Source organism: Spermophilus citellus (assembly GCF_964194105.1).
Source record: "Spermophilus citellus genome assembly, chromosome: 12".
Classification (NCBI taxonomy): domain Eukaryota; kingdom Metazoa; phylum Chordata; class Mammalia; order Rodentia; family Sciuridae; genus Spermophilus; species Spermophilus citellus.
In genome coordinates, this window is record NC_138198.1 from 84,400,501 (window position 1) to 84,544,679 (window position 144,179).

Sequence of the window (144,179 nt, forward strand, 5' to 3'; positions counted from 1 at the left end):
AGAAAAGACACAGGTGTTGAAATTATCAAATGATAAATTTAAATAATTACCACGAAGATGTGAAGAGCTCAAGTGGAAAATGTAAAAAATGTATAAGAAAAGGTAGATAAAAGAACCAGTGGACATATCACAGACTCAATACTGAATCAGTGAGCTTGAAGTTAATGAAAGGCAAGCAGAAAAAGGAATGAAAATAAACAAAACAGACCAAGAATTGTGGGGCAAGTTTATGAGATAGAATACCAAGGAGAAAAATGAGAAAATAGAGCAGAAAAATATTTGAAGTATTAATGGCTAAGGACTTTCCAAAATAATTGATAGACACCAAACCACGAATCCAGGAATCTCACAGAATATCCATTAGGATATTAACAACAATACCCCACACCAAGAGATATCCTATCCAAACCACAGAAAAGCAAATATAAAGAGAAAATCTGGAAAGAAGCAAGAAGGGAGAAAATAACTACAGAAAAAAGAAGAAATACAAAGGACTTTTCATTGGAAACCAATAATGCAAGAAAAGTAAGGAATGGAACATCTAAAATGTTGAGAGAAATAAACCACCAACCTAAGAGTCTATAGCCAGCAAAATTATCCTTCAAAAGTGAAGAAGAAATGAAACTTTTTGGACAAATAAAAACCCCGGGAATTTATCACTAGCAGGCCTGTTCTACAGTAAATGTTAAAAGTTCTTCAGCAGAAGGAATCTAATAGAGGTCAAAAGCATGGAACTATAAAAAGAAAAGACTGTTGGAGAAGGAAAAAATGGTGCACCTGTCCCCAGGTGAACAGACCACATCTGTCTCCTCTTGGCATAATGAGTACACAACCACATTTGTGAGTGATGATTCTATTTTTTAAGGAAACAGTATGTACTCTCACACTCTTGTGATCAGGTAAAAAAAGAAAATGCACATAAGTTTTGTTTCTTATAATCTTCTAAACAGTGAATAGGAAATTTGGAACTCATACAAAGATACTGACTTTGTAATATAAGAAATCTCTGAATTCTACCTGTATCTGTGTATTTTGACCATACATGAAAATGCATGTATTGTTCTGGTGATGCAAAATATGGCATAAGTAAAGTACTGACTTCGTGGAAGGTATAATTTAGAAAAGAAAATGCTTTAGCAAACTCTTCAATTAGAAAAAGAAAAGCTTTGTTAAGCAATATTGCCAAGCACACAAACTTTAAAATTCAATACTTTACATAGGAAGCTTGTTTTTTAATTCATATTTTCTGATTTTGGTTTGGGGTACTGGAGATTGAACTCAGGGGCAGGCAACCACATCCCCAGCCCTACTTTTATATTTTATTTATAGACAGATTCTCAATAAGTTGTTCAGTGCCTTGCTTTTGAACTCGAGATCCTCCTGCCTCAGCCTCCTGAGCCACTGGGATTACAGGCATGCACCTCTGTGCCCAGGTTGATATGTTTTTAATACATAGTTTTTGCAGTCCTTCTATGATGCTAAGTGACAGAAATACCAAGATGATTAACCTCTGGTAGAGAGGAAAAGTTAATTTATGGAGTTGCCACTTGGCATTTTACAGAATAACTTAGTGTTTTTGGTTCCAACTTAACCCACTCCCTGTTGAATTGCTAGCACATATTAGACGCTTCCTGATGGCAGGGCTAAACCATTTATCTAAATAGCTCCTCTTTTGGCACAATGTCTAACATATAATAGGTGCATAGTAGGTATTTATCAAATGGAAGTTTTCAAATCACTCCCTGTAGACCGATCCAGCCTGTGACCTATTTTGATAAGCTCTTAAGTTGAGAATATTTTATACATTTTCAAGGGACTGAACACACACACAAACATACACACACACAAGACTATGTGACAAAGACCACATGTGGCCACAAAACCTCAAATATTTTTTAAATTTATTTTATTTGTTCTTTTTACTTGTACATGACAGTAGAAGGTATTTTGACATATCATACATACATGGAGTCTAACTTCCCATTCTTGTGGTTGTACGTGATGTGGAGTTACACTGGTCATGTATTCATATATGAGCACAGGAAAGTTATGTCCTATTCATTCTACTGTCTTTCCTGTTTCCATCTTCCCACCTTCCCCCCAACTTTCCCCTGTCCAATCAGGTGACCCCCCCCACTACTGTGAGTCATCATCATCATATCAGAGAGGGTTTTTTTTGGGATTGGCTTATTTCACTTAGATTGATAGTCTCCAGTTTCATCCAAAAACGTCAAATATTTCTTATCCTGCCTTTTACAAAAGACATTTTGCTTATTCCTGATTTATTTGTGCACTTCTTTTCATTCTTCCTGAACTTTGTCTTGAAGTAAGATTTCTCCTAGGATCCTCTGGCGCCAAAGATTTGCCAAAGTGATCTTCCTTACCTGCCAGTGGTTTGCCTCCATCTCTGTTATAAACAGCTGCCACACCCAGCCTGAGCTGGGGGCCATTTAACACTGTCCCTTTAGCTTGCCTGCTTCACCTGACACCTGAATCAGCTAAAAAGTCTGATCCATTGTCCTTGGCTTCTGGGCAACCCATTTGCTATAAGATCAGAGTCAAAAAAAAAAAAAAAAAAAAGCTAAGAGCCAGCCACATGTGATGCCAACGTTCATCATGAGGGCCCTGTTCATTTCATGGCTGCTTTCTCATCTTTTTTTTAAAACTATTTTGTCATTTTCTTATTCACAGGGTACACCTCTCCCTGTTCCCTCCCATGGAGTAGTCAACCTTGAATGTCCCTGTTAGCAAGGACAGCTTGCTGGCCATAAGTTACAAGTGGCTTCAGCTAGAGACATTCACAAACTGCATCAGAAAAAGCCTGTAGGTCCAACAATATGGTACATTGAATAAAAAATTTTAAGAGTTTGCTGGATGCGGTGGTGCACACCTGTAATCCCAGTGGCTCTGGAGGCTGAGGTAGGAAGAACTCGAGTTCAAAGCCAGCCTCAGCAATGGCGAGGAGCTTAGCAACTCAGCGAGACCCTATCTCTAAATAAAATACAAAAATGGGCTGGGGATGTGGCTCAGTGGTCAAGTGCCCCTGAGTTCAACCCATGGTATCCCCTGCAAAAAAAAAAAAAATTAAGAATTTGATGAAAAGTAAAAATAAAACACACACAGCACATAGGGTTAGAGTATATAATTTCCTGTGTATATATGTTTGAACTAAACTATAGGATCTTTGAGGGCAGAGATTTCTTCTTTGTTTCCCATTTCTAATTTTACTACATCCTCAATAAATATTGATTAAATGAGGATAGGGAAACAGAATTTTCCAGAGCTTTGCATTCTTGAAGTGTATGGCATCATTCAATCCTAAATCCAATTAATTCCGCATAGGTGTGTCTGCGCTTTGAAAGGGAAACTGACCTGTCAGTCCAAAACGCACTAATTATTAAAGAAATGCAGTCATTTGGCATCTTCAACCCAGAACTCGGGGAAACAAAGTGCCTGAATAAACAGGTGATGAATATTTAGATTTGAACTTTCCACTATAGTCAATGGAGGAAAGATTTGCACAGTGGGGTGTATTACTGAATTTTTATGTGTCTCCAGGGCATTGCCCATTCAGGGCATATGCAAGTAACCTCTAACTCTTTTCAGAACTTGCCATTTAGTTCACTTTTATTATTTGTTTTTCTGGGAACCAAAGGTCAAACTTGTTATATTTGAGCCATACCACCTATGTGGGAAAAGACAGAAGGCCCCAGAGCTCTGAATCTTGATCTTTCCGGCACTCCACCAAAGCCCAGGGGATGCCAGACCCTTCTTGCACAGGGACTTTGGAGCTTTTGTTGGGTTTCTGTGAGTGGGAGCACACACCACCAGCTCTGTTTTTCACTCGGAGTCCTTACTTTTAAGGCCATCTATTAATTTTTTTTTGCTCAGTCTTTCCCCAAATGCTCTCTACTCCACTGAATAAAGTCTCACTGAAGATAAAAGATGTCAATGTGGTGTGAAAAAAGGAGGGACCTTGTTTTTTTTTTTTTTTTTCCTCCCCAAAGGCCTTATTTATGGGTTTCAGATGGTGGCAAGGATGTTTATATGAACCTTACCCAAACTGCCTGAACCTCCTGGGTCTGCAAATATCAGGCTGCAAATTTCATGAGAACAGAACTTTTTTTTTCCAAGATGGGGGGAAGGGTGGCTGAGATTTCCTGTACTTCCTGTTTTAGAGCCGCTGGAAATGAGACAAAAACTGTATTTCAGGATTTCAGTACCTGGTCCCAGCTGAAATCTGGACATACAGATGTGCACAAAGAAGGGACACATGTGCACATATGGTCACACACGCTTGAATACCTATAAAATGGGGCATCGTACTTTACTCGCAAAAAATGTTATTTAAAACATGCCCACAGTACTTTCCATTTCAAATAAAATGGAATTGAATTCCAAAACATTTCATAAAGGCCTTTCAAAGTTTCAAAACTAAACCCAACAACAATGTGATCTGGGGGAAAGGGTTAGTTCATTATTATTTTATCCAGATTTGCCCAATCCATGCCAGAGAATAAATATTGACGGAAAGAAACAAACAAAGAAACCCCAACTCAGCAACCCACAAATGTAACCTATTAGGGCCAGGAGCGGTGGTGGCATTATAATTTCAATTATATTTCCAACCATTTCCTGTCTTTGTTCATCTTCTCTTCCTCACTTGCTAAAATCAATTGTTCTTGAAAAGATTTGGAGCAGCCCCACTCCTTACCGGGGCTGAGATGAATCCAAGCAACAGTGTTCTCCTCCAGGACAGAGACACTGCTCTGCTCAATTCAATCTGTGCGTATATTTGGGGGAAGGGCACAGGGAGATGGTTAAAAAAGAATTGGAATAGAGGCAGATGCAAAACCGCAAATTAAGTGATGTATCGGATTAGCCGTCAAGTCCTTGTCTGGTTGTCAAAGGCTGACTGTAACGATGTGACTTTGATCCCAAGCAGGTCATTGCTCATGTATAGCAGCACCCTCAAACATGTGCATCCCCGTAAGGACTGGCCTTTGTATGGAGGCTGAGCCAGCACACCATTAACGTGTGGTGCAAACAGGACGGGCCAGCGGAACACAGAGAAGGCACGCTTGAAAGGGAGAGTCAGAGTTTCCAGTAACCACTTTCAGTTGGCAGAACTCTGATTGGAACCATGTGACGATTTTAGGCGATGTACCATAGGCAGCCAATTTATTACATATGGCAATATGATTAATGGTATCAAATGCCTTTTTTTGGTAACATCCAAGAACACTCCGCCAGCCAACTGCTTGGAGTCCAAGGCAGTGAAAATCTGTTCCATGAATTTAAAGTCAGGCAGATGAGGTTAAATGAGAGAGGGCCAGACGCCAAGGCAATGATTACAAAGTAAGTTGTTTCAAAAAAAAAAAAAAAAAAAAAGCAGAATGTTTTAAATCTGGTCTTGAACAAATCCCATCCAGTCCCCACCTACCCCAATCAATTTTTCTCTTTTCCTTCCCCCCTTATTTCTTGATGTGAAAAACCTAATCGCTGCTGTATGGAAGGCATTTCTGAGGCCGGGCTGTCTTCCATGTGCCCACAACCTTTTCCAAGCCCTGCAAATCCACACAAGAACATCGGCTGGATCTTTCCTTGGCACCCGCAGCTGGGGGTAGCAGCAGAGACCAGCAGATGTGCCTTCCTGTCTTTTCATGCTTCCTTTGGGGACTGGGAGGCCTGCTCTGTCTCTTTCCTCTGTGAGTAGGGTATCCAGGGACTTCCAGCCTGTCCACACAGATGCCTAACTAGGAAGAAGCTACTTCCTAACTAGGAAGAAGATGAAAAGGTGTGCCATGCTAAGAAGGTGAACTGTGAGGGAGGTGGCTTGTTATTTGGAATCTGAAGAAAGAGCATAAAAGGAGGGAAGATGATTAAGAAGCAGACAGTCTCAAAATGTGACTCGTTTTCCCAAAGTGTTCCCATACAGCACAAGATAGGTGCCTACCACATACAGGTTGCGCATGCCTCATTTGAAAATCCAAAATCTGGAATGCTTCAAGCTCTGAGACTCTTTTGAGTTCCCATGTGATGCTATAGTGAGAGATTCCACACCATGAAACTCTTGTCTCGTGCACAGAGGTCTTAAAAATATTGTGCAATATGTGTGTAAGATGTATAGGAAACGAAAATGAATTTCATGTTTAGACTTAGATCCCATCCCCAAGATATCTCATTATGTGTATGCAAATATTCCAACATCTGAAAAATCTCTGAAATACTCCTTGTGCCAAGGATTTGCATAAGGGATACTCAACCTATATTTGTTAGATAAATGAGTGTAATGCACCACAGTGTTTGAAGTCTTCCAGGGAGCATGTACCCATTTTGTCAGAGTTTTGTCACTTCCTTTTGAAAAGGATTAAAAAAAAAAAAAAACACCCACACAACGCATTTTATTTTTTATTTAATATTTCAGATTTTCAATTTATTTATTGGATAATTTATAATTGATAAAATTTATTCTTATGGGCTACTGATTGGTAGTTTGTGGTTGTCTTGACCAGGGCAAATTGATCATTAACCCTGTGATTTGTGGATTAATTTTTTTCCTTCTTTGTAAGAAGTGAATCTGGTCAGTTATTTGGGGATTCATTCTATTACCTGTAGGCTCAATTTTCAAGCAATTGATTTGGACATAATTTGAGGGTCTTAGGTTGGCAAAGCTGTTTTTTTCCGCCTATGGCAAAATAAAATTTAAAATGGAAAGGATAGGTAAACAGAACAAAGATGTGTTCAAAATAAAGCTCTTTTGCTACCAAAGAGCAAGGCTGGGCCCTTAGATAAGAAAACTGAGCAACTGCATTGGGATTGCCACCCTTGGGGACTGAGGTGGAGCCTTAGGTCAAGATGATTTTCCTCAATTTGCCCTGTTAAAGTTTATTAGCATATCCTGGCATACTGTCTGCATGAAGACTGAGTGACAAATAGTAACTTCTAGTACTCTAGCAATTTCTTCCCTTGAATACTATTGCCTATTCACTGGAAATACTATAAAAACTAAAATTTAATACAGGCCCTCCCCACTGAATCCCCCACCATTTTAAAAATGAATCCCTGACAATTCTTTCCCCTGAAACACAATTATTTCTCCCATGTGAATCATGCTCACTTTTAAGTGACAATTAACTTTTGCTATGTTACTTAATGAAGGCTAAGATAGAGTAGTCTGCCATGCTGCTAGGATGAACAAATCAGCCTGTTGGTTATGGTGGGCAAAGTGTTGTTTTTCTTTTTGCTCTTTCCTGCAGCACATTGAACAATGTGACAGTATGCCATGGTATTATTTTCTTATTGCTGCTATAACAAACTATCACAGATTTGGTGACTAAAAACAAAACATATTTACTAACTTATAGTTCTGGAGATCAGAAGCTTGAAATGAGTTTCACTGGCTAACACTGAGGAGTCAGTTGGACCCTGCTCCTTTGTGGAGGCTCCAGGGGACAATCCATTTCCTGACCCTCAGGCTTCTAAAGGCTACCTGAATTCTTTGGCTTGTGGCCCCTTCCTCAATCTTCAAAGCCAACAGTGTAGCATCTGCCAATTGCTCCTGAACTGCTTCTGCCACCGTATTTCCTACTCTGACCTTCACGTTTCCCTCTTATAAGGTCCCTGTTATTTTACTGGCTCCACCCAGATCATCCATCAAGAACTCCCATCTCAAAATCCTTAATTTAATCCCATTTGCAAAATCCTTTCTGCCATAGAAGGTAATGTATTCGTGGATTACAGGGATTCAGACAGGGACCTCCTTGAGGGATCATTATTTTGGCTACTAACAACCATTATGATGTAGGAAAGAAGAGGGGGCTGGGGGCAGAGAGAGGGGAGACACAAAACAACAATTCAAAACCCAAGGGAGCAACCCACAACTCTGCTCAGGACTTCTACTAGGAAGCCATCCCTAGCTCCCTTGCTTTCTTGCCTCTAGGCACACTCTGCTTACTTCATTTATAAGTTAACTGAAAGCAGTATGAGAATAATCATACTAACTGAGCACTTACTCTGTGCCAAGCCAATGTATTTAATTCTCACAGAGGTAGGTACTATTATGACCTCAAACATTCTGATGACTTACGGAAGCCTAGAGGAGGTAAGTAACTTGCCCAATGAAGCACAGCTGGGAAGTGGCAGAACCACCAAGATTTGGACCCGTATCTCTATAGTTCCACAAATCCCCATCTTTAATCCCTGCATTTTTTTCTGCTTCTTAAGTCTAAAAAAGGAAAGAGAAAAGCCAAAGTGGGCAGAGCTGGGGAGTGGTCAAAGGACTTGGTTCTTTCACCCTCTAAATCAGCCTTGCATTAATACATAACCCATAGCCTTCCCTCTTATTCTTGTGTTCACTCTTCATAACTCCGTCACTTGTCACACAACTTCCTTGATTCTGACTGCTGTTCACTCACTGGGTCCCTAGTCTGAGACTAAATGGGCCTTGGTGATCTATTCTGTGTGTCTTCTTATATCTAATTCTCTTCCCCAGGGTCTTAGGGTTTTGGAGAGCATGGATCTTCTCTGTGGCTGAGGGCTACACCATCAGTACTACTTTCCCCCAAAATGACCGAAGCTTAAATCAACAGGATTTCCAAACTCAGAAAAGCCTAGACATGCCTTAATTTATATATTCAAAATGTCTTTCAACCCGAATTATGCTAATGTGGTTATAATATTAAACATGAATAAAAAAGAACTAAGTTCAGCTAAAACAGTCCCTGTTACAAACTAAGATTACCAGGAAAAATGAAACAGTTTCAGCTAACATTGAGATGGAGGGAAAAAAAAAATGACTTTCCTATAAACTTACCTAGTTTTTAATGCACATTGTTTTGCAATCCAGAGAAATTCTAATCTTTAAAGGAGTTTTAAATACAAGAGACATTGCTATGCAGCTATGGGACCTGTTCCACTAGCCAAAATTTGCCTCCGTAAAGCAGTCACAGTGTATATAGAGTAATAGAATTGACAGATGTCAGACCCTGGTGAGGGAATATAATTGTTGCCAAACCTTCCTGAAAGGAACTTTAGCTGCAAGTGTTGGGTACAAGTAATTCAAGATGTAAAATCTGCAGATAGCCCCACAGTGGCACTGGCTGCCTCGGGCTCTTCGGCATTTTCTGGGAAGAAAGTATTAGTTTTGCCTAATTATTAAGATAAATATTCATTTATTATATTAACAGTAATAATAACATAGGCTTTAAACAAAAGACTTTTACAAGCAGAAAACATGGAGAACAAAATCATGGCCTAGGGCAAATTGCTGTTTCCATAGATTACAAATCTTCCCCCGTAGAACCTACAAATATTACAAGGACACGTATGAAAAATAAGTTTTGCACCTTAAGGTCCTAACTGGTAAATGTGACGCTCTTATTGAGATCTGTCTTTTGTTTAGATAAACCACACAAATGGTTTATAACCTTATGCTGTGGCTTTGTCATTTTAAAACATTGCAATTCCCTTCATGTGTTCCATGAGTATTGTCTGAAGCATTTGGAATACAAATATTTAAAATTTTCCATACATTTTTCTCTAATGTTTGTCTTCCCAAGACTCATGCAAAGACAGTTTTTTGTCTTTTTATCTGGTCTCTGCTCCCCACCCGACTTTTCTTTTTGCTAGAACTGTGAGCTGATGATTCTTTTCTTTGGTGAAGAAAATCTTCACTTTCTTTGAAACTTACTTTTGCATAAAACTCAAGGTGGAGCAAACAGACTATGGCTCATTTCATTAGCACACTAGCTAGATTTCTTCTCTCTTTCACTATATGCCAGTTAGGTGTTGAAGTTACTGTTGTAAATGCCAACTCAGGAAATATAAATAGCCAACAATGTAAAAGCAGAGATTTGTAGGCAGAGTTTCCTCTAAGAGAGGTTTCCTACATTATTATAGTGTTCCTAGACAGTGGTTCTAACGTTTGAACGTGGGTCCCAATGAACTGGAAACTTTACTAAAAGGCAGATTGCGGACAGTCCTACCCAGAGTTTATGTTGAGCAGATTGGTTCTGGGCTGGGGGGTGGGGGTGAGTGGGTGGGGGAGGTGTAGATTTTTTTCTAAATTTTCTAACAATAAGAGGAGGCAGCTAGTCTGAGGATCCCAGTTTAGAACCTCTGCTCCATACCACCGATGATAATCTAGAAGTTTTTATTTTAAGAAAATTTATCTAGCGATTCAGTGATACAATGGGATTCAGGGACATGTGCAATGACATAAGAAAATTCAAAGTACGTAATTGGTTAGAAACTGTTTTGTGCACTTGACGTACATCCCCTCATTCAATCATCAACGATTCTGGGGGTAGGCATTTTTATTACCTCCATTGTACAGGTGGAGAAAGTGAGGTTTAGTAGGTTAAACGACTTGCCTGAGGTCACCCGGCTGAGGCTGATGGGGCTGGGATGCGGAGAGTGTTGCCTCCCACTCAAGTCGCGTCCTTCACTGCCTCGCAAGACTGCCACCCCCGTGCTTGTTTTTACAAATCTGATGATGTGTTTCTGTAGAAATAAAATTCTCACCCCCAAATAAGAGTCCTCGCTAGCTAGCTGGGCGAGGTCTCCAAGGGGCACAGACACCCGGGCGGGGCGGGGTGCGTTCCAACGCGCGCGCAGCGACCTCGCAGAGTGGGCTCACTCCGCAGGAACATTTCCATAACAAAGACGAGTCCTCCTTCCCGAGACGGGCAGGCAGGGAGTTGCAAGTGTCTGCCTATGATGTGATCCACATTTAATGCTTATCTGGGTGAGAGGGAATTTGATTAGAGCAAATACAAAGCACAATTCCGAGAACAAAACCACTAATTCAAAGGTGGCTTTCTTACGGATGTAAAATACTTCGAGCCTGTTTAAAGGACTGAGGAGAATGTCACCAAGGAGTAGCTCACATTGTGTCTGATTTCTCCCATCGGAGCCACAGCCAAGCGCGGGGCTGCTGGGGTGTTTGCCCGGGGCTTGGGGAGCTGGCGTGGCGGGGCGGGGAGCAGGACCGGCAGGCACCGTCCAACCCTAACGGGACCCGGGTGCAAACGTGGGAGCCGAGGAGGCCCTCTGTCCTGAAGACCTCATTCGCGTCCCGTCCCTGACCCCAGCCCTCTTTTAGGAAGCTTCTCTTTGCATCTGGTGGCTTCCCAACCTAGAAGCCTTCAAACACGGCAGTGCCTCCGATATGTTTGTTTTCCTTTGAGCTAATTTTATCAAGGTCTGGGGTCATTATTAGCCAGATCACAAAAGTAAGAGCTCATTAATATGTATCAGCTTCAAACACTATGATTTCATCTGTTAATTTGATCTTGTTTTTCCTTGTTTATGGCAATTAAATCAGACCTTGATAAATCTGAAAATAAAAAAAATAAAAAATAAAAGAGCCACCAGCAAGCACAGCTATTATGATCACTCATTAGAAAGCCAAGCAGACTCTGATAAATCGTGCCAGGGTTTTTAAGGACTAGATGATTACCTGCTTAAACAGCATGGAAGCTACCAGTAAAATGTAGCAAAATGATTAAAGAAAAAAAAAAAAAGAACACCCCCATTACATCCAAATGTAACAGATGGACAGTTGTACTTTAGGGAATGTTCAGGGAGCCTGTTTCCTCCCCTTCAAGCTAGGGAGGGCAGAAGCCACAGGCCCTCCTGGGTGCAGAGGAGAGACAGCTTCCCTGCCTCTCTCCCTCCTTCGCCCTCCCCTGCATCCTCCTGGCCACCGAGGGAGGACTGTTCAGCTGCCACCAAGGCCTCACTCCAAATTGTGTGATGGTTAAGAAAAAAAGCACTAAGTACCAAGGTTGAGTAGGTGGGAGGGGGTGTGCAGAGCTGGGGCATGATGGCAAATGACAGGATGGATGTGACCTTTCCTGTCACAGATGAGGCTGAGTGTCACTCTGGTGGGAAGCTCATCCTTCTTCTTGGTCTGTCCTCTGGGGATCCGCCACCTTTGGGGTCCTCATGGGTTGCAGAGCTGCCTTGTACAATTGAAGCTGAAAATGCTAACAGCTTATTTTCACGGTTTTCCTACAAGGACATGAACACTACCCATTTCAGTGTCAGGGATCCTTGTAGAACTCTTTTCTCTGGTTGCAGGACGTTGGGATTTCTGGGGCCATTGTGGCCAGCAGCTTTGGTGTCTTCCTGGTACTAGCTGCAACATAAGGGCTTGGTGGAAGCAGCAGAGCTTTCCTGCATGGAAGAGTTCTGTGTGGGGTATTGGACATCCTTCCCTGAATCTGGGTCTCCAGGTGCCCTTGTGTGTCTGTGAACTTTTACTATCTTAAAAATAAAACTTCATGCTTCACTTGGCCAGATGGGTGTCTGTTGCATGCTGTTAAGAACGTTGACATATTAGAAAGGCAGAAAGATGTACCCCGGGGATGGGCTGGTGTTTGTGCCCATGCAAACAGCCAGTGCAGGTGGTCAAGCTCCTATCTCCAGAGCAACAAATCACACTCTAGTTCCATGGGGTGGGGGTGGAAGAAAGGGGCAGTGGGGCTCTGACTCCTCTCTTGCTATCTTAGGCTCAGTCCACCTTTGAAAGAGTCTCAGCTGAGCTTTGTTTCAAAGGAAAGATCTTTTTTAAAAAAAATTTTTATTTCAATTTTTCCTGGGAAAGTTTTCTTTTAAATCTGTCTCTCTTGTCCCCATATAATCATGCTATTTCTTTAAGCTCCTCCATAGCAATCTGGCCCCATTTGCCTCTGAGGTCTCTGCAGGGACCCATGTGCAGCCAACTTGGCATCTTGCTGTCTTCTGGTCCCCTCACACCTTGGGATGGCTTGTCCCAGTGCCTGCAGGTCTGTTTGCTTGAAGAGCATCCAGCTCCTCCTGATTCCTTTGTCTTTCAGCCTTTCTTCCCACATTTTGGTCTTCCTGCTAGGCCCTGAGCTGGTGAAAAAGGATCTCCAAAAGATCATTGTCTTTATTTCTGTATTCTCTTTGTTCCTTAAATTGGGGTGTCTGATTTTTCCTACATGTGCCTCCATAGCCTTTTTCTCTCCATTTTTTAAATTCTTGACTAGTTTCTCTCTGTTTGGCTTTCTCTGCCTTTTGTAGTAGAAAATTTCCTGAAACTCTCCAAAAACAATTGTGAAAATTTGATTTGCCAATATGTCTTTTCAGAATTATTTTTAAATAGACACATAATAATTGAACATATTTGTAGGGGTACAGCGTGATGTTTGGATACACACACATTGGACCATGATCAAATCAGGATAATTAGCATACCTACCCAAGATATATAATTTATTTGAGAACATTCAAAATTCTCTCTCCTACCTCTTCTGAAATACATAATAAATTATTGTTAATGATAGTCACCCTATTCAATATCTGGCTAGCTGAAACTCCACCTATTCTGGTCTGAGGGTGCTTTGTGAGGTCACCAAAAAAAATTATTATCTTCTTTCTTAGCTTTTAATTTCCTGTGCTTTGCTGGTGTTCACCTCACCTACTATCAGAGATTATTCAATGCCTCACAAAGTCCCCTTGAATTGTTTTGGGGAGTATTCAAAAGGTTTCACTCATGTGCTCACGAATAACTCCTGTCAGCTGCCAGGTGGTCTCTAGCAATTATTTTTCTTGTTTCCTCTGCCCCTTTTCAATGATATCTGCTTCCTACCAAAAGTGTGGATCTGCCTTGTTGGAGACTTCTGTAGCCATAGTTGCCCTAATATAGAGCTGGGGGTTCCCTGTGTTCACCAGCTACCACCATTTCAGGTCATTGTGATTCAGTGGTGTGCTCTGCCCTCTCTCACTTGAGAAGGTGGAAGGGATGTGTTTTAGTTAGCTTTGACTAAAGGACCCGACCAGAACAACTGTAAAGGAAGAAAGGTTTATTTAGATGCTCAGGGTTTCACCCATAGACAGCAGCTCCATTCCTCAGGGCTCCAAGTGAGGCAGAACAATATGGTGGAAGAATTTGGCAAAGGGAAGCAACCCATAGGGTGATCAGAAAAGCAGAGAGAGAGACTCCACTTGCCAGATACAAATATGTATCCAATATGTAGCCACACCCTACCACTTCAGTTACCACTCAGTTAATCCCTATCAGGGGATTAATTCACTGATTGAGTTAAGACTCTCTCAACCCAGTCATTTCTCCTTTGAATCTTCTTGCATGGTCTCACACGAAAGCTTTTGGGGGACACTTCAGATCAAAACTATAGCAGGATGCCTCTTCTCCATTTTTGTTCATTGTTTTTTTCATATGTGGTTTTTCCAGAGGCCCTTATATAGAGGTATTTTGCATAAAAATAAATGTTTAAATGTTTATTTATAGTTTCTCCTTTCCTCCAAGTTCCCATTTCTCTCTTCTAATGCTGGAAGTTTTACTATCAGGAAGAAAAGCCAACCCAATTATCTGTCTGTCTCCCTCTTCCATCAAGAAATCTTTTCAGCAAATTAAAAGTTTCTGCACGGCAAAAGAAACAATTAGGAATGTGAAGAGGGAACCCACTGAAAGGCAGAAAATCTTTGCTAGCTACTCTTCTGATAGAGAATTAAGATCTAGAATATATAGAGTTCAAAAAACTTTACAACAAAAAATAAAATCACCCAATTAATAAATGGACAGACACTTTTCAAAAGAAGAAATACAAATGGCCAACAAATATGTGGGAAAAAAATGTTTAACATCATTAGCGGTTAGGGAAATGCAAATCAAAACTACACTGAGATTTCATCTCATATCAGTCAGAATGAGAAAATGGAACACTTTTACATTGTTTGTGGGACTGTAAATTAGTACCACTGGTATGGAAATCAGTATGGAGTCTCCTCAAAAGACTAGGCATGGAGCCACCATTTAATCCAGCTATACCACTCCTTGGTATTTATCCTGAAAAATTAAAGTAATCTTACTACAATGATATATGTATAGCCATGTTTACAACAGCACAAGTCACAATAACCAAACTATCTATGTAACCAGCCTACATGCCCATCAATGGATGAATGTTTAAAGAAAATGTTTTATGGGGCTGGGGATGTGGCTCAAGTGGTAGCGTGCTCGCCTGGCATGCGTGCGGCTCAGGTTCGATCCTCAGCACCACATACAAACAAAGATGTTGTGTCCGCCAAGAACTGAAAAATAAAAATATTAAAATAATTCTCTCTCTCTCTCTCTAAAAAAAAAGAAAATTTTATACACACACACACACACACACACACACACACACACACAATGGAGCTTTATTCAGCCATAAGGAAAAATGAAATTATGTCATTTGCAGGAAAATGGATAGAACAAGAGACCATCATGTCAAGCAAAATTAGTCAAACTCAGGAGGTTAAGGGTTGTATGTTTGTTGTTATATGGGAGCTAGAGATAAAAAAGGAGAACAAAGGTAGGGGTGGATCTTATGAAAATCAAAGGGAGATCAGAAGAGGAAAGCCACCAAGGTGTGGGATAAAGAAATGAAAGGGTGAAGTGCAGGGGAGTGATAGTGGCCAAATTATATTGCCCTACTATGTGTACATATGAATATGTAACAACAAATTCCATCAATATGTACAACTACAATGCACCAATAAATGTGGGGGAAAACAAAAGAGAGAAATCTTTTTAGAAGGTTAGCGACCTGGTCTCTCTGGCAAGTTCATTTCCAGGATGGGCTCTCCTGCCAGCCAGACAGCCTGGACCTGCCCACATGGACATGCACATGGCTCAGGTCAAGCAGGAGCTCTTTCCATGTGATTTACAAGCTCTAGACTTTGACCAGAAAAATTACTAGAATACTGTTTTCCCCTAATTTGGGAGCCTCTAGGTAACTAATTGAAAAGGCTTAGGCTTTAAAGCATGTGGCTGCATGTTTTTCTATGTGAAAATATCCCCGAGTGATTAGACGGCCCTTCTGTCCCCTTTGTACATTCTCTGAAAAACCAACCTCACTCCAGGCCAGCACTCAGCCAAGTGTCCCACTCTGTGCATCCTCCTGACGTCCTAATTTTGAGAAGACCCTTCTTCCTTCCTCTTCCCATCTTGCATTTTTTCTCAAAGCTCTTGTCACACTTCTAATCTAGAAAAGCTACTGTGTGATTCATTATTTAATACCTGTTTCCCCAGGAGGGCAGGGAGGGGAGGGCTGTAGCCCTGATTGCTCACTACTGTATTTTCAGTATCTAAAACTTTGCCTGACATTTGACATATAATAGGAGCTCAATAAATATTTGCTAAATAATTGTATGAATATCTGAGATCTCATAATTATAATTGTGATGCTGAACAAAAAACTCTTGTTTTAGGGAAAACAGACTGAAGTTGATTTTTTTTCCCTTTAGGTGGCTCCTTGGGGGTAGAGAGAAGATATGAGTCTATGGGGATAGTTTCTCCATTACATAAAGTCATCTCAGGCCTGCTATACCTGTCTCTACCCAGGATTATCACCCCCTGAAGAGTTGTAGTGGTTGGTGAGAATAATAACTGTAAGGCTATAATCAGAGCTATTCCCAGGTAAAATTATGAAGTTAGGGATGTTTATTTTTGAGATGTAAAGCCTCCCAGCAATATTAAGCAAGCTCCTGATACCATCTTCAAGAATTCAAAATCCAGAAAGCCACAGCTCTGGAAAACAGTTTTGTAGATGCTATCACCAGCAGTTATTGGTACACCACAAAAGAAGTCATCTTATATTTCATATGGATATATGGAAATGTGCTCACAAACATGAACAAATGGTATAAATTTAGGAACTGTATTTCTCCACATCCTTGAAGACTTGCTTTTAATTACTACTGCTCCTTCCCCAGAGTAGAATTGGCTACACCCTCCTTTAGATCCTGGGGGTTGAGGGGAAAGACATGTATTGCTCACAAAAATATCCATGTGCTTCTCCACATTTCCCAGCCTCCTGCAATTGAGTGTGACTAGAAATACAACTTCTAGTGGCCAGTGGACTGTGAGAAGAAATGATAACTTCTTGGCCAAAGCATAGACACTCTGTTTTAGTCAGCTTTTTCACTGCTGTTACCAAAAGACAAGAACTATTAGAAGAGGAAAAGTTTATTTTGGGGCTCATAGTTTCAGAGGTCTCAGTCCATAGATGCCCACTCTATTCCTCAGGGTTCAAGGTGAAGGTGAACATCATGGCGGAAGAGTGTGGTGGAGGGAAGTAGCTCAAGATATCACACCAGAAAGGAGAGAGGGAGGGAGGGAGGGAGGGAGAGAGAGAGAGAGAGAGAGAGAGAGAGAGAGAGAGAGAGAGAGCGAGCCCGCCCAAAGGCCACACTTTACATGCCTCCAGTTACAACTCAGTTAATCCCTATCAGGGATTAATTCACTGATTAGGGTGTAGCCATCTGGGTTCTGTAGGAATTTCTACTCAGAGGTTTAACTGAAGGGACAGTGGGTGCTGACAAGTATGAGCAGGTTGAGAGAAACACCCAGAGACTAGAGTTGGAGAAGACCTGACCATCCTTAGCTCTGGAGGGACAAAAGGGAAACACAGTATGACTTGAGCCCCAGGAAGAGTGTAAACCATGGAGAAGACAATGAGAAGGAAACACCTTGCTGAAATTATGGTGTCAAAGGACGGAGTGAGGCAGGGAAGAAATACCTGGATCTTTTTCTTCTTCTTGCTAGTCTTCTGAGCCAGGGATCAGAGGATACATAAGCCTGGGTGATACTCTTTGTAAAGACCATCCTCCAGGTGATGAATAAAAGGTGGACGGTGAACAGGGTGGCCAGAGGCCTGTGGTGTGTATTGAGAACAAAGAAGAAAGGTAGCCTAGTATAAAACTGACCCCCCTCATTGTATTCTTGAGCTCTTGAAGCTTCCGTTGTGCATGGCCATCATCCAGCATCCCTGATCAAGCTGTGGATCAGCTGCCTGGCTAAGGATTGCTAGCTGCTCTACAGCAGGCACAGTACTGCCTGCTTTTGATATCCCTAACATCCTGCCCAGCTCCTGCAATATAATCTTGTTACATATCAACTTAGAAATGACAATTATTATATTGACGTGCACACTCCAATCCTTTCTATGAGATATTATATTCAAACACCAGGTTGTAGTCTCCATTTGCAATGTTTCAAGATCCAAATAATACCTGAAAGTACCAGTGAAACCTGGGCTTCAAGTGATCCTATTAACTTCCCCAAGGTTTTGATCTTTTAGGCACCAGAGAATAAAAGCTATTAATTATGGCAAATGTTTGCACTTTATGATTGGTATATGGGGACAATTGAGAGGTGTAGTCCCAGGACTTGGAAATAAGATTACCCTCCAAGTATTAAAACAGAACTTTAATATATAACAGATTAAAGAATAAATGAGCAAACTCCTCTGAAAAAGACAGTGTCGCTCAGGCCAAAGGTGGAAAAGTGGATATTAAGGTTCCTATATAATTGTTTATCACTCCGTTATCAGCTTGGGTCATTTGGTTATTTTTTAATGAACCAAAATTGCCACCAATTTCCTCTCCTACATTCTGTGAAAAGTCCTCAAGTTTTCTGTAAGTTTCCAGTAGCTTGGGTTCTCATGATCACCCTGGCTCTGACTTTTGCCCTTCCTGATTGCTACAGTTTGGATTTAGAACATCCCCCAAAGGCCCATGTGTTAAAGGATTGGTCACCATCGTGGATGCTGTTGGGAGACCATGGAAACTGTAGAAGGTGGGGCCCAGAGGGAGGAAGTTAGGTCACTGGGGGCGTGTCCTTGTAGGGGATATTGGGACTAGGTCCTTCCTTCTCTCTGTCTTTGCTTACAGGCTGCTATGAAGCAAGCAACTTCCTCTACCATGTGCTCTTCTTTTTTTTTAATTTTAAAATTTGTTTTAATTAGTTATACATGACAGTAGAATACATGTATGCACTTTGATATATCACACATAGATGGGATATAATTTCATTTTTCTGAGTGTACATGTTGCAGAATTATATTGGTCATATAATAATGTCTCTTCTATTCGACTATCTTTCCTATCCCCACATCCCCTCCCCTCCCCTCCCATCACTTCCCTCTACCTAATCTAAAGTAACCCTATTCTTCCCTAGTGCCCCCCCGCCCCACCATTGTGAATTACCGTCTGCATATTAGAGAAAACATTCAGCCTTTGGTTTTGTGGGATTGGCTTATTTTTCTTAGCCTGATATTCTCCAACTCCAACCATTTACTGACAAATGCCATAATTTCACTCTTCTTTAAAGTTGAGTAATATTCCATTGAGTATATATACCACATTTTTTTTTCTGGTTCAACTTTTTAAATTTGTAAATTTTTTATTTGTTTTAATTTGTTAGACATGACAGTAGAATTCACTTATATACTTTGATATATCATACATAGATGGGATATAATTTCTCATTTTTCTGAGTATATGTATATTGTAGAATCACATTGGTCATACAGTCACATATATACATACAGTAATAATGTCTGTTTCATTCTACTATCTTTCTTATCCCCACATCCCCTGTCTTCCCCTCCTTTCACTTCCCTCTACCTGAACTAAGGTGACACTATTCTTTTTTTTTTTTGCATTACAATTCTCAATACATGTATATACCATGAGTTTTTAATCTCTGTTTGTATATAAAGTATGTTGACATCCAATTCAAGTCTTCATACATGTACTTTGTATAGTGATGACCATCACATTCCACCATCCTTGCTAATCCCCTGCCCTCTCCCTTTCCCTTCCACCTATTATCTATTCATCTATTTTGGGACACGTAGGTTGGTTCCATAATCTAGCTATTGTGAATTGAGCTGCTATAAACATTGATGTGACTGTGTCATTAATCAAAAGTACTCTAAGATTTTATCTCACTCCTGTCAGAATGGCAATCATCAAGAACAGAAAACAATAAATGTTGGTGAGGATGTGGTGAAAAAGGCACACTTATACATTGCTGGTGGGACTGCAAATTGGTGCAACCATTATGGAAAGCAGTATGGTGATTGCTCAGAAAACTAGGAATGGAACCATCACTTGACCCAGCTATCCCACTCCTTGGTTTATACCCAAAGGACTTAAAATCAGGATACCATGTGCTCTTGCTATGATGTTTTGCCTCTCTACAGGCTCAAATGCAACAGGGTCCAGTGATCATGAACTAAAACTTCTCAAACCATGAGACAAAATGATTCTTTCCTCTTTTTAAGTTGATTTTCTCAGTTATTTTGACACATTAATGGAATGTTGACTAATACCTTGAATTTTTGATTTTTTAAAAAAATTGTTTCTAATCTTGAACTTCTCTCTCCTCTTTGCTTCCCCTATTCCAAGACCAGGTACACAAGGCCTTTTTGAGTGTCAGACTTTACATTTGGGAGTTAAAAAGAGAGTTTTATATCAGACACATGGAAATACTTAAAAATGGATTTCATATGTTTATCACTACTCGGTCGCCAGGAATTCCTCTCTGTCCATGTTCTTTCAAAGACTCCATCCTATCACTCTGTCCCTTTTTCTGTTCTTCTCTACTTCTTCAATTCTTTCTCTTTTGCTCTCTACCAATCTTCATATTTGTTCTATTTTTCCTTTAACTTTGTCCAAATTACATAATACATGAATATAGTTAATTAAAAGACATGGAGGTTTACAGATTTAAAATGTTATACTCTTATTCCTCGTATTAGCTATTGCTAATATTTTTAAGTTTTGCCAGTCCCATTATCAAATAGTTATATCACCTTGTGTTAATGTACATTTTCCTGATTACTATGAGGGTCACTTTTCCATATTATTTATTCACCTTTAAGTTTCTTCTGTGAATCATCATTTTATTTTTCTCTAGAGCTCATTGGCTTCTGAATGTGTCACCAAATCTAGTTTTCAGAGTTCAAAAAGCATACTGAGCCCTGGGGGTGATCACACAAAACTGCAAACACCTCGTGGGGCCTGCCCAGGGCTCCATTAGCATTCTCCAGGGGACAATCCCCCAGTTCCTGTCTGTCACCTTCAGTAACAAGCATCCTTCTATCAAGGCCCCTTAGTTTTTGGTTACTCCAAAATAGAATAAGTCCTCACCACTTATGAGTCATGTGGGGGCACTGTGGCCAAAATAACCTGGTCAGTGTGAAACTGTCACTTGAAGTTGGGAACTGACTCAAGCTCTGAGTAGAACTGGCCTTCAGTTGGACATCAGTAGTGCTTGCTTGTTATTTAGGAGGACAATTGGGTTTGCCCAGGATAGCTCTCCATTCAGTCCCCTATCCTGAGGTGAATCTAGGTAGTACCTTCTTTTATTCTCAAACTGTTCTGATGGGGATGATAAATTAAAAGTTCACCCTACCTTGGTGTGGCCTTCAGTACTTGGTTTAGGAAGCCATTACCATGCAAAGAATCAATAGACATTCATATTAGGTGACACTATTTTAAAAAATGACTAGTCTATAGGTTTTACACAAGTTGACAATATGACAGTCTGGAGCTCAGAGTTTATGTTAGACGTAGATTTAGAGAACTAGGGAATTTTTGAGCTGACTTTAAAGATTTAATTTAGTGTTTTTTTTTGTTTTTTGTTTTTTTTTTTAGATCATTGAGTCTTTGGAAAGCTGACACAAACTGCAGACCCTCCTTTGGAAGATGCACACCTGTGCTTATTCATTCATAAGATTTTGAACATCATTTCAGGGCACCCATGAACCCTCTGAAACTCATTTAGGAGACCCATATTAACAACTCCTAGTCTAATTCATATTATAAAAGAAGAAATTGAGATTTAAAGAGACTAAATGATATGTCAAAAAGCAGAAGGAGTTAGAAGGAAAGATATGCTTAGGTTCCATAATGTCTAATCTGTTCCTTTTTCTCCTTCTGCTTCTCTCCTCTTCCTTCTCTTCCTCCTTTTCCTCCCCTACCTCCTCTCTTCCTCCTCTTCCTCCTTCTCCTCCTCCCCTTCCTCTTCCTCCTCCTCCCCTTCCTCCTCCTCCTCCTCCCCTTCCTCTTCCTCCTCCTCCCCTCCATCCTCCTCTTCCTCCCCTTCCTCCTCCACTTCCTCCCCTTTCTCCTCTCTTCCTCCCCTTTCTCCTTCTTCTCCTTCATGATGGAGATTGAACTGAGGGCCTTGCACATGCTAAGTGGTAGCACACCCTCTTCTACTGAACTGCATCTCAGATCTCCCCTCCTTCTTTTTCATGGTTTCCTCCACTATGCCAAGACTTATTGTGTTAGTGAGAATGTAAAGCTGTTGGAGAGGCTGCTGAGATGAGATATTATTAAAAATTTGGTGCATCCTACATTTTAAAAGCAAAGCATGAGTTGGCTGTCTTCTCAATGATTGCTTCTCAGATCATTTATGAAGTTCTCATTAACATTTACGCAGGCTCTGCTGATTGGACACTACAAAAACTCCTGTGCCAACTTACTTGCCACCACACTCTGATGTATGTACATCCATTGCTCTGGTCACCAGAAGTTTGTGCCGATCTTTTCAGCATTGGGTTCGCTCACCTTAATCTCCTTTGCCTAAAAATTCCTGCTTGTTCACAAAGATGCTTTCAGTGGAAAAATTCATTTTCTCTTTAGAGTGGGTGATAGCTCTTTCTAGGACAATATCTAGTTCAGGTTTACATGCTAGTAATGAGGCCAGTGCTTAGCATATAGAATGTCCTCTACAGATTTATTGAATGACATGACTAATTAAATCCTCATAGGATTATTTTTTTGCATACCAATTCAGCAGATAAAATTTCAGTTAAGAATAGACATGCTCTCCACACTTTTAAGGACTTCTTGCTTCTTGCTTTAGCTCTGTTCTGCATTTTCCAGACCTGACAGTCCGTGTTTTCTTTCTTTAGGATTAATTCAGAAAACAACAACAACAACAAAAACCTCCACTCATTAGCTTGACCTGCAATGCTTACAGTCACAATTTGGGAGGTAGTTAAAAGTATTAGTGGATAAATTGCTGTGTGTCCCAGAGGAGAAGCCAATGATCCACTTGCCAGGTTGCTATGGCCTGGGGCACCACAAAAGATCTTTCTATTCTTCTTTTCCCAGGTATCCGTGTCAAAAAGAGTTTGCCAAGGAGCCAAAATCTTCATCTGCTTATGACTTTGCAGTCGATGAAAAATGCAGGATCATTAGAAGCTAATTACTGGTTTCATGGCAATATTTATCACGAAAGCTAATTTGATCTTCCAGAAGTCACATCGGGGGCTGGAGAACCCATTACCAAGGAGTACTACAAAGTTTTCTTTCTCTCTTTAAAGTTATATAGCAAATTTGCTAACAAACCAAGACCAATTGTAGGAGACAATAGAGCGGCATGGCCTGACATCTCAATGGTTTCCATCTGGCTTAAGTAATTTCTGGAATAGTTTGTTTCAAAAGCATTCCTTTCTACTTAGAGGAAGATGTTTCAGAGATTCATCTATGGAAAATTCAATTGAGTATGCCTTTTTGTGTATTCTGAAGGATTGATTATTTTTAAATGCAGTTAAATAGCTTACTCACACAAAAGACATAAAGATACATTCAAATAAGGCCTGTCATCCTAAATTTCCATCTCTCTGGACTATTTGCTGACCCCTGGGTTTTCCTGCCCTTGCTGTTGTCTTCTTGTTACACAGTGTTGCCTTCTGAACATGAACCTATTTGTGTTTGTACTTTTGTTCACTTATTCTTTTAGTGAAAAGGTGCTGGAGTTACAAAAGATTTTATTTCCTGACTTGTGCTTCAGTTTCAGAGGTCAGATACATGAGAAAAGCATAAAAATAAATAAAAATGAGGAGGATATCCCTGGGCTGTATACAAATTCAGAGAGGAAGAGAGCCGTGTAGTACAAGGGATAGAGCACTGGATCTGGAGATGGAAAGCCACTGCTTGCGGCTTAACTCCACTTATACACTGAATCTCAGTGTCTCCATCTGTAAAACAGGATAATAAAATTGACTCTAATGCTCTTGGGACTTTTGTGAGATTCAAAGGACCTGAGAGCCCAGCATGGCACCTACCTGTAATCCCAGTGACTTGGGAGGATTTCAAGTTCAAGTTCAGTCTCAGCAACTTAGCAAGGACCTCACCAACCTAGGGAGATCCTGTCTCAAATTAAAACATAAAACGAACTAAGGATGTAGTTCAGTGACAAAGTGACCTTGGGTTCAATCGCTGGTACCAAAAACAACACAAAAAGCAGGTGTTGGGGAGGGGAACTTGAGAGAATTTTTTTTTTTTTTTTTGGTACTGGGGATTGAACCCAGGGGCACTCAACCACTGAGCCACATCCCCAGCCCCATTTTGTATCTTATTTAGAGACAGCATCTCACTGAGTTGCTTAGCACCTTGTCATTGCTGAAGCTGGCTTTGAACTCCTGATCTTCCTGTCTCAGTCTCCCAAAACACTGGGATTAAAGGTTTGCAAACACAGTGCCCCACTCTGAGAGAATTTTATATTTTGTAAAGTGCAGTATGTACATACCCATGATAAAGTTTAATTTTGGCACAGTGCTTTCTGGTGCAAAATGTTGGCTTTAGTCAGAACATGTTTTCTGCTGATGTCTTTCACCCACACAGTTAAAGTCTTTCCAGCTTAACTAAGTGTTTATCATGCATTGTGGTCCTAATATTTGCGATTTGAAGTGTGACAGCAAACTAGCATCAACTTCTTTTCCTTCTTCACAATGTCATGGGTAGAAGGCTTGTTCTTATCCCCAACTTCAATATATGATTTTTTTTTTGTTTCCTTTTTTTTTTTTATTAAGTCTAGAACATTCACCTTCTCACTTAAAACAAGTCCTTTACAACTCCTCCTGGGTTGCCAGCATTGCTACTGTTGCTCTTTGGGGCAATTGATGAGTAAAATAAGGGTTACTTGAACCCAAGCGCTGCCATACCACAACAATCAATCTGATAACCAAGATAGCTACTACGTGACTAATGGGCAGGCATCATACAGAATGGATATGTTGGACAAAGAGATAATTCACAACCCAGGCAGATTGCAGCAAGATGGAGTGAAATTTCATCATGCTGCTTAGAATGGTGCACAATTTAAAACTCATAAATTGTTTGTTTCTAGAATTTTCCATTTAACATTTTTAGACTGCAGTCCATGACAGGTAGCTGAAACCACAGAAAGTGAACAGTAGTTGGGAAGACTGCTCTTGGAAACTGGCTTCATTATCCTAATCTCTTCTCCTCTTAAAACTCACTGGTACAGTCTACAAGGAAAGGCTTCTTGAAGGAGATGGAAATGGTTGGGAGAGTAAAACATGCATGAGAAAGGCCCAGACATAGATTACTGTCTTAGAGATGTATAAAGAAAAAATGCACTATACATCTCCATATTATAGTGGAAGAAAAGTATGTGGCTACTAGTTGTTAATTATTTGGCTTCTCATTAGTTTTGACACTAATGCAACTTTACTGAACCTCCTGCTTTCGAACTTGGCAAGAAGATTGTCTTTTTACACATCTATGAATGCTATTGATGAAACTGGCAAAGATGTCCACAATGAGAGTGCTATAAATTTATTTTCCTAATAAAATGTTCAGTTGTACATGCTTAGATTTTCAAATTAGACATTATGATGTCTGCCTCTTTCTGTCTTTACACTTGACTTTATTTGCACCTGCTGATCCGGAGATAGGTGTTATGGCTTGGATATGAGGTACCCCCCCCCCACAAAGCTCCTGTGGTAATGCAGGAGGTGAAATGCTTAGACTGTGAGAGTGGAAACCTAACCTCTCCTCCCTATTTGAATGGACTAACTGGAGGGGAACTTAGGCAGGTGAAATGTGGCTGGAGGAGGAGGTCACTGGAGACGTGCCCTAGAAAGGTTCATCTTTCCTGTGGTCCCTTCCTACCTCTCTCTGCTTCCTGGCTGCCATGAGTGGAGGAGCAGTCTTCTACCACACCCTTATGCCATGAGGTGGTACCTCACCTTGGGCCCAGAACCATGGAGTTGGCCAACCCTGGACTGAAACTCTGAAATCATGAACCCAAATAAACTTTTCCTTCTGTATTTTGTTCTTGTCAGGTATTTTGGTCACAACAACAAAAACCTGACTAATGTAATAGGCTTCATGGAACAAGCTCTCTGTGAGGAAATAGGATGGCCTGGGTCTTGGTTCTGGATTGGCCACCAACCACCTGTGTGCTCTTAGGCAGACCATTCACCCAATCTCTCTGGGTCTGCTCTTCATACGTGGCATGAGATTAGGGGACTTCCAGGCTCCCTTCCAGGTTCCCACTCTATGAATCTCTGTTAAGAATCATTATTTGAGATAAAATACACCCTAGAGAGTTTATTATAACAGAAAGTATTGGGGTTGTTGAGCCCTTCCTCAGACATCAAGAGGCTTTGGATGTTCACAGGTAAAACCTTGGAGGTCAGGATCTATGTCTTACTATCTTAAGCCCCCTGCTGTGCCCACTAAGGTGCCCTGCACTTAACAAATATATTGTCTATTGAGGGTAGGATGAAAGGACAACTTTCTCTTTAAAAGGAGGCTCCTTTTCTACAAAGAGAAACATTTTTATGTCACTGTGGAGAGACTGATCATTGGGACCAACTCATCTAGAGAGCAGCTGGAAAGACAGCGTATAGTGACTGTCACCCAGCCTGGGACATTAAATCCCTTGATGGCAGAGACCACACTTCATTCCTTTTCACAAACCACCCAGTGCCTAGCACTGGGCTTGGCAAATGGTAGGTTCTCAATGAATCTCCATTCAGTAGCATTCATTTGACTCTCTGAAAACCATTTGTCCTTGTCTAATCACTCTCTCCAGTTATTCAGTCAGTATTGCAAGTAGGTAAAACACAAAACCAAACAAAAAAACAGAAAAAAGGTCTAAACTTTTATTTCATTTGTCAAAATCCATTGGTAGCATTTAGATATCCATTAACAGTCTATCTTGTACAGAGACTCTGTCCTTTTAAAAACCACTCCTGTTTCTATATTCTGGTCACAGGGGGAAAAAGATGGGAAGAAAAAGAAAGAAAGAAAATAACTCCTACCTCTAAATCACCCCCAGAATGACTGCAGGCTCTGATTGCTATGAAATTGAGCTAGAACAGAGCCCAAAGAAGGCAGGAGGGGATTTCTGTTCAGTTTTCTGGTTGATTTCATCAATGATGGGGACCAAACTCTCAGCATTGATTTGTTTTAGAAGCCAGGTCTCTGTGCAACATGGCAAAGTTTGTGCTCTTAATGAAATCCCAGAAGGGTCCCTATGAAATGAGTATTTCCCACAGTGCCTCTGACGCCATGTTTGCTTTATCCATTTATAAGCAATGGATGGGTGAAATGCAATTGGCAGAGGTGAATGGAGAAACCAATCTCTAGCTAAAAAGTCACATTCTTATGCCCCTCCTCCTCCACCCATCCCGGTCCCCCTTGGAAACATCATCTCTGAGAAGTTCAGTATGAGCCAGATTATCAACACCAGAAGCCTGAAGCCACTCTTGCTCTTCCTTCTCAAACCCGAGGTGCAATCAATCCTTGCATCCAGAATATTCCATCTCAGAAATATTTCTCCAGACCCTCCCATCTTTCCAAACCTTTACAGTCTAGCTCCCACCCATCTTTTCCAGGCTTGACTCCCACCAGCACCACATGACCCTTGGGCTATGAGTTTGCAACTATGCATTTTCCTGACTTCTGCCTCTGTGCCCATTCTTTGTGGGAGAGCTTCCTGTGCCCCACATCCTCTCTGGAGGAACTTATCTTGTTGTCTTCTTATGGATCACTTCTGGTGGGAAGCTCTTCAGTTCATCTCTCCCCACAGACTCCTGTAGCCTCCAAGATCCTGCCCCAAGCTAATCACATTGTAATGCTAGTATCTGTAAAAATTCCCTGTTTCAGATTTGAATGGGAGCTTCTAGAGATAGGGGCTATAGCTCCATATTTCTATCTTCAATGACTCAACAGTGGTCTTGCACATAGAAGTTTATCAATGCCTAGTGATTTGGGAATAGATAGGAGTGGGGAAAGTCTCCAGACCGCTTCATAAGTCATCCAATACTGGGAAAGAAAGGAGAAGTAAAACTTCTTTCTTATCTCCCTTGCAAATGCTTGTTTTTCTTTCTTTCTTTCTTTTTTTTTTTCATAATCCTTTGCCATTTGGAGGACACTCGTTAATCTGCAAAGCAAGCCCCCTTTCCAGGCCATTAGTGCCAGGACGATGTGAAATAGCAGCCAGCCTGGGCCATTAGTGCCATGGTCATTTAAAACACCAGCCCGTCCAGGTTATTAGCAAGCCAGGGCAATTTGAGTGAACAACCTGTCCAGGCAATTAATGCCAAGGTAATTTAAAGTGCCACACCATTCACAAGCCTGTCAATTAGCAAGGTGTCTTCCATTTTATAAATGGTGCATGCAACTACTTTGGCATATTGGGGGACATTCTGTAGGGGCAGGGGAAAGTCTGACCACTGAACAGCTCACACACTCTGTGCATGAGGCTGGTCCTTCTGACTTCAGATGGGTTTCTGGACTTCAGACCTATGGGTGGATACGAAGCCACAAATCTTAGAGATGCTGGCTTCTGTGCCCAGCAGCATCTTGTGCAAAGTGTTGGGCTACAGTAAGATCCTTCCCTACAGCATCGGAGCACATATTGTAATGCAGATTGCACACCCCCCAGAGAGTCAGGGCACCATTCAGTAGCGTCTGCGGTGGTCCCAGAGAGTGCCAGAGTGTGCCAGCTGCCTGGGTATCACATAGACCAGCCATGCTCTTGGCACGCCAGAGGGGGTTGGGTGCCATCTCCCATTTTCTGTAAAATCCAGCCTAGAAGCACAGATGAGCTCTGTGTTCTGGGGTGTTCCTGAAGAGATTAGTACTGTTGTCTGTCACACACATCATGACTGAATCTGGGGAAGTTTGTGGAAGGCGCCAGGGAGGGCCAGCTGGCTCAAGTGCACCCTTCTGCCGGCCTGCCTGCCTCCAACAGGAGATTTCAGGTGGCTTATCAGCCTTTGCTCACAGAAACACGGCCCTTCCAGGTCATCTGTGGAATGTGGGATCAGGACCCATAAATGGCAGAGTGGGAAGAGGCCTGTCTGCTTAGAGAAAGCAGAAGGTATCAATCATTTTTATGAGGTGCCTTGACCTTGTGTGAAAGCCAGACCAACTTTTGCAGACCCTAAAACATTAAGTTACTTTTTTATCATTTTGATAATTATTCAGCATGTACAAAGCCCTTTTGCTGAAATACATCCTGTATAGTTTTTTATTAGTCGCTATGATTAATCATTCCTGTTCAGCAGCGGAGTTAATCCATTCATTTAAAAACCTTTGTTAAACACATGTTGTAGCAACACACTAGGAACCCTGCAAAAGAGTGAAATAGGAAAGGCCTCTACCTCCAGGAGTGTACTATCTTATTAGATTTCTCTGTCAAATCCTTTGTGACACTAGTCAGAAGTATAATCAATTCCACAGATTTCAGAGGAAAGGTGTCCAAAAGGGACATCAGAATTCAGGAAAGAATGATCAGAATTGAAGTCAGGGGATTAGGACACAGAATGAGCTGGAAAGAGATTCTGCAATGGCTTGAAATATGATCTAAAGCAAATTGAATTTTTCCAGGATCTGTTGAAAGCCCAGATCCTGGGGCTCTGATTCTTGGTGACTATAGCTAATCCAGACTGTACTGTGGCAGGCCGGAAGCAAGCTGAATTCCCAGACACAGAGGACCTCAAATGGGGAAACCGAAGGAGACCCAGCAATGACTTTGTTTTAAATGATATTTTTTCCCTAGTCTAGAGAACTTTACAAAGTATTCATTTTAGGTAGATCCCTTGGGCTATTTGTTTCCAAATAAGAAGGATCATGCACAACCAGTTGTTTATGAAAACAATTGGGACCATGAAAATTTTGTTCTCATAATGTCTTGCCTACTCTTTTCTGTATACTAACATCCTTCAAGGTCAAGGTCAAACACTATAGGCCCTCTTTGACAGCTTCTTAAATCTTCTTCTAGGAACATATATTAATCTGTAATTTTATTATGGCAATTATTTACTTCTATATTGTACTGCATCTTACATTTGTAGGAAACAAGCAAATTGTTTCTTACTATTTTATCCATAAACCATCAAATCTGTCAGGTGTGGTGGCACACACTTGTAATCTCAGTTACTCCAGAGGCTGAGGTTGTAGGATTGCAAGTATGAAGCCAGCCCCGACAATTTAGGGAGACTTTGCATTAAAACAAAACAAAACAAAACAAAACAAAAAAAAACTGGGGTTGTGGCTCAGTGGGAGAAGACCTCTGGGTTCAATCCTCAGGACTACATAATAAAACCAAACACCAAATTCTGTAAAAATTCCAATGTTTTTAAACATTCACATTTCTCAGACTGAGTTGTTCAACCAGAAATATTACAAAACCTTATCAAAATGTGTCTGGGTTTCCTGTTTAGATTCCATAATCTATAACTGTAGTTATTTATAACTATGTTTTGAATTTAATTATAATTTCCACAATGACTGTGATAGCTATTTTTCATCTTTTATTATCTAACAGCCTTCCTAGTACATTGCTTCACAAATATGAGTTATTAATATTGAATTGTAATATTGAATGATTTTGTTCTCAGTAACTTGTAGATGAAATGCACTAAATTCATTAGGGTACAAACAAGAAATGTCTGTTTTTTCTTCAACTATCACTTCCTAATATCTTTGGACAAATATTCCTTCACTGAAATTTTGTAAGTTAGATCCCTGAGAGATCAGATGGCTTCAAAATCATTTTCATTTATGAGGAAATTCCCATTTTGATAGTTAAGATTTACAATTATTAAAAAGTCCAGTATAGGGGCTGGGGTTATAGCTCAGGGGTAGAGTACTCGCCTAGCACGTGCGAGGTACTGGGTTCGATTCTCAGCACCACATAAAAATAAATAAAAATAAAGGTATTGTGTCCAACTACAACTAAAAAAAAAGTCCATTATAGTCATATTTGAAATTTAATCTCATATCCAATTGAAAATTTCTGGTACTGCATGCCTATAATCCCAGTGGCTCCGGAGGTTGAGGCAGGAGGATCAGGAGTTGAAACCTAGCCTCAGCAATAGCAAGGTACTGAGCAGCTCAGTGAGATCCTGTCTCTAAATAAAGTACAAAAATGGGCTTGGGTTGTGGCTCAGTGATTGAGTGCTCCTGAGTTCAATCCCTAGTCCCCACCCCCAACAAAACAAAACTTCTGCCCTTGGTTGAAGAACTTGTCATAATCTATATTCCAAATGGAAAGGCAAATAATATAATATTTGGGCCCATTTGGTTTATGTGGACAAAAAACAAGATTAAATTTAGCTGAAATTAATATCAACTGTTGAGTTCTTCATGCATTTGTAATGTTCTGACAACTATGGCAATCTTTAAGACTTTAACCAATCAGGTAGCAAATCCAAATATTATTGCAGCACAGAGTAGAAGGATCCTTTGCAGGGAGAAGGCTAATAAAAATTTGCTTGGCATTCTGAATTTAGAATTAGCATCTGACAATCCCCTTGGAATTATAACTCTTGCATTGTTACACACTAAATAGCTACACTTGTCTTGTTAATAAAATCGGAGTAATTGAGTAGCATTTTCATTAAGACAGGAGTGTGGTTCATTTTGAAGACAGATGAAAAATCAACCTGGAGATTCCATAGGAACACTGCTTTCCCATTCAGGTTGCACAGAACTCATATTAATGGGAAATTATTTTGAATAAACATAGCAGCAAGTCACATGCCACCGCCCCCTCTGGGGTCAGCACTATATGAGTCTCTGCCTTGGGGTTTACGGGTGTTCTTCTGTTTCTGGGCTGCCTCATTAGCTGGCAAAGTGGCTGCACATATCCATGTTAGAGACCCACTTGACATTCTCTAAGTATGTTCAACTGCCTGAGATGTGACAGTATGCTGGAATAGAGGTGGGCACAGGAGGAGGTTTACTAAAGATGTTCTCCCAACCCCACTAATTGAAGAAACCGCACACATCACATCAACAGATCACAGCTGATAATAGATCCCTCGTGATCTAATAAAGCCCCATGTAGAATCCAGAATCCTGGCCTGGTATGGTTTCTTCCTCTCTGCAAAAGAACGGGAAGGGTTTCTCAGGTGGAGACAGTCACAGGTTTACTCCTGAGCTCCACCTTCAGAAACTGCTTGAACTCTGCGTGTATTCTCTGGACACGTGTATCTACAAGCCAGAGGTGTGGGGATTGGGTAGCAGGGTACACATGGTGGAACATCTTGGCAAGTTGCGTGTATCTAAATAATGAGGCATTCCCTGTCCTGGAGTGTGGGAAAGGATAGGGGCTCAGTACCACCTTGGAGTCCAAGAAAGGACCCTCATGTGTATTTGCATGCATCCTCAGCTTAAAATAAAATAAGGCACAGCTAAAAGAAACTAGGCTGTCGGCCAGTTTGTATTTCAATAGAGACGGACACACCATGACTTCTTTAGCCATCCGGATATTTGGCAGCATTGGCTGATCCAGGCACCCAGCACAGCAATGCCTGGAGGGGACATTTTCCACAAATCTAAGTTATAATTCTTACCCTCAGATCCTCAAAATCTGTCTACTCTTTAACTATGTCCACGGCAAATATTTATTGAATATCATAAATATTGTTGAAGGGACAAAGAAAGATGTATCAACTAAATATAGATTTCATGGTATGATGGAAAGAAGTTCGGAGTCAGATAGGCCTGATCTGAATCATGATGTTGCTTTCCCTGTCTCTGTGATCTTGGTAAGCTAGTCACCCTCCCTGAGTCTCAGCAGCCTCAGTTACACTGGTGGGCATGCCCACCTTTTGAACCTGGCGAGGGCTACAGGAGGTTGTGCATGTGAAGGACTGTACACAATAGGCACTTAGTAGGCATATTATAGGACCCAATTTGCAGGAGACAGACTAAGATTCTGAGATTAGCATGCAATGCCTGCTGAGGTGTGCTCTCACAGGAAGCCCTTAGAGAGGCAGGAAGTGGCTGAGGGAAGAGTTGATCTACAATAGAAGGCTCAGCCCTTCCCTTGGGAGTTCCTGACTGGGTGACCCTTCAGAGACATCCTGAGTCCTGGGGGCCTTTGTCTTCTGTCCCTTTATGCTGGCTTCCTGTCTCCAGGGAGGAGGTATAACCTCAGCCAAGGCAGCTTCTGTCAGCTGAAGGTAGCACCTGGGGAGAGACTGTGTGCCACAGGCCAGGGCTCTTGCGGAGCACCTGGCAACGTCCTGGATGTCTCTGAGTCCCTCCTCCTGTCTGCACAAGTCTGGATGTCTGGGGCTTTGTGGAGAACAGGCAGGAGTTGGACACTGCTGAGCACCAGGTGTGTGTGTCTCAGAAGCAGCTCAGACACAATGGGATACAGTTCAGAGAAATGAAGGAGGGCTTTTAACTTGAGTCACTCACAGAAGGTCTGAGAGATGCCCTTGAAGCATGAAAAACAGCATAAGAAAGTGCTTCATCGTGTGTGGCACAGACGGGGAGTGCTGAGTGATGTCAGAGGAAATGGAGCTCAGGAAGGGCCAGAGGAGTTGGAGAGAGTCTTGTGTCTGTGTGTCTCTGGGTCCACTCATCACAGTCCTTGATTGTGTTTATTTCCAGTGAAGGACCCCAGGATCCACTAGGACCTACTGTGTCTGAATTGTCAGAAGCCCCTAGACCATTCCAATGCATGCTCAAAGTTTGGGATACCCTGATTGCAGCTTCAGCCCAGGTGCATCATACCCATTCTTTAAAGTCGCACCAAAAACTCACTAATGTTGCTAAGCACTGGCGACAACCAAGATGCAGTACTCAGATACAGCAACTTAGCAGGTTCTCTGTCACCAGGGGCTCCTCATCTAATGGGTGGGCAGGAATGTAAACAAATCTTGGGAAGCAAAGCTTGACAAGGACTGTGGCATGAGAGGATGGCTTGGGAGCCATGCAGATTCAAGTTATAATTCACCCATGGACTAGCAGTGTGGTTTGGACAAGATCCAGAATAAAAGCAAGGATTTGCATTGGAATCTCCCATTCTTTTTGGATGGAAGGCAAGAAATATTTCTAAATTCTCTTAGCCTCCTTGCAAGTACTGCAACCTGGGGACATGTAAGATTTTAAAGACTAAATTGCATGGCCCAGAACCTCTCTTCCCACCCACAGAGGCACTTAGCTTCCAATTATTCTTCCAATTTTTCTGAAGTATCATATAAAGGATAAATCCACAGATGGCCACTGACCTCCATGAATCTAGGCTATTCTCACCATATGCCCTGTGTTCTACCCCCTTGAAGGTGTCCGGGACTCATCAGACCTCTCAAGGAAGATTCTCCATGGCCACTCTGGTCAGCCCAGGTGATTCTAAAGCTATGGACCTTGGTATACCAGAGAAGCCAGGCAAGCCTCAGAGAGGAGCTGCTCTGGTCTCTAGGGTCTCTCCAGAAAATTGTTATGTCCAGAATCAGAATCTCCTGTGAACAGTTTCTGCTATTTATTTACCTTTCCTCAAATTTGACAATTTCAGCTATTTACTTTTGCCTCAAAATCATGTTTTGTGTGTGTGTGTATGTGTGTGTGTGTGTTTTGTACCAGGGATTGAACTCTGAGAACTCAACCACTGAGCCACATCCCCAGCCCTATTCTGTATTTTATTTAGAGACAGCGTCTCACTGTGTTGCTTAGCACCTCACTGTTGCTGAGGCTGGCTTTGAACTTGCTATCCTCCTGCCTCAGCCTCTGAGCTGCTGGAACTATTGGCAAGCACCACTGTGCCTGGCCAGTTGTGTCAGTTCTGAGCTCCCATTCACACAGGCTCAAATGCAATCCAAGGGCCAGTAAGTAATAGAGACTGGATTATTGCCCTCCTTTCTCTTCAGCTAAAATGTACTTCCAAGTGACAGTCTCCCTGGATAGCACTATTTACCCCAGTCACCTGTTCCTTGAAGCCAAAGCATCTTGGAATATCTTTATTTCAGCAGAATCTCTTGGCCTGGCTTTTGCATGGCTGAAATACCCACTGAGACACTCCTCCGTAAAACATGTGGATGATCTGCTGAAAGGTGGACTCCTGGCTCCATCTCCAGTGACTCAGAAAGCTGCTCAAACTTTAAAATAACAGATTCTCTGGTTCCTATCATCTTTATAATGATTTGTATTATTCCAGGGCCAATTCAGATTTCAAGGTACCTGTCTTCCTCTCTCCCCAGCTGTCCAGAAAGAAATCCCTTCCTAGGATCTAGGAATTTGTAGTGGGATTCTAAGGACATGGCCATAGTGCTAGTCTCACGGCCACAGGTAGCTTTGAGGATCACAAGTTTTTATTTATGGAAGTAAAGGTAGGGGTGGAAGAAGATAAGTTTGTAAGGTTATGAGGGAATTTATATCTGGGAAACTAAGTAGTGATTATTAGCATGAAAGTTCCCCTGTCTCCTGGCTCCCCTCATCCCTGTGCACAGGTCTGCCTAATAACATCAGTACCACAGAGGTTTGAGGCAGGGCCCAGTCCGGGTATCCTTGTCCCTTGGTGTCCACAGGGCTTGGTTCCAGGATCCCCATGGATACAAAATCCCGAGAATGTTCAAGTCCATTACATAAAATGTTGAATGCTTGCATTAACCTAGGCATACTTTCCTATATACTTCAAATCATCCTTAGATGACTTATAATATCTAAACAATGTAAGTGCTATAAAATAGTTGCTATACTATATAACTTAGGTAACAATGACAAGGAAACCCATCTGTACATGTTCAGTGCACATGGAACCATCATTGGACCTGCCCACATGTTTGATCTACCTTTGATTGAATCTGAAGATGTAGAGCCCCCAGACACAGAGGGCTGACTGTACTTCTGTCCCCCCTAGTATGACCCCAAGAAGCCTGGCCTGAAGAATAGCATTCTGCCTCCTACATCTATCTCAGGATATTCTTTCTGATTTTCTTTATTCTTTTCTCTCTCCCACCTCCACTTTCTTTCTTGACATTGGTGATCTTCCTCGTCTACCTTATATCCCTCTGTTCCTCTCCTTTTCCTTCCCCCCAATGTAGTTGTAATAAAGTAATAACAAGCACTGCCCTTGAGGCCAGAGAGCTTGATTTTCTCTCTGCCTCTGCCTTGTCATATGTCCTCGAGGAAGTGGTCCACCAGTTGAAGCCTTATTTTCTTCGCCCTCTAAATGGGACGATTCATACAGATGGCCACATTACACCTCCATTGTCTATGGAGTTATTGTGAGATTAAAAGTAGCACAACATTTGTGAAGCTTTGCAGATAACAAAGCACAACATACACATTAGGCATTATTGTAGCTTCCTACCTTTATTTATTCTTCTGTGTATTTTTCTCAAAGAGCATGCTTAAGGATACCAGGAAAACACAAGAAAGGCACAGAAAGTAGAACACTCATTGGGGAAAATGCTTAGGCTCTCAGTAGCCTCATCTCACCGGAAGGCTGAGCCCAAGGAAGATTCCTGCAGAAATTGGGTCAAGCTGTGCATGCACATTTATTTATGTAGCATTTCTTTATACATTTATTTATACTCAGAATACCATTGTATGCCACATATTTTAAAATATTAATTTAGTGAGTCCATAATACCTCCTGTGAGATATAGAATGGATATTGAGAAAGAAAAAGGGAAGAGGAGCAAAGGGAGATGAGTGAGAAGAAAGAAAAAGAGGGTCATGGGTGGTGAGTGCACAAGCAAAAGAGGGAAGGGGAGAGAAAATAGGAAGGAGAGCCCCAGGCTCTGTGAGCCGCCGTGGCAGGGTTTTCAGCCAGCGGTTAAGAGCCCAGGTCCCTGGAGCTCATAAGAAAGCTGACTGAGTAAGTGTTGGACATGGCCTTTGGGCTTGTGATATTTGGGTTGGATATTTAGAAAGTAAAGAGTTCCAGTCCCTCAAGTCTAGATTTAAAACCTGGAGGCCATGTTTTGTTTGAGATGACCAGGAACTGGGCTGAGGAATAGGCTGGGATTCTCTTTATAGAGATGGCTAGGGCAATGTCCAGGCTCCAAAGTCTCTGGTGGTCCTTTCTCTCCTCTGCCCACTTCAGGAAGAATTCACAAAGTGGGCTGATGCCAGGGGTCTTCAAGCCTTTACTCAGTAAAAGAGCCTCAAGTGAGGAAGACCTCACAAGTGCACTGACCGGAAGTCATGTGTAGGCTGCGGGGCAGCTGGGCAGGTAATACTGACTTAGAGAGATGAGCAACATGTAGCCTTGGGGCATCCAGTATGGTTTGGTGGAGGGGCAAAGGTATAGCATGATATAGAGTCTGTTTTTTAAGTTTCCTTTGATTTTTATCATTGTGAATCTTCTGTTGAGATGTGCTCTATCCTTTTCCATTTTGAGGCTACTATTGAAGTGAAAGTACATTACCTTGAGGGAAGGCATCTAGCCCATGATTATTATTATTATTTTTTTTAAGCAGGGCAATTGAACTGAGGTATGTTATCACTGAGCTACCTTCCCTGCCCTTTGTTCTGAGACAGGACCTGGTTAAGTTGCTGAGGTTGGGCTGGAACTTGAAATCCTCCTGCCTCAGCTTCCCAAAGTAGCTGGGATTACAGGCATTTGCACCTAACTTATTGATTACTTCTCTACGATGGCTCCTTTCAAGGAGGTGAACAGCATAGCTCAGTGGCATTCAGGGACTCAGACCCTGGAGCACAAGCTTCCTGAGTTCCAGTTCCAGTTCCACCATTCCCAAGTGCCAGCCCATGGGCGATCTGCTTCGTGTCTCACAGCCTGATTGTCTCCATCTCCAGAGTCTGCAGGCGGCATGGTGGATGCCTCCCTCATTCTGCCAATGCTCACAATGTGAAAGTGACCATCCATGCTGGCCTGACCCTCCCTCGCTACTTCCTTTATCACTTGAAGCCTCAAAGAGAAATGCTCTTGACTTAAGGATTCAGAAAACCCAAAATGTCTTTAGATGTTAGGATGTTATTAAAGGGTCATTTGTAATATTCCACAAGTCTTACTGAAAGGAATTTATTAAGCTATGCTGTGCGATGCAGGAGGATTCCAAATTTAAATAGATATGCGGTTTATCCATATCTATCTCTTGTCTATCTATCTATCCATCTATCCTTTATAACCTTGTATTACTTATTTGTGAAGTTGTATTAATGTGCATCTCCACTCTCGGATGTATCTTGTTTTTCTTTGTTGTACCAGGGATTGAATGCAAGGATGCTTAACCACTGAGTCACACCCCGAGTTTATTTTAATATTTTATTTAGAGACAGGGTCTCATTAAGTTGCTTAGGCCCATCACTTAGTTGTTGGAACTTGTGATCCTCCTGCCTCAGCCTCCTGAGCCACGGGATTACAGGCATTTGCGGCTGGGCGATGCATCCTTTAAAAGTGCACAAATCATATCACTCTCCTTCACCCTAAGTAAGCTATTTGGAACAAAGCTGGGCATACGAGGTGCTTATAAAATTTTGTTAAATGATTCACACCTGCCCTATCACCTAGTCCACATTCCTGATATCTCTCTCCTAGCCTGTCCTTCCTTGTATGGCAATGACTTTGAAATTATTAAATATTTTTTGAGATATAATTCACATACCATACAATCTACCCATTTTGAAATGCATAGTTCAGTGATTTTCCAGTCTTTGCACCCAGTTGTACAGATACCACCATGGTTTGCTTCCAGAACATCTCCATTTCTCAAAAAAGAAACCCCCTACCTTTTTTTTCAGTCACTTATCTACACACCCCACCATCCCTGGCAACCCCCAATCTACTTTCTGTCTTTATGGATTTGTGTCCTTTGGACATTTCAAAAACGTGGGAAAATACAATATGTGGTCTTTTGTGTCCGATTTCTTTTAATTAGCTTCATGTTTTCAAAGTTCAGTCACCCATGTTGTAGCATGCGTTAGTGCTCCATTTTCTTATGGCTGATTAATGTTTCATCAAATGGACATACTGCATTTATAAAATCCACTCATCAGTAGATGGATATTGGGGTTTTCCCTCTTTTGGGCTATTATGTGGGATGCTGCTATGGACGTCCTTCTACAGGTTTTTGTGTGGACATAGGTTTTCGACATTCTTGGGCATGCCTCTTGGTTTCATTTATTTTGTAGGTACTTCTAGTTCCTTGTTTCGGTTCACTGTTTCTCCTTTCTGTTTTCCTTTGGTTGTAACATTTTGTTTTCATCTTTGATACCCAGGTAATCATCTCAGTCATCAACTGATTATGCCTTGGTGTGTGTGGGCTGACTGTATACTGGACACATGGACACATAGAACTATGGGCATTCCCCTCCATAGACAGCCATGATTTTAACCAGGGCTACTCCTAAGTAGGGGACCCAACATAGACAGGGCTACTCCCTTCATTCCCTACAGCCCACTGTTACCCCATGGTTTCTAGCAAGTGTCCAAAGAACCATCTGGAGGGTGGTTCAGGGAGCCAGGGCTCCTTGATGACATATTTTGATTAAAAAAAAAAAAAACCCTTGAACTGGCCTGACACCACAGGATGAGACTAGAGATGCTTGCTTTTCCATTGAGATGAGGTGAGCTGGAATCCTGAAACTTCTTTCTCATCAGAGCCATAGTGGAGGAAATCAGAGGTGGCTTTCCCTGATTTCTTGGGTGTGCTGACCATCAGAATACTACTTGGCTGTCAGCAAGTCCAGTGCTGTTCTGGGGACTGACAATGTCTGATAAAAGGTTCCAATCAATGAGAGAAAAACTTGTCTATGCAATGGAAAACCTTTCTCTGTGTCTCACAGAGGAGTGCAAAGTCAAAAAAAAGAACAAAAATTGGCTTGTCAATTCCCTGAAATGCCCCTTTTCAAGCATTGGGATTCTTAGAGCTGGGGTGGGGCTGGGGATCTCAGATGTCTTCAGGTAGGTTATTAATGTTTGAAGGATTGCAGAATCCTAACAGTTAAATATGGGGAGTAGCTATGAAACCTTCAGATCTTTCGACTGCCAATATCTGTCCCTTCCTCCTTCTTCTCTACCTGTTTGGGTGAATTGTCAGGTCTGGTTTAAAACAATGCCCATGACAGGGCTTCCTTGTTTGCTACAGGCATTCTCTGGTGAGGTTTGATAGGAAGTTGGCCAGAGTGGTTCCCTAAATCAGCAACATGAGAGGTAGAAGTGAGGGTGTGTTGGTGTGAAATTCAATAGCGAGGCAGTACCTGCTGGGGGCAGAGCAGCTGGAATCCACAGCTTCAAAGATGCTGTTACAGGCAGGCAGTGAGGTGCAGTGTCTTATTTATTTTGGAGCTGGTTCTATTCTTGCATGGTCCTAATTGGTGAAAGTGTCTGACTTTATGGTTTGAGAAGATATGTTTCTGGTAGCCTTCCTCATCCTCTCTAGCTTGTGCAGGACTAAAAAGTCCAACAGTAGCAATCCTTTCCTGGAATTCTTTCTGAACAACAGCTTCCTAAGACAAATTTTTATGGCACTGTGGTTGGAGCAGATGGTAGGTGGAAAAAGTCAACTCGACGGCAAGAGCATATTCTCTCCAAAGCTTGCTTCTCTGGGCAGCAGAAGGTACTTGCTGGAGAGGAGGCTCGGACAATGTGAAGGACAAGTCCATGCTCACTTTCAGCAGCGTATAGGCCCTGGCCAGTTCTGCAGTCAGTTCTCGCCCCTATGCACCATGCCCACTTCAGCCAGTGAGTCAAGATGCACCCTAAGGTAAAAAACCAAGGCTGACTCTGCCTCCTTCTTTCCTAACCTGCCTGCCCTCTATCTGGGTGACCAGTGCACGGACACCAAAACAACCCTGCTTCTTCTACATTTCCTTTAGAATTTCCAACTTAATCCACACTGCAGATGGTCTGGATATGCATACAGACGTGGCAGTCAGACTCTTGAATTTTCAAGTATGTGGCAGGAAGGCTCATCGTCTCCCACACCCCCATCGGCTCGTCCCCAGAAACTGTGAACACTTACTTTCCATGGCAAGAGGAATTTGAGAATGTCATTAAGTTAGGACCTTGTAATGGGGAGAGTATTGTGCAGGCCCAGTGGAGTCCTGAGAGTCCTTAAAGGCAGAGAATGTTTCCCAGCTGTGGTCAGAAAGAGACCTGACTAGGGAAGAAGGACCAGAGAAAGGAAATGCTACTGGCTTTGGTCTTGGAGGGAGGGAGCTGGGGAATGCAGAAAAGAGAAGGAAAAGATTTGCCCAGAGCCTCCAGAAAGGAACACAGTACTGCTGACATCTTGATTTTAGCCCAGTGAGACCTGTATTGGATTTCTGACCCACAGAACTGTAATCCAATAAACCTGTGTTGTTTTAAGCCACTGAGTTTGTGTTAGTGTGTTATAGTGGCAACTGAAAAAAAAATCCCATTAGACTGAGAGGTGCACTTGTGCATCGTCCACATGCCCGTCACCCCTGTCCTCTGCAGTCACCTCCAAAATGAAGACTCTCTCACTGACTCCTTCCTCTTAGACAGTCAACCCCATTTAGCTCTCAACTACCTCACCCGGTTCCTCTATGAGAACTCTTTTAATTCTGCCCTTTGAAACCTTTTTAAAAAAATGAATAATAATGGATTCCATGTTTTGAGCACTTATTTTCATATATTACCTGATTTACTTTTCATACATTATAAAGCACTTAGGTTTTACCTATGTGGAAAGTAAGGCTTAGAGAGCTAAAGTAAGCTGCCCAGGGGGTGGTGGGAGAGGGGTTCTGATCCAGACCCACAGCCTGTGTTCTTGGCCTCTATTCCAAAATTTCCCTTTAGGGCAGGCCCCAGGAAATGCTCTGCGGGTGTAAACTTATGTTAAGAGGAAAAAGAATTCCATGGCCTGTTGTCTAGCTCTAATTTTCTGTTTTCTGCTTGCTGTCGGCTGAGTGTCCACCACACTTTGGTATCTAATTTGCAGATTCTTCTTGGCTCTGCCACCTGCCACCTACTTGGGGCTTTTCTGCCTACGTAGTGGATTCATCTGGCCTTCCTGCTCATGAGCCTCTCCTCTGGCCCCTCTGGCCTCCACCCCACATCACTGACTTCACTTACCCAAGAGAGATCTGTTTCTGAAATGCCAACCTGCAGCAGCCAGCCCTCTGCCCAGCCTCCTCTCCCTCTCCAGCTCCTTCCTTGCTCTACTCCTTCAGTATCTGTTCTTCCCAAAGTCTTTCCATCTCTTGGCCCTCCCTTCTTCCCAGGTCTATTAGCTCCATTCTGACTCTGCCAGGTTCACATTAGAATCATCTCTATTATCCCAAATTGCTGAACATTCATGCTCCCTTGGGGGAGGGATGGAGTGGGGTAGGCACTGACTTTAAAACCTTCCTAGAGGATTCTGATGCACAGACAACTTTAAGAGCCACTGCACAGAAGTAGCCTGGACTCCCCCACCCCTGGGGAGGAATCCTCTCCTCTCTCCAGCTCTGTCCTCTCTTGCTCCCTTGTTCTCTCATCCTTGAACTGCCTGTGTTGGTCAGATTTCCATTACTATAACAAGTACCCAAGAAAAACATCTTAAAAGGAGGAAAGGGTTATTTTGACTTGCAGTTTCAGAAGTTTCTGTCCATGGTCACTTGACTTCATTGCTTTTGGACTATGATGAGGCAGAACATTATGGTGTAAGGAGGTGCCAGGGGCCACTGCTTACCTGATGGCAGGCAGGAAGGAAAGAGAGAGATGAAAGGGCTGGAGGTCCCCATATCTCCTTCAAGGGCGTGCTCCCAACTGCCCCACTTCTTCCCACTAGGCCCCACCTACCATAGGCTCCGCCACCTCCCAATACTGACACAGTCTGGTGACCCAGCCTTCAACACATAGGTCCTTGGGGGACATTTCCAATCCAAATTATAGCTGTGCCACTTCCTAAAAATGCATCCATATATGGGTAAATCCAGCTCTCTGCCTGCACCGTTATTAAACTGAACAAGAAAGGAGTCTTTTCAAACTCAACTAAAAAGAGGAATCTTTGGGTTACAAGTAACAGAAACTCCCATCAGACAATCTAACACAATTTTAGAAGACATTTCTTATAAGAAAGCTGCAGAGGTCAGCTAGAGTTCTGGGAGGCCTAGAAATAGAAGCTGGGGTGCTAAAGAACACCTTGTTCATCCTCTGTATCCTCATCTCCTTTTCCTTCCAGGCATCTGCTCTGTTCTCCTCTCGTGTTGCATCCCAATGCCCCACCCTGACTCCCAATGCCCATTCTCTATCCTTATGGTAGGCTTGGCAACCAACAGGAACCTCTGAATTTGCAGCTGAGGCTTGACTGAGATGGGAGCTTCCAGGTGCAGCTTACAGTCCTGGGGAAGGGATTCTGGTAGCCCGAGCTTGGACTGGGGTCTTTCCAATCAAATGTGGCCCCTAAGGTAGCCATGAGGCCTATGCATGGCTGCTCCCCACATAACTCATGCACCCGCAGGAACAGGAAGCCGTGATGCTACAGCCACTCAGTTGAAAAAGGCTGGAGAGACAATTGCACAGCCGTTGCCATGGGACTTTGCAAAGGTCCCATTACAAAGTGTGTTTTCCAGAGTCCAGTGGGTGGAGTTCAACAATTCTTCCATTCATTTCTAGACATTCGTTGCTCAGCCACCTAAAGTGAATCTGAACCTTCCCACGGTCTTTCCATCACATCCTACTTTACAGAAATCACAGAAACCAGAGGCACAACCTCCTGCAACTCTCCATTCCTTCTAGGGAAGGAAGTGATCTAATCTACACCTTCCTCTCAGCCACACTTACTTTCCTCTTTCCTGTTCTATTAAATCATCCCTCTGTGATATGTAGTCACTGCTGTAGCTGTTTTGCTTTGGCAGTGCTGGGGGTGGACCCTAGGGCCTGGTGCATCCTGGATAATGCTCACCCCTGAGCCTCACCCCCAGCAACCTCACCTTATTTTTCTACTGACTCTTACCCTCACCTAGAACTAACCAGGATATCACCTCTCCCTTTTGTCCTGTGTGCTAGCTCTTCCCTCCTTCACAGTCAGGCTCAGCCTTCCGATATTAATTTCCTATTTAATACTTCAGTCCGGCTTCTGCCTGCCCTACCCTCCCACCACCAATTCCCGGCAACCTCTCCAGCGAAGGTCACCGAGGACCTCCACACTGCCAGACCCAACGGGTGATTTCCAGCCTTTGCCTCCTTGTGCCTCTAGGCTGCACTTGACACGATCTTCTAAATCCATCTCAAATCCTATCTTTTCTTCCTGTCCCTGTGGCCATGTCAGGTCCTCTTCAAGTCTCCCCTGAACACTTTTAACAGTACCCTCCTTGGCCTCTCTGTCTTCCATTTTACCTAACTCTTCCTACTGCTATTAAAGTTGTTTTTCTAAAACCAAATGTGACAAAGTCACTCTCCCACTTAAAATCTGTCCATTGCTCTCCTTAGCCACCCAGACAGGTTCTAAACCCTTAGCAAGGCACACAAGGTGCTTGTCCTCCTCTTGTCCTCTCCCCTCTGCCTCTGCCTGGATCATGCCTCGCTGCTTGGAGCTCTCAGCATAAGCCATGCTCTCCCAGTGCCATGCCTCCTGCCACTCCTGTGGCACCCTCCTCTGTCTTTACATCTCAGCTTCTCCCGATTGTTCATGGCAGAGTTCATGTTCTCTTCTTCTCCGTTGCCATGCTTCTCCATCGGGCTCCTCACATTGCATATTTATAATTCCTTTACACATCCACTTTTCCCATAAGATTACCGTGCAAAGATCCTCATGGGCGAAGGCGGAGGTTTAATCATTCTGAGTTGATAAATATGTAATAAACAAAAGAATAAACAGGGAGACGGCCTCCACAGAGACTGGATTGGAAACGGAGCAACTCTCTTTGACATGGGAGACAACCACACACAGGTGGACAGTCCTCCCCTTCTGGACTTGCTCCTACTGGGTGATGGGTCGCCTGTGGGCTTCTATCACATTTTTCCCCATGCAGGAAAAGAGCACCTCCTTCGCCCTTGACTCTGCTCCCTCTGATAGCTTGTACCAAAGTATCACTCAGCTGCTTCTCATTTCTACCTCTTTTATTTTCTTCTTAAAATTCAACTTTGGAAAGCAAGTTGAGGCTCTCAACCCCTGGAAGATCTGCATTGATTTATGTTGCCTTCCTTATTTATTAATGGACCACTTTCACCTTGATATTTCTCTCTCTCTCTCTCTCTCTCTCTCTCTCTCTCTCTCTCTCTCTCTCTGATGTATTTGTAAGAGCTCTGCTCCTTCCTTTTAACCTGGTGCATTAGATTAGCCCAGTCTTTGAGCCTGTCTCACCCACCTTCCCTTTCCTGCCATACCTTCTCTGGTTGGGACACTTTCATGTCTTCTGCTCTGGGCCCCCGTGTCCAGCAACATTTTCAAGTGATTTTAAATCTTCATGTTGATGCTGGAAGAAATCAAACTGCAGACTTCTTAACCCCTGGGTTTTGCCTTTTTAAAAAATGACCTTGGCTCTTGCTTAGCAGAGTGGTTAGTTAAGAACATGAACTTGGAGCCAGACTGCTGGGATTCACGTCTCCTCCATCCCACCTCTTACTGACCAGGAGACTTTGTTCAAACTTCTTAAACTCTTCGTGTCTTAATTTTTTCTTCTGCAAAACTGGACTTAATAATATCTACCTCCTGGGGTTGGTGTGATGATTAGGTGTATGGAAGGCTATTCCACATTGAGTACCCTCTGTGGCTATGGATTTTCTTTTTAAATAATTATTTTCATTTTTAAAAAAAAATGTTTTTTTTTAGTTATACATGACAATAGAATGTATTTTGACATATCATACATTCATGGAGTATAATTTCCATTCTAGTTGCTGTACATGATGTGGAGTTACAGTGGTCGTATATTCATATATGAACATAGGAAAGTTATGCCTGTTTCATTTTATTGTCTTTCCCATTTCCATCTCCCCTCCCTTCCCTCCACTCCCTGCTGTCCAATCTAGTGAACTTCCACCCTCACCCTTTCTTGCACCTATCGTGAGTCAGCATCTGCATATCAAGAGAACATCTAGCTTTTGGTTTTTAGGAATTGGCTTGTTTCACTTAGCATGATAGTCTCTGGTTCCTTCCATTTATCAGCAAATGCCATAATTCTATTCTTCTCTATGGCGGAGTAATATTCCGTTGTGTATATGTATCACCTTTTCTTTATCCACTCGTCTGTTGAAGAGCACCTAGGCTGGTTCCATAACTTAGCTATTGGGAATTGAGCTGCTATAAACATCGATGTGCCTGTATCACTGTAGTATGCTGATTTGAAGTCTTTGGGGTATATGGTAAGGAGAGGGATACCTGGGTCAAATGGTTGTTCCATTCCAAGTTTTCTGAGGAACTTTCATGCTGATTTCCAGAGTGGTTGCACCAATTTGCAGTCTGTGGGTATGAATTCTTCCTACCATTTTCCCAGTATGTCCTCCCTCACCTACCTTTTACTGTGCATAGTGTGTTTTCTGGTTGCTTAGCATCAAGTATTCAGGGCTTCACCCCTCTGCATAGAACATCTTCCTAGCCATGATATATGTAGTGAACAAAGAATGAGCATGGGTACAAATGAAAGCCACACCCTGACTTCAAACCTTGGGGACTGCAACGAAACAGAAGTGGGGGTGACCTATCATCAAGTGCTTCCAGTGCTGGGCGGTGTGGTGGGGATTCTCTGTAGCTTATCATATACCATTAGAACTGCCCCTTAAGGTTGAAATCATAGCTCCATAATTTGTAGAGAGAAGCTGAAATTCAGTAAAATTGGAGTTCTTGTCCAACATCTCACAGCAGTAAGTAGCAAAACTGGAATTTCAGCTGGCCCGGCTGAATGGGCAGAATCACACGGCTCTACTCTATCCCTATAAAAGAGCATGTTGTTGTTCTGTGATCTGGGGTGGAATCCTTCGGGAAGGCTGTGGAGACAGGCCTGCCATCGCATACCATCGTTCTAGCGTAAGTGAAAGATGAGAAGGACTCCAATCACTGTCTGCCTATAAAATTGAGATCAAGGGGATGAATCTGAGAGTAAGGACCACATCCCCCACCCCAAGGTTGGAGGGAGTGCAGCAGAAAACACCCAGTTGTTGCTCAGGGAATGTTTGCTGGGTGAACACAGTGAGAACCCACAGCTGGGTGGGGCAGGGGCGGCTCCTGGGGCTGAGCTCACCTTGGGCGTGAGCCTGGGTGTGGAAGCCAGGCAGGGGGTCCTCTGTCGAAGGCCATGTGTATGAACCATGGAAGTGGGGTCACCAGGAGGGCCTAGAGCTGACAGGAGAGAGAAGGCCTATGGACCTGCAGGGGCTGCTGGCTATGATTGGCTTTTTAGGTTTGTAGGAGGAGTCCAGCCAGGTGACAGCCTTCACTTCCTTCCTCAGGGAGGGTGGCCCAGCGCAGTTTTGGAGATGTTCACCCTCATCAGGTCTGAAGTGATGCACCCCATATGCAAGGGCATTTTTGATTCTGCCCAGAATTTAGAAAGACTCACTGAGGTGCCCAGGTTGCCCAGGTGGGGCCTCATTGTTAACAAGGGTGGCTCTGGGAACCCTTTTGGAATCCACACTCCCTGCCATGACCTATCATGACTGCAGCATTGACCTCTAGCCTGCGCTCTCCTGCTTGCTCCTTCCCAAAAAGGAGGAGGCTCATTTTTGCATCCGATCTTTGCACTTGCTGTTCTGCCTGCCTACAACTGTTGTCTCTGGCTCCCGAAAGGGCAGACTCCTTTGTCTAGTCCTAATCTTGGCTCCCACATCTCCTTCTCAGACAGCTCTTCTCATCTAATGCAGAGGGCTGCCCTGCACCAGGTTTTAGTCACATCATTAGAGCTAATTTTCTCCCTCACATTTGCTGCTATCTCAGGGTACCTGGCTTGTTCGTTTACTTGCTTAATTTGTCTTCCCCGCGAGCTTAAATTCTTTGGGAGAAGGATCTTTGGGTTGTTTATTGTTATGTCCCTAGTTCTTAGGGAAGAACCTAGCACATAGTAGGTGTTCAATAATTGTGAACAAAGGAATGGACCTGAACATCACTCTTCATGAACTAAACTCAGCTTTGGAGGAACATAATCATAAGATCATAAGATCTCTCTTGTTTCTGGTTTGCAATTCAAGAATGCTGTTTTGTAAATATGATGCAATGGAATTTACTTGAATGTAATGCCAGGAATAGAGCTGGATTTTTGTAAGATCGCAGAAGGGAGAGTAACTCATGTGATTTTCAAAATACAACAATATAATTTCTTGGAAGGCAAAAAGGGCATGTTACTATGTAGCATTTTAATAAATGCTATATATTTTCATGTCTATATTTAATAAAGAGAAAAGCCACCTGGATGCTCGTTTTGTGGGGTTCAGCACCTAAAAAAGTTCAAAACTGAGAATCCGTGAGAGAAATTTAATCCTGCCTAATCGAAAATGTCCCTTTGGAGAATTCTCTGTTCATGTTTTTTACTGATTACAGCACAGTTTAGTTGTTTCCTGAAGCAGCTTTACTTCCTTTTTTTAAGAGAAAGAAAGGAAACATAATCAGCCCCGACAACGTTTCTTGAATGTCTTAATCGAGTGGCTGTCGCCGAAAAGGTCCATCTGTCCTTATGGTGCCACGCTTCAGCCGGCTTCAGAGCAAGACTCCTATTTATCTTGGCTGCTCCGATGACTCATTTCTCTTCCAGGTCCATTTCTCCTCTGGCTTCCAGGATATCTGTATTTCGGTGTCTTGCCTACACTTGAAATTGAACATCCCATAATAGCCCAGGATCTCACTGTCAGAACCAGCATTCCTCGGATTCTAGAATTACCTCCAGAAGTTCCACTTACCATGTCATCTCTGAGAAGTGTGATGGGGCTCACTGTTGGCCCCCTTTTCCTCTGAGAGCCGTTGAAAGACGCCCAGTCTTTTGTGGCACGGGGAGAGCTCTGAGGACCTCTTAGTTCTCCCTGGGGCATGGGCAGAAGGGAGGTGTCTCAAGTGGGTTTATCGACTCTCCTTTGATCTCACACAGTGCCTGTAAGGGTTTGCCAGTGTCCCCTGAAGTCCATGTGCTGGAGAGTGTCCCCTGAAGTTCATATTCCTTGATGTACCCAGGCTGGGAATGGGGGGCCTCCGGGAGGGGCGTGTGTCATGGAGGTGGAACTCCCATGGTGGATTAGTGCATCTCTGTTTGAGTGAATATGCTCCTAAAGCACCCAATTGGTTCCCATGAGAGCAGGGTGTTACCAAGTGAAGCTGCATCTTGTGAGTGGCCTCTTCTGGAGAGGACTCCCTGCCCTTCCATTTTCACCTAGGAGTCATGGGCCTGTGGCTCTCAACAGAAGTGGGTGCCCCATCTTGGACTTTTGCCAACCCCTAGGACCATAAGAAAAAAAATTGTATTTTTCCTTTTCCTTTATAAGTGACCTAGTTTCTTCCTTCCTTCCTTCCTTCCTTCCTTCCTTCCTTCCTTCCTTCCTTCCTTCCTTCCTTCCTTTCTTTTTAATATAGCACAAGAAAATAGATGAAGACAGTGCCCTTCAGCATGTACCCCTCTCCCCCATGGCCTGTGGCCATGGTCTTTGTGCAGGGGCTGGCTAGTGAGAACACCTCTTATATCTAAGCCTTTTTGCCTCCAGCAGGATTTCTTTTTTTTTTTTTTTAACAAACTCTTTTTTTTTTTTTTAAAGAGAGAGTGAGAGAGGAGAGAGAGAGAGAGAGAGAATTTTTAATATTTATTTTTCAGTTCTCGGCGGACACAACATCTTTGTTGGTATGTGGTGCTGAGGATCGAACCCGGGCCGCACGCATGCCAGGCGAGTGCGCTACCGCTTGAGCCACATCCCCAGCCCCCCAGCAGGATTTCCTTAATGGAACAGCCTTAGGTTTGCCTCCCCCCGATAGCAGATGAGCCATTAATGGGGATATTGGCCTGAAGACTTCTCAGCAGGCCCATCCCTGGTTCTCATGAGCCATGATTCCTGAGCCTGTGGACCAAATGTCCCCAAATCCTCACTTTCCTGGGACCAATCAAATCCACATATACACTTCAAGTTGATAACATCTGAAATATTTAACTTTTAAAACAAACTTCTTTTTTTTTTTTTTTGTTCAAAGGACCAAGAGCCAGTTGAGAGAGAGAGAGAGAGAGAGAGAGAACTTTTAATATTTTTTATTTTTTAGTTTTCGGCGGACACAACATCTTTGTTTATATGTGGTGCTGAGGATCGAACCCGGGCCGCAGGCATGCCAGGCAAGCGCGCTACTGCTTGAGCCACATCCCCAGCCCATAAAACAAACTTCTTTAAATCAAATAAAACTTGCAAAAAAAAAAAGTCCCTTTAAATAAGGTACTTTTCACTAACAATATCCAGAACAGGCTCACTTTGTTTTTTTCAAAAATGCATATTGAAAATCTAGTACAGAGAGGCAGTAGGCTGGATGCTGGGGAGTCCAAATAGATCTGAAACCTGAAAATTGAGTAGGAGCTGGGGAAGGAAAAGTGGGGTGTTGGGATTATGCACCAGGTAGAGGAAGCAGCCTACAAAGGATCTGAAGAGGAATGAGCTCATCTTGGTGGTGGAACTTAATGAAGGCAAAGCTCTTGAGCAGAACGGGTCGGTCAGTGAGGGTGCTAGGTAGATCGAAGGTAAGGTTTGAAAGATGGTCAAGGAGACTTTGTAGACCATCTTGGAAACTTATAACAAGCAAAGCTATTGATGCTGTTTGTGTGTGGGAGTGACATGATCATAGTTACAACTTTAAGACGATTTTTCTGGAGAATGTGTTAAAAAGAATGGGATATGGAATTGGGGATACCAGTTAGAAGATTCCCGAAGGAGCCGTAGTGTCCAGGGTTGTGGTAAAGAGGGGGAACTGGATGGATTCAAGAGAGATTTTGGAGCTAACCATAGGAGGCTTTATTCTAGATTAAATGTACAGAGTGAGAGATAAAAGCATCAGAATAGGCCTTGGCTTTCTGCCTCAAGTGCGTAGTTGTATAGAGAGGTTCTTTACTGATGGTGATAAGATATGGAGGGTGCTGTGGTTTGGAGATGGTTTGAGTGTGTCCACTGAAGGGTCATGTGCTGGAAGCTTGGTCCCCTGTGAGGTAGTGTCTGAAGTGGTAGAACCTTTTAGAGGTGGGGGGCTATGTTAGTTTTCTCTTGCTGTGACAAAATACCTGATATAAACAACTTATTTTGGTTCATGGTTTTGAAGGCTTTGTTGCTTTTGGGCCTGTGGCAAGGCAAATCATTATGTTAAAGAGCATACAATTGCTCATATCATGGCAATCAGGAAGCAAAGGGGGGATCCTAGGGCACGACCCCAATGACCTAACTTCCTTCCTCTAGCTCCAGCTTCTACCATCTCCCAACAGTGCCATAGGCTGACAACTAAGCCTTTAATGCATGGGCCTTTCGGGACATCTCAGATGCCAGGGGTGATTGAGCCATTGAGAGCATCACCCTAAGGAAGGATTAATGCTATTCTTGAAGAATGAATTAGCTCTTACAAGAATGAGTTGTTTGGGGAAAAAATCCTTGAATAATTCTGGATTCCTGCCTCACCATGGGATCTGTCCCTTTCACACTCAATCCTACCATGATGCCGTCTGCCATGTTGTGACACAGTAAAGGGAGCCTCACCAAACAGGTGGGGCTATCCGATCATAGACTTTCAACCTCCAAAACTATGAGCTCTTTTCTTTATAATGTTTCAAGCCATGAACATTTTGTTATATCAACAGAACATGGACTAATACAGGGAGGAAGAAAATTAGGGGCTAGAGAATAAGAGGTCAAATTGAGACCAGTTGAGTTTGAGATGTTTTAGATACTGAGGAAAGATGTCATGTTGCTGGTTTACTGTGAAGAACTGGGGAGGAAATAAAAATTCAGGAACACTGGCATAAAGGCAGCATTTAAAAGCATGACAATAGAGGAGAATGCCTAAGAAGGTTCTAAGTATCTAATTTGTCCTTATCTACATGATATTAAGTAGCCGGTGAATTTTGTCAATACATAAACTATTTCTTGTGAGATCAAATTGTTGAACTTCATTGACTTGCTCATCCTTTAGCTCTAGGAACTTCTGGTGTAGACATGGCTTCATAAATTAACATTTTCCCATCCCTTCTCAGAAGTCATCTCCTATAGTAGCACAGAAAAGGAAAAGCAGTTAAGCTATTCCTCCTTTTATTGTGAGATAATGGAAGACAGGAACAGTCTCCAAACTCTAAAATATACAGAAGAGAAGATGAAGGGAGGTAGATATAGCGAAGCCATGAGGAAGAATGTGAACAGAAGAATCAGGGAGAACAGCGAGAAGGTCTGGAGAGAACAGAGAGAAGGTATGGAGAGAACAGAGAGAAAATATCTCGAGACCAGGCTTCAGGAAGCACGACAAAGGAAGTGGTTCTGGACCGCATGAAGCTCCTTCCCTGAATTATAAATTTATGTGTCTTCTCTCTGGATCTGGATTGGGTCAGAAAAGCTGAGGACACTGGACCATACCAAGAGCCACTTGGATGTGCTATAATGGCAGGGAACCTCCATCTCCAGGGGAGAAGACTTGGTTACCAAAACCTGCCTACTGGAAGGCTAATCTGTCTTCTTTTTCACCTGCAGGAAACTCCTAGATAGGGGCTGTGGTTGTAGCTCTGTGGTAGAGCACTTGCTTAGCATGTGTGAGTCACACTGGGTTTGATAAATAAAAAAAAGGTTTTGTGTCCATCTACAACTAAAAAACAATTTTTAAAAAGAAACTCCTAGATAGAGTTGTTCCAGGGAAATCTAACCCATTCAATAAAGAGGAATAAAAATATATTAGTATAATATTGATATGAAGATACTGTAAGAAAACTGAAGAAACATAATAATAGAAAGGACATGCATTCAAAATCTGTTGCTATCAAGTACTTAACAATTATGATTCAAGCCAGGTGTGGTGGTTCACACTTGTAATCCCAGCAGCTTGGGAGGCTGAGGCAGGAGTATCATGAGTTCAAAGCCAGCCTCAGCAAAAGCGAGGTGCTAAGCAACTCAGTGAGACCCTGTCTCTAAATAAAATACAAAATAGGGCTGGGGATGTGGCTCTGTGGTTGTGTGCCCCTGAGTTCAATCCCCGGTACTCTCCCCACTCACACACAAAAAAGTAGTGAATGAATATTTTGTCACAATTTTTTTTAAAAAGTGTGACAATTGCTTTTATGCAGAAAACCTCCAAAACAAGCATGTGAGAAATCAGGGAAGATATTGCAGCACACACCAGGGGTTTAGCTCAAGCCAGCAGGAAAGAAGTAGAAGAGAAAAAGAAAACCATCACAGAAAAGGAGGGAAATGAGAGAAAGCATAAGGAATTGATACCACTGAAAATACAGTAAGAAACATGGAAAATAGAAGAGAGCAAAGCAAACAGATAAATGGAAACAGACAAAGTGAGAGTTTAAAAGGAATGAAGAGGGCCAGGTGGGGAGGTGCACATCTGTAATCCCAGAGGCTTGGGAGGCGGAGGAAGGAGGATTGCAAGTAGAAAGCCAGCCTCAGCAACTGAGCGAGATTCTGTCTCTTAATAAAAATATTTAAAAAGGGCCGGGGATGTGACTCTGCTGCTAAGCACCCCTGGTACCACACATACACACGCACAGTCATGAAATAAAGAGAAAGAAAGAGATATGGAAGACGAAAAAAGGGCAATCCAAAAATCAGAGAACTGGAGTCTCCAAAGTAAAAAACCCAATTAATGAGAAGTAACATATATTATTATATAATATAATATATTATATGAGAATATGTGTGTGTGTGTGTGTGTGTGTGTGTGTGTGTGTGTATGATTTTTACTTTGGAGACTCCAGTTCTCTGATTTTTTTTGTCTTCCATAGCATATATCTATATCTATATCTATATCTATATAATTTATAAATTTAATGCATAACCCTTTTTTTATATAATATATATGTAAAGCTTTTTATACCAGGGATTGAACTCAGAGGTGCTTTATCACTGAGCTACATTCCCAGCCCTTCCAACCCTTTTTATTTTCTTTTGAGACAGGATCTTGCTAAGTTGCTAGGGCCTCTCTTAAGTTTCTAAGGCTGACCTTGTACTGGCAATCCTCCTGCCTCAGCCTCAGGAGCTGCTGGAATCACAGGCATGTACCACTGCATTTAACTGAAAACTATTTTTATAAACTGAAAACAAAAATAAAATAATATGGCAAGACAAAGGCTGCTACATCAATTCATATAAATGATCTTAACGCTCTGGTTAAAAAAATCATAATTGCAGCTTTACTTAAAAGGAAATACCTGATTCTGGACAAGAGACAATCCTAAAATCGAGTGACTCAAAAAAGTCCAAAATAAATAACTGGGCACAAATCTACTGGGAAATGAAGACAGTAAGAAAGAATGATTGAGATCTTGACTTTGGCCAAGGTTGGCACAAGCCACAGAGCTCTGAGTGAAAGAAGGGATTTTCTGATACTAAAGTATACAAGGACACCTCATGAAGACACCGAGCTGGTGATATCTATGCATGGAATAAGAGTCTCAAGATGGTAAAGCAGAAATCCAGATTAATTAAATGGAAAAAGATGCGATCATACTAGATAGGAGACACTAAAGTTTTCTCAGTTGAACAAATGATAAGAAGGACAGCAAAAGCAAGCTGGCCTCTGGGTGTTCCCCACGCGCTTGTGATCTTGCACTGACCGCACAGTAAGAGGAAAAAGAGTCAAAACTACACTATATAGGCCTCAGCCCAGGACCTGGTCAGGGTCTGCCTTGTAAGTGGAGGGCTTGAGAAAAAATAAAGAGAGCTTGCACTTTAGAAAGAAAAAATACCACTCTACTGTTAGAAATTTTTTTTTTTTTTTTTTAAAGAGAGAGTGAGAGAGGAGAGAGAGAAAGAGAATTTTTAATATTTATTTTTAATTCTTGGCGGGCACAACATCTTTGTTGGTATGTGGTGCTGAGGATCGAACCCGGGCCGCACGCATGCCAGACGAGCGTGCTACCGCTTGAGCCACATCCCCAGCCCTGTTAGAAATTTTTTAAATGTGCTGTTTCACAACTCTTGGTCAACAAGGAAACAAAAACCCAACTTGGAAACTTACTGTCCTTAAATCTGTGCAGACAGGGAATGGCACTTATTCTGATAGTTTTGCTCCACAGACTGCAGCGCCTGAAAAGTGTGTTCCAGGCCAGCTGTGTGGGCAGCTTCGGCTTTATTGAGAGAAGCCTCGCACTGTGTATTTTACAACTGTTTCTCATGCATGTCTCCCAGCTGCCGGAGGAGGTCTGGATTTCAGGCCAATGATGTACAGGATGGCGCACGTGTCACCTATCTTTTAACAAATGGTTCCAAGTGAATAGGATAGATTTTAGAATACATGCTTATTATTGTGTTCTAAATCTGCCCACCTCTCCTTTGGTTACTTTGTCCCTTGAAGGAACACATTGGGAGTGATAGTGTGATGACTCCTTTGATTCTTCCTATGTTGTACTATTAAATAACCATCATGGTGAAAGGGCTTGGAATTTTGCTATGATGCTTTTGTACTTAGCAATGAACTGTGCGTGCGCACACGCACACACACCCACACACACACACATACACCCACACTCACAGATGTATATTTTCCTAAACTAAATATTAAATGACAAGAAAGTTTTCAGTGTACAGGAATAGGTATGTTTTCATCCTACCTGTCTCACCTTGTTTTTAGCACACTTCTATTTAGCCTATTACTTGCTTAGCACAATGCTCCATAAATCCTGTTGAAGAAAAGAAAATTCTATTGAATTCTCTGACTTCTGTGCAATTGCACAGTGCAACCTATGTGGGTTTCTCCTCCTTCCTGAAGGTTCTCCTAACAAACTGGTTTGGAGTTGCTGACCTAGGATTCTGTAATCTCACCATTTCTTCTTTCGGCTCTTTGAAACCTTTTGCATAGGAGACTAAAGGGTGGCCTAGCTATTTTGCATAGGAGGCTGGGGAACCTAGCTATTCCAACTCAGCAAAGGGTCTGGCTTCCCATGTATCTGAGCTGTCTGAGCCTACCAGAGAGGCCATGGTTTTATAAATATTTTCCCTCCTTTGAATGGGGATTGGGATCAATCCAGTTTCGGTCACTAAAGCCTGGCCGAGTCCCTTTAACGGCCCTGGGTCTTTGAAGCAGAGTTTCCCTGGACAAAGAAACAGAGGCTCCTGCTTGCCCACCCTGGGCTGCTAGGAAGGGAAGGAAACTCTCAGGTTTCAGGAGGAACAGGAGAGCTTTCACCACCCTAATGAGAGATGCGACTATATTTGCCACTGGTGAGCTGTTTGTAATTAACGTGTGCTTTGCGGTTTTAATCTTTCTTTAATCTGTAAAGCTATAAAAATTTACAGCGCAATTTTAGAATCAAGAAAAAAAAAGCTAAATTGTATAACTCGGTCCCTTAAAGTTAACCTCTTTCCCAAGATCATATCTGCAAGGAGAGTGTCCACAGAGGCTCTTCCTTCACTGTCCCCATTAGCTTTCCTCTGTGATCTTGTTTGGTCCCCTACCCAGAAATCATTGGAAACCGGAGAACCATGTCTCAAAAGAAAATAAACAATACAGCACATGCCATATAAAAATGAAGGAGGAAAAGAACATCTTAGGTAAATACCAGACTACTTATTTTATGATTTTTAAATGTCATTTTTTGCGCCAATATTGACTTTTTTATGGAGGATGAATTATAGATCCGCAGCACTGGGGAGGCCAGGGTTTCTCCTTTCTTCGACACAGCTGGTCAAGTTAAGAATTGAAGTCATGGTAATTAGTTACGAGTTTCTTAGCACCCGAACACCAGACTGGAAGGCTGAGAACCCTGTGAGGTGACCCCTCCAGGGAAAGCAATGCACCCAGGAGAGAGGGAAAGAACCAGAATTTGCAGCAAAGAAGCACAAACAACATCCCAATCACGTTGTTACAAACACAGGTTGCCGCAGGCACTCGCTCGCAAGCAGGAAATATAATACAATCCCTCATTTGTCTGACCAGGCTTCTCTCTCCAAGAATTGGTTTCCAGGCAAATGATTTCAGGTTTGCACAGGCTGGTAAAAGGCGGTGGAATTGGAAGCTCCCATTCTTGGTGACCTCAGGTCTCAGAAATGATGCTGGGAGAAGTGCAAGGGATTGAGCTGGGGTCAAAGGGAGACCTGGAGCCAGAAGCCAGGTCACCAAGGAGGAGGGGGCGGCCAGGTTTCCGAGAAGAGGTTTCCAGAAACTAGCTAGAGGGAGAGGGTGTGAAGGGCGAGTCCTAAAGGGAGGTTGTAGGAGGTTAAGGTGGAAAGAAAGAGAAAACTGAGTTAGTGCCACCCTGGCCCTTGACTGGGATTTGGATTGTTCTTACACAGACAGAGAAAAGCAGGCTTAAAGAAACATAGATTGAATTAGGTAAATTCAATTTACATAGACAAAAAGAAGTTAATTCAGACTAAAGGGTTTTAGGGTGGGATGGTGGGGTTTAGATTCTTTTGTTTTGTTTGGCAAAGGTTATTTGGTTTTTAAACTAAATTGTATTAATTAACTTGCCCGATTTTCCAACTTGCTTCTATAGACATGTAAGTCCACAGTACTTTTATGATTTGTTCTGCCAAAAAAAGAAAAAAGCTATTCTATTACAAGTTAAAGACAAGCACTATGACAAACCTAGAATTATTTCAATTTTGAATTTGTTCTCCATCTATCTCCCTTAATCCGACTGGTTCTATAACAATAAGCCGTTAGGAAGGGAAAGCAATACTATTGAGAACAGCTAACATTTATTGAAAACTTATTGTGTGCCTGACACTACCTTTGTAACAATCATACTAGCCAGTGTTTATAGAGCACGCCTGTACAAGCATGTAACTCATCTCTACAAGGGTGTAGGTGCTAGGTGCCAGCCATGTTTTAAGAAATGAACATATGTGATATCATCGAATCCCACAAAAACCGTATAATATATGTCCTTTTGTTACCTTCTCTTTACAGATGAGAAAACCATGGCCCCATGAAGTTAAAAGACTTGTCACAAAGTTATACTGGAGAGTGATGGAATTGACATTGGGGGACAGACTATGGTTTCAGAGCCTGGCTAATTTCATTTCATGCTAATTTGATGTCTTTGGAGTAAGTAGGCAGTATTGTTGTCCTCCCCACTTTATATATGAAGAGAATGAGATTCTGAGATTAAATAATGAAGATTGTCTAGTGTGTGGGAGAACCAGGGTTCAAAGCCCAGCCTGTTGAAACCTTCCTTTAACTAGAGGGGAGCCCTAGCTGGAATGCTGTAAGTCCTGTGCTTTTCAAACTTTACACATGAATTCCTTGGGGATCTTGTTAAATGTGGGTTCTGGTTCCATAGGACTAGAGCAGGGACCCAAGGATCTGCATTGCAACAAGTTCCTACAACCAAATACAGATAGTGTCCAACTGTAGACCACACTTTGCAAAGTTAGGCTTTAAGGGTGGAGGCTGTGGAACAGAGCTGCTTCTGGACAAGAGTGTCTTTGGAGTACTAAGTAGCCTGGAGGTAGCGGATTTTGTTTGGAATTCTGCAATTTAAAGTAAACGCACTGTCTTCTTTCCTGAAGGAACATATAGATCCAATGAAATTAGGGCAGTTTCTTTCACAGGTAACCCCCTTAGAATTTAATTTACTGAAATCCATATCATTATCAAATTCATCCTAAATGTTATCAGTTTCTTCATAAAATATCCTTTTAAAATTCTTTTACATACCTTCCCCCTTGATTTGCATTTATGTCCTTTTGTTCTGATCTACCTAATAAGCTCAAATTGATCATCAACCACAGATTTATACGATATAGTGAGTTTAATACTTCACCCAGATAACTTCTTAATCGCCTACTTCTAGAACCACATTTGGAATTCCATATTGTCTATTTCTCTTCAATTGGAAAATCCTCTATTTAATACATGATCTTAAATTTCCTGCAGTGTTCTTACCTTCTGACTTTGCGCTGTCTTTATTTTTCTTTTCTCTCAAAATCACTGTAACTAGATTTCTGAAGCTCAAACCTATATGTCAACTGTGGCTTCCTCCACCCCAAGAAGGCAATAGTACAATATCCTGGAATTCATGATTTATGCCAAGTCTCCTCGTCAGCCTTGCTTCTACTGCCAACCAAGCTGAAAATTGAAACGTTGGCTCCCTCTGTGGACTCAGTCTCTGGTCCTCTTGTGTTAACTAATTCATCACTGATCCTAGCTTGAGTGTTTTTGCTTACCCAAGAACACCTCATGGTGGGGCTGGGGATGTGGCTCAAGTGGTAGCGCGCTCGCCTGTCATGCGTGTGGCCTGGGTTCGATCCTCAGCACCACATACCAACAAAGATGTTGTGTCCGCTGAAAATTAAAAAATATATATATATTAAAAAAAAGAACACCTCATGGTGAAGAGTTTACATGTCATGAACGATCTCTGTTCCTTTCCCCCATTGATCAGACTTAGGCAGGGCAACCAGGATCTCACCCTGGATACTAATTTTCTCCCCCATTTTATAGCCTCTTCAAACAAAGCTCAGAATGCACACTGCAATCCTTTGTTAACTGAAAACATGCAAAGTGCACAAGTCCATCCAATGGAAAATGCGATGCAAAAGCCAAATGAGGTAAATTGCATTGCTTGACCCGCCCTGGGACAGTTAAAAGAGTGTTACATATGAACATGCTGCCAAGTCTTGAGATGATGGGAATATTCCCATCAGAGCCCAAAGCAGTTACTGAAAGAGGGGGACCACCCTGCCGAGCACAGTTGCAGTCTTGCTGATAACTACTGGTGGACCTAGAAGGAGGAGTGTCCCAAAAGTTCAGGGGGGAAAAAATCAGGACCACTGTGACAAGGCACCTCTCAACTGGTAGTTAATCAGGATTTTCTTGGTCTTTTTAATATAACCATCTATTTCTTTTTGTAATTATGCCCATAATATATCTGTTTGTATTTTAAATGATTACTCTTGCTATGTTGTGCACTTCATTTTATTCTATCATCTAGAAATCCAGCCTCATCATAATTAACTCTCCAGCCATAATGTGTTTGAATTATAGTTATTCTAGTGAGTTTCTGCTGGTTATGCCTACAGAGATGGGGCAGCAGTGCCTTAAGATGATCACCGACAAAAGCCATGGGCTTTTCATTCATCTGAGGTGTTGTAGTTCCCTTTAATTTATAGTTTTTTTTTTTCATGGTTTCACTTACACGTGTCAATGTCTGGAAATACATGAGAAATTTCAGACATAAGCAATTCATAGTTTTAAATTTGCAACCGTTCTGAGTAGTGTGATGAAATCTCATGCTGTTTCTCTCCATCTGCCACAGGATGTGTATTGTCCCTTTGTCAGAGTATCTATGCTATATATGCTATCTGCCCGTTAGTTACTTAGTAGCCATCTCAGTTAGCAAATTGACTGTCATGGTATCATGGTGTTTGTTTTCAAGTGATCTTATTTATTTAGTAATAGCCCCAAAGCACAAGAGCAGTGATGTGAAAGAGGCACTATGGTATAAAGCATGGAAGGACAGACCAATTCTGATACTGCGTGGCAACACCCAGGACATAGAAAAAAAATATAGCATATGCAGAATTATGTACTATCCACAGTTTCAGGCACCCACTGCAGATCTTAGAATGTGTTTCCCACAGAGAAGTGGGTGAATTACTACCCTAAGAAAGGTATTCTTGGAATAATTTTAAATCACCCTGTCTATCCACTGCTTCCTGCCTCCCATATCTATACTGTCAATTTCTGACATGGCTTTTCCCCAGACTTTGGATTTCAGACTGCCCTAAGAACACTTCTGCTCATGTGGAGGAAATTTCAAAACTAACAGCTCAGCTCATTATCCAAGTGGCTGTCTTTCGTGGATTGCAGAATAAATCTGATCATGTACACCTCATAACCAAATGCTCATATTCCCAAACTTTTACTCTTGTTCAGGCTCAGGAATCACACTGGGTATGATTGATTGCCTTGCAAAATTGAAAGCACTTCCCAAACTTTGAGATTAGAAGAAGTTCTATAATATTTATTCACCTTAATTTAGGAGATGCTTATTAAGTGGTCTGGCCATGTTACCACAATCTTGTTTGTTGCATCTTGCCTGTAGGAGGCATCTAAGTGACCACCAGCAGTGCCCTTCAATCCCCTGAGTAACTGATTCACACCACTGTTCTGTGCTGCTGCATATTTAAACCTCAGGAAGGATTCCCAACATCAGGGCCTACAAAACACATTAAAAGCCTTTATGGGGTCAGGGAAGAGTGGCCAAGGTTAATGTGCTCCTGTCCCTGCTCTCTGTTGACGCGTCTCTTCTCTATTGTGCTGCAAGCATCATGTCTGCAGGAAGGAGCTGTGACCAGAATACACAATACAGATCCCACAGCATGTGACTGACAACAGTATTCAGCAAGTGGTCCAAAGGAATGCCAGCCAAGATCTCTTGAGCCCAGGAAAGTCACGAGATCCTGGAGGCAATTATCACAATCAGTGTGCTCCTCCCTCCTATAGAATGGTATTTGCGAAGCATCCAGGCTGTCCCTTCTGCATGGAGAAAGCCACTCTGCAGAGGTCTCCAAGGGAATATGAACCTGTCCCAAAGGGCCCTGTGTCTTTTCTCCCTAGAACCTGTTAAGTCTTCATGTTTCCAGGTTCAGTAGTGACAGAAGAATGCTGTGTCAATATCACCCTCAGCTGAATCGTTTCTTTATTGAGGGTCTTTCATGAACTGGGGGGATTGCTGCCTTCACCAGGATGGGTGGTGATGGTTAAACCCACACATGGGCATCTGGGCAACATGCCCCACTGGGGAGACATACATGCAAACACATTAATGTATATATTTAATTGGGTTATAATCTATTGACCATAGATACTAAGGCACTGAACAAGCAATTAACAAAACAGCTTTGACTAAATATAGTTAGCACTAAATATAGTTGGTTAATTGGTATTTAATATGCTTATTAAATGTCAATTAAGTATCTTTAGCAATGAATTGGTACCTAATTAACTTACTATAGCTATCCTGTTACTTGACATTTGAACAGCTAAATATTCTCTACAAGTTTAATGTTTTAATAAGAAACAAATTATCCATGTATTGCTCATGAATTTTTCAGTTAGTTTAATGGGATTTAAATGTATCTCCCAACTTGGGTACATGTTTTTCTTATAATTAACGGGTATTTTACATTTCAGATCTCTTTTAATCTTGGAGGACTGATTACATGAGAGGAAAAAGCTGTAGAGTAGTTTTAAGAAGTGTTCTAATCTTAGTTCAACCACCAGACACTGTGTTATCCTGCTCTGGAGCCTCAGTCCTCATCTGCTGTGTTATATTAAAGTTTTGGCTGGGCGCGATGGCACACGCCTGTAATCCCAGTGGCTCAGGAGGCTGAGGCAGGAGGATCGTGAGTTCAAAGCCAGCCTCAGCAACTGCGAGGCCCTAAGCAACTCAGTGAGTCCCTGTCTCTAAATAAAATACAAAATAGGGTTGGGGATGTGGCTCAGTGGTCGAGTTCCCCTGGGTTCAATCCCTGGTACTGCCCCCCCCCAAAAAAAGAATAAAAGTTGCATTTGTTCAAAAATCATATTCTTTAAAGCACATGTAAACACTCACATGAACAAAGTATCTTCTTAAAAACAATGGTTAAGATTCTTAGGTTCAGTGTGTAATCATTATATTAACTAAATCTTCATTTTTAAACCCTCAAGATAATTTTTGCTAGAGTAGAAAGAAGTCCAATTCCATCACTTTCTGAATTATCCCTAAATAATGTAAACTTGGTTTTATTAAGTCCCCAATTGGCTAAGGGCTGCTCTTTCAAACACACATGTTTTCCTCTTAATCTCTTTATCTACTCCTGCCCAGGATTGCATTTACTATATTAATTTTTACCATTGTAGCAAAGTGTTGATCTTTTATCCTGCAAGTGTTGGTTTGTGACCATGACTCTATCCTCTATCTCAGTGTATATCATATGCTCTATCCTCTGTCTCAGTGTATATCATATTTAGTTTTTTTTAAACTTAGTTTCTGGTCTTAATCCATGTCTGTGTTAATTCCTTGCTTTTGAAGGCTAGTAAATGATGAATCATCTTAGTGGCTTTCACAAGGTTGTTGGTAGCATGTAGCAATGAAAGCATCATGTCTCATTTATGTTCACTTGTTTTACATCTTCTGCACTTCATAAACAAGGGTTCTTTTATTAAACGTTTGCAATAATTTTAGTGCCAATTACCCTATCTTGGCTCACTACCCGAGAGCTTTCACGCTCATCAAATCTTTGCTTTACTTGAGCTATAAAATATGAGAAATTAAGTAGAAAAGAGGTGCTTGGTGCGTCTGTCTCAGAATTTGTTGTTGGATCATTTATAAATGATTTCATGGCTTGCACTTATTCTATTTTTCAAAGTTTTTATGGTTTCAAACTATGGCCATTATTACTGACTAATTTATAGAGGCTGCAGTCAGCCATGCCGGAGTGGCTTAACTCAGTTTTGTTTCCAGGGGCAATATACATTGTTGAAGTTAATTGTTCCCTAACCACTTTTTCCATATGGCAGAGTGAGTCTCTCTGTAATAGCTTTGGAATGATTTATCCAACATTTGTCATTATCCCTTGGCTATTGCTTGGGAAGTCTCATGGATCTTTGTTGGGCTGGAGCACATTACCAAAGTGAAGACGTTGAAGCTGCTACCCTGAACCCATCAATTGTCTTAAAAACTTTTTAAAATTTATTTATTCATTTTAATTAGGTATATTAAATTTCTTAATTTTATCACACACCTTGACATTAGTTTATCCTACTTTCTCCTAAAGTGAACTAGATTGTTATTACCCTTATTACTATTGTTGATGTTATTGATATACAGGTGCAAATATATTCTTATTTCTGTAATTTCTAAATCTCCCTCTCTGGACCTACAGTTAGTGATTAGTGCTTCATTAGTCATCATTGACATATATGGAGTGCCCTGTTCATGCTGGAAATTCCTGCAGGCTTTTGGTGAACTGAGAAGAGACTATGTGCTACCTTGATGGCTGAGACAGGATAGTACAGTGTCTGAATCCAAGTTCAAGTCAGCAAGTTAGTCTCTCCTCTCCACCAAAGGCAGGAACCGAAAACAAAACAAAACAAACAAACAAAAAAGACTCTCTGCTTTGATTTCTACTTCTGTAAATAGAAGAAAATAAAAATCTGACTTACCTTCCAGGGCTGGTGAGGCGTATAGAGGGATGGTGTGTTTAAAGGATTTGAATACGACATCTCACAAATGATAAGTCCTCCAAAAATAAATAAATAAGTAAAATGTCGGCTGTTATTGAAAGTAAATGCTTTCCTAAAAATTCCCAGTATAAACTGTAAGTTAAGTAAATATTAAAAAAAAAGATGACTCTTTTTAAAGTGTACTATGGCTTGATAACACCCAAAGAAAAAAATAACAAATGACATCAAGGCCATGCACTGAGTGGATAGCCCTTGCAAACATTATCTCTCAGAGCATCTGACCATTTTATTGGTGCTTCCATGATCAAGTGGAGAAAAACAAAAAGAACAAGGGTACTTTCCTATCTCTGTGTAATGAACTGTCCCTGGCTGCATTGTTTGCAACACAGTGCATAAGTTTTGATGTTTGTGGAACCTACCAGGCATTGAAAATGTTTATATATGTATTCTAACCTGAGTATATCAGGCCACAGAAGCCAAGACATTCCGATTTCCCATGTCAAGGTGATAACTGGATTATTTAGGTGTCAAAAGTACAAAGTGTGCATTAAGCCTTTTTTCTGCCTTCGTATAATAAGATCCCACATGGAAGATGTATACACAATGGTCTTGCACAAGTCAAACAAATAAGCATGATTCACACCAGGACAATGGAGTGGGCCGAGTACTTATGAATCAGACTCTTGCACTCAAGGAGAGCTGGGCGCCCCAAAGCTGGCTGACAAGTTGGAGCCTTGAAAATGTATCTAGCTGACATGTGTCCGTCCGCACATTTACTGGGGGTTTTATATTAAAAAGAGAATTACTTTATGAAATAGGCCATCGGCTAGAATCTATATTACTTCATTACCTTTCACTCAGGTTTATAGCAAACACACACAATAACAAACAACAAACAAAACTTGAAGAAGTTCAATCATGAAGAGTTAGTGTCTGTGGTGGCCAGGCAGGCAGTGTTCTAGACTCTGGGGATCCAAAGTCTAGGAGACAAGGAGTTTGTGATCCAGCAGTGGAAAACAGAAGCCTGTATATATTACTTTTTGCAGTATGATACATGCCGCACAAATGAAGGGCTTTGGGGGCTCAGAAAAGGCAGCAGGTAATTCTGCTAGGCAGTTGGGGTGAGGGACACAGAGAAAGAGGGCAAACATATGGGTAAGAAGCTATACTATTCAGTGTTTTGGAAAATGACTGCGATTTGTATTTTATAATCAATAGAATTTCAAGGCCAATACCTTTGGGATTGAAACCTTGGATGTTCCACGGAGTGTATCAGTATATTTGTTCATGCTGCTAGTGAAAGTCACTGTAAGTTATGGTAAAGATTAAAATAAGATAAAAATAAATTTAAGTCATTTTGGTGAGACTCTACTTCTGCCTTTACATTGGTTCCTTAGTGAATCAAAATGACTGGTTATTTTCCTGTTAAACAAAGAAAGATATTTACAACTAAGAAAATTACCTGCTATCACCTACTTGTTACAATATTAACTGGTTTCTCACAACTGCCCAGAAAATTTAATTAGCATTGACATGTAATGACAAGCTCTGGCCCTCCATCTTCTTTCCCTCCAAAATAATCATGACTATTAATGCTATTATTTAAAGAGTGAATTCACATAGATTATCCAATATGATCCTCGTGACTCCTGGAAGCTCATTAAGTACCTGAACTATTGGGATATAGCATGGCGGCTCATGTGCTGTTCTGTTCCCAAGCACTTCCGGTCACAATCATTCTCCATGCTGCCTTCTAAGTATGTTTTTCAAAAGATGCGTACGTTCATGCCACTTCATTGCTTGAAAATCTTCTGTGACCCCTAGTGTCTAATTGAATAAAACCTAGACAGCTTCTTTCAGTACCAAGCTGGCTGTTCTGACTCAAGTTCTGCCAGTCTCCATGATGCACACCCACTTCCTGTTCTTCAAGCCCTTTATTCTTCTTGCCCATCCATCCACCCTTGCCTTTCAACATGCTTCTTTATCCCAAAGTTCTCTTGTTTAAACTTTAAGCTCAGCTTGTTGCCTTTATGAAGATTTTTCCTGATGTCAATTCTCGAAAGTCAATCTGATGCCACCTCAACCCATGCAAGCTTAAGTCCATGTTTCGATTGAAGCAGTAACCCTTAATTGTGCTGTAATTATTCATTTATAAGCATCTCTTTCTCTATCTTAATTAGGATCAACATAAGCAGATCAAGAACAGAGACAATGTGATTCATTTTTATATACCAAGAACTTATCGGAGGACTTCTTCCAAACACATAGGATCTGGTGTTTAGAAAGGTTAGCAAACCTGGCTGAGGTCAAATGAGTGGAGTGGAGAGCGAAAGTCAGACTTTGGCCATGATTTATAGTGTCAACTGTTCACTAGGATATGCACAGATTTCAGATTTTTCAGGAGTCATTGTTTATTGGCCTATTCAATTTTGCCCCTTAGCACAAAATTATAGGCACTGCATTAATTTTTCAGGGGTACCATAGCAAAGTACCATAGATTGGAATTTTACTGGGGTTTTACATTAAAAAGAGAATGACTTTATGAGACAGTCCATTCTTTTTCTCATGGTTCTGGAAGCTGGAAGTCCAAGACCAAGGTGTCAGCAGGGTTGGTTTCTGATGAAGCCTCTCTTCCTGGCTTGCAAGTGGCCAGATTTCTTCCTGTGTCTTCACAAGGTCTTCGATCTCCTCTTCTTCAAAGACACCAGTCACATTAGATTAGAGCCCATCCTAAAGGCTTCCTTTGAACTTAATTATTTCTTTAAAGACTTTATCTCCAAATACAATATCATTCCTTCATATCCCAAAGGGATTAGCTCTGGAACTCCCTACAGAATGCTTATGTGTCATATATAAAATGGCATATATCATAGTACATCCTCCTATATATATTTTAAATCATTTTTAGATTACTTCTAATACTTAATAAAATGTAAATGTTATATAGATAGCTATTATAATATATTTAGGGAATGATGATAAGAAATAAATCTAAATGTTCATTATAGACACAATTTTTTTTCCAAATGTTTTTAATCTGTGGTTGTTGAATCCGTACATGCAGAACCCATAGATATGGAAGATCAATTGTATAGTCACATTCTGAAGTACTTTGAGTGTTGGGATGTTAACATATGAATTGGGGCACACACAATTCAGTCCATAGCAGGTACCTCCTATGTGTCAGACATCATGGCAGGTGATAAAATGTGCAATTTTGCAGCTGAACCCAAGGGTGTTCCCCAAATGGATAGCTCATCACACACTGTCCTTTTCACTGATTCACAAGTACTAACAGCAGAGGAAGAGGCATAAGAGAAACCCCAGTTTCCTTGGACCATTAATTAGCAGGAGGAGATCATTTATTCATCTCATTCTCCACTTTGCACTTCTAACCACTGTGGAGTCTCTCACTTCAGAGAACCCAAAGAAAGTGACCTGTTCTGAATGTCAAGATCCTTCTGCACTCAGTCCTCCACATCCAGCAGTCTCTACATCTGTAGGTCAACCAATAATACATCAAAAAATATTTTTAACAATTGTATTGTATTGAACATATACAGACTTTTTTCTTATCATTATTCCCTAAATAATACAGTAGAACAACTATTTACATTGCATTGACATTGTATTGGGTCTTACAAGTAATCTAGAGATGATTTAAGACATAGGGAGGATCTGTGTAGGTTAGACACAAACGCCACCCCATTTCCTGAGACTTAAGCATCCACAGATTTTGGAATCTGTGTGTGTGTGTGGGGGGGGGGGGGAGTCCTGGAATCAATTCCATGTGCATAACAAGTGATGACTGTATTCAAATGTTTTGCCTCACAAGGCTGTGACTGTGCTTACCACTTCATTATTTATGACTTTCCTCATAATTCATGCTCCAGCTGAAAGTGGTTAATATTATAAAATTAGTGAAGTAAGGAAACCTGCCAAGATTTACAAGCAAACTAGGAGTGTAGCCTGCATGAGAAATCCCTCACCCCAAGTGCACAAGTCCTCTCCTAATGCTGAGAACCGTGGGATAAGGGATTGTAGGAAAAGTCTGGAAAGCTTTCTCTTTCTACAGTCGAAAGGGCCAAGATTTCTCATGCTTTTCTGAAGGAAGCGCGTCCTGTAAACCATGACAATATGGGTCACAGCCTCCATGTCCTCATAAAAGAGCAATTGTGAGACAGTCACCTTTCCCCAGTTGTCTCTTGGAGTCCCTGGTGTGTCCCAACCACTTTTAAATCATCACGCTCTTTCTTCTCTACGACAACAGGGAGCCCAGAAGGCCTGAACATCTAAACCGTCTTCTCCCCAGGGCTGCTCCTAACTCAATAAGAAAGTTTAAAACTCCCCGACAAAGTCTCCTGTCTTTTTCTCCCTTCATGTTCCCTCCAGCGTCTTCCTTTTCTATTTCCCTCTGTGATGTGAAGTATTACAGCTTCAGAAACGCAATGTTCCATGAAGACTGGAGGACTCAAAGACCAAAGAGGCGATGAGCAGACACACCACACGCTGGCTGAAACAATGGCGGCCCACACCAGGTTGGGAGGCGCCTCCTTCCCTGTTGGGCACAGGGTGCGAAGATGGAGCGCAGGGACATTTCACCGGGAGAAACCAGGCCTAAATAAGGCCTCTGCGGTGTTCTAGAAACATCCAGCCATTCTTCCTGGCTGCTGGCTTCATCTTTTCACAGCCATCTCCGTAGTTTTCTTGGCCTTTTCTCACATGCTTATAACCTTTATTCAAACATTGTTTCTTAATAAAATGTCTCTTTTATAAAACATTCTATTTCTCCTTTCCTCCTTTTTCTTTCTTTTTTTTTTTTTTTTAATTTCTGTGCCAGAGATTGAACCCAGGGTCTTGCTCATGCTAAGCACCTGATCTAACACTGAGCTACTGTCCCAGGCCCTAAAACATGGTATTTCCCAGCCGACTGTGTCACCTCTGGCTGTTTTAGGTCTTGGAGCACCCTTTCTTTTTCCCTTTCTCTGTTGTCTCTATCGATGGCAACACACTTCTTCCCTTCTTGTGAGGAGGAGGCCTCTGCAGCCCAGGAGAAGATGAAGGTGAGGTGGAGGGAGAAAGATGGAGCTTACAGTCCTGATGAGGGCCCTGGCGGAGGCTGGCCCTCACAGGGGGAGATACAGGCTCTTAATACTGTGAAAACTGATCTGGGACCATCCAGATGAAAAAAAGCATCCTACAAAGAAAACCACAACCCCCTGTGGAGAGTCATCCTGATACCCTTTCTCCCCGTCTTTCCCGGATGTGATGCTCTCTTCTTCCCTCCGCCCAGTTTGAGGAATGTCCAGTGTGGGAACAGGTGAGAATTGCTACCCATGCAGAGCCATAGGGGTTGACAGGACCCCAGAGAAGGCTGAAGCTTCGCTCATGCCAGGTTTGTCAGAAGCAAGGGCTACTGGAGGGGAGGAGAGGGCATTTAAGAGGCCAAGGGTCTTAGGGGTGGGGCTGGCATGAGAGACAAAGACATGGTCCTAAGGAGTTTTCTTTATTATTATTATTTGTAGTATTTTATTTATTTGTTTCTTTATTTAATTTGGTAAGGGGGATTGAACCCAAGGGCACTTTATCACAGAGGTACATCCCCCCAGCCCTTTTGAAAATTTTTGATTTTGAGACAGACTCTCACTAAGCTGCTTAGGGCCTCGCTAAGTTGCTGAGGCTGGTCTCGAACCTGTGATCCCTTCTACCTCAGCCAACCAAGTAGCTGGGATTACAGGTCTGTGTCACATGGCCCCTGAGGAGCTTTCTGCCTAGAGCCTATCCACACAGGAATTTCCAGAAAGTCTGGGCCCAGGGCTCCTGGATGTATGGGCTTGACCAGGGGCAGTACTGATCCCAAAGTTCGACACTTGCTCCTATTCTCTCCTCTTCGGTGTGGTCATCCGTGGAAACCTTGAGTCATAAGCTTCTCGTGTTATCTCTGTGGATCTGATTCCAGCTGTGCTACAAACCAGAGGCCTCATCTCGGACTAGTCACTTTTATCTCTCAGTGCTTCAGTTTCCTTGTTTGTCAAATTGAGACAGTGATAACCTCCTTTGCACATTCACTGTGGGGATGGAATTCAACTGTGAAAAAAAAGAACTTAACAGCTTGCCTGGTATGCCGTGAGCACTCAGTGAATGCCTGGTATACAGTGGGCACTCACTGTCTGGTATGCAGTGGGCACAAAGTGAGTGCCTGGTATGCAGAAGGTGTATGTTATTGAGGGTAGAGATGGTTTTCCTCTCAATCCCTTCAGGGTGCAGCAGGTTAGACCGTCCCCTGTACACAGTAGGTGCTTGACACATGTTGAATAAAGCAGGTTCCAAAGCTACACCTCTGAGAAACCACTGAACCCCACATATGGCTTTGTCTGTTTCTTGAGTCAAGTCTTTGCCCCACCCCAGAGACACCCTTCCCTCTGACTGCTTGGGGGGAAACTATCTATTTGAACTTGGCCATGGTTTCATGCCTCCATGTTTCTTCTGTGTTGTTCCCTCTGCCTAGAATGCACTTTTCTTTCTTTATCCATTTAGTTCCACACCCTTTAAAAGTCAGCTCCAAGGTCCTTTCCTCTGAGAAGCTTTCCCTACCTCCTGCCACTCATGTAAGACATCTGTCTTCTGTGCTGCCATAGAACAAATAACACCTGCTCATCAGGTCAAGGTAGTTGTCTTTCAGCCATGTTAGTCCTTGGAATCCCTTGTGCACTATTGGATGTATGCCTCCAGGGACTGGACCAAGGTCTGGCATAGAAAAAGAACTCTCAGCAAAGGGCTCTTGATGACCAAATGCAGGTCTGAATGAGTAGATGTGACATTGCCACTCCTTCATTGTGAGGGAGATTGAGCCACAGGCTGAATGAGTTTTAATAGATAAGACCCTCAACACACCCCACTGGCTGGGGAGGGACAGAAGTCTGTGGCCACAGGAAGATGGAGAAGTTTCTGGAAATGCATTCCTCTTCTTCTCACACATAGGTGACATGCTGGAGTTGTGCAGAAAGAAGAAACATTCAACATCTTGCAAATGGAAGAAAAGGAGGCTCTGAGTTCCACCAATACTACCTCCCTTAGCATTATTTGTGGGAATAATGGATGTGGCACTGTCAGAGCCAGATGGATGAGTCCCTAGGGATTGCACCAACCTGGCTGTGGGTCTGCAAATCCCTCACTCTTGAAAGAGAACTACCCAGGGCATACCTTGCTTTCAGGAATTGCCACACATAGAATGGGACTATTATGATAATCAATTAGTAATCAATTAGTTTAGTAATATCTCCTTGTAGAAAACCTGTTTTAACAATGATGAATCGTACCAACTCAACCAGGGCTGAGAGACGCAGAGGAATCAGTAGCATTGCAGTTATGCACACACACAAAAAAAAAAAAAAAATGAAAGAAAAAGAAAGAAAGAAAAAAAAAACTTTGAAACCAAATCCCCAAGCTTGGCTGTCTCTGGAAAATGAATTCCACAGGCACTGACTCCAAGATGTTTTATCGAATGTGCCTCAGACTTGTAGGTGATACATTGTCCCTCAGAGTCATTAAAAGGAACCCAGATAGCTGTAACGCAGCTTAGCTTCCAAGAAGTGCAGACTGTCCACACTTGCACTTCCACACAATATATGGTTATTGTTAGTTGTGCACATCTCCACACGCTGCCCGGATGGGGTCTCTTTGTCCTTTATTCAGATGTGGGATAAGGATGCTTTCTGCACTGCAAGATGACAGCCGTGCCTCCCCACTCAGAGGAAGCCCCACAGTCCAAGCGCAAGACAGAAACGAAAAGTTCCTTTGTTCTTAATGCAATGCCCATCTTTTGTCATTCAGGCCCCAGAAGCTAAGGTACATGCAGACCGTTTTAAAATAATTTCAATATTTCTGAAAGACACAATCTCTACTAGTTTTCTTTCTTTTTTATTTTCCGTGTGTGTGTGTGTGTGTGTGTGTGTGTGTGTGTGTAAGTAATGGTGTTAAGAAAGCTTTATCTTGTGTTGTTGTGGGTACCAGACACTGAAGGTATTTAGAGCTTTGCTTAGGAAAAAAATATATATACATCTATGTGTGTTTGTATTTCATTGGAAACAGAATGGTCATTATCTAGTGTCCAGATGACAGCTCCCTTTGTAACTCTGCTTAGGAGGGTCTAACAAAAACCCCTGCCCTTTCTACAAAGGAGATTGGCCGAGAACTGCTCAAGGGAATGCTATGCTGGGGATTCTTAGACTCTGGGGAGGCAGCTTCAGGCATTTTGTGTGAAGGATGCAGAGCCTCAGAGCAGGATCTCACTTCAATTTTTGGCAGAGAGGACAACGAATGTTGATCATTGAAGATTTGCCCAAACGGAAGGCAACAGGGTGGCAAAGTTTATTGATCCCACTGCAACCCAGGCCCTCAGGGAGCGCCTGATTACATCTTAATGTTTTTCTAATGCATCTCAGCATCGCAGCGGTAGATACTTCTTTACAGAAAAACCATGTAAGACATTGTACATTCTGGGTGAGGAGGGTAATTCATGCCCCCTGGAACCTCAGTTTCTTGAAGCCAACAAATAGTGTTCTGAGCTTTCATTTTGCATGTTTCCTCTTTCCCCAGACTGACCTGTCTCTCTACTGTGGTGTGTAGGCAGAGGCAATCATATGCTAAAATGATGGCATAAATGGTCTTTTCCATTCCTTCTAAGAAGCAATTGCACATTAAATAATTTTCAACTCCTATTCCAAAGAATTTGTTTCCCCATTTGTGACATACTGATTAAAGTAGTGGAACCTAATTCGTTTTTACCTAAAGGCACGTTTTAAGGATTCATTTTCAACATGAGATTATCATCATCTTTTTTTTTTCCTCCCCCTATCACCCATTTCTGGTGACACTGAAACCAAACAACTCTATAGGAGGGACCAGCAGATGTCACTGTAGTTCTGTTCATTCATCTTTTCTCTTGACGGGATCCGAGTTCCATCCTTTTGGGCTCAGCCCGGATCATATTTCTTATTTAATCAAAGCATAATGCATCATAACATTGGTAATTCGTGTTGTTGTTATTCTTTCATTGTGTGTGGAATTGGATACAGATCTTTGCAAACAGAGAAGCAAGCTAAAAAGTAACCCGGACACCCCCATCGAGGTGTGGAAATCAAAGGCCCTGCTGGAGAGCCAGGATAAGATGCAGAGACAAAAGAGCAGTAAAGGGCAGGTGCACACTGACTCCCTTGTCTGACAGACAGTCTCGGGATTAAAGACAGGCACACCGTGTCCATTCTTGTGGAGGGCTTTCAGGGGACGTCGGCTGGAGAACAGTGGTAGGTGGTAGGAAAGATCCCATTTTGAAGGATGGCAGGACCCACTCATTAGAAGGAAAGGAGAGCAAGACTGGAGACCTATGGAGTCTTTAGGGATAAAGTCCCTGAGGTCTGCATTCTCTGTGTTAAAAATAGCAAAAGTATCCTGGGGCAAATAGAACTTTAATATGTAAACTTTAGAGACTTGGTTGGGTATGATATAATTTCTGGGAAGATCAGTGTTGGAGGAAAAGAGGCTGATCACAAAATAAAGAGAGTAAAACTCTTCCAGCCTATGCCCACCACATTCCCAAAAAGAAGTCAAGGTTGAATTGAAAAATAAAAAAAGGACTTAGAAATGATCACAGCAATCTTCCAGGGAAGAGAAAACTTGTATTGCACGTGTTTGTGGCAAGTTGGTATGTAACTCAGGTGGGGAAATGGATGGACCATTATATGTCACTCATCTGTAGAGACTGTACTTAACCAAAGATCATCAAAGAATAAGTCAGTGGAGTCCTAGAGCTTGTGAACAAATCCATGCCAAAGGAGCTATCTTAAACAGAAGTTATTGTACCCCTCTACTGCCAAATCATTCAGTGCCCCAATGGCAAAAGCTGGATTTTTATGGCCTGCTGTCATTTCTAGATGAACCCATTTGATGGGATGAGCACACTTCTCTGGGATGAAGTCTTCCTACTCAATCCATCAACCCTCACTCTTCTACACATATACACAGCTGCCAATGAAGAGTTGGATTATCCAATAATACGGTCAATGCTAATTCTCCCCTATAACTTGCCTTTTTGACTTGATTTTATCCCCAAAGTTCAAACCGACCTTTGAAAATAAGATTCTTAGCATTTTTCTTTCATTTCTTCTCCTTCTCCTCCTTCTATATAGTAGCAAGTCTTCAAAATAGTGGCCAGTAAATGATCATTTATGCCTTTGCATAATCTCCTCTCACAGTGTATCAAGATTGATCTGTGTGACCATTGGGATATGATGGAAATGATAGTGTGAATTTCTGAGACTAGGTCATAAAAGGCATCATGGCTTCCATCTTCTTTCCTCTTGACATCTGTAGAGAGGAACATGTATAGAGAAACTGCAGCCTCCTGCTAATAGTCATAACCAATTGGAGGCCATAATGAGTGGGCCATCTTGCAAGTGCCTCCTCCAGACCAGACAAGCCTTCAGGTGGCAGCAGGTCCAGCCAACATCTCCACTGTGACTTTACAGGAGACCTTGAACTGGAACCGTCTAAAACCATCTAGCTGAGCTGCTCCAAGTTCTAGACCCATGAAAACTGAGCAGTTATAAATATATGTTTCTGTTTTAGAGAACCAGTACTAGGGTGAGGTAAGCTAGGGGCCTAAGGCAGAAAATTTAAGTGGCCAGTCACTTTCAAGGTTATAAACCCTCAGGAAGGACCGCTTCCCTCTGGCCTCAACTTATTGAAAGTCTTGGAGGAGGAATTTGTTATGCAGCTAACAGTAAGTGATACAGTCCTTTTCTCCTTTTCTTCCTTTATTTTTTTATTACTCATTTAGGTTCAGTCTGACCTTGTAGAATTGTATCAATAATTTCTTTTCAGGCTTCCTTTTATCAGAAGCTGTGCTGTAACTAACCTCCTAGAGATATCTTCAGTTGATTTAGAGTCCAATGGCATAGTCTCTGATCCTAGCCAATTAATTTAGAAAACAAAAGAGCCACGACCATCCTGCATTTGCTACTCTTCCAGTATCGATACATGTTAATGGCATCTTTATCAGGTGCTATCATACCAAGAAGATACTAAAACCTCTCTCTCCTACCACAGTTATGACAGGAGAGACAATTTTTCATGATGTAAAACAACAGGGTTGTGGTCTAGGACACAGCTTGGAGCCATAGGGGGATGAAGTAATAGCTAAAGTTAATGCAGGTCAATAAGAACAAGAGGCTTTTTAGTAAACATGGGGTGGCCAAAGACAAAACCCCCAAAGCCGGGATCAAGGACAAATGTCTAATTCAAAACCATAGAGCTGCTAAATTTGTTTCACTTTCTTTAGATGAACAGATATTATTGATGGATGATACTGGGAGATTGACATTTGCTGATCACATCCAGAATCTATCAACAAACTTAGCAACACACCTTGTATCAGTAAGCTTTCTGCTGCTGTAACAAATACCTAAAATATATCAATTTATAAGGAAGAAAGATTTATTCTGGCTCATCGTTTCAGAGGTTTCGGTTCATCATCACTTGGCCTCATTGCTTTGACCTGTGGCAGCACTGTATATCAAGACAGGAGTACATGGCAAAGGAGGCCTGTTCACCTCATGGAATCCAGGAAGCAAAGACATAAAGGGACCAGGGCCCCAGTATCCTCTTTAAGCACACGCCCCAGTGACCTAACTTCTTCTACTAACCCCACCTTCTAAAGGATCCATAAAAGTGCCACAGGCTGGGAACCAAGCCTTAAACACATAGACGTTGGGGGGACATCTAACACACCTCCTCTTCACGCCCCCACTTTTTTCTGATTTTACAAGTCCATGGAAATACAGAACTGAACACAAGTGGCCATGTCTCCATTCTTTTGTTAAAGATCATACTTCTACCAAACCACATGCAGCTCAGAATTTACTCTAAGTCCACCTACCTGATAAAGGTGAATCTCTTCAAAAATCTTAATCAGTCAGACAGATGACTGCTTAGACAATATAGAGTAGAAAAATATGTCTTTATTAAGATGTGCTCAGGGGCACTGAGTGTTGATAAAAATAAAAGGAAGGAACCGGCATGTTCTTACTCTACTTGAAACAGTGGTACTGATGGTGTATTATCAACTCTTACAAAAGAGCCAGCTCCCAGCAAACACTGAAAGGAACTGGTATGTAATTATAATAATAAGTAACAATAATACTGAGAAGGAGGAAGAGGAAGAGCTAGAGGAGAAGGAGGGGAAGAAACAACAGCTAGTGTCTATTGAGGTCAACCACCTGGCATTGATACGATTTAACTTAGTGAGTCCTCACACTTAGTGAGTCCCCCTTGGGGAACATCATATTCTTATCCACACAACACACAGAAATTAAGCACACTCCTGTGCTGCATGACATGTCAATTGACAATGAATTGAAATATGCAACAGGATCCTATAAAATTATAACACATCTGAAAATTTCCTATTGCCTAGTGACACAGTAGTCATAGTGCAATGAATTACACATGTATTTGAGGTGATTCTGTTGGTGTACATGAGCATACTGGGCTTCCAGTCATATAAAAGTATAACACGTACAATTATATACAGTACATAATATTTAATTACGATAATAAATAACTATGTTGCTGGTTTATGTATTTACTACACTTTTTATTGTTATTTTAGAGCATACTCCTCCTAGTTAGATATAAATAGTTTATGGTAAAACAGTATGTTGTGGTAGCTGGTGACAACCTTCTACACTACTGTATCCCTTGATTGTTTTGAGAGGCCCCCTTGATTGACTGAACTATACTATCTAGGTTTATGTAAATATATTTGTTGATGTTCACACAGTGATGAAATCATCTAATGCATTTCTCCAAGTGTGTCTCCATTGTTAAGCAACACAAGACTGTAATCAGCCGAGTCAGGAAGGGCTATGTATCTGTTAGTTTCCTTAATCGCTGTGTTATTGTCCCTCCATACTATGAGCTGAGATCCTTGAGGATGGTGAATTCTAGAAGCAATGCACAACTCAATGGTTTTCAGCATCCATAACCACAGACAGCAAAGGGAGAGGGTGGCAAAGACTCTTCCTCAGGGTAGGCAGAAGAGAGAAAGGCCACCTCAGAAAGATGTGAACAGTAGCTTCAAGCAATATGGAGAAGATAGCTTAGAGAATTGGCTAATTAGCAGTAGCAGAAAGATTGATTGGTCATCAAAGGTAAGCAACTGAGTGTGGGACATAGCTGATGTGCTTATTTACACCCATAGCTATAGCCACCAACAAAATGGAGACTTTGTGTGTGACAAAGAGCATGAGAAGGAAGTCATCCCTCTGGTATCTCCATGTAGCTGCATAACAGTGTCATTATCAGTGCTTCTATAACTAGAGGGTAAACACCTTGAAGGACTGGACCACATAGCTTTCAGCCCTGAGTACAATGTCTAGCAGCAATCGTCATTTAAATACATTGACCTGATATTTGAGGGGGAAGCGTGATTACATTTCTATAGAAACTAACACAACTAACACAAGAAATGACATAGTCATCTGATCCCCAGCATTTAGTGCCAGAAAGATCTGGGTTCAAGTCCAGGCTCTGTCACTTCCTGACTATGTGATGGAAGAAATTAATTAAACCATTCTGTTCCTCACTTTCCTTACTTATAAAAAATGAGGGTAACTATAGTAAATATTTCATAGTGCAATTTTGAAGTAACAATTGGGTGCATGGGCTTTGAACAAACTGCATAGATTTAAATTCTTACTCTGCCTCTTGATTAGATTTATGTTTAAACCTGCTATGCCTTGGTTTCTTCATCTGTAAAATAATAATAATAGTAAGTAGCACCCCTCCCCTCATCGGCAGGGGATATATTCCAAGATCCCCAGTGGGTGCCTGAAGTTACAGATAATGCTCTATAGACTATGGTTTTTTTCCCATGCATCCTGCAGTATTTCCACATAGAAACAGAGTTTATCTGTCCTTTCATGTTTTATGCCCTGGTATCTCCTTTACCTCATGACTGTTGTGCTGTGTGGCCATTGTTTAGTAAAATAAGGGTTACTTGACCACAAGCACTTCTATACCCTGACAGTCCATCTGATAACAGAGGTCATTACCCAGGGACTCGGGGTGGGCATACAGGGTGGACATGTTGGCAAAGGGATGATTCACATCTCAGGTGGGACAAAGCAGGATGGTGAAGATTTCATCATGGCACTTGGAATATCTTCAGACTGCTGCTGACTTAACAGAACCTGCAGAAAGAGAAATTGTAGGGTGTCCCACTGTACCCACCTCTTGGGGATTTTGTAAGGAGTAAGTTAATAAATATAAAATGCAACGTCTGAGCACAGAGCAAGTTGTATGTGACTGTTCACTCGAGTAGTTAAATCACAGAATGCTGTTAAATCTTGTGGCACCATGCCCTGCACATGGTATATGCTCACTAAATTGGTGAGATTATGTATTTTACAAATAATAGTCAACATTAGCTGGAAGGGAGGGCAGTCTAATGTGAAATTCGTATGAAAGGAAATTTGTTACACTGTTGCGACCTTAATAATGCTATTGTCTATGTCTTGTGAGTGACACTGGAAATTAAGCCGTTGGCTCATCAAGTGGCTATTTCTTGGGATTTCTGAGTTTCTTTTAACATCCAATAGCTCTTCTGGCTAATGTCACATATTGACTTATTAGTGATGATGGCATTACTGAGCACCAGGGTCGAACTTCAGCCATGGCACAAATATCTTCTATGTTTTATGGGTTATATATCTGGGAATTGAGTAATACGTATCTGGGGGACTCTTCCTTAAAGGCATACATGCTTATTTTATTGCGCCCATTTTTCTCAAATGCAATTTTGCCCTACAGAGCCCATGCTGGCAGAGGTATTGCAGAATCAGAATGGTGGGATAACTTTAGACTCTGCAGAAGAGCCCATAGGACCCAGACTTTGTCTCTTCCATCTTTTATAGGCAGAAGCAGTGAATGGGGTCTCTATTCTCAATCGACTGGCTGGGCCAGGGCTTGTTCTCAATGCAGACATCTCTTCTGTTCTTGTTTCTACCGGAAGGCATCCCCGCTGGTGGCTTGTCAGGTGCAGGCTCTTGGCAACCTGGAGCCAGGCTCAGTGGAAGCACATGTTCCCAGCCACAGCATAGCCATTGACAGGAAGGGCTGGCTTGTCTCACTTTTCAGCGGCCAACCAGGTGATTGCTTCCCCAAAGGTGGGAACAGGTGCTCCTCCTATGTCTCCACTGTGCCTTTTTTCCCTCCACTTGGGCTGTTTGGTGGGCTGCCCTTTAGTAGAATCCACTTAATGGCACCTGGCAGGCATTTAATGGCACCTATGAGAACCGGTCTTTGCGTTGTGGAATAGATCACCAAGAATGCAGCTCTGTTGGCCAAACAAACCTCCCCTTCAAAAGAATCCACAGATTAGAAAGTCCATCCAAATTTCAAAAATATGTTAGAGAACTGTGCTCCAAAATGCTATCTTCTTTGGGTGGAAACCTTTAAAATGTTCCTGCCAGTCATGGAGAGTTCCATGTGAATGAATTTAGCAGGGTTAAGAGGGTGGACGCTGGTGTCCCACAGCCAGGACGTGGCCCATCCTACCTAAGTATCCATTGAGGAAATGTCCAAGGGACATACATAGTGGGAAGAATCGTGGTCTCATGATCAGGTGACGACATTCTGCAGATACTCAGGAGGCAAAATCTCCCCTGAGATCACAAGCCAGTGCTACCTTTGTCCTGACTGGTCTTGGACTGGGTTTCTTGAATGAGGGATCATCATGGAAGGGGACCCAGATGAGCCTCATCCAGAGGGTTTTCAGAAGGTAGAGCCTGACTTAATGAGCTCACCTTAAAGGGGGTGGGGGATCAGGCTCCATAGTCCATAAGAATTTTGTAAAAATCAGACTTTAGTGACACGCCTGCAGGGTGAATGTTTTGATCCCTTGTCTGTTTCTACTGAGTGTGTTGCACAAGAACTTTTCAGAGGGCTTCTACCAAGACTGTGTCCCACTCTGCCACTAGGCTTTTGTGGTATATTGCCCCAGGGACAGAATATAGCCACAAGTGAAGAGGGGAGAGGGAGGTTGCAGAGAGAGGAGGAGGCTTGAGATCCACACCGAGAAGTCAAGTACAGGCCAGAACCCACCCCTCATGGTCTCCTGCTGCTTCTGTTAGCTACAAGTCCATGTTCCTTTTGCCCCTGAGACTAAGCCTGTCCCAGAGACAGAGACCCCACTCCTCTCTTAAGGGGAATTCACTTGACATAAAGAACATAAATACTTATGTGCCCATACATACCTATCAAAACACATATAAACCGATGTACTCATTTATTAAAATATGTGTCATTGACAACAGCCTTTTCTTTCCCAGGGATATCTGTATTTTGAAAGATTTTTACGTAATAGGAAGAAATATTACACTCATGGTTCTGGTTCTGGTTGGAGACATTTTAGGCATTGAAGGCCTCAGGTGGAACTAGTTTATCTGCAGAGAAATGACAAGTGAAGAGAGAGAGATGAGTTGGTTTGGGTGAATCCATTCTCTAGGAAGACAAAACCCCAGGCCACTGCAAAGCTGTTGTGTTGTTTGTCCCCATTACCAGGCTGTGTATGGTGTGTGAGTGGCCTTTCTAAATCCTTTCACACTGTACCACAGAGGTGTCTGTTTCTTTTATTGGTAAGACCAGCCTTGCATGCAGCTGGGCTGACCCTGAAAAACTAAACATCCTTGTCAGATAGTAAATTCCATTAAGGCGGGAAGTATTCCCATCCTTGAGCATAAATTCCGAATGTCTAGTTCAGAACTCTGCACCTCATGGCCACTTAATAAATATTTGCTGACTTGTTGACACGCTACTTGGAAAAGATGTGTCCATGAAAATCAGCATGCACAGCGTTTATCTGGGTGACCTTGGGCCCATTTGCTGGTCTGTTTGGATTACTGTTTCCTCATCTGTAAAAGATACAGTGCATAACATTTATTGAGTGTTAACCCTGAACCAGGCATTGAGCTAAGCACTTCATAGTCATAATCTTATTGAATTCTTAAAATACGTTTGTAGAGCATGAACTATTATTATTATACAGAGGAGAAGACTCCAACATAAAGAAGTCCCAGGTCACTGAGCAGGTAAGTGGCAGAGTGACAGCATGAAGACAGAAGTCTTGCACCTGAGCCCGTAATTAACCCAATACCTGGTAGCAGGGATAACAAAAGCCCCTGCAAAGAGTTATGTTGTATACTCAGGTGACAAATCTCTGCAGAGTGCCCTGTCTGCTCCAGATGCCCTGTAATTGAGGAGCAAATTCAGAAGGAGAAAGAATGCAAAGTTCTTGAATCAGGAATGCTTTCAGCTGCAAGTAATGAAATCTCACCTCCCATATAGGCAGGCAGTGGGCTTTCAGGGAAGGGTGGTCCTGCTGCTGCATCTTTGGGCATGAAGTGCCCTTAGAGTCTTTGGTTGAAAGGGCTCAAGTTTCTTAGGTCTTTTCAGAGGCAGCAGCAACAACAGTGAAGAGCAAGAAGTGGAAGGCTTCAACTTGGGCTTTGGCCCATGCATGCCCAACTAAGGCCTTCCCTACCTGCCCCCATGTGAAAAGCTTCCCTGTAGGTGGGAAACAGACACTTCTGGGAGGGATCATCAGAGGAGACCTGGCTTTTGCATTAATCACTTTTTATTTGATGGAATGCCTACAGCCCATTTCTGAGAAATCAGGCCATGAGTAACTAACTAGAAGAGCAATGATTTGAAATTAAAAAAAATATTATAAGCAGAACCCCCTGATGGTTCCCTTCATTATTTAAAAATTAACTTTTTTTTTCCTAAGTTAGTAATCAGACTGGAGACTATGGAATTAAACCTTTGGATGCTGCCAAGGGTGTTTTTCACTATTCCTTCTGTTGTGTTCTACTAGGGGAACCCTAAAAGAAGGTTAAAGTGCTTCTACAAATACCTTTTTCAGTCCATTTTTAATGCTAGAGATATTTTCTCACAAGGCCTCCATTGCTCCATGCACACGGAAAAAGTCTCTCCCCTCATCCCCGTCACTGGAAGACTGGAATCTCATCTGCTCCTTCCCCCAAGTTAGTTCTTTCAAAGTCTGATTTCATTATGTCATCAGTCTGCTTATAAAACCAACCGTGTGCAGCTCCTCTCCTCCCAGTGAATCAATTCCAGACTCTTTAGCTGCTTTCACCTTCGGTATAAACCAGTCACAACAGTCACACACCCATTTTGCAGCTTTGTTTGTGGCCAGGAGTGGCCATGCAACATTATACTGCTGAAAATTCTGGAGGTCTCTGTTTCCTGATAAAGCCCACAGTGTTGGAGGAGAAAGCTTGTTGCTGCCGATCCTGTCACTACTACCGGCCTTGATGGCCATCAGGATGTTTCCAGCCCTTACTGATCATCGGGCAACCTTGAGGCAACAAGCCTGGCAATGGTATCTGTCAATATATCAGACAGACATGGGAAACAGGACAGGAAGAACCTGTGTCCTTGGTGTCTTTGTTAAAGGGGAACAACTAAATATCTTTGATTCTTAAGCCAATGTTAGTTAGATATTCTATTAACTTGCAACTTATTTGCACCAGTTAAGCATTCCTGATTGGTACAACCAGCTTTATATTTCCAGATCTTTGAACATTGAACATTGTTTAACTAATCAAACTCTTTGAAACCATACAGAAGATGTTGTGATATTTCATTAAAAGAAAGACATGTTCAGAAAATTAGCAACATATGCATCCAGGTATAATACTCCATTTACAATGTAAACAAAATGTTTTGATGACAAAGCTTAAAATGTTGATTCATAATCACAATGATGAATTAAATAATTGCCAATCAAGCAAAAGAAAATAAGAGAAAAAAGTAGGAAGAGTGTGTTAATCCTACTAAATGAAAAAAAAAAGTGCATTGGCTTATTTTTTTTTAAACAATCACATTTTTAACTCAATAAAAATTCTGCTAATATTTAGACATTAATTTTATTTTAATATTTGTTAGGGAAATCTCCACTCCCTTAGCCTTCTATTACCTTGAGAGAGCTTCTGCCAAAATGACATTCCTGGCCCTTCTGCCCTTACTGATTCCTTCCTATGACAGGAGTGAGTTACCCAATAGGTGAGTTGAGGAGAACATTCTGGGCACACCCCATCCAGCCTGCTTCTGGCTTCTCAGTCCCTGGTGGAGCAACTTGACCTCTGGATGTCAATGTCTCTGCTAATGCATGCAGCAAAGTTTCACGGGTCCTGATCTGCCCCTGCATAGGTGAGTTGAGCAGTTTGAACGAACTTGTTCCAATCCGAGGGGATATATTAGGAAATTCAGCTGTGGCCATTAGTCAAGCTTGGATCTCCAATTCAGCTTTATTAGTAATTAAGTTGATATTTTGATCTCTACCAGTCTCTCTCCTGTGTCTACTTTTCAAGTGGTTACAAACATAGGAAGAGGGGAAAAGAAAAGTTTATTATGAATCAGTGACCTGGAATGTCAACTTAGAGTCACAAGTGTGGCAGTCTCCTGGGACGTTTTTTATTTTAGTACCAGAGAGGCCAACCTTCTCATTTTTGAATAATAATAATGGTGATATGGTATCTATTTAGTCATTTATTTATTCTTTTATTCAATTAAAATGTACATATGCTATAAACATATGCCAAGAACACAGTGGTCAGCAAAAAGAGACATGACTCCTATAACTCAAAAACAATATAAAGTTGGACTAGCCTGAGTGCCATAAAGAGGGGCCCAGAAGGATAGGTTCCATGAAATAATAAGATGTGATTTGATTAGGGAAATCAAAGCTTCTTGGAGGAAACAGCAATCCATCAAGCTGAGACGGGAGGAATGAATTGTCTTTAACTAGTGGAAGAGGGCAAAAAAAGAATATTCCAGGCACATACAAAGGCCCTGTGATGCGTGGAACTATCAAGTACAAGGGAATCAACACAGCCCAGAATGGATTGAGGAGAAGGAATACAGTGATATTGGAGGTGGGGTTGGAGACGAAGGTAGGGGCCAAACCATGCCAAAACTTGGAGGCCCCAGGAAGTTGGTCTCTATTTCAGAACAATGGGAAAGCTGTCGGTTTGGAGGGAGTTCAGAGGATGGTTGTTTGAGAGTGGCAAAGGTAGGAAAGAGACACTGGAGAAATAGCTAAAAGATGACTGATAGATTGGTCTTGGGCAAATAATGGGATAAAAAGTATCAAAGATGACATCCGGGCTTCTAGCTTATATGACTAGATGGATGGGGGTGGGGAGACATTTATGGAGAGAAGAAACCCATTTTGAAGCCCCATTTGGGGAGAGAAGTGACAAGTTTGGTTTTGGATCTGTTGAGCCTAAGAGTAGGCTTTTTAGACAGAGAAAAGAAGAGCCAATAGGTAGTCGAGTCTCTGGATCTTGAGTGCAAACAGATGGTCTGACCTGGATATATACATTAATGAATAAGTTGTATACACATGGTAATTAAACCTGGAAGTTTGGATGAGCTGATTTGGGGAAAGGGGACAGAAAATTAGAGCCCCAAATCAAGAACTAAAGAATTTAATATTCAGTGACCAGACACAAAGGAATCTGCCTGCAAAGGAGAATAACAATGAGAAATGGGAGGGGGGAAGAAAACCAGGAGAACACCATGGAAGCCAGGAGGAAACCTTAGGAAGGAGAGATGCTTGATTTTCTGGAACATGGCTGCAACCTGGAAGAAGGAGGCCGAGAAGTGTTCCTTGAATTTAGCCACCAAGACCTCATCAAGAGCTGCAGACATTGCTGGAGAGGTGGATTAGAAACCCTGTTGGGGGATTTTGAGTTCTGAGTGACGGGAGGTACAAAAAAGAAATGGTACCTGTGAGAAAGAAGAGAGAGATGGGACTGATGTTGGTGAAGGTCTTAAAATGTGACTTCAGATGATTTAACAAATCCAATGGGAAGGGTTTACTTGAGCAGGAGAGTCTGCATATGTGAGAGAAAAAGAATGCTCCATCAAGTACGGCTGCTAAGAAGATGGGAGGGGTGGGAGGTTAAGTGCAGGCCAAAGAATCGACTTTGAGTACGGAGATGAAGGAGTCCTCTCCCCTAAGAAGGGAAGAAAGTTCAAATGAAGATCAGAAGCCAAGGCATTCTGCTGGATGACACCAATTTTCTCTGTGAGCTGGGAGAGGGCTTCTGCTAAAAGTGAGGGAGGAAGGAGGGACAGGGAGTGGGGAGCCGGCACAGAGATGGCTTGTCCTGGAAAGCAAAGGTCTGAGGTGATGAAACACACATACAGACTGTTGGACAGGCTCAATGGCCCCTTCGAGGTGGGCGATCCTGAGAGCAAAACATTAGCAAATGCCCAGAATAATTAAAGCATAGTTACTTTTAAAGCCTATGTCTAAAAGCTCTCATGCCTTTGGGTGTGTTTATATTGCCCATATTCAAGTTCCTGGTGGTTGGTCAAGTCTTGCCTTCTCATATGCCTAGTGTTTTTGATTGACTGTCCAGCCATTGCTTTGTAACAGTGAACATTCATTATCTCACAGTTTCTGTGGTCCAGGAGCAGCTTCCTAGGGTGACTCTTGTTAAGAAATCTCTTCCTAAGAGCTAGGACTTGGCCTCAGCCAGAGCCCTTGTTACCTGATGGTTTGGCTGGAACTGTAGAAGCCCCTTTCAAGTTGGCTGCTCCTATGGGTATAGGTGGAAGGGAAAAGGCTTTGTCTCTCAAGATGTGGACTCTCCACAGGGCTGCTTAAGAGCCTTCTGACATGGAAGTGGCTTCCCCAGAGCAAGTGACATAAGGGTGTGAGATGGGAGTGAGAACTCAGTTAAATTTGAGAAACTTAGTGATGCTTCTTCCTCTAGAGATTTGCCCTTGACACTAGCAGGCAGCTACGATAAGGTGCTGATCATCCCACATGTGTTCATCCCACTGGGAACTGAGATAAGGAACTGTAGTCCCTATGAAGCTTGTAGATTTGCAATTTGCTGTTTCTTCTTGGGCTGGACCTGTGTGGACCATATTTCCAGGTGTTTACCAGGACTCCTTTGTCTCAGCTGGTCTTGAACTCCAATTTCCAGATCTTTGAGAAGATCAAAATCCCTGTCCAGCTTCTCAGACTCTCAGCTCTGCTTTCAGAATGACAGGAGACTATAGGTTTGCTGTCCTGAGACCTCAGGATACACAGGAATCACTAGAATGTTCATGAAAGTGTAGACGGCTGGACCTCACCCCATGGTTTCTGGTTGAGTAGATCTGAGGGAAGCCTGAGAATCTTCATGTCTAACAAATTCCCAGAATATGCTGCTTATTAGTGCCCACATTCTGAGAACCATGGTTCCCTGGGGAAAGTAATTAGGTAGAAGAGGTCCTGGTATTTGATGGCAAAACAGGGTAGATGTAATGAACAGGAATGCATCTTCAAATGGGTGGAAGAGAAGAACTTGAATGTAATCACCACAGAGAAGTGATAAAACTTCACAGTGAAGCAATGGAGTTCTACTCATCCACGAAGAAGAATGAAGTCATGTCATTTGGCTGGTAAATGGACAGAAATGGAGAAAATCATGCTAAGTGAAATAAGCCAGACTCAGAACACCAAGGGTCAAGTGTTTTCTCTCATATGTGGAACAAAATAAGGAAAAGAAGGCTATCGGGGAGGAGATCAAATATCATAACAAGACAGGGAAGATCAATGGAGCCCAAAAAGTAGAATGGGGGTGAGGGAGGAAAGAAGGGAATAGGGAAGATAAATGGAATGAATTTGACAAAATCTTGTTATATTCACATGTAAACGTACCAAAGGAAATTTCACACACACACACACACACACACACACACACACACACACACACACATATATATATGAATGTATATTATATATATATATATATATATATATATATATATATATATATATGAAAGAAATTTAGGAGAGGAGGGAGGATGGGGGGAGAGGAGAAGAGGGAGGAAAATGGGGATTGAAACCAAATTCCTGACATGGATGATTTTGTCAAAATGAACCCAAATACTATGTCTAATTATAAAGCTCTAATAAAAAAAGTTCTAAGTGATGGATATGCTAATTACCTTGCATAGATCACTACTTAGTATACACATGAATCAAAACATCGCATTCCACCCACAAATATGTATATGTATTACATGTCAATCAAAAAAACCAATAAACTTAAAAACGGGTGTTCTGTTCTCTCTGGGATCTCAGCTGTGTGATTGCTCACTGTTCTGGAAGCTTTCCAGCGTTGTCAACCTGACTTTCCTTTTTTCCACATATCATCTTGTGGTCAAAGACAGGGTTGTTCTGAACCACCTACTCAGCTATCCCCGGAAGAAAACTTTCAAACTAATAATGATAGCTAATATCCCTAATATCCACTGAGAAAGCATGACGTGTCAGATCATGGCTGGTGTGGCTGTTGAGTTGACGGCTCCAGAGAAACTATTTCCATAGTGTTTTCAATGCATGGCAGGTGGGTGGCCTGAATTTGTGCCTAGCAGCCTCTCTGCATAGGTTTGTCCTGTGCAACAATCTCATGTGTATTATTTCACTCACCCTTGCAAAGTTCAGATTATTATCCCTATTTACAAATAGGGAAATAGAAACCTAGCATGCATAATTTTCCTTAGGTCACAGGGCTTGCTCATGACACAGCTTAGAGGTAGATCCAGGACTGTCGGATTGCTAAGATTCAATTTCCTGATATGTGGAAACAGAGTTTGCATTACATCTTTGACCTTCCCATCTTCTCTGTCAAATGGGTATGATAGGATTTATTTTCAACCTCATAGCTAGCTAGAATAAATGAATGAAGCAGTAGTCTTAAACTCTGGAGAGTTTTGAGGGGTAAGAGAATTGACTTTCATTATCACGGTTCTGTTCAGGAAAGTGGTTTTCTCACGAAGGTATAAACACCCCCAGTTGCTCAGCGAGCAAATGAAGACGATCAATGATGCAGAGCGAAGGCCAAGGCAGGTGTTTCAAATCACACTGCCGAGTGCTGGTGAGAGGCAGCAACCTTTCAAATGGCACCATCCTTTAAAAAGCAACAGCCTCATTCATTGAGTCATGTAAGACGACATTTCCCTCCACTAGTTTTACTCTTTCCCTGAAGGACATCAGGTGTTCCTTTCGTGTCTTCTTTCATTTTGTCTTCCCCCCTCAGTTGAACTACAAAGTGTTAATTTAAAAAGTAAGGATTCTGAGAGTCCCTCCACCTTTCAGGCATTAATATTGCAACATCAAACCCTTTACCTAGAGGTCACAGGTTCAAATCCAGGCTGGGTTAGTAGTGACTGAAAGTCTAATGACTTGCCATCTGTTGGCTGTTTTGTGGTTTATGTGAAATGAACGGATGGTCTCAGCTCACTCTCCAGTCCACGTCAGAATGGGCACTGCCAGACACCGGTTGGCATTCTCAGCCCAGAGGCCAAGACCTCAATTGGAAACTGTATCTCTGGGGTGTTGCAATTACCTTCCACAGAATAAAGGCATGGGGCATCGGAGGAAGGGCGGGCTTGACTGGGAAAGGACAGAGTCATTGTCTTCTTTTTCCACTTTCTTGACAAAAAAGAAGATGCCTTTTTTCAGACTCAGGATAAGAGGTGGACTTCCTGACTTATCATTCGCTTTTGCAATTTGATTCAGCGTAAGAAAGGGGACAGTTTCCAGAAGCAAATGATGCATGTAATGTTGTGCTGAGGAATCCTGCTCTCTTAACTAGAGACAGCCAGACTGGAGAACATGTGGATAGGAAGGGGAACAGGACAGAGTAGAACAGGGATGAACATGTAGCAAGGCAGAGACCTTCATTTCCTCTTTGCACACATACACAATCATGTGGGCCTTGAAGATCTAGAGAAACAGGTGGCAGATGTCCTGTCCTTTCTCTTCTGCCTGATTCTCTCCCAGCAGGTCCCAAGATTCCTGCAGGAAGGCAAGGTCTCTGTCACATTGCTCTGGTTCTCCATCATGGGGTCTATGTCAAGGACAGGCATAAACATTGACGTCATCCACTGCCATTTTCCACTAAAGTTTACCAGGTATTACCATATCTGGTTCTAGGCATTTCCAGAACAGTGGCTCAGAAAACAGATGAAATTCCTCCTCCCCAAAATGAAAGTTGAATTTTAAGCTCCAATTTTAGTTTCAATTGCTACATTGTCCTTATTAGAAAAGTCCTTGCCTGAGTCCAAGGGCCTTCCTGGACTTCTGCCTGAGCCTCTGAATCCTTGTTACACAATCAGGGAGATGCAATGTGCAAGGATGTGAGTTTCAGTGGGTCAGGATGCAAATGAAGTTATGAAGCTGATAGTGAAGCATAGGGCCTGGTCCTTCCAGAAAGCTGGTGGTTAAAAGGAAGATGGACGATGGGACAAGGGCTGTGCAGAGAGCTTTCTTTGGAGGAACTGGGCGTATAGTTTTAGCTGGAGAAATGGTGAAGGGAGGGAGAGTGAAAATAGTCAATGCAGAAGTGGAAATAATTTTCAGACAAGTGCCAAAGAAGGGAAAGAAAAGGAGTCACTAGCACAGGAGGAGGGGGTAGTTCTTGGGAAGAAGAGTTTATGAGGGAAGAAAGGGTACTGTTAAGGATGCATTTCAACTATGGAGAGGCAAATCACTGGGATCTTTATCAATGCTATCCTTGCTATAGTGTGAATGTGTCCCTCGAAATCCACAGGTTGGGCTAGGCACAGTGGCACAAGCCTGTAATTCCAGCAGCTCGGGGTAGGGGGTTGGGGGGGTGGAGAGGAGGATGTGGGGAGGCTAAGTCAGGAGGATCATAAGTTCAAGGTCAGCCTCAGCAATTTAGCAAGGCCCTAAGCAACTTAGCAAGACCCTGTCTCAAAATGAAAAAAATAAAAATAATGAAGGCTGAGGATGTGGCTCAGTGGTTAAGTGCCTCCTGGGTTCAATCCCAGGTACCCCCCCCAAAAAAAAAATCCACATGTTGGAAACTTAATCCCTAGTGCAACAATGTTGGGAGATGGGAACTTTAAAGGTGATGGGTCACCAGGGCACTCACTTAGGAATGGGTTGAGGTTGATTAAAAGGGCTCAAAGCTGCAAGTTGCATTTCTGCCTCTCTCTATCCCTCTCTTTATCCTTCCACCATTTTTTACACAGCAAAAAATGTTCTCAGATGGGGCCTGTGATCTTAGACTTTCCAAAAGCTTCTAGAACTGTGAGCCAAATAAACTTCTATGGCTTATAAATTACCCAGGCTGTGGTATTTTGTTATAACAGCACAAAATGGAGTAAGGAAGTACTCTATTTTCTTTGCAAGGTAGAAGGCTAGGCTCTTATGAAGAGATGGCAAGGAGCCCAAGGAATGTGCCAGGGATTGTGGGAAAAGGGAAAGGAAGCCTTGAGAGAGCAGAAGTGAAGGGCTGCTGGTCGGGCTGAGTTCTGAGGGATTTGCATCCTCTATCTATATATTAATATTATCTTTCAAAATCACCCAGCATAGAGTGACTTTCAATTATGCAGAGCAGATAGCTGCTTTATATTACATTAGGAGATTTGACGGAGGAGAAAAAACAGACTAGAACATTCCATCCAGTATATACATGGAATAGGGGGAAAATGCAACAAAGGGGGTTGTCGAAAAGTTTTCAAAGAGCTTAAAAAAAAGAAAAATTCTCTTATTTAAGTCAAAACAGCATGGAAAATAATATTATGGTGTCCCGACTCCATTCTCTCTGTTGGGGGTGATGCTTGAAGAAAAAGAAAGTGTATTCTGTGGTTAGTCATATTTTAATTGGTCACAATATGAAGCAAAAGTTCAAAACTAAATACTAGAAATATTTCCCCTCTGGAACATTCAATTAAAATCCGTGTGGGGGGAAAAAGCCTCAAAATGACAGCCAGAGAATATCAACAGTAATGAAAGTCACTGTAAACCAAGACTTGAGGCAGGCAGATGGCATTGAAATGAGCCAAGGGTGTGCATGTTTGGGGCCTGGGGCCTGGGGTGGTTCTCTGGCCATTCCCAGGTGAACGTTCATCCCCTGCCTCAGCTTGCTCCCCCTGCAAGGACATTTTGCTCTGAACCAAATTATGATGGGAAAAGAATTCATCTTAGGCCCTTGAATTCCTGTCTTTCCATGTCCTCTCTCATCTTCTGCACTTCTTCCTCTAACCCTTATGAATATCCCGTCTTTTCCGAGTCATAAAGAATTCAAAATGCATTTACACTAAGGTTAAAAATAACTGAGGATAGACCAGACCAGTTACTTGTCTCAGGGATATTAGCATTTTAATAAGGCGGGTCTTAGGCAAAATAAATGTTAGTGATCTCTGCAACAGCCTCACATGGGTGGGAACCTATTCTATGTATTTGTAAGAGCCATTCTGACACCATTCCACATTCCAGTCAGCCAGCAAGAAGTCTAGATGAGATAGCTCATAGGATGGTGTGAGTTCTGGAAAGGCACTTAGACCTTTTAGCATGTTATATTGAGTGACATGATGTCAAAAGGACCATAATCAAAACTAGGGATTACCTCAGACAAAATGGACTTTGAGTGTTTTAGTATTTAGCATTTCATTTGAACATTGGACAACTACTTTTTTTTGTCTCAAAGGAGAAAACCAGTGTCTTACAACCCATGTATGTATAGGTATGGGCATGTGAACATCTGTGCCCAGAGGTTTGACAAGATGCTTATACAGCAAACATACACGTGACACCCCTGTGCAGAGTCAGTCCCTGTCATTTAACTGAGTGCTCACAGCCACCCCACGAAGTGGACATTATTATCCCAAATTACAGAGAAGGGAGCCGCAGCAGAGCTTGAGGGATTGGTCCACGATCACATAGCACACAGGCGCTGGGGTTTGAACCTGTGGTTTGACTGTGGGCACAGTGTCTGGGCTCCAGTACTCTGCAAACTGGCCTTGAGAATTTGAGACAGACTTCACAGAGTTGCTATTTTTGAACTAGTCATTGAAGCAAGCATTTCCCAGTTTGGGGTGGTGTGGTTTGGTTCGTTTTCCATGGTACAGGAGCAAGCATGGTAGATTTGGGGAAATGCAATAGACCTTAGGTGGGATTTATAGGGTGGACATGAATGGCACCCCCTTTTATCTTTTAAAGAATCTGAATCTAGCTGGAGTTGACATCATCCCCTCAACTCTGGGGGCTTGTTCATGGAGGACTATGATGACATGCTAAGGAGTTTGGATTTGATTGCGTAGGAAAATATATCCAATGATCAGAAATTGCTTGAGAAAAGGCAAGAAAATTTGAAAGATCTTCTTTATGCTATTAAAAGTCTTTAACTTTCATAGCAAACTTAAAATAAAACTAAACAACAGGAATTTATAACACGTAGTAAAATGCTCAGCAAATATTAGGTCCTTTTCTCCCTCTTTTTTCTTCTTATTTTTCTTTCTCTTCCTGATTTTCCTGTTCCTTTTTTTTTCTTCTTCCTGATTTCATTCTTTTTCTTCTTGTTGTCATTATTATACACCCCTCTCTCCACTACGGCTCCTCCTCTCTGCTCTTCTCCTGCACAATTTTCAAGCGTGAACAGCCCCCGTGAACTTGCAGAGAGTCTGGCACAAGGAGAGACCAGTGAATCCACCTGTGAGACAAGATGGAAGCCAACGAGCACTCAAGGTCATCTGGAGGCAGGAGGCAGCCTGTGCTCCCAGGGCCCTGCTTCTTGAGTTTGAATATCTCAGCAAACTCGCGAAAGGCTGTTATATCATCAGCTTGCTCAACCTCCATCTGGCAGATTAGGAGGGGAAAAAAACCCAACTACAACCAAAAGCCCACGTTTGAATTCTCCGAGCTGGGATTCTGAACAGGGTCATGTTACCAATACAAATAGCACAAAGCCAGGAGTCTACTATTAATATCTAGTAGATTTAGCATTACACATCAGCATCACACATCAAACATAGTATGTTTTTAAAGCCAATATCAAATAATGTTTCTGCTCTTGATTATGTCCCCTTTGTTCCAGGACAGTAGAGAAGAAATGAGTGAAACATTCCTGGTCATATTATTTTGGGAGCTGGTAACAGCAGGCCAAATAGCAAGCAGGAGAAATAGTTATCAATATACCAGGACCCTGGTACACACTGAGTTAATTTTTCCAACAGTCTTATGAGATGGGATTATTATATCCATTTTACAGTTGAGAAAACTGCCCAGAGATTAGACAATGGCCAGACCTGCAGGAAAAGATAAATTCTTCTTAAGAACAGCTACATTTTGCAAGTATTAACACCCCAAATTCATCACACACATTCAATAAAAATCTATAGGTATCTTCATAGTGATGGGTTCCTTTGACATTGGATCTGTTTATGAGTTGCCTTAAATAAGTAGAAGGGACATAGTCAGCATAAACAAAAAGTTCCAAAAGAAAAACCCAAAACAAGTGGCTAGGATTGAAAACCAAAAGGGAGTTAGATGCTAAATGCTAAAGCAAATAAGCCAACAATATAGTATGGTGGAGACTGACAAATGCAATAGAAAAAACTATAACAGGAAGGGGATGGGGAGCTTGGGAGGAAATTTTTCTCTATTTGAAATTAATTATTAGTATCAATTTTAAGCAAAAATCTTTGTTCTTCTGGGCCATGATGCAATGGTTTTGTCTTTTGTTTGCTACATATTTTCAGGGTCTCTAGCAGCACCTGGCATGTAGTGGGTTTTCAATTAGTTTTTATTCAATGAACCAATGAATGAATGCACACAGGAATCTGAGTGCCTATGTGACAGATGAAACAGGTTCACTCAGAGAGTAGCTCTCGAGGTGGTAAGGTCAGAGGCCCAGAATCATTATGAGTTTTATCTGGTCTTAGTTTGGTTTCCCAAGTCTAAATTCTGAAAGTTTAAAAGATTCCTGGGAGCTGTTACAAAAGTTAAAGTGAACGATAGAAGGAACAAAAACTAAAGTTCAGGTTGAGTTTCATCCTCCCTTGGTTTTGCTCATGATGGACTCAGGTTAATTTGGTGGGGGGAAGGGCAATACATGCACATGCACGTAGCCAGTCTCACCCCTTGGATTATTGTTAGGATTCTGCATAATGACTCATTCGCTTTACATGCTCCTTTATCAAGCATGCATCGGTGTCATTTGTCGGACAGTGTTACTCAGATGTAAGGTATCATAAACAGTGATAAAACTTGGTAACTATAGAAGAGTGATATTAACCCAGACTTTTCTGGATAACCAAATTGCTCATTTTCAGGAAACTTCTTGAGCAGTTGGTTTCACTGTTATAATGTTGGCTCAAGTAAATGGTTATATTCATAATATGGCCAATCCCCATTTCAATTGGGAAAAGAGCGCAAGATCATGCATTAATTCATTACTTATGTTATGGTTTGGATATGAGGTGTCTCCCCAAAAGTTCATGGGTTAGGCATTACAGGGATGTTCAGAGGTGAAAACCCTACATTTCCAGACCTATAATCTAATCAGTGGATTCCATTTGATGGATTAGTCATTTGAGTGGATTACTAGGTGGTAACTATAGGTAGGCAGGGCAGGGCTGGAGGAAGTAGGTTACTGGTGGCATGCTCTTGGGAATCACACTTTGTCCTGGGTTCCTCTCTCTCTCTCTCTCTCTCTCTCTCTCTCTCTCTCTCTCTCTCTCTCCCTCCTTTCTTGCTGCCATGAAATTAACCGTTTTCTTTTGCCATACCCTTCCACCACGATGTTTTACCTGATCTTGGGCCCAAGGCAATAGAGTCAGCTGACCACGGACTGAACCTCTGCAACCATGAGCCAAAAATAAACTTTTCCTCCTCAAAGTTTTTCTTTTCGAATATTTTGATGGCAGGGACAAAAAGCTGACAAATACAACTTACTAGTTCAAAATAAAATTAAATGCATTTGGTCAACTTACATGAATAAAATATTAACTGCCTACTACCTTCTTTTCTACTTGTGGTAAGCAGCAATATTAGAATGTGATAGGACCAGAATAAAATTAAACTAAACTACAAATGTTTTGTTGGATTGAGATGTAAACTGGCTAATTTTTAACATTTGAGTTTCAGTGCAAGAAATCAAAAGTAAGGAAGGCAGCAACAACAAAAAATCATTGCAGACATCCTGCAGCTTCTGGTAGGTCTGGAGCTTTATGGAAAGCTGCAGAATGAAGTGGATTTGAGTTCTAGCTCAACTTTCAGGTCATCTGATCTTGACTAAGGAGCATAACCCAACAGGATTATGACTAAGGAGCATAACCTAATGCAGGTAAATACCTGTAGTGGTTGGTATGTATGTCCCACCCTAAAAGCACTGCCCCTCATTACTCTTATTGTCACCATTCAGCTCATCCAGCACCTTTAGCTGTGGTGGTGACCAAGCAACAGCTCTGGCTGTCCTACCATTATGACTTTAGAAATGGATGTCACTATTCTTGTCTTCCTCCCAAATTTGGAACCCTGCTTCTCTGACTGTGATTCAGAGTCACCTCTTCATTTCTAGTTAGTTTTCTTCCCATTCTGTGCCATGAGATATATATATATATATATATATATTTTTTTTTTTTTTGGAATGAGGGATTAAACTCAGGGGAATTCTACCACTGAGCTACATCCCCAGCCCTTTTTATTTTTTATTTTGAGACAGGGTCTCACTAAGTTGTTAGGGCTTTTTCTTCAATCATCCTTCCTGTCCCTCTACCCTTAGAAACCACATTCACATGCACACCCTGTAAATGCTAAGTGAACATCAGACAAAGAAATGCAATTATCCCTTTCCTTCTCAGAAAAATCAAAAGGAATCAGGAAGAAACTCCCTCACGTTCTTGCCAATAAATCTTCAAAACTACCTGCCTCTGTCACCATTTCACCTCCTTGCTTCCTGCTATGCCAAAGGAGTCCTTTCTGTCTGGATCAGTCCCTCACTAGACTCTGACTCTCATCTTCTCTTACCTCTGAGAAATTCTATGCTATTACTTCTCATGTTTTTCCACCTGATTTCTTTCCAGGACTTCTCCTATACACAAGTTCAACTTTCTCCCATTTTGAAAAAGTTCTCCCTTCCATCTATTTCTTTTTCCAGAAACATCTGTATAGGCGTTGTTTTCATCCCTTCTCCACCCCCACCCCAGTCAGTGTCTGACCACTTCATCACACCTCCACTTCACCATTCAACCCAAAGTGCCGCTCCTAAGTCACCAATGACCTGGATTTTGCTGAATTCAATGGGTCTCATTCCACAGCATGCAACCTATTGGACCACTCCTTCCTTACAGCTACTTCTCAATCTCCTTTGCCAGCTCTTCCTCCCCTTTGAGGATTTTAAAAATCTCTTTAATATACCCACTTCTCCATGACCACAACTTCAGTCCAAAGCATTAACTGCTTCCATTTCAACTAGTTCTAACTCAACTGCACACGGTTGGCATGGCCACTCTTCCCATGCATGCTACTTATGGTAGTGATCCCCACCTGAGCTCCTTTAATGACTTCCCAAGATACTTAGAGAGAAACAACGTAGTAGCAATCATCCACGTATGTTCTAGGAGGCTCTGTCTGTTCTTCATAGCTTCCCTCCTCAATTTCATCTCAGACATCTTTATCATTATTTTTTTGTTGTTATTGTTGTTCTGAGCATATTGACTTTCTCTTGGTTCCTGTTTTAATCAGATTTTTTTGCTGCTATGACTAAAGGACCTGACAAAAACAATTTTAGGAGGAAAAAGTTTATTTAGGGGCTCACCATTACCAAGCTCTTAGTCCATAGACAGCTGGATCCATTCTTCAGAGCTTGAAGCAAGGCTCAACATCATGCATGGCAGGAGCAGCTCATATCGTGATCAGAGAGCAGAGAGAGAGGTCCGACCCTTCAGATACAAAATATATACCCCATAGCCACACCCCCATTTACCAGTTCCTCCAACCACACCTCACCTGCCTCCAGTTACCACTCAGTTAATCCCATGGGGATTAATTCACTGATTAGGTGAAGACTCTCACAGCCCAGTGATTTCTCCACTGAACCTTCTTGCATTGTCTCAACCATGTGTTTTGGGAGGACACTTTACATACAAATCATAATAGTCCTTCAAATGATCATGTTTCTTTCAGCATGAAAGCCTTCTCGTGAGGTCATCTCTTTGTTTAAATTCCCCCGGGCCCCACTCTTTGTTCAATTTCTGTTAATCTCCAAGGGACAAACTTTCCTTAAGGAAGTTTCCCAGAATCCCTCAGGACTGGCTCAAGTCTCTCTGCTCCAGGCTCTGAGAGCACCTTCATTGGCTGTGTGGACTAAAGGAATAAGAGAATCAGCCATTTGGATTTTTCAAAACTATTATCTCTAAGGCAATCTGCACAGCTGTTGAATATATCATCAGGCTCCTGATGTTTAAACTCAAGCCACTGCCTTCTCTACCCCCTTCCTCTTCTCAACTCCTCTTCCTGAGTCTGAGACTTCCCCAAATAAGCCCAATTTTGAGTATATTCCCTCCCAAGCTTTCTCCATTTCAGCTCTTGGTGTCACAATTTCCTTTAGTTTTTTTTTTTAATATCAAAACCACACAAACTTTTAAAATAGCATTTAGAGTTCCTTTCCAATTACAAAATTACAAAATATTATATGTTCATTGTAATAGCTTGAAAGTATATTTAAAAAATAAGAACAATTTTTTTAAAACCCACTTCTTTGGCTAACCAGCAATAATTATTGCAACTATTTTTGGCATATACTATTTCAAACTTTTTCTATCTGTGCATACAAACACATTTTTTTAAAATGTGGCAAAGTTTTGCTTTCCTTTTTAAATTAACATTTGTGTTATGGAGATTTTCAGAATAGAAGTGTATAATTAATAATTCTCAACACTTTCTCATTCTTATTTAATTGTTTTATATTTTTGCATTGTTAAACAAACCCAAGTCTTCATAAAACTTCACTCTGTAAGACTTCAATTCAGGATGTATCTCTAACACTTTTAAATGTTATAACTAAAATGTCATTATTATACTTTACAAAACTGACAATAAATCCTCGGTTTCATTGAGTACTTAGTCTGTATTTGGTTTCTCTGTCTCAAATATGTCTTTGTTTGTTTGAATTAGCATCCAAAGACTACATATTGTACTTGATTTATATATACAGATTTTTAAAATTAGGAACATATTGTGCAAGCTGTTTCTAATCTGCTTTTTAACAACATATTATGCACATTTTCTAATACATTAAAGATTTTTCTTCATAATTCTAATGTCTACATGATAGTCCATAGTTTTTACATCCAGTATCTTATTACTAGGCATTTAGCTTATTTTCAATTATATTTCCCATGAGTGAGGTTTTGATGTACACAGACATGAGATCTGTGTCTAAGGTGAATAAGTATATTGCTAGCTTTTGGCCATTGCCAAATAGCTCTTCAGAAGGGAAACACCAAATAATCTTCCCATGAGCATGTTCCTTGTAAACACTCAGCACTGTCATTGAGAAATCATTATTATTTTTACCCAAATCAACAATCAAATGTATCTTGTCCTTGTTTTTATTTACGTTCCTTAGGGTGGTTAAACGTGACTTCATATGTTTAATAGCCATTTGGATTTCTTTGGAAAATTGTACGTTCAAATTCTTTGTTCATGGTTCTAATTTGTTTTTCATTTTGTTATTGATTTATAAGGGCCTGGTGTTGTACTGAGGCTATGTTATGAATATGTTGCAATATTGTTCGTTATTAACTCTTTCTAGAAATGTTTTTTTTTTCCTTTCACATTCTTAATCAACCCTAAGACCCTAATTTTTAATCACCTATGGGTTTTATTGTTTTATCTTTTGGGGTATGACAGATTGAATCTAGGGGTGCTGAGCCACATCCCCAGTCATTTTTATTTTTTATTTTGAGACAGGGCCTTGCTGAGTTGCTGAGGCTGGCTTTGAACCTGCCATCTTCCTGCTTCAGCCTCCTGAGTTGCTGGGATTACAGACACGTGTCACCAAGTCCAGCTAATCACCTTTTCTTTATTCACAATGTCTTACATGTGTCCTAACATCACAATACTGTGACTTTAACTGAACTTCCTGACAGCCCTTCCTTCTGGCTGATTTTTTTTAAATCTTCAGTCTCTTTTCTAGAGTATTATGAAGGTTGCTGCCTAATGAATATTTCTACCATCCCTTTAATTATATTGCTTCTCTGTTCACGACTCACAATGGCCTTTTATGGCACATCAGATGAAATCTAAACCCTTAATCCCAGCATTTAATAACATCCACGGTTTGACTTAAGCTCTCTTTCTAAGCTTATTTCCCACTCTTTTTTTCATAGGCACCATCCCTGACACCCATCACACAACCCTTTGGACTATGGTCTTGCTTCTTCTGGAAGCTCACTCCAACCCATACTTCTCCATCTGGAAGGAGCAGCTGAAGTCCCATCTGCACTGTGGTGTATTCTGTGAGCTGCCTTAACCCTGAGACCTCTTCCTCCATCTCCCCAAATATGTAACACTAGCTCCATAAGTCATTTTGTATCTCCCAGTTATTTAACTACAGTTTGAACAGACTTAATCTGAAAAACCCAAATATGAAATGCTCCAAAATCAGAAACTTTTTGGGCATCATGGTATGTATGAAACAGAAATGACTTTCGTGTTTAGCCTTTTCAAGATATCTCATTATATATATATATATATGCAAATATTTCAAAAATCTGGAAAAAAATTGCAACACTTCTAGTCCCAAGCATTTTAATTTAGGGATACTCAACTTGTATTTAATATAAGTCTCTTTCTAAAGGCAGGAGCTGTGTCATCTTCTTTTGGTCTGTCTATAATGTATGCAGTGCACCCCAGACTGAACACTTAACTAACCATACATTCCTGATGACTTGACTCTGGGAAGATAGCACTACTCACTCACAAGATAGCACTACTCACTTGCAAGAACAGAACAGATACTTTTGAAAAATTTCCCAAGTAGTGACAAAAATGGTCACAGACCATAGAAAATCTTTAATTCCATCATCCTTTTGACCCATGCTATACATGAGGAATTGGGATTACATCTTCATTCAGCAGGAGTGGGACAGAATTTATACCTGTACCTAAGACAAACTGAATCACTGAAAACAACTTAGTGATCTCAGTAGCTGGACCCGCTGTAGTAAAGGCAACTTAGCCAGGGGAGGGGAAAGTAGGAGATTCAATCTATTTCTTTCAAAGCTGAATGAGAAACTCAAGATGTGTTCATAGTATGTATTTCCATTGTTACAGGGGAAAAAAAAAGAGAGGTGAGCTCAGCTTTCATTTCATAAAAGTTAAACATACAAGAGGGGAAAAAAGGAATCCATTGTTTATGCTCACTTCAGAAGAGAATATTGAAAGTCAAGGGGGTGTGTCTGGTGGTTTTGTAAAGAGATGCCTCTGGGGATGTCTACAATCAATGTCGTCAGCAGAAAGTCGCTGTCATTGCTATAGTGAAGGGCAAATCATCTCCCAGTTGGTCTGCTTTTCGAGATTCCATGATGAACTCTACTGCTGGAAATGTCTGAATCAAAACAGAATTTTAAGGAGTCTAACTCTAAATACAAACTCACAGTATGTGGTCATTACCATGGGATTTTTATAGACTTCATATTTTACCAAAGTGCATTCCTTCTGGCTGATCTCTTTGCATATTTGTTGTTTTGTTTACTAATGTGTCCTAAGTGCCCATAAAAAGTGCTTTGCAGTTAGTAAGTGCCCAATTACTATTTGTTTAATTAGATAATTTATTATTCTTAAATTATTGACTCCACGTTTGCATGCATGTGTGTACATATGTATGTGCATCTGAATGAAAAAAAAAGCAAAAATGCATGCTTCCTTCTGTGCCATAATGCCCTAAATAATCAGTCCTGATATAATGATACTAATAGTGAGTTTCCACCTTATAAAGTTCTTTCATAATTCAGTTGTTGTCTTTGAGTATCCATAATGAACTAGCCACACTAGTAGAAACCAGAGATGTAGACATGGTGTCTGTCTGAATATGTTTATAATATAAAAGGGAAAAATAAATGAACTATTACTGAGCATGTATTCATAGACTGTTTCATACTCTACTGCATATGAAAAAAGGTTTGGGAAGGACAATTACTCCAGGTATTAGGGATAATGACTCCAAGGAAGTATTGCCCAAGCAGAGACTAAAGGTGAAAGGCCCCACCACCAGTCTGGTCCAGACTGTAAAGGAAAGAGAGGTATGTGTGCTCCCCTTCCAAGGAAGATCCTGTCCTGCTCTTTCCTCCAGGCTCTGTTTTCCTCATCCCCTACTCCCAACTGGTGATGGATGGGCCAGTCCAACTTGGTAAAGATGAATTCCAAGTGATTCTGCCAGTACCTTTGCAGACTTGGAGTTCCCCAACCTACGCAGGAGAGGATGCAGCTGAGTATGACTCTTCATGTTTGTAGTCTTTCTCCACCTCTACACCCATAACTTGTCTAAGTGGCTGTGGCCTTCAGGATTCTGCTACATGCTAAATGGGCAGTGCCACTCTGTATTCCTAAGGCTGCCTCCCGGACTCTTGGGCCACCCTGTTGCCATCTTTCTTCAAAGAAATAATTTGCTCCCTGACCCAGCCTCCTGAATTGGTGCAAGCATGATGGCATTATTAGTGAGAACCCATTTCTTTTCTCTATTTCTGGAAGAATAATGAGACTAATATGCTATGTTAAGCTTGTTTACCTGAACTTAAGGGGCTTAGAGTTCTTTTCTGGGTTCCCCAATCCATGAAGGTCAATTGAGGGTTTCATGTGCCTTCTTTGCTCAAGTCCTCTGTTTTTCCAGTGGAGGAACAACACCATGGGCACTGTATGTGGTCATGACTTACCATCTGTGGAGTCATGAAATTCTAATAATGAAAGCCTTGATTTAGTGAGCACTTTGATGTGCCAGGGACAAGTGTCATCATGATCTTTAATGATATCAACAACCCAGCAAAGTAATTATTGATATCAAGTGATAAAAGCGGGGCTTAAAGTTAAATCATACTAATTCTATACTAAATTGTAGAATTGGGATTCAAATTCTGGCATATCTCATTCCAAGGCTGTGGTCTTTCTAGAATGTCATGTGTCTACTCACCCACACCTAGTCCTAATGCCTTATTTTCCAGGCAGTCCTCTAGTAGAAAGCATTGATATTTTCATACCATCTATCTGACTGTAGTAAAGAGATTTTTATCTCCAGGTCATACGGTATAGTCCCCTAAAGTCCAGGACACATGAGCACTCTGTCATGGTCAAAAACATGGAACCTCTTCCTCCACCTCCTAACTCCAAGAAACAGTGGAAAATGACATTTTTGTGATTGCATTAAAGCTTAGTCTTTACTCTTGAATGCCTGTAATATACCAGTTGCTGATGATTACAAGATAAGTCCTGCTCAGGAGCCCAGTAAGAGAGCCGGACTCGGGATAAAAAAAAAAAAAAAAAATCACAATGTAGTGTAGAAAATGAACTATAAGATCAAGTATAAGAGACAATGTTAAGAGAGAAGCATGAGCAAACCTGCCCATAAGTCAGTGGAGAGTAACTAAGGTGGTGATATTTCGGTCAGACCACAAAGTAAGAGTAGAAATTTGGGAGGCAAAGAGGAGAGAGGATATCAGAGGAAGAAGGAGGTAGGGTCAACCTCAGGGTCTATGCTGGCTCAGCCAACATTACTTTTATGTAAAACAATAAGACACTTGGACTCTTAAGGTGTCTGTTTCCCCTTTGCAGAGAAAATATGCTGCAAAATTACATATAGAAACTCACTGAGATCCTTTTTGGCTCCGAATGTTTGATGTTATAGCAGAAAATCCTAGGTTAATTTTCTCATTTCCTTGGATGAGCATGAAACTGTGTTCTCTGAAGTGGGAAGGGCATTCACCCTCTGAATTTTCCAGAAGCCCATTTAATAAATGAATACTGGGGCTACCACGGGACTGAATCACAGCTGGCTGTTGTCATCAGCTTCGCACTCCCAGAGATGGGCTCACACCCAGGCTACCAGCAGCTAGCTTTCGAGAGAGGGACTAATTGTCTTCTCATTTCTTCCTCTGATTATAGGGATCCTCATAACAATGAACATGAGAAATGAAGCAATTAAAAAGAAAGGGACACTTATACTTTAAAGCAACATTTCTATATCTAATGGCAAATGTCACACATATTCACTGTAGAAAAAGGTGAAAGTAGTAGGGAAGAAAAGATCACCTGTCCGTCCTTTACCAAGAGATAATCATGGCAATATTCTCTTCTTCATGGATGTATTTTAGAAAAATATGGAGAAAAAAATAGGGTATGATACCCACTATAGGTAACCCATCTTGTTCACTTAATAGTACCAGTTGAATATCCCTCACCCCTCAAAATATGAAATGCTCCAAAATTTGAAACCTTTTGGGCACGAACATGATGTCACAGGTGGAAGATTCCACACCTAACTTCATGTAACAGGTATCAGTTAAAACATAAGAGCACTAAAAATATTGCATGAAATTTACCTTCAGTTTATATATATATATATATATATATATATATATATATATATATATAGGGTGTATGTGAATCATAAATTAATTTTTGGTTTAGACTGGATCATATCTCCCATATCACTCATTTTACACACACATACACACACACACACACACACACACACACATATATATATATATATATACACACACACATGTGTATATTTAAATATTCCAAAATTCAAAACACTTCCGGTCCCAACCATTTTGGATAAAGGATATTCAACTTCTGTGTGAAAACATGGTATCACTAGGTTATCACTTCTGGTATCACATGGTATCACTTCTGGTATCACATGGTATCACTTCTGACATAGCATGTTTAATGGCTTCTGTAATGTTCTTGACATCTTCTGGCTTATTCATGCTTAAACCACTGGGCAGGGATCATGTTTGAGCTGTTCACATTCATAAACAACACTGTGATGAACATGTTGGAACTGAATCTTTGGGCACATAGATGATTGCTGTAAGCCTATGAGGGGTGGCAAGCAGGCAGATTGGATTCAGAAATGAACCTTCTGCGAAGCGGCATCAACATGAACGGCAGTTTTGCTTAGAGAGTCGTTTCCCCGGTTGCGTGTGCTGAGGATGATCGGCCAACCCGAGACTGTGGCACACCCTGCTGAGCTGCGCCAGTCCTGACACCTGGCACCTCCCCATGTCCTCCAAAACCTGCCACAGGGCTGGGGCCTCCCAGTTGAGAGCGGTGCCTTGCAGGGTGGGAAGGCACCGTGGGGAGAAGGAGAGGGCCCTCAGCAATTTTTTATGACACTAGGCTTCTGTTCAATGCTTTGGATAATTAAAAATAGACCCCCATCCAAGCCGCAGCTTTAGTCTAAAATGTACTGCGTGTGGATTTTGGAATTGGCTCCTGAGGGACAGGGAGGAAGCGCAGTCCTCTGGGACATCTCAACTAGGCTGGAGAAAGTGCTCTGGAAGTATTGTGTGGAGATGAATCCTCCACAGGCAGTGCTCAGATAGATGACCTCATAGGTCCTTCCCATCTGTAATTCCTGAGATGATCAGAACTGACTTGAAGCTGTGACCAGACTCAGAACACAAACATTTAAAAAATAAACCAGCCCCTGTGGAGTTATGGACAGATCTTCTTTCTCTATAATTTCAGCCTACAAAACCACGTCTGTTCTGCCTGATATTTGGGGATGGCAGCAGCCCTTCCTTAGTTCCCTTGGCTGGGGGGGAGCTGTGACTTCCTGGGTGGTAGCAGAAGAACCTTCCAGAGTTCATTGTTCCCATGTGCTGGGGTTATAGGTAGCCTGGTACTGTAATCCTACATGAATGTGTAAAGAGGAATGAATCTGGGCCGCCCCTCCCACTTTTTATATAGTGGCTTTCAGTATAATTGGGACAGTTGGAGCCAAAGACTTCCTGCTTCTCCCCCTTGAGGGCTTGATTCATGTCCTTGGCTGTTTTTCTCTTGGGGTGGAAACTGTTACCACAGCAGGTACACACATGTGGTTGTGAGTTGGTGACAAGTCCACCATTCCATTGCAAGAGGCCTGGCCTGCATCTGTTCAAATCTCCTGCATGCAACAAATACCACTAACATGGGCTACATTCATCTGTTTATCACCAAAATCTCTGAAGGCAAGAATCTCTATCTAATTTGTTTAGGGCTAAATCCCCAGATATAGTATATCCCTGAATAAGTATTTGTTGAATGAATGAATGAATGAATGAATGAGTGAATGAAGCATCCGTTATGGCCAGGCTCCATGCTAGATGCCAAGAAAGCAACACTATAATGGGAGGGCACTGGAATTGAAGCCAGGGGGTTCTGGGGCAATCTATGTGCTGAGCCTCCATTTTCTCTTCTGATAAATGGAAATAATGATGGTGATTAAAACCTATTGGTTAAATACCAACCACAGAACCAGGACTTGGGAGATGTTGAATGAGTCCATGTCATTCTCCTTAGGACAATTCTGTGCATCTCCCTGAGGGTTGAGCCAGACCGGGAAGATGCTGGACAAAAGCAGGCTGGCTGTCCGTGGCTTGCACCACCCCTCCCTTGTACCTGATGGAGGAAACTGGCTGCATCTACACAAAGTCAAAGTCATCAATCTCTTTTCAGGCCACACACCTGGAGCTGCAGATTGAGAGGAATCCAATCCCCTGGCAGCTGGTTCATCTTCTAGCTAAACCCAGACACACAGAGAATTAAGAAAAGAGAGGAGAGGAGATTTTCGTGCCTTTCCATGAAAAGTGAAGCCCTTACTTTTATTATGTATACTGGAATATTGGCTTGGCAACTGATATATTCCTTTTATAGCATCACTCTGCATAAAACTGCATGATTCCAACTTATGGTACACCAGAGTTTGATTATATTTAAAAGTCACACATGGAACATATCCATTGTCCACATCAGGGAGGAAGAATAAGCAGTGGCATGAATACTATTTTTTGAACACTTATATTCCCAAACTAACTGCTCATTTGCTAAAATAAAAGGCTCCACATTGAGTACTGGTCATTAGCAAATGCAAGCTGATTACATTTCATAAAGAATGTCTGAACTACCTCAGCTTTCTATTTCATACCAGAAACCTGAGCTGAAATATTTTCATGTGGTAACACTTTTGATAGCAGCAAAATAATTTAAACAAATAATTAGCCTTGAGAATAAAAGTGTACACAAAAGCACAATTAATGAATTTACTAATTGTTCTTCCCTGCTGTGGACATTGCTCAAAGTTGAATTTTAAGCTCTTGCATAAATATAAACTACTGTACCAAGCCACAAAACTGGATGACTCACCATTAGTCATTAATGTTTCCTTAAAATCAGACTCAGGCTCTCACAGAAAATGCCTTTGCCTAGGCAAGACATTATTTTGAAAATGAAGTCTTAGATGATAAACTGTTCTTTGAGTCTTTGGGAACACACACACACACACACACACACACAAGAGTTGTGGGTTTTAATGCCCTATGCAAATTTCAAACAGGCAACACTTTGCTTATTCAAAGTTCTCCATTAGCTAGAAATGAATTTGATCCATCTTGACCATATCATCAAATGTGTCTACCCCACCCGCAAACTTTGGCAGAAATGGAATCAAAATGTGAACTGAAGTGCCTTTTTGTGTTGGATATTCTCTCCAGTGTGATGGAGCCAGCTTCCTCCACCTCTTCCTCCTCTCTATCTTCTTCATCTTTTCCTCTTCCTCCTTAAATTCCAGTTGAAACACTGTTTTCTGGAATTGCCTGAAAAGACTGCAAACTACTGATTGTAAAGTGGAAATGGTTCTCATGTTTTCCCTGGGAACATAAGTAGAAGAAGGCAATAGAGACATATTCAAGAGTTAGATAAATTCCTGGCAGAACTGTTGGGTGTTCCCTTAAACAGAACAACAACAAAAGATCTTTCTCAAATCTTTTAGTGATTGCTTTTGCATTTGGCCAGAAGATGATTATTTCCAATTTTTCTATATTTCATATTAAGAAGCTCTGCCGTGATCACTTCAATCACCTATAAGCAATATGCTGTAAAGTGAACCCACTCATATAAAGAAGTGCTCATTTCTACCGATGACTTTGGCATCTTAAGGGATTGCAGATGGATGGACATCTATCCAGAAAATGGAACATTCAGGCTCCCACCCCTTCACAGGGTTTTCTCTCCTCTGTCTACACTTTATAAGGAATGGGACTAAATTATAGCATTATAATCTGATCTTGCAAATAATGAGGCCCCAGGGTTCTGGAAGTGCACCAGGGTGTGCAGTAGTACCGTGTTTCTAGAATGGAGTAAAATGAAGTGAATGCTCTAAAAAGAAAGGGGGGGTGTTCGATGGCCAAACATTATTTGAAAACACAACTTCCATTAAGAAGGAGGCAGAGGCTGGGGAGGAGCAGGGAATTGGGAGGAGGAGGGGAAAGGGTGGTGGTTGGAAGGGCCTCTTCGATTTGCAGCCAGAACAAATCTCCATATTGTTCTAGGTGTCTGGGGCTACTTGAGGCAGGGTAAGGAAGAGACACTGTAATGATGTGATCTGGGGGCTTCACCGGAAGGGTTCTCTCTCTCACCAACGTGAGGTTCATATTCTAAAAGTCTGTAGGTCCAGGGGCCCCTCCACCCTGCCCCATACACAAGAGAAGGGGGAGGAGCCAGGAGGCAAAGGGGTGGAGCCGGAGAGGGGCTGCTCTCCAGCTGGTCTTTGCTGGAGACAGCTTCGGTGACGTCAGGCGCTCTTCAATTTTGTTTGTCATGGCAGGACACGTCTGATGATTTGGGGATAATTTCAGAAGAAAAGAGGACCCGCGATTCTGTGCGAGGGAGAAGTGGGGGAGGGGATCTGGCTTTGAGGGGACAAAGGACATAGAAAGGAGATGGGAAGGCAGACAAGCCAAGGTATTTTTCCATCTTTACATTTTGCTCAGGGCCATCCAAGTCCACCAGCGCAACCTCGGCTCCCCTGAGAGCTACTGGAGAGCAAATTTCTACAGGCAGAAAAATCTAAGCAGAAAGAGCTCTTCTCAGCAGCGAGCAGCCAGGAGCGCCCCTGCCGCAGAGGTGTAAGGAGGAGGAGGCTGTCTTGGGGTGGGCGTGGGGCGTCTGCAGCTCTCTAACGATGCCTTACCCTGGAATCCTGTACTCAGGATCCCAGGGAGATGGCTGGGTGCACAGTCTCTTTGTCTTTTTTCCTGCCTTTGGATCCTGGCTCTGCCCTCCCTGACCTGTGTGACCTTGGGATAGTTATTGGACCTTTCTGGATCTCGGTTTCCTCCTCTGTAAAGTGGGGATAATAATAAGACCTACCTTATAGGCTACTCTGAAGATGAAAGGAAGTCATCAGTAGAAAGCACTAGAAGAGTGTCTAAGTATCATCAATAAGGTCCCAGTTGATTCCCCCTCCAAGGAGGACAAAACTCTCCCTGGGATCCAAGTGCAGAACGAATCAGAACTTTTCTTTTTCTTTCTTTCTTTTCTTTATTTCTTCCTTTCCTGGAATGGTTTCCAGAATGATTTGGCTTCTGGAGAGGGAATTATAAGGCAGCTGAACTTCTCTGGTTCTGTCTTCCACTCATTATGGCGCAGGAGTAACACAGGTTAATCGCATAGCTAATTAAGAGATAACATTAATGGAATCTGAGTTGGTGCCCTGATAAAGCCGAGCCCTGGCAGATAAATGCTGAGGTGGAGCCAAGCCATTTATTTGAGGAGCAGCAGGGCTCCTATCAGGGCACCGACTTTGCTTCCATTAAAGTTATTGATATTACACCCCAATCTACAACTGTAAGAAAATTCAATGTGCTTTTTTTTTTCTCCCTGTTTCTGTTTTCTGAAGCATTAGCAATACAAATTGAACAAATGCAGCAGCAGCTAGGTAATATAGCCCTTATCATTGAATAACACACTTAATAATGAATTAGCAAATGAATGAATGAATGAACATTAAAGAAATTCATTCACAGCAAACACGACTGCAATTAACAGGCTGCCATTTGTAGAGGGGGATGTTGACGGGGCATCTAGCCCAGCCGATCCCTCCCTGAATTGATCAGTTGTTTTCTCAGGGCTTTGCCTCCGAGCAAATCAATGAAGGACCTGGAGTACCATTTCTGTATTTCTCCCATTTCTTTCCAGTTAACTTGATGAAAGGGTTTTGGAAATTTCCTCTCCTCCTTGCTTTAATAAATTCTCTCATGGCTTCTTTAATTGTTGCTTTTTTTTTTTTTTTTTTGTCTTTCTCAGGGAATAATGATCAATTACTGCATTCAGTTAGTTGATGACTGACAAATTCTATTTGACAAAATACAGGCGTGGTTTAAAGGAAGCGTCGTGGTGCTAACTACACGACTGTTTCATGAGAACAATGGGGTTTGGACCGTACCCTCCACGAAGGTACCGGCTTGGACATCCTGCCATCAGCCCAAGTGCATTTCTCTGAGAACCATCGACAGCCTAAAAGAGAAGCAGACATCGGCTCAAAACGCTGTCATCTCTGGTCACCGGTGTAGTGACATCTTTACCGACTTTGTTCTCACAACGTCCTGCGCTTGGCTGCTGTTGCCCGGGTCTTTCTCCCTTGAAAACCACACACGGGCAAATTCCCTTCAGAGTCAATCAGCTTCAACAAAGGCCTTCGCCAGGGTGAGGGGAATCTGACACTGAAGAAAGGAGACTTCACTTGGCATTCCTGTGCTGAGAATGTTAAATACTGATTCCATAATGAGAAGTAAACACTGGAGCTGTTGGAGAATCACAAATCAGCAAAATGCAGAAGCATCCCCAGTACAGGTGCAACCCACAGTCGGTCAGAACCGTGTTCAGATGCCAACTCTACCACTCTTTTAAACCTTGAACTCTTGGAACCTTGAGAGGATGTACCTAAAACAAATAAATAGGAACACAGGGTAGTTCTCATTATTGTTGTGACAGTTATGTATAATTGTTTTACAGAGCAGGCTTATGTGAAAGCAAAGCCAAATTCTGAAGGTTATAAATTAGATGGAGAAAAGGACCCATCCCATCATGACTATGAACTTGGATAACAGAAAAATTCACTATAGCTGGCTTGATTTTGATAGTCTGTATTATGAGTTCTGGTGGAAGTGAGTTTCCATTCAAGGAAAGGCCTGTCATTTTTTTAGCTATATAAATTAAAAATAAGTTGAAAATCGAACATTCATGCACTTCTGTGCTCTCAAAATTCCCATTTATTGAGTCTCAAAAGCAGATACATTCCTTTTAGCAATTTGCCAAGTAAATCTGAAAACACCTGAGACACTGAAACTCAAGAGGAAAATTCTTTGTGTCCTGAAAATTCAAGCAGGAATTTTACAATAAGATTAGATGTCATAATTGTGTCATTATATATGAGGGTCTATAATTAAGCCTTATAAACACATGATTATGCTATTTACTTTAATTGCCTCTTTAACAAGTAACTCCTAAGGATGTAAATATGTGATAAAAATAGTCTATGGAAACTACATGCAAAAGGTCCTCACATTAAGAAAAGGAACTTGCAAAGTAAAGAAACTCACAATTAAGAATTAAATCTCTACAATCTACACACAAAGCAAACCAGGGTTTTATGGAGATGGGTGACCTACCGTACCTATGTACTAAAGAGTAAATTCTATTCGGTTCAGTCCTTGATAAATACACACAATTTCCATGTCAAGCTAACTCTAATTACTGGCAATGTCAATATGAGGTTCGTGCCCAAGAACACAGAATAGCTAGTGGACATGAGGATGTTCTTGATTTCTTTTTCCCCAAGGGACAGAACTTGAGTTTTTGAACCTCAAATAGGCCACTCCTTTGTGTATGTGTGTCCTTCCACATCCTGTTCCATTTAGAGTTGCAGCAAAACGCTATGCATGCATGGCTATGTGAACAGAGACATCTGATTTTGTTAGAATGTGTAAAATATGTCAGGGTGGGGGTCAGAAACTTGCCACCTGACCCAGCCATCTCACTATTAAGAATCACGCTTCTAGCTTCTGTTGTTCTCTGAGGTCTTCATTATATGCAATTCATCTCTAGCTCCTACCTTGGTTTGACTCTCTTTTTCACACATTCTCTTCTACAATATGTTTGCACCATCTGCATTTTTTTCCACCTAATTCTTTGTGATTCCTTTCAGCCCACTTTTAATTTACTTCATGGAGGAAGAGACAGTTGCATTTATTTTTCCCTATTCCCTGAGCCAGATGCACAGTCTCTAGCATATAGAAGGTGTTTCCAAAAGTGTTTATTGAATTGAATTATTGAATGCAATCCCCTATCATCACTTCTCATTTCTATTGAATACGTGTATATTAGTTAGCTTCTCATGACTGTGACAAAATACCTGAAATAATCAACTTAAAGGGATGAAAGGTTTATCTTGACTCATGGTTTCAGAGGTTTCAGACTATGGTCAATTGGCCCTATTGCTCTGAGCCTATGACAGCACAAAACCTCATGGCAGGAGTGCATGGTGGAAGAGGTCTATTTACCTCCTGGTAGAGGGGAAGAAAGAGCATGAAAAAGGGGCCAGGGTCCCAATATCCCTTTCAAGGTCACACTTTCACACCTTCAATGACCTAAACTTCTTTTGCTAGGCCCCATCCCTTAATGTTTTCATCATCTCCCAATAGGATCATGGACCAGGGACCAAATCTTTAACAAATGAGTCTTTGGGGCACATTTTAGATCAAAACTGTGTGTGTGTGTGTGTGTGTGTGTGTGTGTGTGTGTACGCGCGTGCACGTGCACGAGCTCATCCCCCGGCTGTTCCTTGATAAAATGGTCTTAATCATTGCCGTTTTGTAACTCATTACCTGCTTTCAGTGGCTAACTTCTGTTCTCCTGGGGAGGTGGTTCTCAAAAAAAATCCTCAGCTCCTGGGTGGAGGGTCCCTTGTTTTTTCCTTTTTTCATGTTTCCTCACAACAAGACTAATTCTGTTTCCTGTGCTCAACAAGTCAACTGAGAAGCTTTGGGGCCAAGCTTGCTTTCCCCTGTGAATGTCAAAATATGAGATACTAAATCCCGATCTGCAGCAGCCCGAGGGAATTTTAATACTGATTCTCAGAAAAAGCCATAGACTCCATGCTTCTCAACGAAACATGCCCGGTAGGCCCTGGGCCTTGCTGGAAGTTGTTCTTCTAGCAGAAGGAGCCAGGTAGCTCCATCTTCTCTATGCAGAGGCAAGATACACATACCACCTACAAAGTAAAAAGAAACCATTCTCTAGTAATGATGATCTGGCAGCACATATTTTAAAGTGGGCATTAAAGAAAATCAAATGCCCTTTAGCAATATGTTAGTATGGTTCCTGTTTTTTTTTTTTTAATTGAAAAATCACATCTTTTGCCTAATCAGGTTCTAACAAATAGCAAGAGGTGCCTCTGTCAGCCAAAGTTCCATCAGAAAAAAAAAAAAAAAAAAGCTTGCATCAGGTCAATAAGGGAACAATAGGGAATAGTTTATATGAGGTCCTGATGACAAAGGTGTCAGAAGAGCAAAAAAACAAAAAAACAAAACACAACACAACAACAACAACAAAACCCACAACTGAAAAACAGGTGGCGAGAGATTTCAAACAGCATGAAACCTCCAGGGCTTGCAAGTCTGAGGGAGGCGTGATGTTTCCAGAGCCCTAGTGCTGTCTGATGGCATCTGGAGTCACGGAGGGAAGGCCTGCATGGAGGATCTGGGACTACAAAGGACCCGGCAGGAACGTCACCTTCAGTAGAAAAGAGAGAATAAATACCTTGCATTCTCTTCTTCCCACCCCAAGTTACAAAGCTCAGAGACCAGGACTGAGCAATCATTCCAGTGTAGACTCCTGTTTTCTGTGAGCTAAAATCTCTATGGGACAGAATCAAGAGTCTTAGAAGCACCTGGACAATGCCCAATAAATAAATAAGCAAATCCATACATAAATCAATAATCTCAACCCGATCAGGACAAAGACTCTACTCGTCTTCACAAACATCCAAGTGTTTCTTCATTTTGTTTTGTTTTGGTTACTGCTGCTTTTTGTGACGATCCAGCGGAACCTGATAACAGAACCCCAGTATAGATTCATTTATGGCTTCTTGCATATAATTATACTTTATGGTGTACCACATATAGTTCTCATTTCATAGCATATGTTCAGTCATTTCAATTAATGTTTTTTTATCGTCTTCATAAAGTCTAGCATTGAAAGATTCTTCCAGGTATTATCACTGTTCAGATACTTGAACATAGGGTGGTCCCTTCCTGCCCATTACAGGAATAATAATATTTTTTTTTTTTGTCCAACGTAGACTAATGGGGTGTGGAATTTACGATATTTACTTTTGACTGGAAAAGCTATTTGTCACATGATCAGGAACACATTTCTTACTTTGTCTCATCTGTAGCATCTGTAGCACTCGGACGTTTCAATCCATTAGAAAAGACAAATGGGGAGTTATTTTATTGTCTCTTAAAATATCTTGCTCAACTTTCCACCATTTGATGAGACAAATGGAGAATTATTTTATTGTCTTTTTAAAAATTTTTACCCAATCCTCCATAAAACTGCAAGACACTAGAATGTTCTTATTCTCCTAGAGAGCACCTTATCTCTTTCTAGTTAGTTCTGCTCTTTCTTTCTCTCACAGTTTCCTCCTTGGACATATTTTGCTCTTTGTAATCAAACGAAGAGCAAATTTGGGCTCTGATTTTCTTGTATCTAAACTGCTCTAGTTTGGATCTGAAATGTCTCCAAAGGCCCATGGGTTTAAAGGCTCAGTTCATAGCGTGACACTATGGAGGGGTGTGGAAGGAAGAAATGAGGCCTTGTGGAAGGAAGTTAGAACATGGTGGGTGAGGGCCTGGGGTGGAAGCCCTCACAGGGGTAGTGGGACCCTACCTCTCTCTCTCTCTCTCTCTCTCTCTCTCTCTCTCTCTCGTTGCTTCCCACAATGAGGTGAGCAGGTAGCTCCACCATGCTGTCCCCTTTTGGGCCAATGGTCTGCCTGGCCCAAAAAACCACACAGCCAACTGCCCATAGATTGAAGACTCTAAAACTATGAGCCAAAAATAAACCTTTTCTTTTATTAAGTCACCAACTTAATTGATCTCAGGTCTTCAGTTACAGTCATGGAAAGCTAACTAACTCTGCTTTCCTTCTAGCAACTTCCTTTCCTTTTCACTAATTAATTAGAAGGGAATGTCTTCCCTTAAACAGACCAATCCTACTGTTCCATTGAGAACTTTGGCCCTGGATATTGTTTGCACTCCTTCCTGCTCTCCCTCTCCCTCCCAGCCCCTTATCTTGCCCCTAACCTTGATCTCTGCTCCATGACCTCCAGCCAGGGCCATCTCTGTAAGCATCTTCCCTTCCCTGCCCTTCTCTGATGCAGAGCCATGTCTTCTCTCATGTCTCAAGTGACCCTCTGCCTCCAGCCCGATCAGTACCCTCCCCAAGTTCTTAAGACATGTACTTTCTCAGCACAAAGGGAAACTATCTCATCTTCTGATGTGTCTTGGAGGGGAATTGGCTTTTAAGTTGAGAAAAATCAACATGGTTGTTGTATTCACAACTTGGAAAAAGCATCATATTGGCTTTGTTCCCATCTGCATTTCATTTCATAATATGGCAACTCTTTGTGGCCTCCTTTCTGCTCTTCCTCTCTCCTGACCCCGAAGTAAGCATCTTCCCCAAAGCACAATTCAGGGCAGCAAATCCAGGTTAAAGCAAGCTCTGTGGCAATCCAGACTCCAAACTCCAAACCCCAATCCCGGTAGCCTAGGAAGGAGAACGCGCCCATCATATCAAGGTGGGGACCCTCTGTGGAGATTTCTCAGCCTCCTGTCTTAATGAGTTTAACTCCAGAGATGGGCAGCTAGAGCATTCCCGCTGAGCATAATTACCAGGATAGGGCACCTGGGGAGAGATTGTCACAAAGATAACTGGGTCTCAGGCTATTTAGCTCTTTACAGATGAGAGTAAGGTGGTGACTTGGAAAAATGAGGTCTGGTTCAGATAGGAAGACTGTTATGGTTCATTTTCCTCCCTCCTGTAGAAGCATACACTGTTGTGTTTTTAATTGATGCGCATGAGCCCCCGAGCACAAAGTGGACTCACGTGAGAGAATCACAGGATCCTAAGACCGGATGGGACTGGAGGGGTCATCCTGTCCACCCCTGCCTGCAGGCAGGACTTATAAACCAACTTGGAAGGACAGCTGGTGAGTCTTTCATCACAGTCTGGGGAGGACAGAACACGACACACAACCGAGGGCTGCCCGGGCACAGACGTGCTCTGCAAAGGACGATTTGTATGTGTTTATTCTGGCTCTCCTTGCTTAAAAGCCACAGTCAGGGTCAGAGTCATGGGCAACTTAGAGCAGCACACAGAAATGTCAGAAATGCACTGGGCAGCAGGAATGTACTGAAGAACACACAGGAAAATATATTGAATCATCTTGTGCAAATTCACACCTCACCAAGGAGCCAGATGAGGAGAAGGATCTCTTCACCACTGTCAACCTCTTCCTGTGAGTGAGAAGGTGGGGTGGGGCTTCTAATTTCACCTAAGAAAAGGCCCAGGGTGAACCTAAAACAGGGACAGGTGGAGGGGGGACTGGACAAGTAGACCTGAGCCATTAAGAAGCTGACATTTAGACCTCTGCAGAAAGCAATCTGCTAACTGTGCAGGCTGGGAGGTGACAGCTCCCCAGCCTTCGATCCAGCCTCAGTGCCTCACCAACCCATATTAGTGCCCTACTGGGAGAGCCTGTTAAAGACCTAACACAAGCAAGCCAAGGGGTGTGGGTCCCAGGAACGGGCAGAAAGAACCAAATGACCATGAGAGGACATCCCCCAGGAAGGCTAGGCTCATTCCCATGATGCCAGGATACAAGGGGGAAATTCTAGAGTAAGGAGGTGCTGCTCCCTGCAGAGAACCAATGGGGAGCTTTCTCTCTGGATGGTCCACACCTGAAGCCACTAGAATTCCCATGTCTCTGAAGTCTCTGGAGGTGAACGAGCCCCTCTTTGGGGCCAGAGTTCAATAAACTATAGCCCATGGGGCAAATCCAACCTGTGGCCCATTTTATACAGCCTAAAAAACTAAGAATGGTTTTTACATTTTTAAAAAAGTTGTAAAAGAAAGAAGAATATGCAACACAGACTATATTTGACCCAAAAAGCTGAAATTATTGACTCTATGGCCCTTTACAGAAAGAGTTTGCCAACCCCTACTATAGGTCACTGATTCTCAAATTGCCATGTTAAAAAAAAATCATCTAGGTCCCCTATTAAATATATGCAGATGTGGGTTGGGGTTGGGACTCAGTGGTAGAGCACTTGCCTAGCACATGCGAGGCCCTGGGTTCGATCCTCAGCACCACATAAAAATAAATAAACAAAACAAAGGTATTCTGTCCAACTACAACTAAAAAAATAAATATTAAATAAACAAACAAATAAAATAAGCAAAGGTGTTTTGTCCAACTACAACTAAAAAAATGAATAAATAATAAATAATAAATAAATAAATAAAGGTACTGTGTCCAACCACAACTAAAAAATAAATTAAAAAAAAAATATATATATATATATATAGAGAGAGAGAGAGAGAGAGATGTCCCTTAAGAAAGCTGACATAGTAGTCCTTGGACAGGGCCCCTGGTATCTGCATTCTAACAACCACCAAAGCCAATTCTAATGTAGGTAATCCCAAGATGATCTTCCAAGTATTCCTTTGAAATTAATCAATAACTGTGTACTTGAAATTTCCTAAGTGGTCAGCACTCTGCTAAGTCTGGTGGGAGACACAATTTTTGGAGGATGACTCACTCCACTGCACTGAAGAATGTTCAATATAGTTGGGGAGAAAAAAGTTCTTCAAACAAAACAATTAGCAACAAGTCAGGAGCAGGCGGTCTGCAGGCCTGTTCTACATGAGCTAGAGTTTGAGTGCAGGGTAACCAGGTAGGTTGTGGGCTCCTTAACTGTGATCAGCATGGGATGGAATGTGTGGGAAAGAGTCAGCAAGGTTTGGGACGCAGAGAAGATACCACAGACACTTGCAAAGGCATAAAATAGGAAAGGGCTTTTGGATCAAAAGGGATGCAGGTATGGGCAGACAATAAAAAGCATGAGAACAGTCTGGAGGGTCACACTGGGCTTTCTCTTCATAGTAAGAGCTACTGCGAAGAGTGGCATGCTTTCTCCGCCCCTTTGTCAAGCTTCCTTGGATCCTAACCCATGGCAATCAGGACTCTTTCTTTCTGCCTAATCTGGTTTTGTCACTGCCCAGCCTTCCACATTTGGGGCCACATCTACTCCCTAAACTTCTACTCCATGGAGATTTTTTAAAAATTATTTTTGTATTATTCAGTACTAATTTATGCCTGTCTTTCTTTGCAAATGCTATTCTTATGGACTAGATTGTTCTTTTTATATCATCTTGTTTATACAGAAAAATTCTCATTTCCCAAAGACCCAACTGAAGCATCAAATTCCCCACAAAGCAAAATGTTCTCCAATCTCCTCCCTTCTAAATAGAACTAAGCAATTTTCATTTTGCACCATGCTGGTATCTTTGAACAAAGGAAAAAGATAGAGCTTACATTTTATCAAAACTGTATCTCTTCACTTCTATCTATTGCCTTCATGAGACGATGGCCTCTTTGAGTCAAAGACCCTGTTTAACCACCTTCATTTCTTTGGTTCCTACAAGGGTACACATAGGAGTGGTCAGTGGACACATTTCTTCAGTAGATGATTGAATGATTCACAGGCAGGGAATTTTTAGCTTTTGAAGGTCCCTAAACATCAGAGGAGTATGGCTGTTGTGATGCTATTCATGAGACCCATACAGCTTCAATAGGGGGGTAGGGGGGTATCATGATCTCATTTAAAGTAATTTATAAAGAAAGAATTAATGAAAAATAAAGATGATTTGTTGAACAGGTAGGAAGGCTATAGCCTCTCTCTAAAGGAATAAAACCTCTTACTTCTATAATAATCCCCAGCATCCTACCACTTTAAATCCAATGAGCATCTACAGAGGAAGATCATGGGTGAGATCTGAGCTGAGCACTGTCATGTATCATGCCTTGGCCAGGTCACCTGCTCATCCCTGAGATTTCAGGTACAAAACATTGCAGGTACCCTCGAAGTCCTAGAAGAGCAGAATAAATAAAAAAATAATAATAACTTTAATAACACCTGTAGCTTTAATCTCCAAAATCTTATTTAATTGGAACTTAAATCTGCCCATAATAGGATATGGTCCTGAACAACTTAGGCATATGATTTGCCTTAAGGGCAAGAAACAATAGTACTAGCATAGAAACTGGAAAAGTTGTAGAGAAAAACCAAAGAGAACAAAGACACAGGAAAATAGGTCCTAAAAAGTTTAAAGACAATAAGAAGAAAGAAATAGTGGAATGGCTATACCAGATAAGGGCAAGTAGAAATTAGTCTTATTCAAAAAGAACAAGTCTCAGAGTAGGTAGAAATGTAGAAGCATTTCTAGTTGGAGGATCTAGGAGTCTGTTTTGTTCATCAGAGGATGAGGATATTATTTAGGGGAGGAGAGATGTGGCAGAACCAACCGTCTAGACTCTGAAGATATCTACCAAGGGTTTGATTTTCCAAACTCCTCACATCTACATGGGGCCAAGTGCAGAACACAGGCCGAAGAAATGTGAACAGAAGTAGTAAGTGTTGCTTTCAGGCCAAGATGATTGAGTACCTAATGAGCCTTCTCCATTCTATTCTATTCTACAGTCATCACTGGGGAGGCTTCTGGGCTAAAGTTGGAGACATCTCAAGATGAGAGAAGCCTGGATCCCTGAGTCATGACTTGGAGCAGAGCCACCCACAAAACCTGCCAGAAGAGAAATATCCATACTCGTCTCAGTAGAGGGGAGAGTTCAACTTTTAGCTATGTTAATCCTATGCAATTTGAGGTGGTTCAATATCATAGTTGTCCTGTCTTTATTAATTCAGGGTAAGAGGCTAGATTTCCATAAAATATTCAAGGAGTAGCTAAACGACAGACGAAGTTAGCATTTTGGACAAGGCGGGTAGGGCAGGAAGAGTTCTGGGTGGTCTGGGGGCAGATACAAACATAGGAGGGATGGAGGCCAGCAGCCCTCTCCCCCATTGATTTTTGCTGGGGGCGGCCGCCTTGGACGCATTGATTTTTCTCCTGATTAAGTCATTCAGCAGTCTGGTCTGTCAGTAGTCACTTCATTTCCTTTCATCTCATGTTTTCACCTGCTTGAAGCTTCACCACAATCAGAATCTCGAGTTTGCAACCGAACATTCAGGAAGACTTGAAAATGGTTCCCCCTTCCCCCGCATGGCAATGTTCAGCTAGACTCTTCTCCCTCCTCCAGGATCGGTGTCCTCAAGGCTGTTGCCTGTTAGACACAGAGAAATGCTAAAGCTAGAGGCAGCAGCAGATCCTCACAGAGGCTCCAACAGGGCAGAGTTCCATCTGGAAGAAGCTGGTGACCTATGGGGAGTTACCTCAAGACCGAAATGCTGCTTTCCCTTGCAGAGAATGAGCTGTGAAGGTACCCAAGACCCAAAGCAAGCTTTACAGCAAACAGGAACTAAAGAGCATACAGCAGGTGGTACCTCTGATGCCAAAGCAATCCTCATCGCAGTTGAAGAGGGGGTGCAAAAATAGAACCTAATATGGCCAACAGTGCTTAGAGTGGGAAAGAAGATTGTAACCCCAGGACAGATCTGTAAGGGGAGAGGATGTTGAAATTCTCTCTCTCTCTCTCTCTCTCTCTCTCTCTCTCTCTCTCTCTCTCTCTCTTTCTCTCTCTCTTCTCATCTGCGGATGCTTAAATGAACAAACACATCAAGATGGCTGCTGATGGATGGCTAGCTCCCGAACACCGGCTGAAACACCTACGTGCCAGGTTTGCCCAGCTGTACATATGCCACAGCTGATCCGTCTGTTGAGCGTGCCACACGCTGCTACTGATCAATCTGTACATGCCAATTACTTGATTTAGAGGGGGCTGGGGGTGGCACACAGAGATGAGAGACTCAGTGCAGGGAGGAAGCAGCTCTTGGGGGGCTTCCCCATGCCCCTCTCTTCTCTTTGTTCCCCCCCATAGGAGACAGCCAGGGGACAGGGCGGGCCATTCCTTCCCTCCTGCACCACCTTGTATGCAACTCCCAGGAAGATGATGTGTAGTGCCACCTCTGCCCGCCTCCAAGGAGAAAAGAAAGAACCAGAACAGATTGGAAGCTTTGGATAGACAGGAGATCCCGTTCCCCTTTGTGGCAGATGCAAATTCTGTCACCAGGCTGGGGGAAAGCAGGCCATTGTGCATCCTTGTTAGGATTTCTGACACGGAGAGAGATTCATTTTGTGCCCTCTTTTTCCTTCCTCCTTGAAATAATAGACATTGCAGGAAGTTAGCTCCCTGCACAGCAGGCTGGAATCCACTGTCCATGGGCAGCCCAGACCCATCCAGACTCGGGGACGGTGGGGTGGGACAGTGGCCAGCTTAGTCCTCGCGTGTGTGTGCGTGTATATGAATCAATGTGTCTTTTACATGATCAGTTCTAATAGCTGTCTGAGGGGGGATTCCAGGGAGAACTGGCTGGACCCAGCAAATAAGAAAAGTCCCAGGGTCCAAATGGCCGTATGTGGAATAGAGAGGACCTGGGAGTCTTGGGATGTGTTCCTGTGCCAGCAGGGCAGACTGGATGCATTTATAAGATTCTCCTAACCAAAGCCTATGGCAACAATGGAAGCCTTCTCAAACTTGTCCTTCCCAAACTCTTCTCTCCTCCCCTCTCCCTAAGCACCAGCTCATGCGTTGTATCTAAAGGCTAGAGACCAACCTACCCTCCCTTTATTATCTCTCCCTTGACCTTAGCCAGAGGGATCTGTGTTTTTCCTCAAGGGACTTTACTTTCTGAATATTTCATACTTCTGCTGTACCCTGTATGGCTTGTGAACTCCACCAGTGGAGCTCTGGTACCCTGTCTTGCACATTTTGGTGTCCTATCTGTGTCAATAATAGTGCTATTCAACTATTAGCCTTGAAATACATTGTCACCAAAATAAATGACTTAGAAGGAAGCAGCATCTGGAAGATTTGCCCCTGCAAACTCCGAATCTCAAATATATATACAACAAAGACCCTTACATACATCCCACACTCCCCCCTTCCAAAGCTTCCTCAAGAACCAGGAAGTCCCGTTGAATAAGAAATCCCACAGTGCTTCTCCAGCCACTGCCCTGCCTGCTGTGAAGCGACTGGAAACTTTTCTCCTTTGCAATCACTTGTCACAGCCTCCGAAGCTAGAATCGCTCATTGCTAAGTTTTGGTTTTCAGGCTCATGCAGAAGGCATTTTCATTTGTGTCCTTTTCCATCTGACTCTTTAAACTAATCCTTCTCGACTTCAGATCTTTGCACAAACCTCCCGTGTCATCATTGGGGAGCTCTGGGCCCAGAGCAAAGGTAGGAGGCAAAAAGCCCCAAATCTGCACGTTTTATTTCATTGGTACATGTATTTAATCCATCTGCAAACTGTTCATTGGATAGCATTGTAGGCTTCTCTCTCTGGGAACACTAAGGTATGTGTATTCAACAGTGGAAAATAAACATAAGATTTTATTACAAAGTGCCACTGCCGCTTCTGGCATGAGTAATTTGTGCACCTGCATTTTTAAAATGTTTCAAAGTTTTTCCCCTTGGTGGATTCCGTGGTAACATACATTAGCTTCCCGGCTGTCACAGCCTGGTTCTCGTAGGCTCCTGTCACTTCTGCCCATGCCATCCAGAAGTCACAGTTTCCAGATCAGAGAGCAAGCCCATGTGATGCCTGCCCATGGAAGCCTTTGGGAGCACAGGCTCCTCTTTTGTCCTAATAAATACCTTCCTCCCAGGAATGAGCAAAAGTGCAGAGCTTCTTAATCCCACCTCCCAAGGGATAGGGAGCACCATGGAAGGAATAATAAATTCAATATTTGTCCCAAGAAGAAGTGGGAATGATTTCTGGGACAGTGCCCAGTGGCTGCCCTCCGCCATGTTCTTTGCTGGGCAGCCTGCCTTTTTCTTAAGCACAGAAACCAAGCCACTTGCAGGCCATTCCTGAGGTCCAGCCAATATGGCAACTCAGTATAAACCAGATGAAATGGAAACATCCAGTTTGTAGGGGAACCTGGCTCATGGGGGTTTCAGATTTGGAAAAGGGTATAGAGGCATCGGAAGGGGAAAGCACTGTTGCTATTACAGCATCCTGGCTTTCTTTTTTCTTTCTTTTCCTTTTTTTTTTCTTTTTGCAGTGATTCTGATTTTTGCAGGTGTCTAAAGTCAGCTCTGTGTGCACAGTGCTAACTAACAATTTCCCCTGTGATATCTGTAATCTCCTGGAAATGTTCGTTGATTCCTTCCAATGTCCCCCACAACAACCCAGAAGGCTGGCAATTCCAAGTCATCTTAGGCATGTTAATACTTTCTTAAAGTCATATTGCCTGCATATTGCACACTTCTCCCTCCAACGGTGGGTCTCAGAGGAAGATGGTAATGGCCCAGTGCTACACCAACTTGATCATTAGAGTCTCTGTTTCTCTAAGCAACATCAGGCAGATAACTTGATTTAAAGAGTATTTATTTATCTGTCCAATACTGCAAATGGAGACAGAGAGAGCTCCTCTGGATGGAATCTCTGGGTGTAAAGTCTTCATTGTTCAGTGTGATGGAGAGCAATGGAATGCTTGTTTCATTTAAATAATACTGAGTTTTCGAACACTGTGCACCATCTGTCTTGGGAGCCGTCTGGCCCAGGCACAGGATTTAATGTACGTAGCATTTTGAATGGTTCAAGTGCAAGATTGTTCTGGTTTGGGGACCAGGGATGGTTTTGGAGTGAGAGTGGTGTTTTTACTGCTTATTTTTTGCTGTGGAAAAGGCATCTATCAGCTGACTGTCCAGCTGTGAACTTGACTATACAGGAAAATAATTTTGATGAGATTCCTTCCTGGAAGAGTAGGAAAATCTAGCTTTGATATCCTTTATGATTTTTGTACACAGAGGCTTAGAGTCAAGTCCTAAATTTAAATTCAGGAGAATGCATCTCAAAGAATCCCCTAAAACTTTTGAATCAGGCCTTAAATAAAAGTATGAACCTTTGTTCTAAAGCAAAAACTCTTTGAATTGTAACTAAAATCACACACACACACACACACACACACACTCACACACACACACGCACGCACATGTTCTACTTTATTTGGAGAGAAATCAGACTTCTCTCAATATAGTCTTATGTATTATTTTGTGCCTTGGTTGTTCATGAATTTCATTCCCTGTAAGGAATCCTAGCAGCAGATGGAAAATAACTGGGGAATGATAGCCACAAATAGCTGAGCTGTGCACAGAGAGGCACTTGATAAATATACCTTGACTTGGATTAAGAATTACTTCGACTCTGTCCACAGTTTTAGACAAGAGGTTATTTGAACTAATTATCTCAAGGATTCAGGGTGAGGATACTGTATTAGGATAAGTAACTCTCATGGCTCAAATGAACAGCAACACAAGTTCAGTGCCCTTAACGGAATAAAGTCGCATATTTCCTCCACTTGTATTTTTAACATGATTGGGATGATAACATGAGACTGAACCATAGAGTCATTCAGGGATCTAGGCTCCTTCCATCTTTTGTCACCACCATATTGACCATGTGATCTCCAAGGTCACCACAGAAAACAAAGGAAGAGAGTGTGGAGTATGTGTATACCTGCTTTTGTCTGTTTGAATATCAAAACCCTTTTCAATGCCAAAGGGCTAGGAAACATAATCTGGGGCCAGTCCAGGGTTCGCTACTGATAACTTTGCCTCTATTACCTGGGTACTTTATGTGAAAATATCCAGTTCCAGTTCTAGCTCATTGTTACCCTGTCTTGCAGAAGGTCCTTTCCTGGGGTTTTTCTTCATGGGTTCTAATCCAGTGCCATGTACAGAGGAGATGGCCTTGGGATGAGTTTTTATGGATGGAGCTGATGTAATTAAGTCATGGCCACACCCATGTCTTACATGTTTTTCAGTCAATTCCTATCACTTTAGTTTGGCTTAGTTATTCTTCACAGTAGCAAAAGTTTTTTCATTCAGAATCTTAAAAAAGGCACTATCAAAAATATACTATGAGTATTTTATTATACTAATGATATATTACAAATACTAATTTATAATAGACATATAATAGTAAATGCAAATATTTGCAAATATTAGTCTTTGCTAATTTATTTATACTAATTTTATATAAATACAATTTTATTATATTATTTTATTATAGTTTCAAAGGTGTTGTCTTCTGAATTTAGAAAAGCATGCAATACCCAATTCTTGCTCATTGTATGCTACTTAAGTACTTCAACTTGATTTTGATATATCTGTTCCTAATACAATAATTCTTACATAACATTGTCAAAAATGTTAATCAATTTTTTTCAGTCATTCTGAAACATTTCTTATATTTATGGCTTGTCCTATTTATAGAACTGTGGTGGAAAACAATAGAACAATGAAATTTTACTCCAAAAATATTGTGAAATGAAGTTTGAACTACTTGGAATAGAGGCTGCATTGTTCATGGCTCTAGATTCTTAGATTTATATGCACCATAGTCTTGTGCTTGAAATAAATTTGCTATCATCTTTGCCTCTACTGTATTTTAAGTATACTACACCAACGAGGGCCTCCCTCTCAGGAGAAAACCAAGCCAAGGACGTCATGTCCCATCTTCATGATGAAATGCAGATTTGTCATTAAATGACAAATTCTTTATTTCCAAAAGCTGAATATAAATGATGCTTTGCAAGATTTTAGCTAATGAAATTTAGGTCCCTTTTTCCCCAAAAAAGAAGAATATAAGAATATGTTCTGGAATTAAGCCAGAGAATTTTATTTGGTTTTAAAATGCATACTTTTTTTTAAACTTCTTGATACTATAGTTTCACAGCATTTTTGTTGTCTAAAGGATAGCAGACCAATGTCAATAGCCTTGTTGAGTTCCAATGCACTGCCTTCTTGGCTCTCCTGATTCACTTATGTGCCTTGTGGCTAGTGAAACATAACCTGCATGGATTCTGGCTGCTCCAGCAGAGAGACTGAACCAGGAGTGGTGCTGATGTTCTGTACACTTCAGTGAGCCCAATCATCACTTTGGACATCACTCCCCTCTACTGTGCAATCCTTTCCTTCATCTTTGAAACAATTTGTGCAAGAAAGGAGGACAGAGATGTCCTCTTCCTATCCAACATTTCTATCGATTTAAGCTGATTTTTCAACCTGGGATCTGTTTGAGAGATTTCTAGGTCTTGAGGGTTTTTAAAGACTCATTCCTGACTCATCACATCATCTTGGGGCCAGTGTCTTCATTCAGTTACCAGCAAATATCCAACTTTACTCCCTTCTTGCTATTCCATGACTTGGATGAACCACATGGACTTGGGTTGGGTTGTGGCCTGGTCAAAAAGAACTGGATGAATGAAACTGTAATTCCATCAATACAGATGCCTTCAACTAATCAGCTGCTCTAAAAGAGGTGGTAGCTCTATGCAAAGGGAGATTCCAGGGAGGATACTACTACATCTTCAGGAGGATACAATAAATATAGGTACCTAGCTAAGGTACTGAGAAGCTAGACATCGAATCTGTCATCTTCTCATGTTGTATTTTGTTTTGCTCCAGTGTGACTTGGGAAAATTCAGTTTTAGCCCATCTCTTACATTCCTCACCCTCAAGATTTGGGGTGGAGAAGTAAGATCTTTACTTCACCATCAACCCCCACACCATATCATGAGTATGATGGTGAAGTAAAGTAGGCTGACCAAGGTGGTTTCCACATGCCATAGCTCTTCCATGACAACGAATACAGTAGCAACATCTGTCAGCCTAACATGGTGGTCTCCAGGGTGCCTGTTGGTCCATACCATGGCTCTCCATAAAAGCCAGCAAGGAGACAGGCAGCAGTGACCCACAAAGCAGAGGAAATCAATCTTTCAAGGCAAGGATGTGTGCTTCACTCTTGATGCAAACTCATATGAAGGAAGGAAATGAATGACATTCACCGCCCGAAGTGATTCCATTTCATCATTTTGTACACATACATTCATGATGTGCTATATGTTATATATAATTTACTAAAGCATGCTTTTAAAAATAGATTTGAGGAGCATGGAGACCCCAGAAGTGTATATTATTGTACTGGGCTTGAGTTTCTCTTTCCCTCCCACAGGGGACCTCTGAGGGTCTATTTGAGGGCATGAATATGGAAAATTCAACTCCAACTCCCCACCCCCCCACACACACACTCCCTGAACAGCACTGCAGAACTTGTGCTAAGCTCTCGTGGTTTTGCAAGAGACAAAATAAGTATAAAGGAATTTGGGGAATGGATCCTAAGAATCACCACATTTCCTATCACTCTCAGAAAATGCATATATTTTCAGGGGTACTGTACATCTGTGTGGCTCCAAACCACCAATTATTTTTTCTAAGCAACATAATTACAGCCTTCTCCTGAAAATGCCAAACACTCAAATGAAATACAGCTTCAGAAATTTTCACTTAAGTTAATTGGTTCCAATTACTCAAACCTACTTTGGCCCCCCAAACACATGAAAGCCAAGTTCTTTTTTTTTTTCCTCATCCTATTCACTTTTTCCAGAGAAAGAAAAGGAAAGAAGAGGAAAGAAATATAGAAAAGGAAGAAAGAAAAGAAATGAAATGGGATGAAGAGAGAGAAGAAGGAAAAGTGCTATACCTAAAATCTACATATTTATTGGAACTCAACCTAACCAGAATAGGAGGCGAGGAAAATATTGTCCAGCTTACACCTGCATCCTTTTGTCTTCCTAGGCATAAAAGGTCACAGATGTCACTGGCCTTCCTGTTGAACCACTCCAAACATAATCTATTGGGTTTGGTTTGCTGAGTGTGTCTGCACGTCAAAGATTGTAGGCATGGATTATTTATAAGATGTTCACTTCCAATTATCACAGCTTAAAATGTGAGCTTCTGCTTGGCACACACAGCCCAACATAGCCTGTTCTGAGAAGCCTGGGCAGGTCTGGAGGGTCAACGAGCATCTTGCTAAGGTAACATTTGGGAATGATGCTATTTTGACACAGATTCTTATTTCAGATTAACAACCCTGTGCATGATATGAAAAGATACATATAAGGTGTATTTTCAAAGGACTGTCCTGGGAGCAATGTACACATGCCCAGAGACTTTTCAGCTGTTTGTACCTAGTCTTCTGATACCCACTTGGAGAAAAGACTGATCTCATTTAGGACCTGTATGTGCTTGGGTGGAAACTCCATTCTATAACTTGATGGAAACTCACAAATACTTTCTTCTAATTCCAAGATCTGAAATGATAGGAATTGCTTCCGAGAAAAGTAGGTTAGTTTGTCCTTTTTTTTTTTTTTAACCAAATCTGATTAACCAAACTGAATTAACCCTTTTGTTGAGGTTAAGGAAACTTGAATCAGAAGATGGATGGAAAGGGAGGCCTTTTAACTCAGATACCTAATGGGCTCCCTACCTCAGGGAGGCATGAACCTGTCATGTCTCCTGGAGAGAAGGCTGGTGCTTTGAGCCTGCTGACTGTACCCAGTGAGCACAGCAAGGGACATTCTGCACAGGGAGGTTGGGGAGGAAACTTGGCCAGCACTCTAGTCTCTCCTGAAGTTATTCAAAGCCCGATTTCATTACTTAGTCTAAAACATGGTGGATTCCCACAATCATGACATTTCATTGAAATCACAACAGGATACTTCAACCCAGAAGAAAAATGACATAGGGATTATCTAAACTGTCAGTTAGTTGACCTGCTGCTTCATGTTCCCAGGAGGCCTCCTTGGCAGTCGATGCCATTTGCAAGGCAGCCATAAAGACCTAAAGTTATGATTCTTTTGCTTGAAGTTTAATGTTAGTGCAATGAACTGACAAGCTCAGTCTGTTTTTAGTTGCCAAGAGTCACTGTCATAGAACTCCCCTTCATCTGGCATTGGCTGAGAGCCCCGTCAGCTGACTCAGACAAGGTTTGAGGCAGGAAGGCTGGTGCCCCTTCCCCCTACTTCCAGTGGCCCTTCCTTAGCTGCTCCTTAGCCCGGCTATGTTTGCTGATCCTTGTAGGGCTGTTAGCTTGCTAAGCCTGCCCTCATCAGGAGGGTGCTTCATTTCCTTTCTGAATGTCAAGTTTGTACTCAGGAGGTCAAGAATGGGGCAGATCTTTGCAGACATGTGGAGGGAAGGGCTAAAAAGGGGTTTACTGCAGTCACAGAACATTCTGTCAGGACACAGAGGAGCTCCCGAGACAGAGCACAGTGTCAGCAAACCATGGTGATCTTTTCTCCTGGACTCCAAAGATGGTGAGATCAGCTCAGGACAGGCCTGGTCAAGTGAAAAGATTTGGAGACATTCAGTTTGGTTAATCAGATGGAGACATCACACATCACTGAATGTAAGAAGCTTAAAACCAAAGGTGGAAGGAGGAGGTATCCAGAGCAGCCTGAGACATGCTTTCCCCCTACACTCGGAAGCTGTGACCTTCAGTGATCTTGAGATAAAGAGCAGAAATGCAAAGTGAAGCATTTCTACTCGTTAAAGGAATACATTTATCAAGCCTCCACCTCCTTCAATCTTTGGTAGGAAGAATGTGGCAAATGCTGGATACACGATTTGATTCCTGATCCACCAAAAAGGGAAGGGAGAAATGCAACTGAGAGCTAGAGGAAGGATTTCCACAGAACAGAACAATTTCATCGGTGGGAAAATGTAGTAACAAGATTTGGATTAGGTTTACAACAGGAGCAGAGCTTTTTCTTTATCGATTATTTTCAGTCTTTTTCAAAAGAATTTTCCTGGGACTTCAGAAAAACAAAAAACAATGAAAAGACATTATTTATTCTCTGATGGGTGGGGATAGCTCCTTTTCTAAATTAAAAAAAGAATTATAAAAACATTCAGCATTACTTAACACAGAAAATATTTGGTAGGTGTCTACCTAAAAAAAACCCACAGCAAGTCTTTCAAAAATATTCTCTTCCTGTAATGTTTTAAGTTTGAGCCATCTCCCTCATTCATTATCCAGATAAATGCCTCTAAATATTTTCAGTTTTCAATCTGAAGCAAAAGAGATTTAAGTGTACCAGCATTGAAATAAAGTCATTCCTTGGTGTTCCTGGGGAATTGGTTCCAAGACCCCTGTGGATACCACAATTTGAGGATGCTCAAGTCCCCTATATAAAATGACACAGCATTTGCATAAACCTACCCATATCCTCCCTAGACTTTAAATCATCTCTGGATTCCTTATAATACCTAAGAAAATGTAAATTCTATGTAAATTGTGGTTATACTGTATTGTTTAGGGGATCATGACAAGGAAATGAGTCTGTATATGTTCGATACAAATGCGATTTTTTTTTTAGAAGTACAATTGGTTGAATCCACAAATTTTGAATGAGTAGTTACTGAGGGCTGACTGTATCCTTGGTACAGTCTGACCAAATGGATACTACTACTACTACTACTACTACTACTACTACTACTACTGATGAATGAATAAAATAGTGCTCCCTGTGGCTCCTGTTTGCCCTCCCCTGGAGGGTCAGCAAGACCAAGAATTCATTCACAGAACAAATACTCAGAGCTACTATCAAGGACATACAGGCAAACAAGTCACAGATTTTGTTCTCGGGGAACAATTAGTTCAGTCAGGGAAATCAGACCAATATACACAAAAAGACTGATAATGCTAGAATTTTCCACACTTTACCAGCCAACGGCAAGTCAAATTGTTACTGACTTTGTTATTCAGCACCAGGCTGGTCACTTCTAGCAGTAATAGCACCTAGGACAATCAAACACAGAAAAGTGTCAAGCACCAGAATGATAATCCTGGAAAGACCCTTGGACATGGATCATCTGCATCCTCAGCTAGGTGTGCCTGAGCCAGAGAAGATCACAGGCAAACTCAAGGTTGCAGAGCTTCTAGGTGATGGAGCTGGGCTCAAGCCCACGTTTCCTGATTCCAATTCCAGAGCTCCCATTCATGTTTATAGTTTATAGTATTTTCTTCTCAGCCTCCACTGGTGATGTCCCCCTACATGGTGGCAGAGCCCTGGGATGTGTGATAGACGATACACATTCTGTCCCCAGGTTTGCCGCTGACTAGCCACATGCATTTGGGCAAGTCACAAAACATCTCTGGATTCCAGGTTCCTCATCTGTAAAGTGAGGTAACTAGACTTTTCCATTGCTCTCGACATTTCACCAAGGTAGCCTTCGGAGCAGAGCAGAGAGGATGTTAACTCTGGTTGGCGGTATGGACCTCTGCAAGCAAGAAATGTTCTTCAAGTGTTGAAAATCATCTGTCTTAACAATTTGTGTGATGTCTACATTAAAGATATATTAATATCATGTATCATCAATTAATATAATGTTGATAATACATCTGTATCTGTTTTAACATGGAAATAATGTCTTACCATCAGTAAATGTCGTCTTGCTAGGGAGGGCTGCTTTATCCTGGGGTCAAGGACTAGAAGGTTATCTGACAATGCTCCCTCCTCACCGATTCCATGTTTTATGTCTGTGTTTCTGTTTTACCACACCTTCCTGTTCCTGGTTCCCAGAATATAAGTCATTCTCCTACCATAATGTTCAGTGGATCTCAAAAATTGTGTGGCTGTTTGAAGAGGGGGTGGGAGGGAAAGAGTGCCCGAAGGGAAAATCAGCATCTTAAGCAAAGTCTAGAAAAGAACACAGACGTTAAGCAGATGGAAACAGGAAGGCTGTTCTTCTAGAAAGTTCTGGGGAGTGGCTCAGCAAAGGGGCCTCTGTCTAAACGAGATCTGCTTTGGTATCTAGCCAAATTTTGATCCTTTGTCTTAATTCTTTTGTGGAAAGTGAGGGGCTATGAATAAATATTTGGATTTAGGAGGAATTAGTTTAAACATCTCTGAAAAATAAAACATTACCTCTTATTCAGATGCAAATCTTTTGAGTCCCTAAGAGTGTTTTTTTCCTCTCTGGAGTCAACACCAAAGCAAATATCTAGTGTTATTGTACCTCAAATATTGCTCACCTTCTGGAACTGTGGGGTGATTTGGAGGAGAAAGGATAAAGCTGGGGGTGCAAAGAAGGGTGATTCTCACCCAGTCCCTGGGCAGTTATCAGCTAAGACAGGGAGGTCAGCCAAATTCCTCATCTGCTTCAGCCGCAAAGGAGTCCTCCCCAGTGACTCTTCCAGATGGAAAAGTACTTCGAGCTTCTGACCATTTCCCAGAGGATAAAGTGAATTTGATGAGGGGAGACTTTTGCTCTTCGAGGCAACTGAGCCCTCATGAATCAAGCTGTTTGTGGGCATCTTCAAGCAGTCTGCACATAGTTGGCACATGGTAGCGACTTCTCAGATCCACGAATCAGTACTAATTCTCCACCAAAGAAGAGTTGGCAAGTAGCTTATGAAAAAGAATATCCCATTATAGCCTAGTATCTTGGTTCAGGTTTAGTTTTCAATCCTATATTTAGAGAAAAACAGAGTTAGATTAACCTAGAAGATTATGGAATCTCATCTAACCAAAGGGTTTTCCATTGCTGGCTGCATGTTAGAATCCCCTGGCAAGCTTTTAAAAATGACTAATGTCTGGGCCCCACTCCATTTTTTTTCATTCCCCAGGTGATTCTGATGCACATCAGGGGGGTGGGAGGGTTGGCGCTGAATGACTTGATCACAGGCAGGTGGAATGATTTTCCCAGGATCCCAACAGGCTGGTGTGGAACTGGGAGGGGAGTCCAGGTCTGACCATCAAATCCTATGTTCTTTCCCACACACTACATCAGCTCTCCTTTAGCCCTGTGGCCCATGGGATAACTCGTGCTTCTCCACTGGGAAAAGGGAGCAGTAGTTGACCCCCTAACCCCCTGGAAAGAAGTGCTTCAGCACCATGGGAATTTTCCTGGTCCTATTTGTGGAAGTGGTGCAAACTTGGATGTTTTTCCAGGGAAGCACATTATGAACAGGGTCCCTTTGGTAACTGCCTATAAGCATTATTTGTGAAGCATGGGAAGATTCTAGCTCCAAAATATTCCCTTTGCCTTTGGTTACTTTATACATAGAGGGTTAAGAGATACTACTTATTGGAATATAAATGAAGCTGTATGTTTTTATTTCTTTCCCCATTGGGCTAAGTGAAAGATTAAGTTTTGGGGAAAAGAGGAGAATTCAGAGGCAGTGGAGAAATGGAGGAGCTGGATGATGGGTGAATAGGAGGGCAGGGCTAAGTCACCACAGGTCCCAGGACAGGTGGGACAGCTTTCTAAAGCACATTTTCTCTAATTCATGATCCCAGCAGAAGACCAGGACCCTGCTTCAAGAAGGAAAAAGTTTGAAATAGGGACAAATAAAAGGAGGAAGGGTCTAAGTGAGACTTCCTACAGGAAAAGGGCAGAGCAAGAGCTGAATTTGTTCCTGAGAAATTCAGTGACAAGAAAGACATGGGAAGAAAAGGCAAATGTCGGGTGAGCCAAAGCTCTGAATGGCTTCCCTGTAGGACCAAATTAAAGAGTGTCGTAGGTGTCAAAGGCTTGAAATGGAGGACTTCCCACCAGAAGGATGTACAGTCTTTGAAGTGTCCCTCCCCAAAAAGGTATGTCGTGGACTATAGCTTTTGTAGAAAGGAGAAGGAAAAAACTGGTCAAAGCGAATCAAAGGAAGTGATAAATCTGCCTGTGACCCCTTGCCTGAAACAAAGCATGTGTAGCTTAATTAATGCGTTTAGCTACCTGACCAAAGGAGCTTCAGACTTAAGCCCACCTTAGGGGCTCATCTAATTCAGGAGTTCTTTGAAGATGAAAAGCACTTTTAAGTCCTGACTCTGACGATGACCATGAATGCTGTTAACTCCACAGGGAAAGAAATAAAAACATATATTAAATGTGTTATAATACTTATGAGTGACTTTTTGAAGACAGTGTCCTCTAAACACAGATAGGCATGTGTAAGGAAATGAAGAGAAGTCTGAAGGGGTGGAGGGAGATGGAGGGACAGGCAGGACCACTGGGTGGGATGGGACAGATGCCTTGATGCAGGAGGTGCTGGGCATGGGGAGAGACCGAAAAGGCAGAAGGTGAAATGTCATGTGTAAGCTTCTGAGAAGAGCAAACCACAGCTGCTCTGAGATCAGACCACTTGAAGAGAAAAGAATCCCATCATGCGGAAGCATAATTCATTAATTTTGTAGAGAAGGGACATTACTCACATTACTCACTGAGTCTTTATTATTGACCTCTCAGAGCAATCAAAGAAGAAGTGACTGAGCAGTTCTAGAAAGACAGATTGCCATGGGTGCACCCACATGCTCTCCATGTCTTTGTCTCTTGGGTCTCTCTGTGTTTCCACCATGTCTCTAACTCTGACCAAAGTTAGCTGAAAGACAATGGGTCATAGTCAAAGATGGGGGTGCGGGGTGAGGTGGACAAAAAAAAAAAAATGGCGTTCCAAATGAAACAACCATAGAAACCTATTTACAGGGATCCATGGGTATTTCTTCCTTTTTCACTTAGGGAGATTTCTAAGGTGACAGTAGAAACATTCAAAGACTTAGAAGATTGTGACCAAACCACTGGATAAAAGGCAGGGATTGCATTCTTGCAGTTCAGAGAAATCCTTCTTTCAACTCATTGATTTAAGAACATAAGGATGGGTCTCAGGTTTACTTATAAAGTTGACAGAAGGGGCCACGAAGAGGCCATGTGGCATGGCTGAAAGGACGTGGAAGTGGGAGACCAAAGCTTCAGCTTCTTTTATTCCCTCCTCCTCCCTCTTCCTTAGAGATTCAGCTGTGTTCTCTCACTAGACTCTGGGTTTCCATTTTCTTCATTTTTGTTCTAAACATTCATTTTTCTAATTCAGCCTATCGCAACTTTCTAGTGAAATTTTGGAGTTTGGACTTTTTCCTTTTCTCGTGATTATTATTTCAAAAAGCTGCTTTCCTTTTATAGCTTATGAATCCAGGAGAAAAAGAATCAGGTGAAATTAAGCTTTGTTATGGTTTAGATATGAAGTGCCCCCACCAAAAGCTCATGTGGACAATGCAAGAACATTCAGAGGTGGAATGTTTACATTTTAAGAGTTGTAACCGAATCAGTGGATTAATCCACTGATACGGTTTAACTGGTTGGTAACTGTCGGCAGGTAGGGTGGCTGGAAGAGGTCACTAGAAATGTGTCTTTGGAGTATATATCTTATCCCAGCTGAGTGGAGCTCGCTCTCTCTGCTTCCTGGTGCCATGTCTTGAGCTGCTTTCCTCTGCCACACCCTTCTACCATGATGTCCTGCTTGTGTCACCTTGTGCCCAGAGGGATGGAGTTGGCCAACCATGGACTGAACCTTGAACTCTGTGAGCCCAAATAAGCTTTCATCTTCTACCTTGTTCTTGTCAGTTCTTTTGGTCACAGCAAAGCAAAGCTGACTAAAATAATCTTGCTTTTGGTAATTTCCTGGTGAAAACATGACTGAGATTTAAGCTTCTTTCTAGGCAACCCCAAAATAGTCTCCTTGAAGAATGCTTCAAGGCACCCTCCTTTTAGGTCCTTCTAAAGTAAGGTCCTACTAGAGTAAGGGAACTACTCAAGTGCTTCTAGGTCACTTCTTCCTGAGCTTCTGGGGCACCTGCCACACCCACTGGGAAGGCAGTGTGGGGCATAGGGTGGTGGAGCTAAGACTGGCTGCCAGGCTAGGCCCTCCTGCATACCAGATGTGTATCAGGGGCAGAGGTTTTGGGATTCTTGAGCTTTTCAGTTTTCTCATCTATGAAACAAGAATAATAGTTGTGTATGGTAGAGTTGTGACCATTAAATAATACACAGAAAACCCTTAGCTCAATATCTTACAAGAGTGAAAACAATGCATGAGAACTATTATTATAATGTCACTGTCACTAATACAAGATCCTTATTACATAGCCTCAAATTAAATTGGGCTCTCTGTTCTGATTGTTTAGAATTCCAATATTTTTTTTCCCTTCCCTCTCTGATTCTTACTGCTGGGTAGTTTTTTTTCTTCCTTTTAAAAATCTAATGAGATAAATATAATTTTTAAAAAGAACAGTTAATTCAGGAAAAATATTTCCTATTTTTTTAACACTTTAATTTATTCTACCTACCTTTCTATTGGGGTCTTCAGGGTTAATTAGGAGCAGCTTTGTATTCGCAGAGTTGGTTAATCACTATGTAGACGGTTGGAAGAAAGCTACTCAAATGCTTTTCATCTTAGCATCCAATTCCCAGGAAACCTGGGAAAAAACCATTTTACTTGACTAAGGCCACCTACAGTATTAGGTAATTATTAAAGCTGATTGCATATCAGAGCCTAAATATAGTGCTATAGAACTGCACTTCACTCATGCACCCCTCACGGCAAATGAATCAGAGATACCGCCATGTACTTTTTGAAGAGTAAATCTTTGTGCTAATTAATTATATCAATATCAACATGTTGATATTGATATAATTAGCACAGTGGATGACACTGATATAATTAGCACAAATATTTACTCTTCAAAAGTAAGTGGCAGTGCATATGCATATAATAACCTTAATAATAACACTGAACAGTTATAACACCACTTTCTCTGAGGAGTTTATAAACTACATAAATAGCAAATAACTGAAACTCAAATTTCATCAAGGGCTTTGATAGCATCATTAAGCAAGGTTGAAGCCATTTATGCAGTCAGAGAAACCTCATAAATATTCCAACAGGGGCATTTCCCCTAAAATTCAAGTGAATCTCAAAGCAGCTACCCACAGCCCTAGAGTTAGGAGATACACCAAATATGCACAGCTGTGCGTCACTTAACCACAGGGATATGCTTTGAGAAATGAGCCATTGGTTGAATTCATCACTGGGTAAACATCACGGAGTGTGCTTGCACAAGCTAAGACAACTACAACATCCCTAGGCCATATAATCTTCTGGGATCATCTTCGTAGATGTGGTCCATCTTTGACCAAAATGTTGGTATGTGGTGCTTGACTATAACTGGATTGAAATTGAATAGGGCTCCTCCTCTTTCTTTATTGGGATTCATGTTCAGATTTCCTAAAACCACAATCATTTGGTTTTTAAACAAAACATATTTGGAGGAAAGCAGGGCTGTTGGGGAACAAGACAGCAGGTATCCATGCAGGTCACTGTGTCCCCAGTATCATTGATAAAGAAGGGCGGGCCACGGCCCACTCATTCTACCTGCAGGTCATCTCACATTTGACAAAAAATGTAGATTCCACACCTTGTCACATAATTATGACAGAAAGAGAGGACTTGAGGAAAATGTATGTGGTACCATGAGGGGAGAAGGTGGCATGGTGCCTAATGGTTCTTTTGGCACTCTGCTGTTGGGAGCCGACGAGAACCAACTTCCCCACTGTGTTTGTGATGGGAGATATTAATCTCAACCAATTTCTAATTTCTTTATATCTGAGTATGGGCTAATAGAATTACACAATTTCATACCACAACAACCATATTAAAAGCCACCACGGTTTTGAAGCCATCGTAGCACAAATTCACAGAAACATGCACACACACATAGGCATACACAAATACACAAGCAACACATGCAAAACACAACTATGAGTTCAAATCAACCTACTAATACTTAAGAAAATACAGCTGAGAGATTGTTAAAATATTTTGCATTTTGCAAAACACCAACCTACTGGCAAACATCATCTGAAAAGTAAGCATGGTTTTATGGACTGACAGAAAGAAACATTAGTTATTTTCACCCTCTTTTCTTCTGAGTACGGACACCTATAATGGAGCTTCCCAGATGTTGTGCTTCTTAGGGCCTCTTTGGACAAGAAGATTGCACAGCAGGAGGCAACATCTGGGGGAAATAGGAGAGATGGTGAGAGAGCCTTAAAATATTAGTGTGTGCCTGATTGTGATTCTTGGATATGTTTCAGAATTTTTTTTTCTTTTACATGCAGCTTCCATTGTAAATTATCATTTATAATTTCTGGGTTCAATAAGCAGAAGAGTATGTCAATATTTCTTCTTGAGGTTTTAATCTTCGAATTTTCAATTTTCGAGAGAAAAGAGATTTTTCTTGCATTGTGCAGGTTTAGAATTCTAGCTGCAAATTGACCTTCTTCCTTCCCTCAGACCATATTGTTTTGCAACTTCTTAAAACATAAAATTATTTTGGTGCTTTGATAAAGGACTCCAGTGAGCAAAATGAGAATGTCTTAGCATCTCAGGAATATCATCATTCAGATGGTGCTGGGTTTGGGGAGGTGGGTTCAATTTTGATGCTTGTGATTTTCTCATTTCATTTTGACATCATAATTGAGACTAATCTCCACCTATTTTTTTCCCTTACAATTTTACAATTTTGCATCTTCCACTGCAATTTGGATATAACATCATCAGAGTGGGTGCGTTCTCAGAGACACACACTGGAATCATTTTGCATTGTAGCCTCGGTTCATGATGTTTGCCTAAGCAGGTATCCAAAGGAACACGCTGAAATCATTTTGCCAGCATAATCTTGCCTTTTAATAGCTTCCTAACAGGGTATCCAAAGAAACACTCTGGAAACATTTTGCCCTCCTAATTTCATGTTGTAATGACATCAAAATGTCATAAAGCAATTACCATCCCAAGCATAAAATGATCTTTAGAAGTTACTTTCTCCATAGGCTCATTAACTTCTTTCTAGCTTTAATATCTTGATTGTTTAAAAAAATGTTTGAAACTAATTGAGAGACTTCATTTAAAACTGAATACCATTTATTCAGAGCCCCTCCCCCGCCCCGCCTGTTAAATTGCAATAGGCTGACAGAACCCTAGATTTATAGATACACATACACCTTCTGACCTTCCCAGTTAAAATTCTAAGTGTAATTGATCTGGTGCAAAGCAAAAGTCAGAACAGTACATGGATTGCTTTGTGGAAAAGGAACCGGTAGACAGTGGTGGTATCCTTGATAGCAGGTACATCCCAAAGTTTCTGCAGTGCCTGAAACTCATGAATGTTTACTACACATTATGCAGCCTAGAAGAAATGTAAAATGCTGAACTGGAGAAGTTCTATATGTCAACACAATCGTCTGATTCCAAGTACCTCCATTGCTAGTGATTGATATCTGCCATGTGTTTCTCCAAATGAAAAGAATTTAAATCAATGGAACAGACAATGACGAATTGGGTTCCGTCATTGTGTAGTACAGGCTGTGGTTTACGGCTATACCCTCCCAAACCATCTACAGGGAGAGTTCCATTTGTATTTTCTCTGGGCCTTTGGAAATAAATAAAGAATGGCAACCAACTTCAACCACTTTTTCTGGCATACACATAGGAGCCAATTTGCTTTTCCCCATATGTTAGGTAATATTTATAACATAACCTTTAACTCTCTGTAGACAGTCTTATTTGGATAATGGAAGAGTGGGCTATGAGCTCAACTAATTTGCACAGAACAATGCCAAGAATGTCAGGGCCCCTCTACTCAAGTCAAGAGAAAAGATGTCCTCTGGCTTTTTCTATAAATTCTCTGCTGGTCACTAATAACATGGGTATGTTCTTGCCAAATATGTTCTTTTTCTGTTTTAAGCTCGCTCAAAGGTGACCTAGACAGCTACCAGCAACAACTCCATCATTTGCTGATGGCGAAGAGGCAGAATGATTGGCTCAGATGTCTGAAACCAAAGCTAAAACTGGGAGGAGCTATTTGGTTAATAATAAATAACGAGAAAGATGTATGAATAAAAATAAGCATCTTAATGATTTACCATTGCTGTGAAACCAATAGGCTGGTGATCCAATCCGATATCTGCAAATTTGTATAATCCTCGGGGTAAAACAATTTAATGGGCTGTCTCTTTTATAGTTACAAAAGGCCTTTCATGTGATCAATTATACATAAGAGTACAATAAATGTAACTTTCTTCATACTAATCACATCTAACTTAAATTCTCTTGTTGGTCTTTGGAGTGTATGTAGCATTCCCAATAAAGTTTTTTTTAGTTCCGACTCTTACCAAAAGTTAATCTGCCCAGAACTTCTAAATAAATCTCCAGTATGAGGACCCTTTTTTTTTCCACACTAAAAAAAAAAAAAAAAAAAAAAAAAAAAAAAAAACCTGTTCAAACAATACAGTTTGTTAGAAAACTGCCACCTCCTCCTGTTCTGGCCCCTTCCTCCACACAACAACCCTGCTGCTTCAGCCAGCCAGTGGCCAGTGGGGGGTTGGTTTGATTGTTTTTCTTCTGTTTGGTTTTGTTTGTATTTTGTTGAAAAGGCAGCCTAACACTGTGTTAACACCGTCACCTGAGGCTAACAAAACTTGGCTAAGAGATGGAGATTTCTAGTCCTCACTCCAGTGACAAGTCCCAGGAGGCCCTCAGACCCTCCCAGATTCCTATAAACTCAAAATTCCCATCTGTTTTATTATATGTTTAATTGGTCTGCTTCTCTATGGAACAGGAAAGTAAAATGAAACCCCTCATCATGGGCCACTTAAGTTAGGGGCAAAGGTCACGTGGACACTCAAAGTCAGTGTGAAAAATAAGAAAAGACTAAATTCCCCAAATTGCCTCGGCCAATCAGTTGATGCCTGACTGTTAAGTTAGTGGATTCAATAGATATTTGTTTTAGCCTCTATTAAGTCTTAGAAACTGTTCTAGAAGCAATAGATGCTGTCACACATAAAAATGAAGTCTGTATTTGTTTCAAAAATTGAAATAAAATTTAAGGCAATCCCCTTTTCCTATAATATATATATATATATATACACACACACATTTCAAGGGTCCAAGAAAACCAGCACTGAAGAGAAGAATCAAGAAAAGCAATGGGCATTTTTCTACAAGCTTCCAAGAGAATGGGAAATCTTCATGAAAAGAGATTTCTTTAGGAATTCTTTAGTCCCCTGAGAATCAATCTGGGGGCTGAATATCCTGAGAAAGTTCCATGTATGTGAAAAATTTAGAAAAATACAAGCTTAACCACTGAAATAAAAGGTGAGAGAGAGAAAGAATGTGTGTGTGGGTGTGTGTGTGTGCGCGCAGTTTGCCCTGGAGTCCCTGAAGATGCACTTGTTGCTGCCTTCTCCATGATTTTGGCCTTTCAACTGTAGTTTGCTACAGAAATCAGGCTGCCAGCACAGTTCAGCAAATTGGAAAAATGAACTGGAACATCATAATCTGCTTCAGCTATAGCAAAGAAAAAGACATCTGGTAGACCACTTGGAAGCCAGCCAATGATGAAGACTTCAATTAAAATAAAGAACATGTCCTCAGGAGAGCATATCTGAGCTCAAGAAGTTATAAGTCCAGTGTGCTACTTGAAAGCCAACTACTAGAAAAAGTCATTTTCAAATAAAGGAAGACAAAGCAAGAAAGCCTTAAATGCCTTCAAGTAACCTCTTCCTGAATGTACTGTTGGAATTAATGATTCAGTAGGAGGTGCCACTACTCAGGGCGAGAATTAGGCTATCACATAAGAAGAGGAGCTATAGGTCTTCCTGTAATGTTTCTATGGAAACTCCAAGGTTAGCACAATACTGTTGGGGTGGCAGAGTGTAGCACACTTGGGCTCCAGTTGCCACTCTGCCATTTTTCACTTGAGAGCCTCAAACAAGAGACTCCACCCTTAGGAGCTTTGGTCTTCCTACCTCAAAAACAAGGACACTAAAGCCTACTTGATAGGAACCCAGGAAGTAATACATGAAATATTCTATAGAAAGACATCATTCAGGGACACAAAGTATGCTTACAACATCTTAATTAAATAGCATAATCCACAGAAGAAAAAGTCACCTTTGCTAAGAATCAGGTATTAATTTTCACAGTTGCAATCTGGTATAAACAGCATCTGTGAAATAAACACCCTGAACTTATAAGATAATGTTGTATTTTCCTGAAAGAAGAATCATGTGACTATCAAAGAGATAAAATTTTTTTTCCATAGAATCCTAGATACAGCCTCAAATATTCAACATAGAAACAACTAGACACCAAAACATCAAATCTCCACTCAAGTAAAGTAATAAAGGGTCAGTGGTTGCAAGTGTAAGTAATGAGGCTTCTGTAAACTCAAGTTGCACAGATATTCTCTATAGACATGCAATCTACTTACTAGTTTCTCAGTGTATCCGTTACAGAATGTTTTATTAGTTAGTATTCTTGACAGCAAATTTCTAACAAGATCATTTCTACATTGTAATGATTCCCAGAAATGCTAAATACCCATGCAATCATATACCTGGGTGAACTCCAGAGACCTAGCATGGATTTTGCTCCTAACCCTTTTTAAATTTTTAAAATTGTATTTTAATTGACATAAATATTGTATCTATTTATCATGTGCAACATGTTTTGCCAAAAAATACACATACACATCATGGAATGGTTAACTCTAGCAAATTATTGTAAATATTGCCTCACATACTTATCATTTTCTGTGGTGAGAACCCTTAATGTCTGCTCTCTTAGTGATTTTCAAAAATATAACAGTGTTTTTAGCTATAGTCACCATATAGTATATAAAGGCTCTAAAACTCTCATTCCGACTGAATTTTCATGTGCTTTAAACATCTCCTCTCCAACTCCCAATGATCACAATTCTACTCTCTACTTCTATGGGTTCACCTTTTTTACATTTCACATGTAAATGAGATCATGCACTATTTGTATTTTTGTGCCTGACTGATTTCACCTGACCTAATACCCTCCAGTTTCATCCATATTGTTGTAAATGACAGGATTTTCCTCTTTCTAAAAACTGAATGTTTTTTCACTGTTTCCATATACCACATTTTTTTATCCATTGTGTATATATACACAAAATTTTAAAATTTGTGCATTCATTGATACTTAGGTTGATTCCAGTGTTGGCTATTGTAAATATTGTTGCAGTGAACATGGGAGTGCAAATATCTTATCAACATATTGGTTTAATTTCCTCTGGACCCAGTAACAGAATGCCTGGATCATAAATACTTCCCCTTTGACTTCTTTTTTTCTTTTACTTTCTTTTTTTTTTTTTTTTTTAGGAACCTCCACACTGTTTTCCATAATGGTGGTGTTAATGCTACTGCCACCAATAGTGTTTAAATGTTCCTTTTTCTCCATATCTTAGCCAACACTTGACGGTGGTGATATGTGTAAATTTTTGATTTTCATTTCCCTGATTAATGATGGTCAATATTTTTTCATAAACATATTGTCCATTTGTATGTCTTCTTTTGAAATATATCTTTCAGTCTTTTGTCTACTTTTTAATCAGGTTATTTGTTTCCCTGCTATACATTTTTTGATTTCTTTATATATTTTGAATATTAATCCCTCATCAGATATATGAGTTATAATTTTTCCTATTCCATAGGTTATCTTTTTTTTCTTTTGACTGTTTTGTTTTCTTAGTATGATATGTCCCATTTGTCCATTTTTGCTTTTGTTGCCTATATTTGGGGGAAGACCAATGTTATGAAACACTGACTAATGTTATGGAGGTTTTGTCTTATTTTGACCTCTAAAAGAGTCACAATTTCAAACCTTAGATTTAATTGTTTAATTATTTTGAGCTGATTTTTGTATATGGTGCAAAGTTAGATCTAATTTTATTCTGTCGGTGGTTATTTGTTTCAACACAATTTATTGAACAGAGTATCTTTTCCTCCAAGATATTCTTGGCAGCTTTGTTGAAAATCAATTAACTGTAAATGTGTAGATTTATTTCTGGGCTCTCTATTCTGTTCCAATGGTCTGTGTGTCTCTTTTTATATCAGTCACATGCTGTTTTGATGACTATTGCTTTATAGTATATTTTGAAGTCAGATAATATGTTGCCTCCAGTTTTGTTCTTTTTTGCTCAAGATTACTTTGGTTATTTTGTGTGTGTGTGTGTGTGTGTGTGCGTGTGTGTGTGTGTATGTGTGTGTGTGTGTGTGAAATGTCATTTGATTTTGATGGGAATTGCACTGAATCTATAGACCCCTTTAAGTATTATAGTATTTTAACAAGATTGATTCCTCCAATTCATGAATATGGAATATCTTTCCGTTTATTTGTATCTTCAATTATTTTTAATCAATTTTTAAATGATCTTCAGTGTACATATCTTTTTACCACCTTAATTAAGTTTATTACAAAGTGTTAGGTCGCTAACACTTGAAAGAGTAATTCTTGAGTGATTAATGACTTAGAATTTCTTCGTTGAGACTTTCTTACTCACTAAGCCCAAATGAAATCAAGCTTTGCTGAACCTTTCATATGGCATTATTAAGCCTTTATAATTAATATCTGTGTATGTATTCCTCTTCAGCTAGATCCAGTCTGGAGTATCTTGAAAGTGCAGATTGTATCTTACTCTTCTTGAAATCCTCAGGTCCTATCAAAGATACTGGCATGTAGTATATACTAAATAATAATAATAATAATAATAATAATAATAATAATAATAATTTTTAAAAATCAGTTCAATGAAAGAATTCAGTAGGAATAGTGTCTTGTGCGAGTGGGAAATACAATTGGTAAAAGTGGCAGTGGTCACCCAAGAGTACAGGGGAAGGAGGGAAGATGAGACTTAACAAAGGGTAGGTTAAGGACCTACGGTTCACCTTATACCTCAGAATTCAGCCTAGAAGAAATTGGTCCTTACTTTCCCAATTCCAGGAAATTGCTTTATTGGGCTCTTGACCCCAAGGAGGCTGAAGTTCATTAGTAAACACCATCTTTCTATTGCCAAATTGATGAATGAATTCTGAAATGAAGAAAGGCAAATGATGGCTTCTAAAAAGAATGACTGGACTGCAGATTACAATAGGCGAATCTCCCAGCCCCTGCTGACAGACAGCCTAACCCTCTGCAGATGTGGAGGAATAATGCTCTTGCTCTCCTGGGGGAAGTCAAAGGGATCTGAAAATCTTTAAGGCCTTAGGAAGTGTGAGTAGGTTTTCTGTGAAGCCAAGGATATATAGATTCCAGGAGAAGTTGAGTCTATGCCAGAGAATTGGGGTCTGAAAAAGAAAATCTCCTTCAAAATGATGGTAGAGAAGAAACCAAACCCA